At 35.7% G+C, this 144,179-nt stretch overlaps 3 protein-coding genes across 4 annotated transcripts; 1 reads left to right on the forward strand and 2 right to left on the reverse strand.

Moving 5' to 3' along the window:
• Window positions 1–34,902: 34,902 nt before the first annotated feature.
• On the forward strand, window positions 34,903–78,175 carry HSF2 (heat shock transcription factor 2). 2 transcript variants are annotated; one of them, XM_074187478.1, is made up of 12 exons: window positions 34,903–35,179; window positions 50,956–51,064; window positions 51,220–51,347; window positions 53,538–53,662; window positions 55,469–55,544; window positions 56,833–56,894; window positions 58,032–58,119; window positions 58,874–59,022; window positions 59,649–59,900; window positions 61,916–62,021; window positions 75,708–75,792; window positions 77,186–78,175. In XM_074187478.1, exons 1-12 carry the CDS (start codon window positions 35,087–35,089, stop codon window positions 77,473–77,475), a joined length of 1,563 nt encoding a protein of 520 aa, XP_074043579.1. In that variant the 5' UTR covers window positions 34,903–35,086; the 3' UTR covers window positions 77,476–78,175. The 2 variants fall into 2 exon arrangements, with proteins under 2 accessions (XP_074043579.1, XP_074043580.1); XM_074187479.1 differs by lacking the exons at window positions 58,874–59,022; window positions 61,916–62,021; window positions 75,708–75,792; window positions 77,186–78,175 and having other exon boundaries at window positions 34,904–35,179; window positions 59,649–59,739.
• Window positions 78,176–83,525: 5,350 nt separating this feature from the next.
• SERINC1 (serine incorporator 1) lies at window positions 83,526–106,181 on the reverse strand. Its single transcript, XM_074187480.1, has 10 exons — window positions 105,953–106,181; window positions 104,205–104,366; window positions 102,904–103,073; window positions 96,004–96,083; window positions 94,662–94,799; window positions 93,925–94,094; window positions 93,709–93,799; window positions 90,695–90,839; window positions 90,362–90,592; window positions 83,526–85,049 (listed from the first exon to the last, which is right to left on the reverse strand). The coding sequence occupies exons 1-10, from the start codon at window positions 105,989–105,991 to the stop codon at window positions 84,914–84,916; spliced, it is 1,362 nt and encodes a 453-aa protein (XP_074043581.1). The 5' UTR covers window positions 105,992–106,181; the 3' UTR covers window positions 83,526–84,913.
• Window positions 106,182–113,538: 7,357 nt separating this feature from the next.
• Window positions 113,539–115,046, reverse strand: LOC141487891 (NF-kappa-B-activating protein-like). Its single transcript, XM_074187481.1, has one exon. The coding sequence runs from the start codon at window positions 114,919–114,921 to the stop codon at window positions 113,626–113,628; it is 1,296 nt and encodes a 431-aa protein (XP_074043582.1). The 5' UTR covers window positions 114,922–115,046; the 3' UTR covers window positions 113,539–113,625.
• Between the last annotated feature and the right edge of the window lie 29,133 nt (window positions 115,047–144,179).

Here is a 144,179-nt window from a genome sequence, read left to right on the forward strand (position 1 = left end):
AAACTGTAAAATTCAAACCATACAAAAAAAACCATACAAAAAACTACCATTGTATATAATTGAAAAACAAATAAAATATTAATAAAAAACTCCTGTTCTAATCCAACCTGCCTATTTTACAGATGAAGAAACTGAAGACTAAATAGGTTAAGTGACTTGCCCAAAATCCTACAGGTACCGTATATTAAGTGTCAGAACCATGATATGAATACTCCAAGGCTATCACTTTTCCTATTTGTTTTTTATCGTGGTTAATTAAACAAAAAAAATCTTAAAAGTAGAAGATATAAGTGATGAGATGCAAATATGTATGGCTAATAAATACAAGCAAAATGAAACATTTAACATACAATGATTGAATTACTATCTCAAGGATTGAAGTGAAAGGGGGGGGGGGGAGAAAAAGAAATGCCACAAAGTTGACCAGAAAGAAAACTTAAGAGCAGAATAAAAATAATAATTTAACTCACCAAGTTTTAAATTACCATTCACAAATAATCATTCACTTTCACAGAAAATGGATGTTCTTTTTCAAGAGAAAATTCATTGTAGAAAAACTTTATAACAGCTTGACAGTCATAGCAAACAAATTATTGGTTACCATGCTCTTCTATTTATCAGCTATGAGGCTGTGATCAAATCATAAACTCTCACATGTAAATGTCCCTCATATGTAAAATAAAATAATAACACCTTCACTCCCTACCTATCCTATGAGAATGATGTGAGGACAAAATCAGAACTATAGAGCACTTTGTAAACTTTAATGATTTAAACAAACAAAATACTATCCTAAAAATGAAATAATTTTGAAGTAGTCACTTGTGTCAGAATTAGCTACATTTTTATGAAGGAAAAAAACACCTTTTGTTGGTATTTAGAAGATAGTGGTAAAGATATCATAAAAAGATATTCCTAAAAAATATAAATAAATAAATAAAATTTTTGATGAAAAATCATGACAATTTTTTTAAAATATCAATGTACATGTTTTATACCACCTTTACTTTATATTGTTAATTAAAATCAAAGTGATAGTTCATCAGAGAGAAAAAAGATCCAGCTGGTGCCTACCCAAAGATGGGGGGCACAGATAGCAGATAATGAAGCATTCTGTTTTGAGTTAACTGAGGAGCTTTCTTAGAAATTTATATTAATTTACTAAAGTCAATAAATGAAATACCATTTTTCAGAATTTTGAAAACAAGGTGCCACTTATTTTAATAGAAATTTATATCATTTTTCCTTCCTTCAAGGCAATAGCTTTCTGACTATACTCTGCCTACTAGAATTCATCCTCCACTTAGCTTCTCTTCACTCAATGAGCCCCAGCAACCCTCCCAGATAAGTCTAAACTCCTTTCTTTACCATTTAAAGCCCCTCAGAATCTTTCCCCTTCCTATCTTTCTTGTTTTATCATATTTATTCACTTCCCTGTATTCTTTAATACAGGTATGCTGTCCTTTGCTGTTCCTCAAACATAACAGTCCAATGCCCAACTTAGTGGCTTTTCCTTGATTGTCCCAAAGTTTTTCGTCCTGTTTCACCTCCTGACTTTCCCAGCTTCTTTCAGGACTTAGCTCCAAACTTCTACAAGCCTTTCCCAAACTTTCCCCTCTGGAAGTGCTTGCCCTTTGAGATTAGTTCCCTGTTATAAAGAAGATATACTGTGTGTTTGTGTTTTGTTTGGGGTTTGGGGTTTTTTTTTTTTTTGTATTTTTGGCATGTTTGCCTCTTACTTGAGTTTACAATGTCAGATCCCTGAGGTCAAGAACTGTGTTTTTGCCTTTGTATTTCTTGTATACCTTTTGAAACTTGAAAGAACCAAATGACTAACTCAATTTATTTGCCTCCATTTAGAGCCCCAAAGCTTAAAGATAGGAGCTGTAATAACAGAATTTGGACAGCAGAGTGTGCTGTAGGAATAGATGGATTTTTTTCTTATTAATTTCTTATTAATCAGTGAGTTTTTTCTTATTAATTTCTTATTAATCAGTGAGTTTAACTGATCTTTTAATCTACTTGATTGGAGTCAGACATTAAAGATGAACAGTGTATCAGAAGCAATTGAAAAAAATGTTATTTGCTTTCTTTATCAAGACTGCCATTAAGGCACAATTTTTCTTTTCACTTTGTAGTTCCATGAAAAAAAGCCCTGGATTAAGAGTCAAATCAAAGGGAAAAGAATCCTGTCCATGCCACTTACTATGTGTGAGACTTTCTGCATGTTATTTAATGTCTCTAGGCCTTAGTTTCATCATTAAAAAAAAATTCAAGGGACAGCAAGGTGACACAGGAGAATAGAGCACCAGCCCTAGAGTCAGGATGACCTGAGTTCAAATCCAACTTCAGACACTAAATACTTATCGAGCTGTGTGACTTTGGACAAGTGACTTAACCCCACTGCCTTATAGAAACAAAAAACAAAAAAAAAGAAAGAAAAGAACAAAAAAAAAAAAAAACAAGAAAATTCAAGGTTTGACCCAGTTCAAGGGTTCTTAATCTGAAGTCTGTGAACTTAAAATATATGCGTGTGCCTGTGTGTGTGTGTATATAGTTTTGCTACTTTGTTATCTATATTTCGATATAATTGAATTCTTTTGTAATCCTATGTATTTTATTCTATATTTTAAAATCATTATGTTGAAAAGGGGGTTCCCATCATCCAAAAAGTTTAAAAGTTTAAAAATCCCTGGCTTAGATGATTTCTAAGGTAGTCAAATCATCAGAGTCTAAATTTAAAACTAAACAAGGAGAGACCATCTGGTCTCATCCTTTGCCCCCTTTTCCTATCATGGACCACTACCCTCCATAGCTTCTACTCCTATGTACATGCCAAGAGTATTGGCAGAAATAACATAATGGTGGAGACTACTATATTTCCCCATGTGTAAGATACACCTTAATTTGGGGACTCAAAATTTTAAAAAATGTATTACATAAAGTTATTGAACTCAAATTTAATTCATCATAAATTCATACAACTCCTTATCACTGTCAAAACTTCCATCCATTAGCTTGTCCTCATTTGTGTTTGATGACAAATCACTGTCTTCGTATTTTGCCTCATTCTCAGTTCCATCTATGACATTTGAAATGTCACACTTCTTAAATGACTTGACAACCATCTCAATGTTTATATGATTCCAGGAGCTTTCCACCCAGGAACAAACTTCTGCTATAGTTGGTTTCTTCACTCTTCCTGCTGGTATCAAATCAGCTCCAGAAGACTTCATCCATTGGTTCCACTGGTCTCTCATGGCAGTTTTGATGCTAACATCAAGTGGTTAGAGCTGGGATGTCAAGCCTCCAGGTATTGTTTTTTGCTCTGCAACAATCTTTTTTTGTGTTTGTTGTTACATATGCTCTGAACTGATCAAGTACCAATAGGGTTTGCATAAGAGTCCACATGGTCTCCTGCTCCAAACTTTCTCAAACCAGATCTTCATCCCATCCTGATCCATCCAACCCTTGTCATGAACATGGGCAATCACTCCTGGAGGAATGTTCTTTTGGCATTGTTTTGCATTTGAAAATCAGCATAGGAGGTAGCTTTCATTGGCACAAGCTAGAACAACTGTATAATGACTTTTCATGTCCACTTGTCTTTACAATTACAGTTTTCACCCCCTTCTTATCAACAATCTGAAATTCAAGGATCTTTTGTGCATAGCTTTCAGGCATCTTTTGGGCAAGTCTGGCATGGACACATCCTTAATCCATTCTGTTTCATGAACCTGAAGCACCAATTGTGTCCTTGGAAATCAGTCACTTCTTTTTCATCAGCACTTCTTCTTGCCTCCTGCTGAACCATCTTTGTGGACAGATGAAGTCCACTTGCCCTTTGCTCTTCAGTCCATCTCTTCAATTCCCTCTCTAGATCAGGCCATTTTGCTGACTTGCTTCTCATGACCTTCTTCTGCCATGATGTTTTCAGGAAGGTTTCTTCTTCCCATAGTAAGTCTTAGATTGTTTTCTCAGTTGGAGGACCAAAATGACATTCAGCAGCACAACTTCCATTCACTTTTACAAACTGGATCACTTTGAACTTGAATTCAGCACTGTATGAACACCTTTTCTAAGTCATTTATGGGCAGAACGTGGCAAAACATAAACTAACATACCAGTAACAGATGCAAAACAATGAGCGCAAAGACAACAAGCATAAAAAAGCAGGAAATGAAAATAAAAAATCTACAACAATAAGCACAAAAACAAGGGTGAAAAGTAGGAAATGCAAGTAAAAAATATACAACCACTGTTCCCAGTTTTTAGACCCCATATTTTTCAAAAAAGGAGTGTCTTATATATAGTCCACTAAAATGCTATAAAATCTTCATTGCTTCAACTCAATGCTTTTGCTCTTCCCTAATTACATTCTCTATCACAACTGATCCATTTCCGTTTCATTTTTATTCTATCTATACCACTACCCACCACCACCATCACTCACTCAACTATGTATATACACATATATTTTTCTAGGAGAAGACATCACCTAAGAGTTATATAAGAAAATGAGGTATATAAGTGTTCAAGGAAAACTAGAAGCTGCCAAGTTCCTTTTCAGAGCTGCTTTATACCTTCGTATCCATCTGCCATTCAACTCTGCTGTGGTTCTACAAAGCTACAGTATGTGCAGTGACCACACCCCATCAAAGCATTTCAACAGACAAGCTAAACCAGGTTGAGGGAACCTGAGAAGTTTCAAATCCATTGGTGAGGTGGGGGGGGGGGGGCTAACATAGGCAAGTAAAGATTTCCCCAGGGAAATAGGTGGATGTGAATAATTTATTCCAATAGTCCATAAAAGTGATTCATTCACCATACCCAAGCCATTGCCAGCACCCAAGCCATTGCCAGTTGTCTTTACTTTTGTTTTGCTCTGGATGTTTATGACTAGAAGAGAGAAAGGTTGATGACTTTAAGCAACTCTACCTTACTTAAGTCCAATTTATGTGTGAGTCAAAAGACATTCATTCTATTTTACCATTTTTACCTATCTCAAAGTATGGTGTCAACAAGTGAGGAAGTAGTAGGTACTCTAGGAGCTACAGTCACAACCTTGTTCACAAGTGGCTCAGGTCATGAGGTTATCTTCTCATTGGACTGAAGTAGCAATGGGATTCAACAGCCCTATAGGTACCTGAGTAGTCTTTTTTTAAAGACTGTACTACTCATTGCCTGGAGTGACAGTGGCTAGAAAAGGTGCCCTAAAAATTTTCAGCTTCACTTAACCTAAACCTAGCCTACTTTTCCTGGCAGGTAGTGATCCTACTCTGCAGGTGAAAGACAAAAAAAGTATAAAATTTTTACGTAGATGATTCCTCGCCACTGATATATGGAATATGTGTATATTTATGGACAACACAAAATCCACCACTTTCAAGGTCTCTTTGAAGAACCGTAGAACTTGTTGTTAAGACATGGGAAATTGTAACACATGGAAGAAGGACCACGCTCCATAGTGTACCCTCATCAAAAAAGAAGCTATGATCTATGAGCACAGAAGAGTTTCAATAACTCAAAAGCAACCTAAGATGCACAAATTTAGAGATATTTCTACTTCAAAGGTTTCATATGGGACTATCGTGCCCAACCTGTAGTAGAGCATTCCAAAAGTCTCTTCTGCGGGTCTAATCTGTCACAGTTGAATGCACTGTACCTTGACCCCAGTGTAGTAATTTTATTTGGGTCTTTTTTAAGCACAAAGGACAACAAAGAACCAACTAAATTAAAAAATACTTTTACCTTTGATCCCATTTCCTCTAGCATCGTTTCTTGCTGATCAATTTTTCCCATGATATGGGCTTCTCTCTTGTTGCCTATAAACTCACCAGGACCATCTCCATTCATTTTTTTTCCTCCTCTATTCTTTAAAAACAAAACAAAAAACCCTACATTTTAGTTGATCTTACTATTTCCTTTCCTATCTAGGATCTAGAAAAAACTATTTATATTCATTATTCCATTTTCTTTTCACCTACTTCTCAACCACTTACAATCTAGCTTCTGACCTTATCATCCAAATGAAACTTCTCCAAGGCCTCCAAAAACAATGTTTTCTTCATCCTGATTTTTCTTGACTGCAACATTTGACACTGTTGACCATTCTCTCTTCCAAGACACTCTTTCCTCTTTAGATTTTCATGACTCATCTCCCTCTCTCTCTCTTGGTTCCTTTCATAGCTGTCTAACTGCTCCTTCTCAATCTCCTTTGCTAGAATCATTTTCCACATTCTATCTCCTAATAGTGGGTGTATCCCAAGGTTCTGTTCTGGGCCCTTCTCAGTGATCCTATGAGTTCCTAATAGTTCAATGGGGAGATTCAGAATCTATTAAATGAAAAACAAAAATTCCAAAGACTTTACCAGCTGGATAGTTTTTGTCTCAAAGTTGGAAGTATTTAATTCCAGCAAAAGTAAAGTGAAAATAAAGCTTAGAAAGATGCAAAAATTCTTGATTCAGTAAGAAAGCAGATGAAATTCAATTTTATTCCAATAGTAACAATCCAAAGTACTTTTATGATGTCCTGAAGGCTATTTATGGACCAAAGATCTAAGATGCATATCAACTATTCAGCACTGATATAGTCACACAAAACACACAAAACAGGTTGTGATCCTGGAAAGTTGAGCTGAACATCACTAGTGTTCTCAAAAGACCATTATCAATGAATGCTGAAATCACTGACTATATACTTCAGGTTGAAGTAAATCCTTCACTAGATGAACTTCCAATTGAAAAAAAAGATTTTGAATACTATTAGGCTTCCCTCATGTGGTAAAGTGCTGGTGCTGATTCTATTCCAGATTAAATTTACAAGTTGGGGGTTTCACTGCTCATACAAAAGCTGACTGAAATCTTCCACATAATATAACAGGAGCAGGTTATCCCCAAGAGATCGAGGATGACTCCATTGTCCATCTCTACAAAAATAGGTTTTCTTTTATTAATCCTGGGAGGGGGAGGTCTCTTTTATAGTCGTTGTGGGAAAGATTCTTGACTGATTCTTGACTTCATTTGGAAGTTATTCATTCACCCATGAGCTAGTTTGGTTTCATAAAGGAGCAAGGAACGGTCAGTATGGTGTTTGCTGCTCAAGAACTCTATGAGAAATTCCAGGAATAGAACAGAGGTTTGTATAAGATCTGACCCAGGTCTTTGATACTATCATTTGTGAGGACTAGTGAAAAATCATAGCAAACTGGGTTAACCAAAGAAATTATTCAATATTATATGTCAGTTTCATGATAGCATGCTTGCACAGGTTTTGGATAATGAATGATGCTCTTGTATTTTCCCAGTCATCAATGGACTGCTCCCATGCATAATATTTTTAATAATGGTGTCAGACACATTTAATGAGGACAAAAATGGCATCAAGATCAGCTACCACATTGCTGGTAAATTATTCAATTTGAAAAAGCTACAAGTAAAGACTAAAGTGGAGGGGAAATTGGTGCACAATTTTTTGTTTGAAGATGATTATGTTAAGATGTTGTGGGGAAGATGATTATGAATTCAGTTCAGTTCAGTTGAAATTCAGCCTCAGAAGTATGAATTAATTCTTTGCCACTTGGGTTAATTTTGGTCAGACAATATCAAAACAAAGATTCTCTACCACCCAGCACTGTACCATCCATAAGGGTTATAGCAAATGTAGAAATGTTGAATGCTTGGTGGTATACATATTTTTAGGGATGCACACATCAATGATGAGGTTTTACACCCTGTTAGAACTAGTTCAGTGTTTGGGATACTCTGAAAGAAAGTGTGAGAGAGAGAAGAGGTGTTTGGCTACCTACCAAACTGAAGGTCTATAGAACCATTGTGCTCAACTCATTATTGTATGCCTATGAAATTTGGACAGTCTACCAGTGGCATGCCAAAAAATCGAACCATTTCCATTTGAATTGTCACAGGAAGATTTCTAAAGATGACCTGGCAAGATAAAGTACTGAATACTGGGGTCTAAGCTAAACTGCCAAGCATTAAAACTCAAATACAGAAAGCACAACTCCAATAGGCTGATTATATTGTTTAAATGCTAAATGTATACTTGCCTAAAAGATTAATTTGCAGATAAATCACATGAAGCAAGCATTCACATGGAGCTCAGAAGAAACAACATAAAGATACTTTCAAGTTCTCTCTGAAGAACTTTGTAATCAGTTGGAAGACATGGGAGATACTCATCATGTGATACCTGTATCAAAGAAGATGTTGTATTCTAAGAGCAAATAGTTCCTGACCTGTGGCTGAGCCTTCTGAGTTTGTATTAGTCTGATCAAACTTGATCAAACAAACCATACCATGACCCCAACAATGTGATGTCATTTTGTCCTCTTATATTATGAAGGACAATAATAACTCTTCCCCTCATTTATAGCATGTGTCCCATGGGTTCAATAGCTATTTTTTTGAAGATGATTCCCAGGTCTACATATCCAATTATGTCTTTCTACTGAACTCCAGATCTATATCACCAACTATGTATTGGTTATTTCAAATGGTATGCCTCAGGGACATCTTAAATTCAACATATACAAAGAACTCATCTATTCTTAACTTCCTTATTTCTGTCAAGAGTATTGCTATCTTTCTGATCACCTCAATTTGCCACTCAGACACTGTACTCATCTCTTCTCTCCCTCACCTCATATACCAGTTAAAATAAAATAAAATTTGCCGGTTCTTCTTCTATAATATCTCTTTGACCTGCTCTATTTATATGGCCACCAATCTAGTTCAGCCACTCATCACCTCTCACCTGGGCAACTGCAATAGATTTCTAATTGGTTTCCCTGTCTCATCTTTCATTTTTTCAATCCATCTTCCACATAGCAACTGAAGTAGTTTTACTAAATTATAAATCTAGCCATCTCAATCCCCTATTCAAAATATTTCATTGGTTCCATTTTACCTCTAAGACCAACCCCCCCCCTCTTTTTAGCACTTAAGAGCCATCAGGATCTGATTCCCAACTACTTTCCATATTTACTATCTAGAGTGCACCCAAAGTCCTAGTATAGTTTTAAGGTATAATAACCCCAAATTACACTAAAACTTTTAAGAAACTCTCTACTACTCCCCTTCACAAAATCCACTAAGCAAATTGTTCTTCTTGTTGTTTTTCACATAATATCCTATCTCCCATTTCCCTGTCTTCATACTAGGAAGTCTAGAACACATTCCCTCTTCACTCCTGCTTCCTAAAGCCCTGATTTCCTTCATTGCACAAACTAAATTCACTTCTTATATGAGGCCTTTTCTGACCTTCCCAGCTGTTAGTGACTCTCCCTCCCAAAATAATCTTGTATTTTTGGCAATCCTTTCTTCTTTCCTAATTGTATTCCCCACAACAGCTGACCATTTCTGCTCCCTTCTTACTTTCCACATCACTACCATCACTATCATCATCTATATATATATATATAAACAGGTTTTATATATATATATATTATACATATGATAGATAGATAGATAGATAGATAGATAGATAGATAGATAGATAGATAGATAGATAGATGTTGAACAGGTGTATGCTGTAGAACTTAAAGTTCTTGGAGGCAAGGGTAGTTTCTTTCTTGTCTTTATATTCTCAACACCTAGCAGGTGACCTGGCATATAGATGCTTAATAAAGTGGTTGAGTGATTACCAGATATTGTTCTAGATACATTACACAGGTGTTGTCAAAATCAAGTAGAAACAGGGACCACTAAACCACATACAAGAATCCCTACTGCTACATATCAAATTAAAAAACACATGTTACTATTATCTATGTTCTATTGTATTTTTATTTTGTTAAATATTTACACTTTTATCTCATTGGAAGTGTTTTAGGCCACATTGTTTGATACCTCTGTTTCTCATAAATGAAATATAATTCTTTGTAGGTGACAGATTATTGCAGCAACGTTCATGCTACCATACAGAATTTTTTCCCCCTTTGGGTGAGCTTCAACCTTAGTTCTTCAGCATTTGTAGTGTACCAATATTCAAGCACCCAAAGAGATAACTGGAAAAATTTTGTATTTAAAAAGATGGACCGGGGCAGCTAGGTGGCACAGTGGATAGAGCACTGGCCCTGGAGTCAGGAGTACCTGAGTTCAAATCCGGCCTCAGACACTTAATAATTACCTAGCTGTGTGGTCTTGGGCAAGCCACTTAACCCCATTGCCTTGTAAAAACGAAAAAAAAAGATGAACCTTTGTTTCTGGGAATCATTTGGAATAAAAAATCATTAAAAATAAAAAAAACTTTAATGAATGTATTAGAGCAACAGTGAATGACAGCTATTCTCAACAATCACTGATGCAAACCAATCCCAAAGATCTCATGATAAAAAATTCTATCTGTCTTTAAAGAAGGAACTGATGGAGTCTGAATGCATACAAACATATACAATTTTCATTCTATTATTTTTTTCTTGGCTTGAGTTTTCTTCCACAAAATGACTAATATGGAAATATACTTTACATGATTGAACACGTATAGCCTATATCAGAATGTGTACCACCTCAAGGAGGAGAGAGGGAAGGGAAAGAAGGAGAAAATATGGAATTCAAAAAAAAATTGAAATGAAGGTTTAAAATTGTTTGTTTTGACATGAAATTCAGGGGTAATAAAATATTACTTAAAAAAGAAAGATGAGTACCACTATGAGTTATTTAAATAGGCAGTTTCTATATTAACATTTAACTAAAATATCACAAGGTTGTGTATAGCATTCACAATCCATCATTAAAATAAAAATCTACTTGTATCAATATCAAAGAAGACACATCTGGAACAATCACCCTACCCTATTCCCAACAGGAAGAGGTAGAAAGAGACATGTAATGTCCTTTCTTCCAAATTCCAACTACTTAGGGACTTTGTTACCTAGAGAATTGCCTACTCTTGGGCAAATGAAAGGGAAGAGGTATTGAAGGTAATAAAATTGCATGTAGTACCTATTATATGCTAAGCACTGTGATATGTATTTTTTATAAATATCTCATTTAAGGAATTATCTTCCCTTATGAAGATGCAGAAGTTAATAATTAATGGAGAATAGATACTCCTATCTCACTAGCTTACTCTACTATTTACTCCCACAAGGTCAAAATTCCTTTCACCTTTGCATTTCTCACCTCATCCAATTTTTTTCCTTAAAAAAAGTGATGGAGTAGCTAGGTGGCACAGTGGATAGAGCACTGACCCTGGAGGCAGAAGGACCTGAGTTCAAATCTGTCCTCAGATACTTAATAATTACCTGTATGGCCTTGGGCAAGCCACTTAACCCCATTGCCTTGCAAAAAAAACTTTAAAAAAGTGAAACCTTCACCCATGCTACTGTTAGGGTAGAGGTGCAAGGAAAGGAAAATAGTCATAGAATTACTCTCAAACTTGCCCTTTGACCTCCAATCCCTAAATCCCTTCCTATTTTCATAGTCCATCACCCCTATTCTGGATTCACATCCTTAATTTCACAGACTTTGAACCATAATTGACCCTATCAAAATTGCAAGTTTGTTCAATTCCTAGTCACCTTATTCTTCTACTCCAACCTTGATAATTCTGAATGTAATAGTGACTATTCCTGGCCCCCAATGCCTAAAAGTTCAGGCTCTCTGATACATGATGTTCTCCCTACTTTTATCAAATATATAGCTATAGGTACTTATATTTAACAAGCTAGCTGTAGCTACATATAGCCAGATATAGATAGATGGATGGATAGATAGAGAGAGAGCTAGATGGATGGATATGTGGATGGATGGATGGATGGATGGATGGATGGATGGATGGATGGATGGATGGGTGGGTGGATAGATACAAATGTAGATATATATGCTTTAAAGAATGGCAAGAATAAACATACAAACATCCCCTCAACACCTGAGGGTATAATTTCTCTGGAGTATTTCATATTCTGGAGGTGAGGGGATTCACTTCAGTTCCTACATATCCTAAACTCAAGTTCTGCCTTGACCTTAATTCCCAGGGAACCTTGGCTTCTTTCTGGATGGGATGGATAAACTACTGGAATTTTGATCCTTGGATCAAACTCCTGCATCTGGTGGGGATTCTACCATGTGTATATAAGAATCAAAAAGGACAAAGCTGGTTTCTCAAGGCCACAAGGTAAAAGTGGAGGAGAAAGGAAAGATTGTCCTTCCCCCACTCAGTAATTCATAGCCCCCCCTCTTACTGTTGGTGAACTTGGACCTTCTCCTTTACTAAATGTGAAGGACAAGAAAAGAAGATTATCCATTGTGAAAGTTTTAAAAATATAGTCTATTCAACTTATAGTCAATTGAAACAGGCTATCCTCCTAAAGGAATGCAGACTGTCTTCTTCCAGAAGCTAATTTCTCCCCTTAGGTGATCTGAACATGCTCCAACATCCTATTATTATACTAACATAGAGTCATTCCCACCACCTGTGTTCTCTACTTCTCAAACTTCAAGAAAAGGTCATGTGATCCAACTCATACCTGAATAAAAATCCTCTCTAAAGTATTTCTGACAAGTAGTCAAGTCTCACTAGATAACCTCCAGGAAGGGAGAATCCAGCTAGTATACTTTTGGATGGCATCTATTGTGAGGGAAATTTCCTTACCCTAAATCAAAAACTGCCTCTGCTATCCTTTTTTTCCTAGTTCTGAACTATAGGGTCAAATAGAATATGTCTAATTCCTCTCCCATATGACAACCATTCAAATCTCTGTCACTTCTGACTTTTCTTCTCCACAATGGTTCAGACAATATTGCTTCAAACATCAGAGAATGTTGAAGTTCAAAGGATCAAAGAATCTAGGCATTCCATCTAGGAGGATGTGGAGACCCTCTAAACCAACCCATACCTGACTAAGAGTTTTCCTTTTCAGTCTCCTGAAAATTGAACATCCAGCATCTACCTAGTTAGGAAATAAGCATTTATATAGTGTCTACCCTGCTACATGGCAGGCATTGTGCTAAGCAATAGAATCTCATTTGATCCTCATAATAAAATTGTCTGTCTATCTATCTATCTATCTATCTATCCATCCATCCATCTATCTATATCTGGCTATATGTAGCTACAGCTAGCTTGTTAAATATAAGTACCTATAGCTATATATTTGATAAAAGTAGGGAGAACATATCCTCCTTGTACAATGAGGAAACAGATGAAGTGGCTTACCCAGTTACCCAGCAAGTAAATATCTGAGTCTGGATTTGAACTCAGTTTTTCTGACTCCAGGTCCCACAGTTTTATCCATTGTGCCACCTAGCTACTTCAGTTAGTTAGAAGGAAGTCATTATCTCTCAAGGCAGACCATTTTACTTTTGAAAAGTTCTAATGGTTAAGAAGTACTCTTAACATCATGTTGAAATTTGCCTCTAATTTCAATCCATTACTTTTAGTTCCTTTCTCTGGAGCCAAACAGAACAAGTAGGATCCCTCTTCTGCATGGCAAGACTTCAAATATTTGAAGGTTATCATTTCCTGTACCACCACCACCCCCTAGAAATCTTCATTCCCCTGCAGCAGCATCTAAAAATCTTCCTTTCTCCACATTAAATAGTCCTAGATCCTTCAATCAATTTTCAAATGACATGGTCTCCTAATCTTCTTATCATACTTGTTGCAGCTAACTAGACTTGCCCTAGTTTGTCTGTCCTTCTTAAAATATGGAGCCCAAAATTGAGCACTGTATCTCAGACCCTTAGGCGATCTGAACAAGCTCCAACATCCTATTATTATATTCATCTAAAGTCATTCCCACCATCTGCCTTCTCTACTGCTATTCTCTGTAGAACATGCTTAATTCCATTCCTTCTGCTTTCTTGAAAACAGAAATCTAATGAGGAAAGAATATAACAGAATTATAACCTCCCTCATTCTAGACAATATGACTCTCTTTACAAAGGCTAGAATTAGTTTGTTTCTCCTGTTATTCTACTGACTTATATTGAACTGAAAACCACTAAATCCCCAGTATCTTTTTCATAAAAATTGATATTTAGCCTTGCTCCCTCATCTTCTGGTTGTAAAGGCAATGCTTTTCAACCTACGTGTCGAATTTTCCATATGTTTCTGTTATAATTCATCTAATTATATTTGATCTTATTTAGATTTTTTGTATTTTAACTCTCATTCATGTCAACTCCTAGTTCTAAATCACACTTATATATGTATATCTATGTACCAATCAACAATGCTTTTTACAGCATCATTAAATTACTAGTAAGAATGCTGAATAGCAAAAGGCCAAGATAGGAGCACTCCATAAGGGATTCACTTTGAGTTTAGTCATTCAATCAATGTTTCTGAAACCACTTATCATCCAGTCAATGTTTCTCCATTTTGCCACAAAAATAGTATGAAAGATTTAGACAAATGCTTGGGTGGAGGGACCAAGAAGGAAGAGAACCATGACTGAGTATTACTCCAAAACCAAAGAAGGAAAAAGGAGAAATGAATGGTCAATAGTATTTAGAGAGTCAATAGTGCAGAAAGCTCAATAAGTCTTAGGACTGGAGAAGAACTTTGGATTTCATGAATTAAAGGCAACATTGGTGATCTTTGAGAAGGTAATTTCTCAGAGGAAAGGGTAGGGTGAAGCTCATTGCATGAACTGAAGAAAGAACAGGTGGCAAGGAAGTGCAGATAGAAAGTATAAATAACTTCTTACAAATTTTTTGCAAGAGAAAGGGAAGATAGAGATGGGACAGTGGCTGCATGGTATAGAAAGTTTACTTATACAATGTATAATCCATATTAGATTTCTCTCTGTTCCAAGATGGGGGAAGGGAAGGGAAGGAAAGAGATAAATGTGAAATTTAAAATCTTACAAAAATGATTGTTGAAAACTCTTTGCATGTAGTTGGAAAAATAAATAAAAGGTTCTGTTTTTGTTTTAGGATTATGGAAACAAGCACATTTATAGGTAGCTGCAATAGAGCTAAGACAAAAAGAGACTCTATATAGAAGATACATGAATGAGAAGATGATAGTTTCAATAAGATCCTAAACAAAATAGGAAGGAATGGAATCAAATATGTTTTTATTCTTAGTGAGAAGTCAAGTATACTTATGTGATCATAAGTAAAGGGTAGAAAATAGTCTATGCTGAATAAAAGAATGATAAATAGTTTGAAGAACAGAGGAAAATAACTGGGGACACAATCTTTTAAGTCAAGTTCAAAATTTAATGATCTACTTTACTAAAGAACAAACTAAAGTATTCTGCATTTTCTTATTCTTCCAAAGTATTCATTCTTTATGTTTATATCTGTAAAGGAAGAATAAAACTAAAGAATACTAAGGAGTGCTGCAGTCAAGCTTGTCACCAAACTGAGAAAAGCTGAAAAATTTTAATAAGTTTTGAGAAAACAAATACAATAAAATGAAAATCAAAAGAAGCTGGTATGAATGAAACTGATAAATTAAGTAAATTTGGAAGCTTAATTAAGATATAAAAAAGTTGAGTCTGTGAGGGAATGTAATTTGAAATATTCTGAAAAAATATTAATAGATAATTGATTCCAGCAAGTTAAGCAAATATTTCCATTCACCTAAGGCAACATGGGTTTCCATGGGAAATCCAATTTCATATAGCCCTTTGGGGAAACAATGTCTTACATTATCTTTAGTCCATTGAAGTCATGTTAAGAGTCCAGATCTAATACAAGACAATTCCAAAACACACGTGATGGTAAATGTGAATCACATCTAGAGAAGAACCATGGAGTCTGAATGAAGATTGAAGCATATTATTTTCACTTTGTTGCTTTTTCTTTCTCATAGTTTTTCTCTTTTGTTCTGACTCTTGTTTCACATGTGCATGTATAACCTACATCAGATTTCTTTCTATCTTGGGGAGAGGAAAGAGGAAGAAGAAAAATTTGGAACTCAAAATCTTATAAAAATAAATTTTGAAAACTATCTTTACATAAAATTGGAAAAATAATACTAGGTAAAAAAATGTTAAAACTCATAAGGGCAGACATAGTTTACTTTTTGTATTCATATTGTATCAGTCACTTAAATACTTAATAAATGCTGTTTTGAAATTCAAAAAAATAGATCTAGAATCACAGCAAAATAGACCTAGAAGCAATGTGAGGATGTGATATGAATGAGTTTGGTACTTGGGAGAGAAGAAAGGATTGAGAATAGTTATTAAGAGAAATAAAGAATTGAAAATAGAAAAGAGATTGTTCAATAGTAGCAAGAAGTCAGTTGAGGTCATGCATCATAAATCTGCAATGGATATAATAAATTCAAAGTGATTTTGATTCACATAGTGATATTTAGCAGCCCTGGGGCAGGAGCAGAAAAACTGGTTTGTGGTAGTTATTTCATGGATGAGATTTAGCCAAAATGGTAGAAGATTGTAGAATCAAGAAATTCAAGTCTAAGGGTTAGACATGAAGGCAAATGAAGCCAGGGTGAAAGAGATAGACTGGAAGAATAAGTATTTCAAAAAAATGGGCTCATGGTAAGTATATAGAAATTTAGTGTGAATGAGAGGGTGAAAGGACAGAAGTATAAGATATGAAGTCAGAAAATAAAATTTCAAAGTTTAGGATCTTGATGATGGTACAATTCCCCAAAAATGATGAAGCCTAAGATATGATCATTTTAGTAAGCTGCAGTGAACTAATAAAGGAAAATAGAGACGAAAAGTTTGAAGAATTATAGAAAGGGAATCAAAATTCCTTCCTTTCAATTTTAATCTCAACCCCTTTACTGATTTCTTTCCTACCACTACAAACACAATTAGGTCTTCCTAAAACTACAAAAATTTCCCTTAATTCTACTAAATCCTTAAATTACCAACCGATGTCTCACTTTACCTTCACTGCTAAATTTGGACTTAATTTTGCAGGTTTACTTTCTTATCATATACACATTCCCCAAATTCTGTAATTTGGAATTCATATTTACCATTCATTCACAATAGCATTTTTTGTTTGTTTTTAATTTTGGGGGTTTTTAAATGACTTTCCCTTCCAAACATATTCTTCTCCCCTCTGCTTCTCAGAGAGCTATTACATGTAAAAGAGAATGAAAATAAAAAAAAAGCTTTGCAAAAAACTATTAAATCAACTAATTCTGACAGCTCCATGCCCAGTCTTCCACCTCTCCAGAAAAGAGAGGATAGGTACTTTTCTCTTTTTCTTCTTCAGAATCAACCAATGTTATTGTAATTATATAGCATTCAGTTTCATATTTTCAATTTCAATTTCTTTCATTTATGTGTGTTTAGTCAGAGTGTAAATTGTTTTTCTGGTTCTGCTTACTTCACTTTCTATTAGCTCATATAAGTCTTCCTATGCTATTTGAACTCTTCATGTTACTTATTTTTTGGCACAGTAATATTTCATTATATTATATACATCACAATTTGTTTAGCCCTTCCAAAATTAATGGGTATCTTTTTTTAAACTCTGCTAACATGAAAAGTGCTACTCACTTTATGTAGTGGAAATAGAAACAAATTGGATGTCTTTCAGTTGGGAGATCATAGCTGAGTGAATTGTGGCATATAAATGTAATGAAATACTGTTGTGTAGAAAGAAATAATGAATTTAAGGAATTTGGGGGAAAAATAAGCAGAACCAGGAAAACCATAATATAAATGAAAAAAAAAAGCTGAAGGTTGGGTAATTTCTATGAATGATCTTGGTCCTGGAAGGCAAATAATAAAACATGCTTGACTGCTCTTGGTCAAGAAGATGGGTTTATAGGTATGGAATTTTATGTCACCTGTCAGACATGGTCACTGTAATATTTTTACTAACTCTTCTTTGTTAGAAGGGAATCGTCAATTTTGGGGGTAAGAGAGGCTAGATGTTGTATTGGGAAATGACTAATGTAGGAACAAAAAATTACTAGTAAAACTTTTTTTAAGCTAATCTGCCTATTTTCAATCATCATCATCCTTGAACTTTCTGCAGTATTTGACAACATAAGCCATCACTTCTTTCTTGATATTCCTCTCCCTACACTGGCTTCCTTGATATAGTTCTCTTCATCTCTTTTCTTTTCTATCTGACCATTCTTCTTTAGCTCCAACACTGGTTGATTTTATCCCTAAATCCCTAAACATATGTGTACTTAAAGGCTCCAGACTTAGTAATGCTGTCTTCACTTTCTGCTTTGGTAAACTAATTTATTCCCATGACTCTAATTATTATTTCTTTATAGAATTCCCTGATCTATCTCTCAGTCCTTGTCTTTCCTCAAAAGTAGTAGAATATCAGTTTCAACTGATTGATGGATAAATTGAGATATCTCATTAAACCCCTGAATTTAACATGTCTAAAACTAAAATTATCTTAAGCTCTCTAACCTGCTTCCCCTACTTAACTTTCTTATTTCTCTTGATGGCATTGTATTCCCAGCCACTCAGGTTCAAAACCTTGGAGTTTCTTGATAATCCTCCTTCCTCACCTTCAAAATTCAATCAAAAGTCAAGTTCTGTTAATTCAACTTCAAAATTTTTTTTCCTCATCTTTTAACTTATCTCAGTTCAAATTGCTGTAAATTTGGTTTAGGGCCTCGTTATTTCTTTCATGGACATTCACAATAGCCTCCTACAGGTTTCTCTGCCTCTACTAACTCTTCCTCAATCAGATACTTGACAAAATATTTTTTTATTTGTATAAATCTGATCGTGTTACTTTCATACTCAAAAATCTTAAGAGACTATCCACTGTCTACAGGATATAATGCCAATGTTATTCCAATCTACCTTTCCAGTTTTACCTACACACTGTCACAATCTAGCCAAAATGGATTATTATTTTTTCATCAGGGCAATCTCTACCTGGGACAGAACTCAGGTATGAAATAAATTATACTGGAGAGAACCCTACTATTGCAGAGTGACCATTGTGGGCAAGGTTGAAGTACTTCCAATGGAAGGTGCCATGGCTCCAATACAACTCCAAAACTCCTTCCCAAGTTCCAACTTTTCATTAGAGATTTCTCCACCACAGTTGTATACCTTGCCCAGTGAACAAGAGTAATAGCTTGACCTCTGTCCTCCCCACCCTTTTCTTCTTTTCCCCTTTTCAGATTTGCCCCTAAATATACCCTAGTTCACCATTTTGGAAGCATAGACTTAGGCAAACAGAAATGGTCTCCACCCAAGGGAATTGAACTCAACCAAAACTCTGGTAAACATTTCTTCAAACTCCATATTTAAACAAGGATTCACTTTCTCAGCTTGAACTGAGTTATACGAGATGAGTTAAATAATTCCCCACAACCTCTCCCAGCTTGCCAGTCATAAAGGCTACTTCACTCTTTTAGCTAAAAATTTATGAAGCTTGAGACTAGATAGAATTGCCCCCCCAGAAGAGCTAGTCTCCTCCTATTTCCCCATAAAATAAGTTGATATATAATTGGCTCCTTTGAAGTCTCTGAGGGCACAAAGGCATAGAGGGCATATTACCTGGCATAATGGACAGAGGGTTAGGTCTCTGGCAGAGATTGCCTCAGGGGAAGCAGGTGGAGTGAGCACAAGGTAACCATTGGGCTTCATGTCAAAAGGATAATATTAGGAAAAAGAAAATAAATCTAATTTATCTAGAATAAGTGACAGGCAATAGCTAAAACTGGAAAGGCAGGTTAAAATCAGATTACAGAGTTCTTTAAATGTCAAGTCAAAAGTTTGTGTTTTATCCTAGAAGAAGTTACCTGGCTGGTACTGAGGTGGGGTAGAAGTGGGGAGTTATCAACATTATCTGCTTTGTGAAATCTTGCTTAGCAATAAGCATTTAAGCAAGAGTTACTCTTTAAAGCTCTTTTTCAATTTAATTCAATTTTTAAAAATTCAAAGTGGTGGGAGAGGAAACTCTCATGGGTTTTCTACTGGATTTATTATGATATATATTTTCACTCTGTAACCATTGTTCCATCCCCTGCCAGGCAAACTCCATCAGTAAAAGAGCCCAGGTGAGAGTTAAGAAATGTGTAAGTATAGTTTTCATCATAGCTCCCCCCACCCCACGTTGGTTGGTAAAAGGAGCTGTTGTTTGTCCTTTGTTTTAGAGAAGAATTAAAGATATCAAGAGTTGATGTCTTAACTTGTATGTGGATTAGATTTAAGCAGCAGAGTTGCAGAGTCATCAAACTCTCCTTCTCTTTCAGAGTCATCCAAGTCCAGTGACAAGACAAAAGTCAAAGCAACTGGCAAAGGCTCTGGATGCAATGGATGACCTTGGCATCTTCTATGTCTGACCAAACTCTAAGCTCTCTCCAGAAGGCTTCTGGAACAAATTGCTCTCATCAGGGTCATTCCATCAGGGGAGATCTGTGCATGCTTGGAATAGATTCCCCCTAATTCGCAGATGGATTTGAGGTCTATTGGTTACCCTTATTCTGGCTTAGGTCATTTGCTAAGAAGGTTTTAAGAGGTGTGAACCCTTTGCATGCCACAGGAAAGGGCTATGTAGGGAAAGGGAGGAACTATATATTTAATCATATCCCACCCATTGCATACTTTTTCTCTTTTTAGAATGCTACTTAAATATTCTGCAGTTGTCCTACTTCTCCCATTAGATTTAAAGTCACTCTCAAACACATGACTCCTTCCTTGGCCTCAGTCAAACAATGATCTATTAAAGACCTTAACTTAAAAACGGGCAAAGTTCCCTACTATTTTAGGGCTATTACCAGGGGTTCTGATCCACTGGACCAGATGGATCAGGAGGAGAAAGTAAGACTGGTAATTTTATACCCCACCCTCACTCAAATCCAATTTACTTGCATATCATGGCATAACCCCTTTGATATCAAGGTCTTCTTGAGTATGTCAAACATGATAAATTTTAACTTAAATTTCTACAAATGACTGGAAATTCCCCTATTTGATAAATCCTCCTATTGATCAAATTAGAGAACAAAGGAGTGAGTTGGGTCCAACCAAAATACCTGCTGGGAATTAAGTCAATTAGCATTGAGAAGGGTGCTTAGAGATGACTTTCCTTAATGTAAAACAAAACAAAGAATTCACTTTTGAATGCTATCAGAAGCCCCCTCCAAATATATATTTGCCTTGAAGGTCTTCTATGACTCTCTTACTATTGGAATGTGTCTTTTCCTGTGTTCTTTCCATCTCTTTCTCACCTTGCCCCCTCCCCATCCTACATTGGGGGACTGTACCCTATTTTGATTGGAGATGTTTCAGATCACACCTCCTGATGGATACTGCTATTTAAGTCAGAAGACTGGCACCTTAGTGAGGGGCCTGCCTTGAAAGAGTAATACTTAAGGTAGAGAAATATCATTAAATATGTTTGTTAATCTAATTTTGTTTTGTTCTTTCTTAAGGCCAAAATCTCTGGTACCTTTATCCTTGATTAGGACAAATTTTGGGAAGGTTAACACATATTTATTTCCAACAGGCCAAACTCAACTAGGACCTCTCCTCATTTGGGGGAGATCTCTCTTTTATAAGAACAACAAGGGAAAACATTAACAACATGCATAGCCCACAACACTAACCACTCCAACTCTGGCCTTCATTCAAAATACGTGAGCCCTGGGACTATTTTCATTAGCCAAGGGAACAGTTTAGAGGAAGGCAATATACACATACTCTTGTATTGTGTGTATGAGTGCATGCATATTAGTTATTTGGAAAGAAATATGTTGCAATGGAATTAGTATTGGATTTGGGAGACTGAACAACCCTGAGAGCTGGCATCACAATCCTGAGTTCCAATGTCAGTTCTGCTGTGTGACCTTTTATCTCTCTGAGTCTCAATTTCCTCAACTCTAAGATGAGGGGGATCAGACTAGATTACTCCTAAGGTCCTTTCCAGCTTTAGAGCTATGATACTCTAAATATGAACTATTAAATAACTATTATTAAAATAAATGAATAGTGACCTAAACTCACAATCAATATAATCTGGTTTCAAATCTTACATTAAGTTCAAGTCTAATGGATATATATGTCTCATACATGGAGAAAGTGAGAAAGCTATGTAATCCCTCATTGTCCCAAGCAAAGTCTCTAAGACCAAACTAAGTGATAGGAGTTTCCTTACTAGGGAGTTTCCTTACTAGGGAGTTCCTTTTACCAGTGAAATCATAGTTCTAGTCCCTAAGCCTCTTAAATTAAATAGTTATAAAGAATCTGACACCATTACCATAACAAACAGCTTCCCTGGCCCTTGAATAGAGGCAGCTAAGGAAGCATAATTCTGCTTCTATTTCCTCCTTTTCCTTCCAATTGTTTTGTTCTTCATTTCTTCCTCTTCTCAAGCTACTGAAATCTGCTGTCTTCTATCCCTCTACTTTTGTTAAGAAGTTTTCCAAATTTGCTTCTTTGCTTCACTGCTACTGGTTCTGTCCTCTAGAATCAAACCCAACAAATTTAATCGCTCATCCACATGACAGGTCTTCAAACTCTTGAAGAAAGCCACCATGCCTTCCCTGAATCTTTTCTTCTTTGGGCTGAACATCCTCAGTTCCTTCAACAAATTCTCCTATGGCATGGACTTAAGGCTCTTCATCACCCTGGCTGCCCTTCTCTGGAGAATTTAAAGTTTGCCAATGTTCTTTTATATGCTGTGGTATCCAAAATTGAACACCATACTTCATGATGCTTTTATTCTTCATTCTCAAAGAAGAACATGGCATTAGGGAGGTGATAAGCACATGAATTGTATTTGAATGAGGGGGATGCTGTACTAAATCACCAGTCTCACTTTCCCCTCCAGAGTCATTTGAGTCCAGTGGCCAGTTGTGGTCCAGGATGACCGGAGATGCCCCTAGATACGAGGCAATAAGAGTTAAGTGATTTTTCAAGGTCACATATCCCAGAAGTGTCTGAGATCCTGCAAATGAGATCTATGAAGGATAGAGAACAATGAGACAATCACCTCCCTATTCTTAAAAGTTATCATTTGCATAAGGCAACCCAAGATCATATTAGCTTTATGGTTTCCATATCACACAGCTGGGTGGTGCTGTAGATAAAGTACCAGCCCTGGAGTCAGGAGGACCTGAGTTCAAATTCAGCCTCTTACTAAATCTTTATTCACTATGTGTCCCTAGACAATTTACTGTTTGCTTCAGTTTCCTCAACTGTAAAATGAACTGGAAAAGAAAATGGCAAATCTGTTGATTATCTTTGTCAAGAAAACTACAAATAGGGTCACAAATAGGTAGACATGACTAAATCCACAGAAACTACAAATTTAGAGGAATAAGGTATTAGAAGGGGAAAAAACATGACTCTTAAAACCTGGAAAGTATTCACTTGTAGAAAATAAGTTTCCCTCATTGTTTGTGCTTACTAAAATCTGACCATTTTCATATATTTTTAATCAGGCCTTGTGCATGATCACTGGCTTAGTCAACCATTTTAAAAACAATCACTTATGCTTTTTGATAGAGCCCCAGAAAGTAAGCTGTTAGTCACTAGGCAATTCAGCAATTACTGAATAATTATTGGATCCCATGGGAGCATAATTAAATAAGTTTAGAAACAGTGTGAACTAGTGTAGAGAGAACCATATTTGGGGGCAGCTAGTGGTGCAGTGGATAGACCACTGAGTCTGGATTCAGGAAGACCTGAATTCAAACTTGGCCTCAGACACTTGATATTTACAAATTGTGTGACCTTGGGCAAGTCACTTAACCCCATTGACTCACAAAAACAACAACAACAAAAAAAGAGAACCATATTTGGAGTCAGGTCTGTGTTCAAATTCTGATTCAATTACTTTACAATCTAGGTCACAGTTTCCTCATCTATAAAATAAAAAGGTTGAAGTAGATTACCTCTAAGGTCTTTTTCCAATTCTAAAAATAATATTACTTCCTGTTCTAAATCTGTTTCTTCCAACTCTAAATCTATAATTACTTTTGTAAAATATATGTATTCTTATATATATATATATATCTTTTGTATTCCATGCCTAGAATAATCTCCCTTCCTTCCACTGTCTCTTAGATACTAGCTTCCTTCAAAGGTCAACTCAATCACCACTTCCTATGTCCTGCACAGTCCATGAAGACTTATCTGATCTCCCCTTGTTAATGCTATTCCCCTCCCCCTAATTCCCACTGCCTATATTTATTTTGTTTACATTTTGCATTAACTTTTATGCTTATATGTTGTTTCTATGCAGTAAAATATAAGTACCTTCAGTTAAAAACTATTTTATTTTTATTTGTACAGCCTCAGTACAAACCATAGTCTCTGGAAAACAGTAAATACTTGTTCTTTGATTGATAAACTAAAAGAAGTTTGTTTATTTCCTTATTTCCTTCCCCTAACCCCAGTGTTGTTGACTTAAGATATATCTGAATAATATTACCTTAAAACAAACACAAAAAGTCATATATATATTTATATGGAACCTTTTTAAGAATATGGCAACCTATAAAAGACCACCAAATGATCTAGCCATTAAGTTTCAAACTATCCTTATGGACTTTATTGATCATGATCATACTACTTATATGTGTATGAGCAGCTTAAAAATATGGGTGAAATTATTTAATATCAACAATCTAGCATTCACTTCTGTTTAGTTATTTTAGAGACAGAAAAAGGTTCCATTGACCTGGAATTTCTCAAATCATATTCCGAAAGAGAAAAAATAGCCTGACAAGAGACACAGTACTGACAAAACAGAAAAAAATAATGAAGCTGCAACTAAGGACATAGAAACCTGACAATGTTCAGAGCACAGATACATCAGGGGAATAATTTACATGGTAGAATTGAAAATAATTCTATAGAAAGAAAATGGATCTTTACTACAATATAGAACTTTGAAGCATTTTTGAAGTACGGGATCTTAAAAGCACTGAAAAGCAAACAAAGAAGTAAAAACAAAACAAACCCCTAAAAAGGTAATAACAATTGAGAAAGTGGAAGAGGCTAAATGATGATGAAATGTTTATATTCTAGGAGAAGAAACAAATGTCCTCTTTAAGAAGTTTAATAGTTTCCAGAATCAGAAAAGAAAGTAAAGCTGACAACTTTGAGCAACTCTGCCTCACTTAAATTCAATTTATGCTCTAGTCAAAAAAGTTTTCATTGTCACAGAGGGTATTAAATAAGTCAAAAAAAATGTAAAATGGTTTTATCTTGTTTTCATGGTCTTGAGAGATGAAACAAAAGGCAGGAGAAAAATAATTAGGAAAGAAATGAAAAAGAAAAGGATAGAACTTGCTATTCCTCAAAATCGGGATGTTCAAGAAAAAGAGTATTAAAAATATGAAGGAAGGGATGGGTGCAACAGGCAGCACATGAATCTCATACTTATCTGAACCAAGCCCAAAAAATATAGACACACACACACACACACACACACACAGAGAGAGAGAGAGAGAGAGAGAGAGAGAGAGAGAGAGAGAGAGAGAGAGAGGGGTATGTTGATTGAACTCAATAGGGAATCAGGTTGGGAAGAAAAGGGAAGAGAAAGAGATAAGTAAGAGTAAAATCAGTGAAAGAATAACCACAATTAAAGTAAACTTCAACTTTCAAGGATAGATTATAAAAAGACAATTAAAGGAAAGAAAGAAAGCATAAGAGCCAGTACTTAGACAAGAAGTAGAAAGAACAGATAGTGGAGGGGAAGGCTGTTCACTTCAATTACAGATAAACTGGCATTGATCATATTCCTTCATTTTTACCATCTTTACAGGGAGTAAAGAGATGATCAAGTATAGTAGGATATCATGAAGTGAAATATACATACAATGAACATAAATGGAGTGAACTCAAGTAAAAAGAAACTAGATTATTAAGTAAAATCCAATAATATATTGCTTACTAGATCCTTACTTAACACATACATTTTCTTTCTTTCTTTTTTGTTTTTGTTTTTGTTTTTTAGGTTTTTGCAAGGCAAAAGGGATTAAGTGGCTTGCCTAAGGCCACACAGCTAGGTAATTATTAAGTATCTGAGACCAGATTTGAACCCAGGTACTCCTGACTCCAGGGTGGGTGCTTTATCCACTATGCTACTTAGCTACTCCAAAACACACATTTTCACAGAAATAAAAGGAGTAGAATAGATTATGCTTCAAGTGACCTAAAAAAATCAGGAATGGAAAATATAATCTTGGCCAAAGCAATAGAGTAAAAGAGAGTATCATAGTAAAAAAAAAAATCAATAAATGAATATACAGGGGCATAGCATTTAATTACCTAAAGGAGATGTTCTTTGCCTGGAGTCAAAGTTATTGATAAAAATGTTGAAAAAAAAGTTGAACTTCAGACACATATCCTGTTATACTCTATAGGAAATCTTCTTTCAACATGTCTTATTCTTTAATATCAATTTAATAAAGCCTGTGCTGCTGGATGACTTAATGATGACAACTTGAAAATGACAATATAATAGGGACACAGAAAAGCCAAAGTATTAGAAACCTGCAGGTGCATCATTAAGTACTTTAAATTAGGATATTGGTATTTCATCTGCATAGTATTTACATATTTATACAACTGAATCTTTTTTTCTTATATTGTGGATCTTCTATGAAGATTACTTTGAATAATACAATTGTAAATTCTTTGAAAAGTGAACTGAGAACTAAAATTGACTTGTAAAGATCCATAATATAGCTTAAATGACTCATTCTTCCTGAACTAAGTAGTAATAAAACTATATCTCATGAAATATAATAAGGGATACATGTATATCACCCTAATTTTCTAATATGTAAAATTAGAATTGTTTCTTTTTTATTTTTCCATCTTAAATTCAGGCAAAACTTGTAGTAGATTTGTAAAAGATACTGTTGTATCATTGAGTTGTAGAATACAGATTTTTTTGGTTTGCAAGAATCTCTTTTTATTTTATTTTTTTTTTGTTTTTGCAAGGGAAACGGGGTTAAGTGGCTTGCCCAAGGCCACACAGCTAGGTAATTATTAAGTGTCTGAGACTGGATTTGAACCCAGGTACTCCTGACTCCAGGGCCGGTGCTTTATCCACTACGCCACCTAGCCGCCCCTAAGAATCTCTTTCTAAAAAATTCAAGAATAATAATGGAAAGGGCAGGTATATCTTGCATAAAACAAATCAGATATTGTGCATGAAAATATGTAATAACAAAAGTTAATAATCATTCATTTTCTAAAGTATTTAGAATCTAATTATTTTAAATAGCAAACTTTTATAATATAATTAAAATATAATTGAATTGGCACACAAATTTTAAAAACATATCTATTGAGCATAAGCACACAATAGACATTCAACAAAAGTAAGAATAACAAAAATCATATAATTATAATCAAAAGATTCAGAAAAACTTTTAATAAGATACAGCAATCATTCTATTAAAAAAAAACTAGAAATGGTAACTAGGTGGTGTAGTAGACAGAGTACTGACCCTGGAGTCAGGAGAACCTGAGTTCAATTCTGACCTCAGACACTTAATGTTTGCCTAGCTGTGTGACCCTGATGTAAAATTTTAAAAAAAAATTAGAATGCATAGGAATAATTGGATATATTCTTAGTATCTATCTAAATCAAGAGTTAGCATTACCTATAATAGAAATAAATTAGAAGTCTTTCCAATAAGATTAAAAGTAAAACATTGGTGAACTTTATAACCATTACTATTCAATTTAGAGCTATAAAAGACAAGAAAAAGAAATTGAAGTAATAAACACAGGCAATGAGAAAATCAAATTCTCACTTTTAGCAGATGGTATGATAATTTACTTAGAGAACCCTAGAGAATCAATTAAAAGAACTAGTCAAAACAATTAACTTTGGCAAGGTTGCAAGATGTAAAATAAACACATTAAAAATCATCAGCTTTTCTGTATAATACTAATAAAATCCATCAGGAAGAGATATCCAAGGAGGATGACAAAGATGAAAAAGACTTGCAATATTTTTTTTAGTTTTTTTTTTTGCAAGGCAAATGGGGTTAAGTGGCTTGTTCAAAGCCACACAGCTAGGTAATTATTAAGTGTCTGAGGCTGGATTTGAACTCAGGTACTCCTGATTCCAGGGCTGGTGCTCTGTCCACTGCGCCACCTAGCCACCCCATTGCAATATTTTTTTTAAATTTTCATTGATATCTTCTGTTTCTTACATCATCATATTTATTCCAAGTATCTCTCTCTCTCTCTCTCTCTCTCTCTCTCTCTCTCTCTCTCTCTCTCTCTCTCTTTCACACACACACACACACACACACACACACACACACACGCGCGCACACACACACACACACACACACACACACACACACACACACACTTACTCCCAAGGACCCATTGCTTATAATAAACAGTAATTTTTTAAGACAGAAAAAAATAAAAGCATAATTGATCAATACATTGAAAAAAATCTGAAAGTATCTCCTCCCTCTCATCTCTTTTCAAAATAGTCCTGTTGGATATTCATAATCTTGATAAATCTACTTTTGATTTTTGGTGTTCTTTCCATTTATATTGCTATAGTAAGACTTTGACTTGTCAATCTTGGGTAACCCTGTAATGCATACATAGCTCATAGTTTCATTGAACTACACAAACCCCTCTCCTACAACCAGGCAGTGATCCAAGTTGGGGAATTTTTGCTGCTTTGTTGTATCCTACTCTTTGTGACTCCATTTGGGGTTTTCTGCTAATAAGTGTTTGAGACCAGATTTAAATTAAGGAAGGTAAGTCTTCCTGACTTCAGACCTGGTGTTCTATCCACTTAGCCACCTAGTTGAAAGCTTCATGTAAAAATAGGCTTGACAAAAGACCAAAAAAATGATAGGGATTTAACAGAAACAGAAGAGATTAAGAAGAGATAGCAAGACTACACAGAACTGTACAAGGAAGAACATAACATAACCAGTAACCACTAAGGTAGGGTTACTGATCTGGATCTAGACTTCCTAGAGAATGAAATCAAGTGGAACTTGGGAAGTTTTGGTACAGTGGTTAGAGTACTGGCCTTGGAGGACAGGAGGATAGGAGGACAGGAGTTCCAATCCAGCCTCAGTCACTTGACTCTTACTAGTTGTGTGACCTTGGGCAAGTCACTTAACCTTGATTGCCTTCCATCCAGAACTATTTCCAGTTGCCACTGGACCGAGATGGCTGGTGACTTAGCATAGCACCTCCCCCCAACCCCACAACTCAAATCCAATTCATGTGCTTGTCATGGCGTCATCTCCCTGATGTCATGGTCTTCTTCAAGAATAAAGGGCAAACATCTTTGAGGAAGCACTGCCAACAATAAGGCTAGTGGAGGTGGTGAAATTCCAGCTTGAGTTGCTTAAAACCTAAAAGATGATGCACTTAACATGCCAGCAAATTTGCAAAACCAACAGTGCCCACTGTATTTGAAAAGATCCATTTACATTCCAAAGTCCAATCCTAAAGAAAGGAATTAAGAAGTCTCATGATGAGGATGAAAGAGAGGAATATAAAAGTTGGTTTGAAGCTTAACCTTCAAAAAAATTTTAAAAATAAACAGATCATGGCAACTGATCCCATCACTTCCTGGCAAATAGAGGGAGAAGGAATGTAAGCAATGTCAGATTTTGTATTTTTGGGGCTCAAAGGTTCCTGCAGACAGTAACTGCAGCCATGAAATTAACAGTCTTACTCCTTGGAAGGAAAGCAATGCCAAATCTGGACAGCATACCTTGTCAAAAAAGATCTATATAGTCAAAGCTATGACTTTTCTAGTAGCAATTTATGGCCATGAGAATTGGGTCATAAGGAAAGCTGAGCACCACAGAATTAAAGCTTTCAAATTGTGGTGCTGGAGAAGACTTCTAAGAGTCCCTTGGATAGCAGCGAGGTCAAAACAATCAATGTTTAAATTAATTCTGGACAAATATTGAAGCTAAAGCTTAAATATTTTAACAATATAATGAGAAAAGATTGAAGGTCAAAAAAAGGGGGGACAGCAGATGATAATATTAAGAGACAGTATCATGGAAGTAATAATGAACTTGAACTTGGACAGACTTCACAAAATAGTGGAAGCTAGAAGATCTGATGTGCTTTGAGCCATGGGTCATGAACACTTGGATATGACTAAACAACTGAACAAGATATCCTTGGGTATATTTTTTGATTCTACTTAGTTCACTCTGAATCAGTTAATTTAAATCTTCCTATCATTCTCTGTAGTCCTCACACACATCAAATCTTCTAGCACAGATATATTGTATTACATTCATGTATAGTTTGTTTAGACATTTTCCAAATGATGGGCATTTTTTTTAAGAATCAACAAAATCTGATAAAAAAATTCAACCACACAAAAATCCTTAGATTCAGAAACAAATAGGATAGTTATATTAATATTATATTAATTCTGATACAATTAATGTATAGCAATTTTTTCACACAAATCATAGCTTGGAATTTGTGGTTTTATGTATGATTTTATTTTTATTTTGTTCAAATGTTTTTGTAGTTATTAACCTTAGAAGAAAAAAATTTAAACAAGGTATACCTCATTTGAAGAATGATATATTCCTGAAGAGTTATACAAATCAAATTTTTATAACAAATAATTATAAGTAGGCATCCTTTGTTGACTATTCTTTAAAAATCATCCTTTAATTGCTTCTTTATGAAAATTTATCTTATTCACATATTGGATGGCAATACCATTTTATATCTATTATCACATTTAATCTTGCCAACAATTCTGTGATGTAAGAACTAGTTATCATTATTCACATTTTATGGATTATTAAACTTGTGACCCAGAAAAACTAAGTGATATGCTGAAGGTTTCCTCATTCATTTATAGAAAAGGAACTTGGTGTTCTTGCCATTATATTGGATTTTTTTTAAAAATTCAAAAACATTTTTATTTTCCTGAAGTAATCCTGATTGTGACTTACTTGTTCAGGGTCACACAGTTAGAAAGTTTTCTGGAGGCCACATTTGAACTTAGGTCTCCTAACTGCAGGGCTGTTACTCTGTCCACTATAATTACCTAGCTACCTTTATATCAGATTTTTAATGTCTAAAACAAAGTATCCCAGTATAACTGATTTGTGCGTTATAAAATGAATTGCCATCTCATTCTAGGCAATCAATAACTCAACAAGGATTATTAATTTTAGGATGTGCCAGATACCCAGGATACAAAGAAAGGCAAAAGCAGTCCCTGCCTCCAGGGAGCTCACATTATAAAGAATACCTCTTTGGCAGAACAAGAGGCTGACAAATGGCACATAAAGAGAGAGATGAAAAGAGGTAAAAGGGATAGGAAAGACAGAGATAAAGAAGGGAAAAAAAAAGAAAAGAGGATGAAGGAAAAGGTTAGAGGAAAAGAAGAGCAAAGTTGAGCAATATCAGAAGTGGGGAAGAGGAAGGCAAAGAGAAAAACAGTTAAAATTACTACCCTACATTCAAAGTAACCTCAGACAGTGTAAAATACTTGGGAGTCTATTTGCCAAGACAGACTCAGAATCTTTTTGAAAACAATTATAAAACACTTCTCACACAAATTAAATCAGATTTAAATAACTCATCAAATATCAACTGCTCATGGATAGGTAGAGCTAATATAATAAAAATGATAATTCTACCAAAACTAAACTATCTGTTTAGTGCCCTGCCAATCAAAATTCCAAAAAATTACTTTAATGAGCTAGAAAAAATTGTAAGTAAATTCATATGGAGAAATAAAAAGTCAAGAATTTCCAGGAGTTTAATGAAAAAAAATGCAAACGAAGGTGGCTTAGCACTACCCAATCTAAAATTATATTATAAAGCATCAGTCATCAAAACTGTTTGGTATTGGCTAAGAAATAGAGTGGTGGACTAATGGAACAGACTAGGTGTAAAAGCAGGAGAGGATTATAGTAATCTGCTGTTTGATAAACCCAAAGAGTCAGGCCACCGGGATAAAAACTCCCTCTTTGATAAAAACTCCTGGGATAATTGGAAGTTAGTATGGAAGAAACTTAGATTAGACCAACACCTCACACCCTTTACCAAGATAAGATCCAAATGGTTACAGGACATAGACATAAAAAACAATACTATAAGCAAATTAGAAGATCAAGGACTAGTTTGTCTGTCAGATCTATGGAAAGGGGAACCGTTTATGACTAAGGAAGAGTTGGAGAACATCACTAAAAACCAATTAGATGATTTCGATTACATTAAATTAAAAAGCTTTTGCACAGATAAAACCAATGTAATCAAGATCAAAAGAAAAGTAGTAAATTGGGAAACAATCTTTACAACTAATGATTCTGACAAAGGACTCATTTCTAAAATATACAGAGAACTGAGTCATATTTTTAAAACAAAAAGCCATTCCCCAATTGACAAATGGTCAAAGGACATGCAAAGGCAATTTACAGATGAGGAGATCAAAGCAATCCATAGTCATATGAAAAAATGCTCTAAATCATTAATTATTAGAGAAATGCAAATTAAAGCTTCCCTGAGGTACCACCTCACACCTCTCACATTGGCCAGTATGACCAGGAAGGATAATGATCGTTGTTGGAAGGGATGTGGGAAATCTGGGACACTATTACACTGTTGGTGGAGCTGTGAACTCATCCAACTCTTCTGGAGAGCTATTTGGAACTATGCCCAAAGGGCAACAAAAATGTGCATTACCCTTTGACCCAGCAATACCACTACTGGGTCTATATCCTGAAGAGATGAGGAAAAAGGGTAAAAACATTACTTGTACAAAAATATTTATAGCAGCCCTGTTTGTGGTGGCAAAGAATTGGAAATCCAGTAAATGTCCTTCAATTGGGGAATGGTTTAGCAAACTGTGGTATATGTATGTCATGGAACACTATTGTTCTATTAGAAACCAGGAGGGACGGGATTTCAGGGAAACCTGGAGGGATTTGCATGAACTGATGCTGAGTGAGATGAGCAGAACCAGAAAAACACTGTACACCCTAACAGCAACATGGGAGTGATGTTCAAACTTGAAGGACTTGCTCATTCCATCAGTGCAACAATTGGGAACAATTTTTGGTTGTCTGCAAAGGAGAGTACCATCTGTATCCAGATAAGGAACTGTGGAATTTGAACAAAGTACAAGGACTATTCCCTTTAATTCGGGGGAAAAAAAACAAACCAGATGTCTTATGGTTTGATCTGGTTACCTCTGAGAATTCTGTTCTCTTTAAGGATATGATTTCTCTCTCATCACACCCAATTTGGATCAAGGTACAACATGGAAACAAAGTAAAGACTGACGGAGTGCTATCTGTGGGGTGGGGGTGGGGGGAGGGAAGCAAGATGGGGGAAAACTGTAAAACTCAAATAATATCTTTAATAAAAATTTTAAAAAAATTACTACCCCAGACCAGCTATCACTTCCAAGTGTCTTTCCACACTGAATTCTGATTGACCTAGACATATTGGGAGGAGGAATGGAAAATATCTGAAAATTCTATCCTTCAGTTAGTCCTTACACCATCCTGTATAGGCAGAAACCCTAATTCTCAGGTACCTGGGGGTTCTGAGATATACTTGTACCAATAGAATCCATGCAACTTAAAAAAACAACAACTACATATAACATTTTACACCTAAGATTTATGTAGTCTTTGATGCTCCATTAATCAGAGCAGTCTGTTTATGTTAGGCAATATCACTTCTCCCATTGCCCTACTGTTGCACATTTAACATGACCCCCACCACCACTCCCATCATATCTACAATGCAATCTTAGCTCATTTGCAACTCATAGAATCCCTGGATTCTTTTAAAATTTAACACTTGCCCCCCATCCTATGAATGAGATCCACACATTACAGGTGCTCAATAAATGCCTGTTCTGTACTCAGAGGGCCTGGGTTGAAATCCGACCTTGACACCTACTATTGTGTGTCCTTGGGCACATTACTTACTCTTCTTGGACCTCAGTTTCTCATCTGGAAAAAAAACAGATGGGAGTTGAATTATAAGGCCTCTGACGGCCCTTCCAACTTTAGCTCTATGATCTTATGAATGAAAAGTTTCACAACTGTCTCTTCACACCACACCCGGTCTAATTAGGTCAAGCAGTTATTATTAGCTGCACTTTGGTGAACGGGTTAAGGAATTAGAACAGTTCAGCTGCCCACCCACAACCCTCAACATCCAGGAAGAAGTCATGCAGAATGGGGAGGGGGGGGTAGTTTGAGGTTCTTCTTTATGATTCTGAAAAATACAGAAGAAACGGCTAAGGCTTTTCATTCAAGTAAACACCAAGCTAAGCTCTGGGGATGTAAAAAAGACTCGACAGTCCCTGCCTTCAAGGGTCTGACAAATCCATGGGGATGGGGGGATGGGGATTGGGATGGGGAACAAGAAGTTAACATATTACAAAACAAGCTGTAGAAGGATAAATAGAAAATGATTTATAGAGGGAAGTCGTTGGAATTAAGAAGGAATGGGGAGGACTTCCTACAGATGGTGGGATGTTGGTTGGGATTTAAAAGAAGTCCAAAGCGTTTTTTGTTGTTGTTTATTTTTTCATACTTTTATATGTACGGATGTCCCGTTTTCTCCAGGGTCTACTTTTTGAGATTTCTGGAGGTTTTAAAGGTCCACTTAACACACTCTGCAGGAGGCTGAAAAGCCCATCTTCCCCCTTTCCCTTGGATTCTGGATCACTGCTTTGTCTTTTGTGCCAGCCCCAAGGATCGAAGCTTCCCCAAACTCCAGCACCCTGGGTTAAAGCTTCACCGAATCCCGGTAGATCCAAGGTAAAGAGTCAGCACGTGTCTAAGGCTGAAGAAAGAGGGGCTTCCTTCGGGAGAGGCGTTATATAAAGAGGGAGCGAGAAGGGACCGCCTTCTTCATCCCCGGCGTCCAATCCTCCCCGCCCAAACAAAGAGCGGCCCTCCGCCGATTGGCTCAGAGGGCGAATGACAGGGGGCGGGGCCCGGAGACGCGCCTGTCACGTGTGTCCTGGCCCGGCGGTCCTGCGTAGTCGCAGTGCCCTTCCGAGCGACTCGCGGGCTCGGGGCGGAGAGGAGAGGCCCGGAGCGGGGTGGGGGCGCCGGCCGAGCTGGTGGCGCGCCTGCGTGGTGGGCGCCCGGAGGGGGTGGGAGCCGCCGCCGCCGCAGCCCCCGGGTTCCAGGGCAGCTTTCGGAACCCCCCGAGCCGTGACAATGAAGCAGAGCTCGAACGTGCCGGCCTTCCTCAGTAAGCTGTGGACCCTGGTGGAGGAGGCCCACACCAACGAGTTCATCACCTGGAGCCAGGTAGGGCCCCCCGGACCCCCCTCCCGGTATTGTTGTCCGTGGCGGCGGGGGCCCGGGGCAGCTGGCCCGGAGCCGGCCGGGCACGCACCTGCGGTGTCCGTGGGGGGGCACGCGGACCCCCCGCGGCCGCCCTCCCGGGTGCCACACGCCCCTTTTCTCCTTACAAAAAAGTGTCTGCATCCGGGATGGGCCTGAAGCCCGGGCCCGGGCAGGGGGAGCGGGGCCGGGACTGGCGAGGCGGGGGGCGGCCTGGCCCGCTGCCCCCCTGTGGTCTGCGGGGGAGCGGGCGCCCGGAGCACAGCGGGAACTTCATCAGTCAGGGAGCCCGGCCTGGAACCCCCACTGCCAAGGTCACCCAGGCGGCGGGGCGCCCCCCCCTCCCTTTGCTTGAGGGAGATGGCTTAACCGCCCCTGGCCTCCCTTCCTCCAGCAGGGAAATGGAAGCAACTGCCTCTCTGATCTCGGGGATCCCCCCCCCCCAGCTTGAGTCAACTCGTGTGTAATGGGAAAGACGACAGAACTTGGGGTAAAGAGAGTTCTGGGTTCCACTACCCGCTTTGAGTGAGATGGGCAAACTCATTCAGCCTGTTTTTCAAAGCCTTCGTTTTCTGATCTGGTAAAATGGAATCATTCCTCATGGCCTTCTACAGTTGTTGTGAGACTCAAATTTAGATCGTGTCTACTCTGAATATATTGCACCCCTTGGCCTCATGGGATGAATTAATAGATGGAAAATACTGGTTGTTAACCTTAAAATCCATCTAGATAGTATAGCTCATTAATTCTACACCAGCCAAATACAAATACTGACCAGTGCCAAATTGTGAAAGAGAAATGAGTGTCATATCAGTTCCTAGAGGTAGTTAAACTACACATGCATCCTCTTTATTAGTACTCAGTGGAAGGACTAAGTCCCAGTTCTGATGCATCTGTTCCCTTTCATAGAAACAGATTTGAAGATGGAAGAAACCTTACAAAGTATCATCTCATTCCCCCACGGTCTTAAATTTTACAGATGAAGAAACTGAAGCCTATTGAAATAAGTTGCTCGCAGAAGATTAATAAGTAACAGAGGCAGGATTCCCATCCAGGACTTTTTTTTTTTAGGTTTTTTGCAAGGCAAGCGGGTTTAAGTGGCCACATAGCTAGGTAATTATTAAATGTCTGAGGCCAGATTTGAATTCAGGTACTCCAGACTCCAGGGCTGTTGCTCTATCCACTGCACCATCTAGCCACCCCCATCCAGGACTTTTGACCAAAGATCCTATAGCTCTTTCCATGGTCACAGAATTCTCTTAGCCTCTCAGCACTTTTTTCTTATTTCTTCAATATACTTTGGTTCTCTTGTGTTGTAGTTATTCATCTTTGTATCTTATTAGATTTTAAGATTCTTAAGATCAGAGACTGACTTTTTTGTATTTTACCCCAGCACAGAAAAATCTGTGTTTAAATAATGTTTTGTATTTTTGAATGTTTATAGTCCTCAAAGGTGGTCACAGAATAAATAAATCCTCTCAAAACCATCAGGTCATTTTATTTATTTATTTATTCATTTATTTTTGAGATCTGAACTGAGGTCTTAACCTCACTTCAAATTGAAGCACTCCTTTATTCTTTTTTTTTTTTTTGACAAGGCACTGGGGTTAAGTGGCTTACCCAAGGCCATACAGCTTGGTAATTGTTAAGTGTCTGAGGCCAGATTTGAACTCAACTACTCCTGACTCCAGGGCCAGTGCTCTGTCCACTGTATCCACTCTATCCATCTAGCTACCCCTAAAGTCCTAATTCTAATTGCTTTTTATGAAGAATAGGGGATTTTAATTGGGGTGGAGAAAAATGGTGAAATCATCATTTTGAAGCTAGAAGTGAACCTTAAGAATCTTGTCCACCTTGTTTACTTTGCAGATGAGTAAACTGAAGCCCTGAAAGGTTGAGTGACATCATCCTATGATATAGAATTGGAAAGAATTTTAGAGGTCATCTCATCCAGCCCTTTCATTTTACAATTAAGGCCAAAATATGTTAGTTAAGTGATTTGTCCGTATTTCAGAGTTATTCATAGAACAACACAAATTTTAATCCAAGTCCTATAATTCCATAGCTGAGGTTTTGCTAAAAACAACACTTGCCCCAATATTATATGATGAGGCATAAGTGGAACTAGAACCTAGATCCTTGTGTTTAGTATAGTGCCCCTTCTATTATATCATACCAGGTACAAGTTTAGTATCATTCAAACTACCAATGTTGATGACATTGATCTATCTCTTCACAACTAGTTTTTTAACTGATGCTGTGGTTTGGAAGAATGGTAGCTAACTCCAAGAAAAGGGAACAGTATGTGCTAATGGTTGGACAGAGATCCAGAATTCAGTTCAAGCCAAAACACATTTATTTAAGGGCTTACAGTAAGCCAGACACTGAAGGTATGAGAACAAAAATGAAACCAACCTAGTCCCAAAGTACTTTTGTTCTGTGGGAAACAGAGGTACATAAGTACAGAATTTATACATAGTAATTGGAGGAGGTGAGAGCAGGGGTAGAATCCACAACTGGGAAATTTGGGAAAGAGGGCTTATAGGAGATAGGCTTACAGGTTGTTTAACCACATAGGAAACTGGATTACAGCTCTCATAGGAGTCATTCATATCTTTGTAACCCTTATACTCACCTTAATGCTTTTCATATAATAGACTCTTGGTAAACTTTATTTTGTGAATGTTAACTAAGTGACAGTAAAATGTTTGTGTGTGTGTTTGTATGTGTGTGTGTGTGTGTGTGTGTGTGTGTGTATAAAATGATCATTTCGTTGACCTCTCCTGAGTTCTACAAAACCCTTGACTCATCTCTGTGTTTTTGTGACACTGCTCTCTTAATTCTCCTGTCTTTATGACCCTCTTGATTATCCTTTGTTAGATCACCACTCATATTACATAGGTATACTCAGAGGAAGCCTCTGTCTCTTGTCTTCTCTCTTTCTGTACTTCTCAGATTTTAGTAGATGTCATTGATTCAGTTAGCATATCTCTATATTATTCTATAGACTTTTAAGTGCCTCTGTTAGATTTTTTTTTCTCTTAGTCTGTTGAACACTGTCCACTCTGGGCTTCATAATTATCTTAAACTCAACATGTCAAAAATAGAATTCATTATTAAATCAATGTTCACAAAGTACATAACATAAAGCCTGCATATAGTGATTTATAGATCCTTGTTTCTTTTTTTTTTTTCCCTCTAAACTCCATCCTTTTCACCAACTTCTGTTTAAGGTGTTATGAATTCTGGTATCCCATATTCTGTATAGGAGTTATCCCAGGCTCTTAATTTTCCCCCACCTTGGCAGTTTCTTGCCAAATCCAGTTGGGTCTACCTTTGCATCTCTTGGATCCATCCATTCCCTCCTTTCCACTCCTTTTAAGACCACCTCTCTAGTTCATATATTTCTCAACTAGAGAAAGTTTCCTGACTGGTCTTCCAGCCTCATGTTTTTCCCCTCTCCCTTCCATTTGTTAAGTAACTAACTACCTGGGAGGCATGGTGGAAAGAATATTGCATTTGCAGTCAGAGACTTCATGTCAAATACCTTTGTGATTTTCTGCAAATGATTTCACTTGATGGGTCTCTGTAAAATAAGGAACTGGGAGGACTAGATGGCCTTTATAGACCCCTCCATCTCTAAATTTGTGATTCTATGACCATGTTACTCTGCAGTTCTAAAACTACTAGTGGATTCTTTTTACCTCTACAATAAAATATGTATTTTTCTATTTGGCTTTTTTTAACACTTATTTTGACAAACAGACCTGTTTTCCAGGCTTATAAGTAATATACTCCCTTCTCTTGACTGTCAGAATCTGTAGCTTTTTCAAAGCTTGGTTCAAGTATCACTTCCTTTTGTGAACCCTGCCCTGATTATTTTTCTTACCTACACTACCATCACCCCCAACATTTAATGCCTCTCCCTCCAACACTAATTATTACCTTTGCAATTTCCTTTGCACTTTTGTGTTCTTTCTTCCTGTAAAAAGTAACTTCTTGAGGACAAGCACTTTGAGTCCTTTTTCTCTTATCTCTGTATGTATTCTTGGTGGTAGCATAGGGAGGCCCTTGATGAATGCTTGTAAAAGGTATACAATTTACTCTTCCTGTCCAATTTTTTTTTTTTGCTGATAAAAATGGATTATTGGAATGTTTTACTTAACTTTTAGGAGTGCAGAATTCTTTACAGTAGTAATTATGATCTCTTCATTTTAAAGATGAGGAAGTGCTTTTACAGAATCCCTTGTAGTTTGTGGTAGTAACAATGTATCAGTCTGTATTCTGAATGATTACCCAGATAGCTTCATAATTTCATCATTTATTCAAATGAAAAATATTTTTTATTTAAATTTGTTGTTTAACCTATTAGTGCTTTAGTATTTTCCCCTTAAAATATATTAAAATTTAAAATGCTTTCATATTTCAAGTCTTGCCTAGAAGCAAAATCTCAGATCTCTTAAAGATTTAAGGTCTTCTTTCTAACTACTAGGCCATTAGGGTTGTCTTGATTATTATGTTGCTGTTTATTATTTGGAGATTTTTGTTTTTGAGACATTTGATATAATGGAAGGAATACTTCCTTAAGAATCAGAAGACTCAAAGTGAACTCCAGCTCTGCCACTGACTTGTCTTGCAACAAGTTAAATTTTCCTTATCTGTTCAAGAAGAGATTGGATTTTGTGAGACTCAAAATGAACTCCAGCTCTGCCACTGACTTGTCTTGCAACAAGTTAAATTTTCCTTATCGGTTCAAGGAGAGATTGGATTTTATGAGTAAAGTTTTGTTTAAAATGGGGAAGGGGAAGTGAGGGAAAAGAAGACTGACTGTTTTGCCCCCCTCTTTACACCCCCCCCTCACCCCTAAAAAGAGAAGAAAATCATTGAGCATTTTTTAATAAATGCACAAAAGAAAAAAATGAAGGCCAGAAACAGTTTCAGAACAGCTTTGAAAATTAAATGTTGAATTTAATATATACTTGAAAGGCAAACTGTATGTAATAGAGATTCTTTTTGCATTCTATCATTTTATTTGGTATTTAAGCTCAGAATTTAAAAAAAAAGCACATCCAACTTACTTGGCAACAACAGCTCTTGGACTTGAAATATGTTGACATAATTCTCTAAGTGCAAATCAGCCAGCCTAAAAAAGCCAATTGGGCCAAAATAGAGGAAATAAACTTTTTGTCATATTGAAAAAAAATTTCCTCACAAGTGTATTTAATATTATAAATAGAAGACTCAGAATCTTGTAGAACCCCGCATTTAATTTTTTAATACATATAATTCCCTTTCCAAAGATCTCTTCTGTATTAAAAATTTTGTTTTGTGCTTTTGATAGAGACACTTTGGTGGAATTACAAGTTATTGACAATGTGCTAGGTGGCACTGGATTCAGGGAGACTTCTCTCCCTGAGATCAGATCTGGCCTCAGACACTTACTGCTTTGTGACCCTGGGCAAGTTACTTAACCCTATTTGCTTCAGTTTTTCATTTGTAAAATGAGCTGGAGATGGAAATGACAAACCACTAATGGAATTACAAAGAATCACATGCCAGAACAACAACTAAATTAAAAATATATTTATTTTAACTGTATGTCTATTTTCTGGGAAAATTAACATTTCTTCTTGAACTGTTCAGTGGTACTACCCACTGAGGCTAATTTCTGCTCAGTCTGCGTAAAGATTTAAAATATTCCAGAAATAAAATGGACTGCTTGGGAGTCATAGTGAGTTCTTAGTCACTGGAGATATTCAAAGTCTAATGACTTTACCAAATGTGGAGGGTGTCATAGTTGAAATTCAGAAAGGAGTTGGAATAAATTACCTTGGATAGGTCTCTTCAAATTCTCAGAATCTAATTATTTTCAAGGACTTAGAGAATACAAAGAATCTAAAGACACCTTCTTAGCTCTCAGTGAGCCTATTTAAATTGAGAAGATGGAAAAACTTTTGTTATTACACTATATTATTTTTATTGTGTTTTTTTTTAAATCATGAGTATTGTACATGACGGAGGACTTAGAGGGAGGGGCTCCTGAGCAAAAAACTGAGTAACAAATAAGTAAACCTTCTAATGGGAAATTCTATATCTAAACTGATGATACGTAAAAGGATGATGTGGGGATAGATTGTAAAACTCATTGCCAGACTAGGTCTATAAACTCTGTAGTAGAATCACTGAAGACTGAGTAAATAGTCAACATACATTTATTAAGCTGCTATTCTAAGTAAGGATAGTAGACAAAAATGAAACAGCCCCTGTTCCCAAGGATGGGGACAAATATATAGTCATATAAGTAGTGTATACACAAGATAATTTCTGTATGGGGATGTTATAAACAAGGGTAAGTGATTATTGAAAATAGAAAAAATAAAGCTGACAACCCTAGGGTGGGTTGTAGATGGGAGAATGGAGGCAGGAAACCAAATTGAAAATTATTATAATTGTTTAGGTATTTAAGAGAAAGTAATAAGCATTTCTTTTTTTAAGGTTTTTGCAAGGCAGATGGGGTTAAGTGGCTTGCCCAAGGCCACACAGCTAGGTAATTATTAAGTATCTAAGACCAGATTTGAACCCAGGTACTCCTTCCTGACTCTAGGGCCGGTGCTTTATCCACTGCGCCACCTAGCCGTCCCAGTAATAAGCATTTCTATGACACCTGCTGTACTTTACAGGCACTGTACAGGGATAGGAACTTGGAAACATTAACCAACATGAACATTTTATTGACATGTAACTTTTAAGGATTTTTTGCCTGGGTTGAATGAAATGAGGAAATGTACTTAATGCCCTGATGATTTTATTTAAAATGGGACCACTTCATACTAATACCCCTCCCCCCAATCATTAGTTGTAGTGATAGCAACTGGAAAATGGAACTGGAATCTTCAACTCAGAATATCCCTTTAAATGGGGGGAGGGGCAGTTTTATACTGTGGTATTGTTATGCAAAACATACCAACTGAATATTTAAAACTGTAGTTATAAAAAGTAACCCTACTATTTCAACTAGTCTAGTTAAGGGAAATGATAATTCATTGTAATCTTTTTTTTTCAAATAGGAACTCTAGGTAGGGGTTGAAACTTGCACATGGTTTCTGAAGGAGAGAAAATAAAAACTAACCTCCATATGTAACCTCTGTTAGCAATTACTGTGAAAACTTTAGTTAACTAATGATAGTTAGAAAAGTAGAAACACTATCACATTTTTTAAAATTGCATTTTGAGGATGCTGTTGCTTTTTATGTGTTTCTGATTCCCTTTACACTTTTTCGTTCTGTTTTGTGTTGAAGCAGCTCAGCATTTATGCTCAGTGAAAATCTTATTAAGTCCTTTTTAGAAATAGCAGCTGGTTTTGGAATCAGATAATCATTCATTCAAAAAGCTTTTATACTTGTTGTGGAAACTATCTTTTATCCATCCTAAACTTTAATTGGAAATCTAATCATACCTTTGTTTCTTCTGCTCTGTTACAAATAATAAAATGACTTTTCTTGGTGCTTAAAGAAACAAATAGGATAGATTTTTGTAGTAGAGAACTGTTCCAAAGCTGACTTATTGCTAGCTTCCTAGAGCTAAGTCTGAAAACTTTTACATAAGCAGTTTCCAAGAAAAGTTTCTTGAGCAAAAATAGCTTGGAGTTAAAGTCAGGAGGGGAGGGGAGGTCAGCCTGGGCACATTCCCTTGGTCATGACCAAATCTTTTTACTGAGGTAAGGCTTATGCTTAAAGAAATACATATTTAAATGACCCCTTTAAAAATCACTTTCTCTGTTCACATATTTGTCATAACATTCTAAAGTGAACTTTTAAAAACTATTCTTGATTTGGTTTCATTTAGTATAATATTTAACCTTACTCAACATTAATTTATACATCAAATAAGTATTTAGTTTTTTATACCAGCCTCACTTGCTTTGTCTATATCTAATTGAACTTCTAGAATCTTTCTAAAGTAAGCATATGGTTATCTTTCCTTTTTGTTAAAGGGTTTAGGATTGTAATTTTTTTTCCCAACCATTCTATTGAAGCAAAGTATGGCAGAAATTCAGCAATATCATTCATATAGAAATACTTTTTAATACTTTGGCTAGTAGTTTGATATTTTAGTATTGGGGCCAGTTTAAAAGGCAGAATTAAGATTTGTTCATTTGTTTGGAACATAAAATGTAAAACTGACCTCCATCATGATATTGGCAGATCCTTCAAAACTTTTAGATATTTTTCTCTAATGGTTTCTTCCTTCGCTTCAGATATTTGCATTTTCTGGTCCACATATTCCTGTTACCAGCATGATAATTTTAGGATCAAGTCAAGTTGCTCACAGTACATTTACATTTCTGTATTTCTAATTAAACTGAATTATTTTTTAATTTGGAGGGGAAGTGTTAAAAAAAGTATAGAAATTTTACCCCTGACTCTATTCCCATTACCCAAATGAGGCAGAGATGTCTTTACTAGGGAAATCAAGAGTTGGCTTAGACTTAAAGTTGTCCTGGTTTGAGAACTACAATCTGGTATGTTTGTTTTGCTGCCTACTGACACTACTTGGCACTTTCCAGTAACCAATTCTCTAGTCCCCCTGGGGCTTTCTTAGTTATCATTTGGTGAAAATTTTAATGTCTTACTGGAGTATTTATATGATCTGAAGTTTCCTATTACAAATTTCAAAATGCATATATTGGAAACATCTCAAGTTCAACAGGCACAACACTGAACTCTTCCAAATTTCCCTTGATTGAGGGCAGAATCATTCTTTTGTCTCCAAGGTTTATAGTTTGATCATCCTCATTTGCCTCTTCCTTTCCTTTCCTTTCCGCCAGTCTGACCACTTCACCATATCTTGCCTTTCGCTCTCTGCTCTTTGACTCTTCTATAAAAGTTTCCATCTCTACCATCACATAGCCACCACCTAAGTTTTCCTCAGTTGTGGTCTTCCATTCACTTTGCTGGGGCAGATGTCTCAGTAGAAGGCCTCCTTCACCCCTTCTTCTAGCATAGTATCAATGCAAAAGCTTCCTGAGCCCTCTCTTTATCTTTGCTTTCTCTTCCTTTCAGAACTTTTGGGTGAAAGGGGGGCTAGGGAATGGCAGCAAGTGATTTGTAGAGGGTGGGAGAAATGAGGAAAGCATTTGTTCTGTGCCATCAAGGTCATCAGTGCTGAGTCCCTAGGCCTCCTCCATCATTCAGATGAGAAAATTCTGTCCGTTTTGGTCCTGCCATCCTCCAGTATGAGACCCAGTGTCATAGTCCATTAGTGATCATTTCATGCTTGCTTCTCCCTTTCCATTTCAGTGGTGCACATTCATTTTCAGTAGGAAAGAAAAAGTTCTTGAGCCACCAGTAGTTTGAGACCATGTGTAAACCCAGGAGAGAGAGGCAAGCACCTGGGGAGGTGGGTCAAGATACTGGAAGTTGCCTTGGAGGGCTGTAGTTATGCCCATCCTCAGTACACACTTGTCTGGCATTGTATAAAAGGCTAGGAATATGAAGGAAGGCAAAACCATGCCCAGCCTCCAGAAAATCACATTCTACTGGGAGAGATATGGGGCAGTTATGTTCATACAAGGGAGACACACAGTCTAGGTTTCATCTCAGAGCAAAGGTGTTAGCGATGAGATAGGCTCTAGGTCTCTTAAAGAAGGAGAGATTTGAGCTGAGTCTTAAAGGAAGCCAAGAAGCAAAGGTGATAAAGCCGAGAAGATGGCAAACATGGGAGGGCAATGCTGAGAGGGGTGGAGCCAGGATGGTGGAATCAAGGCAAGGACTTATTAAGCTCTCCCCTAAGCCCCTCCAGATACTGTTAAATATTGACTAAACAAATTCTGGAGCAGCAAAACCCACAGAAAGGCAGGAAAAAACCCTTACAGCCCAAGACAATTTGAAAAGCTGGCAGGAAGATCTGTCACCAGTGTGAGTGGAGTGCAGCTGCGGCAGACCAGGAGCAGGCTTTGGGAACCACTGAATTAGTGCCGCTGCTTCCAGGGTTCTCAGCCCACATTCAGTAGGAGTCGAACAACTGATCAGGAGGTTAGGTGGTCCTTTGCTGGCTCTGGGGCAAGAGTCTATTGCTTTGCCTATAGTTGATGCTGGGTCAGTCCCAAGGAGAGGAGGAGCAGTAGCCCATCAGAACTTGCTACCACAGGGGAGCAAAGCCCCTCCTCACAGTTCTGGGGTAGAAAAGACTGATTGCTCACAAACCAGAGCACAGGCCAAGAGAGTAGCAATACTTCTCCTTAGACCATACCATCTTGGAAGACCTGAAAACTCACAGGTTGTAAGAAGTATCTCTGAAAACAATTGCACAAAACCCAAGAACCTTGGGCCTTCACCCTGGAAGGAGAACCTACTTTTTTTTTTTTTTTTGCAAGGCAATGGGATTAACTTTACACAAGGTCACACAGCTAGGTAATTATTAAGTGTCTGAGGGCCAGATTTGAACTCAGGTACTCCTGAATGCAGGGCTGGTGCTTTATCCACTGTGCCACCTAACCACCCCCAGAACCTACTTTTAACAAAGTTAAAATCAAGTCCTAGATGGGGAAAAATGAGCGAGCAAACAACAGAAAAAATAATCTGAGCAATGAAAGTGATTATGGTGACAAGGAAGTTCAAAACACACTCAGGAGAAGATCACAAAGTCAAAGCTCTTACATCAAAAGACTCCTAGAAAAATATAAATTGGTCTCAGATTATTGAAAAGCCCAAAAAAGGATTTTGAAAAACAAGAAAAGTAGGGGGAAAATTGGGAAGAGAAATGAGAGTGAAACAAGAAAATCATGAAAAACAAGTCAGCAACTTAGTAGACACAAAAAAAAACTGAAGGGGAAAAAAAAGAATAGACTAAATAGTAAATAGTAAATAGACTAAATAGTAAAATAGTTCCAAAAGGCCAATGAGATGGATGTCTTTTTAAAAAAAAAAGCAAAATCAGCCAAAGGATAAAAGAAGTATGCAAATTCACTGAAGTAGAAAACCTTCTTTTTAGTAGGATTGGCAGAGCTAGGTGGCACAGTAGATAGAGTACCAGCCTAGAGTCAGGAGGATCTGAGTTCAAATGTGACCTCAGACACTTAATAATTATCCAGCTTTGTTGCCTTGGGCAAGTCATTTAACTCCATTGCTTTGCAAAACAAAATAAAACAAGCAAAAAAACCCAGGCTTAGTGAAGAAAATAATTCCTTAAAAATTAGAATTGAACAAATAGAAGCCAATAACTTTATGAGAAATTAAGAAATAATAAAACAAGACCAGAAGAATAAAAAAAATCAGTATGAAATTTCTCATTGGAAAAACAACTATCCTGGATCCAGCTGACCTGGGAAATAGATCCTGGAGAGGGAATTTAAAAATTATTGGACTACCTGAAAGCCATAATCAAAAAAGTACCCAGATATTATCTTTCAAGATATCATCAAGGAAAACTTCCTGATATTCTAGAACCAGAGGGTAAAAATAGAATTTGAAAGAACACCAATTCCTTGCTAAAAGAGATCCCAAAATGAAAATACCAAGGGATATGATAGTCAAATTCCAGGGCTCCCAGGTTGAGGAGAAAATTTTGCAAGCAGAAAGAAACAATTTAAGAATTGTGGAGTGACAGAATAACGCAAGATTTAGCATCCTCTTCATTAAAGGATCATAAAGCTTAGAATATGATATTCCACAAGGCAAAAAAAAAGCTTGGATCATAACCAAGAATCAACTACCCAGCAAAGCTGAACATACTATTTCAGGGAAATTCAATTGATAGGGAATTTTAAAACTATGCTGATGACAAGACCAAAGCTGAATAGAAAATTTAATCTTCAAATACAAGATTCAATAGAAGCATAAAAAGGTAAACAGGAAAGGGAAATCATAAGGGACTTAATGATGTTGAACTGTTCAAAATCCTGCTTGAGCAGATACTTGCTGCTCATGAGAACTTTCTCATTATTAGGGTAGTTAGAAGGATGTATGTGGAGAGAGAGAGTGTGCATATCAGTGTGAGTTGTATATGAAGGGATGATATCTACAAACATAAAATTAAGGGCTGAGAGGAACGTACTGGGAGAAAGGGGAAGGGGAGAGGTAAAATGGGTAAATATCTCACAAAGAGGAGGTAAGAAAAAGCTTTTGTGGTGGAGTGAAAGAATGGGGAAGCTGGGGGAGTGAAAACTTTATTGTCATCAGGATTGACTCAAAGAGGGAATAATACACTAAACTGGGTAAAGAAATCTATCTTATCTTACAGGAAAAGTGGGACAGGGTCAAAGGAGAGAATAGAATAAATGTGGGGAATAGGATGAAGGCAAAATTAAAAAAACATTTTGAAGTAAGTTTCTCTGATTAAAAACCTCATTTCTCAAACATTGAGAACTAAGTCAAATTTATAAAAATAAAGATCCAAAAAAAAGGAAAAGGAAAAACACTGAAGCATAACCATTAAAAAAGAGTTTTCACTTAACCATTTATAATGACTATAGTTTTAGAAGTTCTATCAACAAGATATGAAAAGAAATGAAAAGAATAAACATCAAAGAAATAAAAAAAATAAAAAAGACCCATTTCCCAATTGGTGGATTGATTAAAGAATTGGAACAATTTTCAGATGAGGTTATCAGTGCTATCTCCAGCCCAATAAAAAAATGTTTTAACTCCTTGACTAGAGAAATGCAAATTAAAACAATTCTGAGGTACTGTCTTTTACCTATTAAATTAATTAATAAGACAGAAAAGGAAAATGACAAATGATAGTAGAATGTAGGGAAAATGAAACATGAATACTTTGTTGTTGAAATTGTGAACTGTTTCAACCATTCTGTAGATCTATCTGGAACTATGTTAAATGGGCTATTAAAATCACGTCTGCCTTTGATTTAGCAATGCTACTACAAGGTCTGTATCCGAAAAGGGACAAAAAGCAAAATGGGAAAGGACTCATAAGTAAAAGTATATTTCTGGCAGCTCTTTTCTGGAGGAAAGGAATCGGAAATTGAGGAAAATGCCCATCAATTGGGGAATGACCGAAAAAAATTGTGGTGTATGATTATGATGGCATGCTATTTCGCTATAAGAAATGATGAGCAAGATGCTCTCAGAAAAATCTAGAAAGACTTAGATCAGCTTAAGCAAAATGAAATGAAATGTACTATATACACAGTAACAGCAAAATTGTAGGATGATCAGCTGTTAATGACTTAGGTTTTCTCAGCAATACGGTGACCCAAGAAAACTCTGAAGCACTTATGATGAAAAATGCTATCCAGCAAAAGAACTGATAGTTTTCAGAATATAGATTGAAGCATACTTTATTTTTCTTTAGGTTTCTTATTTTGGGGGGGAAGAAGGATCTGTTTTCTTTCCCAATATAACTGTTATGGAAATGTTTTGCATGCCTATACATTTATAACCTTTATCAAATTGCTTGCTTTCTCAAAATGGGGGCGGGGGGGAGAAGGGAGGGAATTTGGAACTCTTTTTACATGCAACTGAAATATTATTTTTAAAAAGGGAAAAAAAAGCCAGGAGTTGGAGGAAAGAGTTTGATGAGGAATAATAGAGAGCCTAGTGTCCCAAGGATTGAAGAGTATGTGGAGGAGATTAAAGTTTAAGAAGATTGCAAAAGTGTTGAATTAACTCAGAGTATTGCTTAATGAAGTCATTTTAATTTCTGGAGCAAGTATGAGAACTAAAACACTGTATAACTGAATGTCATACCTAAATTCTTCATCTGGGCTGAGGATAGGTAAACAAATTTATATAATCTTTTGATAATTTCCTTTTCTTCCTCCTTAATCAAATGAGTGATTAAAAATTTTAGGAGATTGAAGATGAAAGAATCAGGTAGATGGCCAGGTGGGAGTTTGGGGTTTTTTAAATAGTCTGAGGTAAGTAAAATATTAACATAATTATTATGGTTGATTGGGATGGTGTGGTTTTTCATTGTCCTGGCCAGAGGCAGCAATTTCCCATGAAAAAGAAAATATCTTTTTATCTTTGTATCTAAGTTACCCACAGTCCCTTGCCATAATGTCAGTCTCTAGAAGTACAACAAAATATGATGAGCCTATGGATCCCTTAATTACCTTAAGCATGTTCAGGTCTTTGGGTAAATTTGTTTTGAATAAATTGGAATCAAGTGATGGCTATAGCCTGCTTAGACTTTTTTTTAAGGGTTTTTTTTTGTCAAAGCAATAGGGTTAAGAGGCTTGCCCAAGGCCATACCAGCTAGGTAATTATTAAGTTTCTGAGGTCAAATTTGAACTCAGGTCCTCCTGACTCCAGGTTTAGTGCTCTATCCACCGTGCCACCTAGCCGCCCCATCTGTTTAGACTTTTAAAATCTTTGTTCTCAACCAGTGGGTAAGCTTGGGATTGGAATGGACTATTTTGTCAGCCTACAGAAACTAGTTTAATTCAAAAAAGTAAAAAAGTTCTCCCTTTTGAGCAACCAAGTAGAAATAGTGGTGAGATCTATGATGTAGGATTAGTGTTGAGACCATATTATTATAAACTTTTAAAAATTCAGTTAGAAGGAATAAAATCGAAGTTTGTAGGCAGCAGTTAAGCTCTTATTGATAACAAAATGCAAAGCCAGGGGGCGTAAACTGTAAGGAAATCATGAGAAGCTTGATTATGCACAAGTTCTAGTTAATGAATTTAAGGAAAAATCATCTGTGTATATTGTCCTTAGTTACTGATCTAGGAAATTAAATAAGTTGTCTACATGACCTAAACTGACAAGGTCAATAAAATGTTGGTCTTAATTTGAATAGTAGAAACAAAATGGCATCCTTCCTCATCCTTAACATGTTAAAAACTGGTTGTGTACTTCTATTAGTTATTCCTTAAAAATGCAACAAATGATTAACAATCCATTGATAGGAATGTATGTTCAAGGATGTCATAGAATCCTAGATGTACAAATGGAAAGGACTTTGAAAATCATCTAGTCTAGTCCCCTTATTGTACTGTTGAGGACCAGGGAGGTCCCAGGATCTGGGAGATTATAACTTGCTCCCAGTCATTCAGGTAATAATAAGTTAAAAAAGGTGGACTTTGGAAAAAAAAAAGTCCTTTATCTTCCAAGTCACTGTTTTTCACCCTGTATCACAAGGAAATAAGGAAGCTCTTCTGTAGTAGGACAGACTCTTCCGTCAAAAATTCAAATACTTAGAGAACAGGTATGTTTGAAAAATATTAAAATGATGAATAGTATAATTTCACCAAATTCTTGGAAATTAGAGCTTGGGTGAGGGAAAGTTTACCAGTAAATATAGAGGATGTCTATACTAAAGCCCTATTCTGATGCCTTATTGTGTCCTGGAAGTGATCTGAATTCTCAGATAGTATAACATGGAGCACAAAGTTCTGACACATCCTACTCAGGGAGAAAGACTTTTGAGTGTGGACTAAGGGAAAACAATATTCTTGTGTTTTAACTAAATTAAAAGGGTCTGTCACCAGATTTCTAGGGGATGAGTATTTTTGGTCACCATAATTTTCAAGGATAATCTACTAAATTGTAGAGGAGCTCCCATCTGCATCTGAAAAGGGTAGGGAACCAGATGCTCACATAGAGAAAATCAAAAGTTTTGAATCATATAAGGAAGATTGCTGGATGCCTTCCATCAATGTCTATTGTTGTCAAAGAATACTGTACTATACTGGACTCTGCATGATCTGACCTACTGTGTGTGGACCTATAAGACTAGGGGTCTTCCTTACCAGTCATTTGCATTTTTCATTTTAGAATGGCCAAAGCTTCCTGGTGTTGGATGAACAGAGGTTTGCAAAAGAAATTCTTCCCAAGTACTTTAAGCACAACAACATGGCAAGTTTTGTGAGGCAGCTAAATATGTGTAAGTATAGAGTTTTTTGGTTTGGTGTGTGGGGAATGTAGATTCAGTTTTTGTTTTTCACTGGAATTGGTAAAAGGAAAAGAAACTGCTTTGAATCCAGTTGGACTGAAATTAGATTTTGCTCAGTCTTCTTGGTTTGTGTAATCCTGTTTCAGATGGCTTCCGTAAAGTAGTTCATGTTGACTCTGGTATTGTAAAGCAAGAAAGAGATGGCCCAGTTGAATTTCAGCATCCATATTTCAAACAGGGCCAAGATGACTTGCTGGAAAACATTAAAAGAAAGGTAAGGATACTGTTGAATGTTTTCCTTTTATTGTTGTATTTCTTTATCTAATTAATTCATTTTAGTGATTGAATAAAGTAATATGCTTAATCCACAGAATGATTTTCAAATATAAATAGTAATATAGTTAACTTTATCAGTTGCTAGCATTTAGGATAATACAAGGAAAGTTAAAAATTGTAAAATTACTAGTATCACACTAGTATTGTTTCCATCTCCCTTTAAAAATTGAAAATGTATATTATTTGAACTGTGTTATGACCTAATTCTCAGACTGAGAAATCTTAACTACTTTTTCTTTATAACATTGTTTCGATAGGAAAGCATTTCATATAATTTATATGTAAACTATTTTTTTTGGAATGCTATCCTTTAAGAACTTCATATTGCAAAATCTCTTAATAATATGGTAATAGATCATATTATGACTTAATCCTAGATTTTGTTCTCCTTACAGTTTAAGCCTAATACTTTACTGGTATGATGATAAAGCTTATATTAAGTGTCTGATTACACATGGTACTATGCTAGGCATTGTACAGAGTGATCTGTTCCCTTCCCTTTTAGAAAGAGCCTTAAAGTATTTTAATACAACCACTACCATCATCTTGCTATATAAAAGACAAATGTCATGGTTGTAACATCTGCTCTTTCTGGGCAATTGAAGATCATATGGAGTCTTGGGGAAAAAAAGCCAACATATTCTAAAGTCCTAAAGCAGAAGAGATTTTTATTTTTTGCAGAAGTAGTACTAGACAAAAATAAATGTCTATACAGACTTTGATATCAGGACCTCATTTAATTTATTAAAACTTTTATGTATTTTAAAATGACAGGTATTTTTGCAAGGCAATAAAAAAAAAAACAGGTTATTGTGCCATGCCCTAGAGACAAATTGCATAGCATGGAAGTTGTGTAATTACTACCGCTTAAGACTTACTAGATAAATGGAGAGATCAGGAGAATATTTGGGAATAAAGCCCATGAGAGATGATGAAAAAGGAATCCTTGGGAGGTTTCTACCAGAGAGAATACCTTAGACCAGGGGTCCTTCCCCTCCTTTCCCTCCCATTAGTTGTGAAAGAAGAATAAGAACAAAAGAGGAAAGACCATGAGAAAGAAAAAACAAGAACCAAATTTTAAAAGTGAAAATAGTATGCTTTTATCTGCATTCAGATTGCATAATTCTTTTTTCTGGATGTGGATGGAATTTTCCATCACAAGTCTTTTGGAAATGTTTTTGATCACTGTATTGCTGAGAAGAGTCACGAGACTAGGGCTTCTTAAATGAAGGACTATGAACTACTTTTTAAAACATTTTGATAACTATTTCAATACCAGTCAATAATTGGTTTCTTTTGTAATTATTTTATTTTATACATTTAAAATAGTATTTGAAGCAGGGATCCATGAGCATCATTAAATTATCAAAGGATTCCATTCCATAAAAATAGTTAAGAACCCTTGCCTTGAATCAGATAAAATTTGGAAGTTTTTTGCATTTGACAAATGGAAATTATTTTTTCCTTGAAGTGTTGTCCCATTCCTCTTTTGGGGAAACCAAATGTTCAGCGTGTTCTTTAACAATCTACTTAACCTTGCATTACATCCTTATTACCTTAAGGTGTGTGTGTGTGTGTGTGTGTGTGTGTGTGTGTGTGTGTGTGTGTGTGTACCTTGTCAGCAATATGGGGGTGATGTTCAACCTTGATGGACTGCCTTGTTTCATCAGTGCAACAACCAGGGACAATTTGGGGCTGTCTGCAATGGAGAATACCATCTGTATCCAGATAAAGAGCCGTGGAATTTGAACAAATTTCAAGGACTATTCCCTTTAATTTAGGGGGGAAAAACAGATATCTTATTGTCTGATCTTATTATCTCTTATACTTTTTTTTAAAGATGTGATTTCTCTCTCATCACACTCAATTTGGATCAATGTACAGCATGGAAACAAAATAAAGACTGACCGATTGCTTTCCGTGGGGGGGGGGGGGTAAGATTGGGAGAAAAATTGTAAAACTCAAAACTCAAATAAAATCTTAAAAAAATAAGAAAAAGGGCTGTCTGTGTATGTGTGTGTGTGTGTGTGTGTGTGTGTGTGTGTGTGTGTGTGTGTAACTAGAAATACTAAGACTTGGAATTCAGGTATTTAGAATTCACATCTATCTTTATTCTTTGTTTAAACAGGTTTCTTCTTCAAAACCAGAAGAAACCAAAATTCGCCAGGAAGACTTATCTAAAATCATAAGTAGTGCTCAGAAAGTGCAAATTAAACAAGAAACCATTGAGTCCAGGCTCTCCACTTTGAAAAGGTAAAATAAAGTTTTTAAGGATCCTTGTACTTGGGTATGGGCTTAACAGACAGGTGTGGGTGTTTATGAGGGAGATGGAAAGAACAGACAGATGACTTGGTACAAACCTTCCTGTTCTTAGGAAAAACAAATAAAAATGAATGTCTCACTGTCATATTAATATACAAGGATTAAGATATTAAGAAAATTAAGATGAGTTGTTTTCTTATAGAGGCAGAAGAGTAATTAAACTTTATTTTTCAAGACATCCTATTAAGGTATCATTTGTTTTCTATGTTATGAAGGATTGAAGGTTTCCCAAAATTTAATGAGGATGGCCTTGCCACCCAGAATGAAATAGAATTTACTCCCAAGAAAACTGCACCACTTTATAACTATTTTTATGTTAGCTTGGAAAGATGTATATTCAAACTCTTGAAGTGTCATTTTAAAAAATTAACCTTTTAACACCTGGTGTCTCCTTGGTTCCCAACATCTCACAGATAATTTGAAGATAAAATTCAGTCCATATAAAAATGCATACTTTGCCTCTTAATGACTTTGAGTTTCTTTAAGTAGACAGGAGATTAATGACCTCTATACTGTGTAAGTAGTAATTCCAGGAGTTGAACCAGCTCAGATTAGAAACAGCAGGTAAAAGCTTCCATGCCAATCAGCAGAGGTTTAAGCCCTCTAGTGGCAGATGCCCTTCCAGCCCTGGGCAAGGTAGACAAGGTCTCAAGGTCTCAATAAAGTGGAGGAAGGACATGTAATTATCCCTGGTCTTTCTTTGACTGTTGCTGTTCTGTATTTTAGAGGATAATTAAATTGATCTCTTATTTTTCTTTTTCTTTTAACATCACTGTTCTTTTGTAAAAATGTTGTCAAACTTAACAAATCAACGTATTGAGCATATCTGAAATCTATACATTATTCTGTATAATTTTTGATTCTTTTTCTCTTTAAACATCTATTCCTCCCAATTCCTTTTAATTCCCATATTTAGTAATATTTACTCTGTTGAATATAGAATGAGGGATACCTCTTGATCTTAACTTTTAACTTCATGATTCATTAATGTAAGGTACCATAGTTTTCAAAACACAGATCTTGAAAATAGTGCTTAGCTGCTTTATTGACTAAAACTTTATGGATAGACTGATTATGACATCAAGTTTTGTTGGGCAGTGGAAATCAAGATGCTACAAAAATTCTATTTCATTTCCCCCCATCCCCATATATACTTAGTCTGTGTTAATAAATTTGACTTTCTTCAAGTTATGAAAAGTTGAATTTGAAGCATTTAATAGATGAATTATTTTTGATACCCTATCAGCTTTGTCACTCCTGTCACTCAGAAGGATACAGTGTAATTTCAGTGAGGAATTGGTATAGAAAGAAAGTTTGTTGTTCGATAAATTCTAAGAGGGTTGTGTTTCTCTATATTCCTGTTTAAAGAATTAGGAACTTTTCCCCCGTATTTGCTCTGTTACTCAATGGCTGAAGCAAAATTTTAGTCTATCTGTAATATAGCCAATTTTTTGGGGGGGGGAGGATCATTACACAGAACTCTAGAGATTCAGGTCTGACTTGAAGTGTATGTTTGTATACCTGTTGCCATTGGTAGCAGATTCTATCAGTGTTAAGCTATCAAATGTAACATTGGGTTTACTCCAAGACAGCTGTCATTACCCTACTACTGTGTACCAGGGTAAGAATTGCCCAATTTCTTACAACACATTGAAGTATGAATGAGTTCTGTAATGTAGTCTTAGTTTTAACTAATGGTATTTTGTGTTTTGATTGTTCCTTTATTTTAAATGGCAGAGAAAATGAATCCCTTTGGCGGGAAGTGGCAGAATTACGGGCGAAACAAACACAACAGCAGCAAGTAATTCGAAAGGTAATGTGGTTTTTCTGTGACTGTAAACTACCATTGTTTAGTACATGTTTATAATTAGCTACACTTAGTCCTATTTTAATTTCAACCTTGTAACAGTTGGTATTTGGTTGGGATTGTTGCACATAAACTAGGAAATAAAGGCAAGGATTTAAATATCTCTTCACTGAATAGAGAACACTTCATCATAGCTATAATGACCATTCTAATCACATAGATTGTCATAATAGTTTTCAAAGAATCTCTCATCCATCATGGATACAGTTATATCGGACAACTGACTCAGTTTTAAAATCTATTGACTCTGTTTTGTTTACAAATGTTTAAACAGGATAAGCTTTTAATCTGAAAAATAGCAATGGATATAGCAGCTAAAACCTTCATTTTACCTGAGAATAGTGATGACTCAGGAGTATCCATGGTATCTCCACTTATTGTCTCAGCATTAAAGGTCAAGTAAAAGAATGCAAGTTGGCTAGTTTTATTTTGTTCAAGAACAAATTGGATTGAATATTTAGACAATAGACCTTTAAAAAAGGCTGGGATCATTCTGGTCTTGCTTATGAGCCTTTCAAGATAAAAATCAGTTAGTGGTTGTGCTTTAGTAGAGGTAATGCATGGGAGTAGATTTATATGGCACATAAAAGTTGAAACTTTGAACATAAAGTCAAAATAAATTTTCAGCATTTTATCATTATGCAAATTTAGACATATGCCTGACAGTAGTGGTTATTATTTTGCATATTTTGGTGTTGTTTTTTCATTGTGAAACCATTTATCTTTACTCTCATGGACTTCAAGACAGTCCCTCTTAATATTTTTGCGAAAATATTTTTTATGAAGAAATTCTGTGATTGTTGATTGATAATGTAAGAATTTTAACATTTCACAGAAACAAGAAAGAAAACCAAGGACATGAAGAATTTGTTATGTTGTCATTTTTATTATGTTTTATTCCAAAAAAAGTTAGTATTTGTGTTTGGTATTGCAATTTGAGATAGTGCATTGATTGAATCTAAGAAGAGAAAAAAATTGCCTGGAGCAGAAGACAACTATTGGTGTATAATTCATCAAAAAGGGCCTGTATAACAAGTATAGAGTTAATGTATTTCCCAATTTTAGTATGATATCTTATAAAATCTTTTTAGTCATTAATCTACTTAACAATTTCAGTAGTTATGAATATTTGCTTATACAACTATGCAGAATATTTCATTGACATTCTGATTGACATTGACATATTCCCAAGAATACTTGTTTTTTCCCCCCATTTTATTTTTCCCATTTTTAGATTGTCCAGTTTATTGTTACACTGGTTCAGAATAACCAACTCGTGAGTTTAAAACGTAAAAGGTAAGTTTACTTGTTTTTATAATAAAATCTTGCAAGGAAACAGTAACTAACTCCGAATAAGGGAATTTACCCATAAATTGCTGAGGAGCTGAGGTTTATTAGATCTGAGTAACTGCTACTATTACATCCCTGGCTGTTGAACTTTGTGATCTGTACTATCAAAAATTATTGAGGACCCCCTCCCTCCAAAGAGATTTTTATGTAGATTACATCTATTAACATTTACTTATTAGAAATTAAAACATTATTATTAATTTTTTGCAGATGAGCAAACCTTTTATTTTGTTTTCTCCAATTACATTCAAAGACAGTTTTCAACATTCATCTTTTTGCAAGCTTTTGAGTTCCACATTTTTCTATACCTTTTCTTTTATTCCTCTTCCCTATGCAGAACAATCCAACACAGGTTGTACACATACAATCATGATTAGCATATTTATGTTAGTCATATTGTGAAAAAAGAATTAAAACTAAGAGGGAAAGGAAAAAAAAGAGAGAGAAAGAAACAACATAAAAGAAGTTTTAAAAAGTGAACATAGTATGATTTGGTCTATATTCAGATTCCATAGTTTTTTCTCTGGATGTAAATGTTGCTTCCATATTAGTTCTCTCAGGGTTGTCATTAAAGACTGTACTGCTGAAAGGAGCTGCATCCATCTTAGTTGATCATATCATATTGTTGCTGTTAATGAACTTAAATTTCTACTTTTCCTCCCTAAAATGGAGAAAGCAACAGATGGAAAATTCATTTTCTACAAAATTTATATAGGAGCAGGTCTGTAGTTATTGATATGTACATTCTCTCCTACCTTGGTTGCCAAGAGTTGATTAGGTGATGGCCATGACCATCAGCATTTAGATTTAGGATGAAGGTGTATGATGGAAGGATAGAGGGGAAAAAAGAAAAAAAAAGTCATTGCCATTTTTTTAAAAGCCAAAATTTTGCTTGAATATGATTTAGAGTTTCTTTGTAAACATTTAACGAAATTACTATTAATTTTTTTGGAAAATTTTATCTTTTATAGTTCAGTAAAAACAGATTTTTAAAAAATGTTTTAACAATTTATACCCATAGTAACTCTGCCCTTATTTTTAGTGTGTTTGTCTAACTAAATATATAATTTTCTGATTTTTCAGGCCTCTACTTTTAAATACTAATGGACCTCCAAAAACCAATCGATTTCAGCAAATTGTCAAAGAACCAACCAATAACCACCACCACAAAGTAACTGTCTTTTTAACTCTTGTAATAATATAGTACTTTTAACAATCAGTATTATTTAATGTTTCTACATTTAGTTTTTTTTAATTAAGGCTTAATTAATAAACAACTGTTCTATGCTTTATTTATGCATGAGGTTAGATCTTCTAGTATAGTCACTTTTAAACTAGCTAGTTAGTATCATGAAACCTTGAACTCTATGAAGGCAGGTACTCCACTTTCTTTAATGAATTGTGTGACTTAAAAACAATCCTTGGAAACTGCTTAAAATACAACATTTGTTGTTTTTGTTTTGTTTTGTTTTTCAAAATCAGTCATTTTTGGAAATCCCCTGCCCTCTCAAATTAAACCCTCTCATAATAAAAACAACTAGGCAAAAATACCTTTTACAAAAACTTAATTGTTAAGTATACAATATTTAGCTTCCTCTCTTATCAAGATGTGGGGGAGAGGTATGTTTCATTTGCTGTTTTCTGGGACCATATTTGGTTTAGTTACTCAGAGTCTAGCTTCATTTTTGTGATCTTTTTTTTAAACTCTTATTACCTTATTGTAGTTGTTTATATTGTCTTCTTAGTTCCGCTTACTTCACTGTACATCAGTTTATATAGATTGTCCCTTGTTTTTCTGAATTTTCTCATAGATGTCATTTCTTAACTGCACAATAGTGAAACTTGCATTTCTAATTATTGGTGCAGTAGTTGATTTAGAAATTGGAACCTTGCTCTTAGACATATTTTCTTTTCCAATTTCATAGGTTCCACATAGTAGGACAGAGGGTTTAAAACCAAGGGAGCAGATTTCAGAAGACATCATTATTTATGATGTCACTGATGATAATATAGATGAAGAAAATGCTCCAGTTACTCCTGAAACCAATGAGGATGCTACATCTGACACTTCAAAGTAAGAAGATTCTGAAAATGAGTGTTAGAGAACAACTTCATAGGACTTTTTATTCAAGGAATACCTATTACAGCCCAAATCAATTGATAGATAGATTTCATTAGTTTATAATAGTAATTGCTTTATAGGGCTCTTCTGCTAAGTTTTGAAATCTACAGTTAATTAAACAAAAATAAAAAAGTTTAGAGTGACTTGGATTAGTAGGTAAAATACCAGACTCTAGTATTGGACTCTAATCTTGACATTTTCTTGCTTAGTGACTATAAGTAAGTCTCATAACTTTTGAGCTTTTGGCAGTAGGTATGTGCTACTAAACTATAGATAGTTTTAGAACTGCCTCAGTAGTAGGTGTTACTGAATCATCAAAAAAAAAAAATCATAGGTCTTGACATTGTCATAAGTAGGAAAAAACGCTGGAATGATTTAATAATTTTATTTTAGATTGTAATGCTAGAACATAGACCCTTTTCCTAGTAGCATCTTGTATCATTATGTTCTCTGTGATTTTTAAATCTAAATTCTCTGTTCTATTGTTTTTAAGCATCCAGAAATTTACCACTAGGGGTAGAAACTTTAGAGAAAAGAATATAACTGCTTCTTTCTTTTCTTTCTTATCCATGGCATAGCTGTAGCCAGTACCCTGATATTGTCATTGTAGAAGATGACAATGAGGATGAATATGCAGCTGTAATTCAGGGTGGGGACAAAAGTAGTGAACCAGCCAGTGTTCCAGTCAGTAACCATGTGAGTTCCATCGGTGGAAGTGGCAGCTCGCTGTCCAGTGCTATCCAGGTAAACAACTCATCTACTCTGACTTCAGAAGATCCTGTCTCCATGATGGATTCAATCCTGAATGAAAACATCAATCTTTTAGGAAAGTGAGTTATTTAATTTTGAATACTAATTTTAAACTTGATGGATTAAAATATTACTCTGTACTTAACTCTTTTAACTGGAAGACTGTTATCTATTTCAGTTCTACCCTTCAATTTTTCTTTCTTCAGTCGTTGGAAAATACACTTAGTTTTGTCCAGTTTGCTTAAAATCCTTCTTTGGTTTCTTAATTATGGCTTCTTCTGTAGTTACACTTGTAAATGATAAATGTTTTCTTTTTTTTAGTTTGTGCCCGTTTTATGTGTTTGTTGTCTATCTAACTCAACAAAAAGAAGTAGAAAGAATGCTGGTCTTGGAGTCAGAGGACCAGGGTTCAAATCATGGCTCTGATTCTTAATATTTGTGTGGTCTCTCAGGCATGACACCCACTCTGTCCTTCAGTTTCCTAATCTAAAATGAATATATTACAGTAGAAAAATCATCAAGGTTTCTTCACTCTCTGAATTCATGATCTTAAGTTTTATGATTTTGTTTCTTGATTCCTGATAAATGTGATTTTTGTATTTGAATTTTCCATACCTTGTGAAAAAAAAACTTAAAGGTTGAGGGTAAGTTTCTTATTTCTGCTTTACTAAACCTCCTTTTATCTACCTCTATTTTTTTTTAGCTAAAGTAAATATATATATATAGTTGAATAATATTTTCTATCTTGTTCTTTTCATGTTCTTTTGTGGGTTTTTTCCTACTTTAAAGGAATTTTATTTATTTGATTGTTTTCTGTTAACTTCTGTTTTTGGAGGATTTCTGAAAGATGCATTGATTCTGGAATAAAGAAAACTTTTATAATAAAGTTAACAGTCTGCTCCATTTGGATATAACCACATTAACCACAGTGCTTATTTCCATGATCCTTTGATTATTTGCAGATATTTTGGAGAATGGGATACCTCCTTTTCTGAATTGAAGGAAGGAAGGTCACTTGTTCATTCTCCTCCCAACTTGGAAAATCCCTAATAATCTTTCATCTAAATAGAAATTAGATAACCTAATGTCTTCTCCCCTATATTTGAGTCTAAGCTGGGGAGGTCTGGTCTGGCTTATTTAGGCCATTGGGATGTATTGCTTACCAAATTAATATGCTTAGAAGATCAGACCTTTATTTCTTCAATCATTTCATCTTTTACCTGCCATTCAGAAGATGAAAGATGCATAAGAGTACTGAGGAAAGAGTTTTAAAAACAGTACAATTAACTTTTAACTGGGAAGGAGTTCATCAAGTTTATTTAAAATTCCTTTCTTTTACTCAGTATTTATAGATTTGTTTTGCATTCAATCTAACAACTTTCAGATATTTTAGTGACCCTAGCTTTAATATAAAAATAGATACTTAAAATTTTCCTGAAATCTTTCGTAGTAGCTACTAGGATTTCATTTTCAGTTGTATACATTAATCAAATATTGTACAGCTTTAAATTTCTTTTGCTTCTGCATGAGGAAACTTCCTTTTTAAACTGATAATCAATAATGTGACTTTTCCTTAGCTTCTGGTCCAGTTGGTGACTCTAGATATGTAAAAAATCTTTTGTGTTCGGGGTTGGCTCTAAGCAGAGTGATAGGATCATTCTCAAAACATAAATTTCTTTACTTTGTTCCATGTCAGTCAGCTACTTATTTCTTCAAAAATTTTTTATCAGTTAACATTTTGAATGTCCACATAGTATTATAATAATTCACAAGGTCACTGACATAAGTTTATTAGAATGGACATGATCATTTTGCAGAAAAGGTAAGAATGAAATATCTAGTTGGCATTTTATAAAAACGATTTAAAGATGAATTAGAACATGTTAGCACCAAAGCAGTACTAATTAGTACTGCATTGTTTACTAAAATAGTCTCTATATTAGGTTCTTTTAATTAGAATCTGCTATTTGATATGTTACTGGAAATACTACTTTTTACATAGTCAGGTTGTTGTGTAGTTTCAAAAAATCATTTTAACATACACATAGACACATCTCAGGAGATACAGTATTTCATTCTTAATCTCGTTTTCTAGGGTTGAGCTGTTGGATTATCTTGACAGTATTGATTGCAGTTTAGAAGACTTCCAAGCCATGCTTTCTGGAAGACAGTTTAGCATAGACCCAGATCTACTGGTGGATGTAAGTATTTGGTATACTCTTTCCTTTTTAGATGTAGGTGTTGTGTTCTCAAAATTATGAACAGAAATAGCTTGGGGAGAGGGTTTTATTGTTTTGTATCTTACATGACTTTTCATTTTAAAAATTCTGATGGTAAACTTTGAAAAGAAGCCCAGACTCTTTATCAGTGTGTACAGGACAGTTAGATCAGGGTGTTCATGGAGTAGCAGTTGATTTTAATCTAGCAGCATTTAACTTTAATCAACAATACTTTTAAAACTGGGTTTTGTCCGAACTCATTGTGAAATGAACAAGAATAATTTGGGGCTCTGATCAACTAGAAAATAGTTTTATTTTTACATATAAAAAATATACTTCCATTTTTAAATAGGAATGCAACTTTTCTTATGAAAATTTGACTTTAAAAGTTATGTTGAGGGCAGCTAGGTGGTGCAAGGGATAGAGCACAGCACTGACCCTAGAGTCAGGAGGACCTGAGTTCAAATTCGGCTGTGACTTGGGCAAGTCACTTAACCCCATTGCCTTGCAAAGAAAAAAACCCCCAAAAACAACAAAAAAAGGTACGTTGCATATCTAAATGTGATTCCTCAGCATATTTTGGCCATTGATTTCCCCTCCCTTCCCACCTCTCCACAGATAACTAAGAGCCTTTATTTTTTTAAAACTTTGTCTTTTGAAAACTTCTCTTTATGTTTCTTCATTCTTTTTAACCCATACATCCATTCATACACACCCAATTTATCCAAACTCTCAGATCTTTGCCTTTAACTCTTTCTACCACTGTGGACAAACTCCTCTTTTATAAACCTAAATAATTTTTCTCATCTCTGCTCTTTATCTCTGCTACAAATGAAACCTGCCTCTACCCTCTTGATAGTCCTTCTCAGCTGTCCTTTCTAATTGAATTCTATTTTCTATCCACCACAAACTTTAGTGGGAAGAGCAAGGTTAACTTGTTCCTTGCTCCAATATTAGTTCTAGAATTTACCACTCTTTATCTGCTTCTTTTCAGAGTCTTTGATGTTTGACTTGAATATTATCTTCGGAACATCATTGCAGTCAGTCCAAGGGTTCCATTTTTATTGTTCTGATTGGCTTCTGCACATAACTTTTTTTTCTTTATCTTAATCTTTGCTTATCATCCTCAAAAGCTTTAGCATCCTTAGAGTGGTTTTAAAAAAAATTAAGTTTCTATTTACATAAGCTTCCTATCCAAATAATCACATTCTAGAATTCTAAATTAAAAAAAAAATCTGGAAATGAATATGAATCTGTTGCTTGGAATTCAGGTGCAGTTTCTTAATAGTAAAGGCTTATCAATAGTAAGGCTTAACTTCTGGAGGTTGACCATTAGATAATAAATAGTAACCCATAAAACAGATAGAAGGTTGGGAGTTTTTTGGTTAGATTTTTTAAATAGGCACCCACTCTTATGTAACCTGCTTTTCCTTAAAAAAAAAACAAAAAACTAGTGATAGGGGCAGCTAGGTGGTGCATTGGATAGAGCACCTGCCCCCGAGTCAGGAGTACCTGAGTTCAAATGCAACCTCAGACACTTAATAATTGCCTAGCTGTGTGGCCTTGGGCAAGCCACTTAGCCCCATTTGCTATGCAAAAACCTAAAAACAAAAACCAGTGAAACTTTGTCATTGGCTTCCTTAGAATGAAAGCACAGTGGTGGGGTTGCTGAGTCAGGAGTTATGAACAGTTCACTAACTTTTAATAAAGCTTCAGATTGTTTTATATAAAGTTTGAACCAATTTTGCAGTTACGTCTACAATATATGATTAGTTTTGTCTTCCCACAGCCTTTCCAAAACTGATGATACTCATTTTTTATCACATCTGCAATATGGAGTGAGGAAGCCTTAATTGTTTTAATTTGTATTTCTTTTAATAGAAATTTTAAGCATTGTTTCATATGGTTATTAATAGTTTTAAATTCTCATTTTGATTGAAAACTGTTCCTATTCTTTGTGTATTTTTGTCTCTTGGTCTTCATATTTATGTCAATTTTCCATTTGCTTTAGATTTTTATTATTATTGGTATAGTCCTGCAATTTAATTGCTGTATAAAATCTTCATTGAGGAAGCATCCTGTCTCAAAGCAGATCAACATCTTCTCTGATTGGCTCAATGTGGGGAGGAGGAGCACAATTCATATACACACACACACACATTTTTGTTTAATTTGTATGAAGAGCATTTTCTTCATCACTCTCTTAAGTCTAAACAATCAAAACAATAACCCTGATACCTAATTTTATAGTATTTGTTGATTTTTTTTTTTAGATTGGTATTCCCACACTGAAAATTTAACAATCAACTTTCACAAGCTAGCTCTTAACACACCCCACTGGTACAAACTCTTGTAAAATATTATGTATTTGAAGAAATGATGATGGATGATGGAAAATATTAGAGGGGAAAATAAGGTGTAGAAAGATTGATGTGTGAAGAAATTAATCCAGATCATTAATCTTATTTATGATTCTGGGAGAATGACAAATAGCTGCCAAAGGAACATTTTTGCCAGTGTATCCTACAAAGTTCTAGCTTCATCCTTAGAAACAATGGATGCACAGATTATCTGAAAATTGGAAATGAAACATAAAAAGCTGAAGATGGAGGGAGATCAATTGAACTTGACAAGATCCACACAGAATAAATTCATAATAAAGGTGATATCAATTTTAAAAGCACACGGGGAGCATTTTTTCAAAATTATCCAAGAGAAATAATCCAAAAAGTTGGGAAAAGATCACGGATGCTGTAACAAGAAAATTGACCAAGCAGCCATAACTACTGAGTAATATATCAACTTTCATCACACTAAATTTTATTATCTATGATATATTTATGTGAAGTCATTTAAAGTCATCAGTTATATTTATTGCCCAAATTTTTTTTAATAGTCTTATGGTAATTGCCATTCTTTTCCCCAACATTCTCCTCTCTGTGATATTTGCTTTGGCAAATAGATGCTGGGATTCACCTGTTTTTAATTTTAAAGTATTTACACTCTGATGTGGCACATCTTCATATTGGTTTTCATTAGGTGAACTACATTCCTGATGACAAAACTATTTTGATAGTGATTTCTTCTTTAAAAATTCAACTTGGAGGGGTGGAGCCAAGATGGCGACAAGAACAAGAAGGGATCAAGTATTAGGCGCTCTCTGATAAAACTTGAAACTAACAGAACCCACAAAGGAACCCAGTGAGGCAGTTCTCCTACTCAAGGTAACCTGGAAAAGAGCAGAAAGGCTCTGCTCCCTGGGTAGGAGGGGCGGCCTGCCAGAGGGGTGGCCCGCCAGAGCCAAAGAACTTCAGCCTCCTGGAGGCAGCCCCAGGGTGTTGGGAGCCCCAGCTCACAGCAGCGGGGGAGTCTCCTGAGCTGCACCCAGGGGAGCACCGGGCACAAAGTGGGGGAACAGCAGGGGACCTCTGCCAAAGTGAGCACGGGGAGCCCAGCCCCCAGGGCACACAGCCAGCAGCTGGGTCTTTCACCACCCAGAGCTGGAAACAGAAGCAGGCTGAGCCAGTAAGCAGGAGCCTCCAGGGCATGAGCCCGTTGAGCTAAGGGAGGGGAGTGAATAGAGAGAGACTGCTGAGCTCTGTCCTCTGCTCCTGGAACAGGACTCTGGGGCTCTGACCACATTCAGATCCTGATCACAGTCTAGGGCCCCCCCATAGAACAGCAGGGCCCCCCCCCACCTGAGCCCTGTGGCAGAGGGATGGGGCATATGGTCATTCTCAGACCAGGAGGGAGGACAGAGCCTCACACACTGACACCCTTGTGGGAGTGTCCCAAAAAGCTCAGGAAGTACCCCAAAACCAGGCCCAGGCTGGGAAAATGAGCAAGCAGAGAAAAAAGAGGAAGACCATTGAGAAGTATTTTGCAAATGAGCCCAAGAAGGATCAAAATACTCAGTCTGAAGATGAGGAAGCACAAGCTCCTGCATCTGAAGACTCCAAAAAACAGAAATTGGGCTCAGGCTATGACAGATCTCAAAAAAGACTTTGAAAATCAAATGAGGGAGTTAGAAGAAAAACTGGGAAAAGAAAGGAGAGAGATGCAGGAAAAACATGAAAATGAAGTCAGCAGCCAAGTCAAGGAAATCCAAAAAAAATGCTGAAGAAAATAGCATGCTAAAAACCAGCTTAGGTAAAATGGATAAAACGGTTCAAAAAGTTATTGAGGAGAATGCTTTAAAAAGCAAATTTGGCCAGATGGAAAAAAGAGATAAGAAAACTCTCCGAGGAAAACAAATCCTTCAAACAAAGAATAGAATTCAGGGAGATTTATGAATTTACCAGAAATCTGGAATCAGTACTTCAAAACCAAAAAAATGAAAAATTAGAAGAAAATGTGAAATATCTCATTGAAAAAACAACTGATATGGAAAACAGACTTAGGAAAGATAATTTAAAAATTATTGGAATACCTGAAAGTCATGATCAGGTAAAGAGCCTTGACATCATTTTCAAAGAATTACTACAGGAAAATTGCCCTGATATTCTAGAAGCAGAGGGCAAAATAGTAATGGAGAGAATCCACCTATCCCCCCCGAGAAAGAGATCCCCAAAAACCAACCCTTAGGAATATTATAGCCAAGTTCCAGAACTCCCAAGTCAAAGAGAAAATATTACAAGCAGCCAGAAGGACACAGTTCATCATGGAGCTGCAGTCAGGATCACACAGGACTTAGCAGCAACTACATTGGAAGCTCATAGGTCTTTGGAATATAATATACCGGAAGGCAAAAGAACTTAGAATGTAGCCAAGAATGAACTACCCAGCAAGTCTGAATGTCCTCTTCCAGGGAAAAAGATGGACTTTCAGTGAACCAGGGGAATTTCAAATGTTTCTTTTGGAATGGTCAGAGCTGAACAGAAGGTTTGATCTTCAGATACAGGACTCAGGTGAAGCATGGAGATTGGAGGAGAGGGGGAAAATATGAGGGACTTAATGATGATGAACTGCATGTATTCCTGCATAGAAAAATGACACTGATAATACTCAGTTAATAGAGCAGGTAGAGGGAGCTTTTATAGTTGAAGCACAGGAGAAAGCTGAATTTTAAAATAAAATATGGTGTAAAAATGGAGTCAATAGAAAAAAAGGGAAATGTAATGGAGAAAGAAAAAGGAGAAGGGGAATAGGCCAAGATATTTCATATAATAAGATTTTTCTTTATTACAATGAGCTATTGCAATGATGGAAGGGGGGAGGCAAGGGGGAATGAGGGAACCTTTGCTCTCATTGGAGATGGCTAGGAGAGGAAACAGCATATATACTCAGTGGGGTATAGACATCTGGAGTAAGAAGGAAGGGGGAGCAGGAGGAAGGGGTGGGGATATGAATAAAGGAGGAGAGGATGGACCATGGGGGGAGAGTGGTCAGGTATAACACATTTTCTTTTTTTACTTCTTACAAGGGGCTGGGATTGGAAGGCCTGCCCAGGACCATAGGGCCAGGTGGATTCTGGGCCTGGGGGGTGGTATGGGGGCTCGGGGCTTTTTGGCCCCAGGACCAGGGATCTGTCTGCTGCGCCACTCAGTGACCCTACAGCAGAGTCAGAGTGAAAGGAGAGAGAAAATAGAGTACATGGTAGTGGAGAAATAAGAAAGGAGGGAGTTGTGTTCAGCAATGGCAATGGTGGAAAAATATGGAAGTAACTTTTGCAATGGACTTACCATAAAGAATGTGATCCACCCAAAAAAAAATTCAACTTGCCCTTAATTCTCACCTCAACTCTTTTCTTTAGGATTTTGCTTTTTTTTGTATGATTGCCACCACTTCAAAATAATATGCCCATAACTAAACTCTACCCTCTCTAAATTAGCTTTTTCTGATCTCCTAGTTCCAATGGCACTATTGTCTTCATGTATTGTAAGATGATAAAATGACTATCATTTTAAAATTTTGTTTTACTTTTAAAAGATTTTAAGTTTATGCCAAACATCAGTGTGACTAGTTATACTTATTTTGTAGCTATACTCATTTAACTAAATAAAAATGTACAATATGTCATAGTATTTCATCTTTATCTCTAGTCTGTCAGTTCATTTTTGTTTATTTTGTCGTCATAGTCGATAGGAAGTGGTAATCATGAAGAGCCAATATAATGGCTTTTTCAAGAACAGGTCATGCCAGGTTAACTTTCTTTTTTTTCTTTTTTGATTTAGTTACTGAACAAGTAGATCAAGAGAATTGTGCTTATGTAGGTTTACACAGATTTTAGGAAAGCATTTGATTAAAGTTTCTCAAGATATTTGTAAGACAGGTCAAAATATATTATGGATGATTATATAATTAGATGAATTTGGAGCTTGTCAAATCATCAAAATCTAAGAGGTTATTGATAATTTTCAGTGTTGGACATCAGGTTGCTGTACTTGGCCTTTTGGCCTTGTATCGCCCCACAGTGAGACAGATAAAGGTATAGGTAGAATGTCAGATTTGAAAGTGATAGATCACTGGGGGTGGTGGTAGTCAGGATTCAAAAATGTCAGGATCCAAAATGACTGAGACAGACTAAATCATTGGATTTAATTAATCATGAGATGAAATTCAGTAGGGAGGAATATAAAACCCTTATCCTTGAGGTCAAAAAGTTCACTTCATATTTGCAAGCTGGAGGAGTCATTTTTATCTGAAAAAAAGGGAAGAAAGTTTTAATGACTACAGGCTCAAAACACTATGAATCAACAGGGTTATGTGGCAGGTGATAGTTCCTTTCTACTGTGCCCTCGTCAGACTACATCTGAAGTAATGTCTTTATAGATGTCACAGTCTCAGAGTAGTTCCTCCTGTTAGGATGGTGGCTCTATTTAGCTTGTGTGACCCTGGGCAAGTCATTTAATCTTTGTTGGCTTTAGTTTCCTCCTCTGGAAATGATTTGGGGAAGGAAATGGCAAACCACTCCAGTATCCTTTATCAAGATAGGAAGTTGGACACAATTGAAATGAATAAATAAATGAATAATAACAGCAAGATGGTAAAGGTCTTTGTGTCCTTGTCACATAAAGATGTGTTGAAGGAATAGGGGATATTTGGCCTTGAAAAGAAAAGATTGAGAGATAATGATACATCTTCAGGTATTTGGAGGGCTATCAAGTGGAAGGAGGGACTCGAATTGTTCTTTTGTCTCTCAGAGGGAGCACCAGTAACAATAGGTGGAAGCTGAAAAGTTATCTGTCAAGAAAATTTTGCTAATAATAAAGCGGCATCCAAAACTGGAGTGGGCTGCCTCCAGAGATAAAGAAGCTCTTCAGAGAAAATGTTAAATTTGACCATTTAATCAGGCATGCTGTTGTGAATAGTCATTTTAGGATATGAGCTGGAATAGATGGTTTTTTCATTGCATTATTACATAAAGTTCTTTACTGATTTCCTTTTTTCTCTTCATACTTGTTGATATATCATCACAGTAATACTTTATATTAATGTTCTAGAATTTAATTATTACTCTCATTTAAAAATAATTTAAATAGATTTGATTCTTTTTTTACACTACTCTTTAACTTTTAACTCTGTTCCATTGCACCATTGAATCCTTCATTATTGCCAAAGAATTAAATAAAACCAACTGACAATTTCCAGTACTGTCAGTATATGTGTTATTCATTTCTCCTGTTATATTGATAGATCACTATATGCCTATTTCAGTTTGATTTTTCTTTTTTCTCATTAACTTTTAGGTATCTGTCCAGTGGTAGTTTTCTAAGTCACAGTATAAGCATAATGTTTTTACTTTATTCATGAAATTCCCAGTTGATTTCCACAATGGTTGGACTACTTCATTACCTTACCAGCAGTGTAATGTGCCTGTCTTTCTGCCGCCCTTCTAACACTGACTTTCTATATTTTTAATGACTTCTCCCCACTCTACCCCAGTTTTTGCCCAATATTTGGAAATTTAGGTTGCTTCCATTTTTTTTGTCAGTTATAAATAATGAAATCATAGATAACTTTGAAACAAAAATCTCTTTTTGTTTTGTCTTTGGCAACACATTTATGTTTTCAGTATGTTCCCAGCAATAAAGATTCTACTGATATGCATTTTCACCAGGAAATAAGTACACCTTTCTCCACAGCACCATTATCATTGATTTCCATTGCTTGTAATAATTTTTGCTATTTTGTTGGTTGTGTTTTTGTACCTCAGAGCTGAATGTGGCTTCCCAGGGTTTTAAAAGGGCTGCAGGGTTGAGCAAAGGATGGGGGCACTTCTTTCAATTCAGGCATAGTTCTGAGGAAGAGGAGCGACTTCATGAGGCTAGATTGGTGGAGAGACTTCCTCTTAACCATCTGGGGGCTGTAGAGTGGTTACAGTGACATCCCTTGAGGTGGCTCTCGATCTCATTGCCCTATGTGGGAACTAGAATGGAAGAAAAGCTCAATTTATGAAACCCCTTGACCCAAAAATTAGTAGGAAGAAGGGAAATAATGAAAATAATGGAAGTTCCTCTCACTACTTACTTCATCCCCTTTCTCTAATTTGGAATCTTGCAGGTAAGAGGGTACATCTGGGTGAGAAATGTTAGTATTACAGGTTCTAGGACATTGTGATAGCATGTAAGTGTTTTTCCTTAGTTAATAAGAGCTTCTTCTGGTGCTTCCTTCTGGTGACTTCGATTTTTCTATTTCTGTTTAATTTCTTTTTGATAGGGCAGGGAAGAGGGTTGGATAGAATTGCTAAATCACTGAAGGAGTTTAAGCGAAGCTCCCCTGACTTATTATTGCTGTGATATCTTTCAGAAAACTCCTAGTGTCATTTTTGACATCTTCATCATCTTTAGTCAGTGAATCACCAAATCTTGTGGGTTATCTTTCAAAATGTCAGTGGCAATTTTTTTTCTTTTCCCACTGACACTTTATTGAAGACTCATTACTCCTGCCTATTGTAATGAAAAAAGTAGGAAATTTAGAGTCAGATTTGGGTTCAGGATCTAGCTCTGACACGTAATTTACCATAGGGAAAGTCTTTTAATATTCTTGAGCTTCAGTTTTCCTCACCTATAAAGTGGGATAGTAATGCTTGCATTACCTGCTTCACTGAATTGTTATGAGGAAAATAGTGGATTGCAAAATTCTAAATATTAATGTTAAATGTTAATGTACATTCCCCTCTATATTATACTGACTCTCATTTATCTTGAATCTCTACTGCCTGCAAACAGGCATACTATACTCATCCCTTTTCTTATCCTCAGAAAACCTCACTTGACACATCTTTTCCATCTCTCTCTTTTGTGGCTAAATTCTTGAAAAGATCATCTACATTAGGTACCACTATTTCTTTTCCACACTTTTGACTTCTGATCTCATCATTACATGAAATTGCTCTCTACAAAGTTAATGATCTCAAATGGCTTTTTTCTCAGACCTTATCCTTCTTGACTTCTCTCTCCAGCTTTTGACATTATTGAGCACTCTCTTCTCCTTGGTATACTCTAGGTTTTCAAGTCTGACTGTTTCTTTTTCTGTCTCCTTTGTTGAATCTCTGTCCTCTTCAGTCTTACACACAGGACAGTGTCGTTCTCTTCTCCCACTGGACTGTTTCACTGAGTGATCTTATCAGCACCCAGGATTCAATTCTTATTTTGCTGATGATTATCAAATCAACTTGCTTATCTCTTTGCTGATCTCCAGCTGCCTATTGGCCATCTCAAATTTAGTCTCTCATAGACACCTTAAAGTCATCATTTCCAAAACTGAATTTGTTATCTTTTCACTCTAAAATCCTTCCTCTTCTTGGCTTCCTATTGTTGTTGAGGGCACATCATCCTTGCAGTTACCCAAGTTGGCAATCTAGGTCATCTTAAGTTTCCATGACTCTCTTGCTATGATTTCCATATTTAATCTGGTGCCAGAGTCTGCCCATTTTATCTTGGCAACATCTCTCACATATACCCACTTCTGTTCCCTGACTGCCACTAGCCTAGCGTAGGTCCTCAGTTCCTCATACCTGGACTATGGTGATAACTTGCTGTTTGGTTTACTTGCCTCAAGTATCTGTACTCCAGACCAGCCTGTCAGAGAGGTCTTTCTAAAGTCCAGGTGTAGATACGTACACACACACACACACACCTTTTTGTTGATCCTATTCCCCCCCCTCATTTCTACCTCTTCACTTGGCTAGCTTCCTTCGAGTTCTAGTTAAAATTCCTCCCTATAGAAGGAATCCTGATCTTTCCTAACTCTCATTCCTGACTCTCGTTCCTTCCACTCATCTTTCAGTAGCATGTTTGTGTGTGTGTGTGTGTGTGTGTGTGTGTGTGTGTGTGTGTGTTTTAGTTAATGTTACTGAGGGCCCAGAGCTACAAAAAAAAAAATCTGAAATTATATCCTGATAACTAGAAAGCAGTGAGACTGTTTCTCTCATTAAAAGAAAAACATTTTGTTTTCTAATAAAATATAATAGGACTGTGGAACTTAGTGATAAACAATTAGTGTAGGGGGCAGCTAGGTGGCGTAATGGATAAAGCACCAGCCCTGGAGTCAGGAGTACCTGGGTTCAAATTCGGTCTCAGACACTTAATAATTAATTACCTAGCTGTGTGGCCTTGGGCAAGCCACTTAACCACATTTGCCTTGCAAAAAGAAAAACCTAAAAAAAGAATTAGTGTAAAAATGTAGTTAGATGTTGGATAATCTCCTAATTAAAGTTGGGATTGTGAAAGAGGAGCCTTGAAATAATAATGACATATTAAATATACCACAGATGTAAAAATATACCTTCCATGGTTCTGAACAACTTCTTGGTAAAGGTAGTGTTATACCATGAAGCATGCACTATCTCTAGTCAGAAGACTTGACTCCAGCACCTATAATATATATTATATACATTATTATATATTATGTATTGTAATAAAATTTACAAATATATTTTATGTATAAAATATCTGATAACATTTTGCATATACATATAAAATACCTGATTACTTTTGTTAAAGACTTTTCATGGCTTCTCAACTTTGTTATGTGTTCCCCTGTTACTTAGTAATACAATCTTATTTCTGGAATGATCTTTACTCTTGTGTATATTTAGTATATATGCTCCCTTTGATTCCTTAATATTTATATGTTGTAAATTATTCCTTCAGCCCAGGTCAGGATGTTTATTTCTGAGATTGCTAGGAACTGAAAGTTTAATTGCCTGTGGTTCCACTGAAGAACATTGATTTACTGGGGTTTTTCACTTAGGGCTGAGCAATGAAAAATAATATTATGGAGCAAAAATTAAGCAGGTCCCAGTGCTTTGCAACAAATATTTAATAACAATCAGAAATAAATAAGATACAGCATTCTAGTTATTTTTGATATAGAAAAATGCCAAAGTTTTTCAGCATTGCAGAACTCTAAGGCAACCCATTTTTCTTCAGAAATATTCAAAAACATAAACAGCATTCAAAGTTTGAGCACTTCTATAGAGCAAGGAAAAAAATGTTGAAATCAAAAATATTTAAAGATATGGTTGATCCATTCACTGTCAGAATACAAATATATATTTCTCACTAGTGAATGTAAAAAAGTCCAAGGAAAATAGAAAAAGAGAAAAAAACTTGGCAAGTATCAAAATGGCAAAAAGAGTAGTAAGAAATAGATATGGGAACATTTTTAGACAAGACAGTTATTCTGTAAAGGAACAGTCACCTCTATTGTGCTTCAGCCTCTAAAGATCTTTTTAGTAACTGTTCATAATGATAATCATTCCATTTCAATCAGAAAAGGAATTGTTCCTCTGCTGGCACATCTTGCCGTGGAGATGATCCTGAATTCTCAGAAGTAGAATTTTTGGCAGCTGCTGCCAAGCTAGAAGGGCTAATTTAGAGGGATTATCACTAGGTTGATTGCAAGTTGATGAACTTTATGGCTACAATAACTCAACAGTGTCTTCTAGAAGAGATTGTGACCTGGTGTCTGTGCAGGCAGTGCTAGGGGCTTTATTTCTCTTCAATCAAAATAAAACTAACACATGAGAATATTTCCATAGGAAAAAAGGTTTAAGATGTTTGTAAAATCTTTATCTGAAGTTATTTAGAAATCATTTTCATTGTGATTTCCTTCCCACTTTAAAATCTCCCATTACTCAGTCAGTTGGCAAGTTTTATAAATTCCTTTTCTGCAATGTCTCCTTTCCCATTAAAGTTTTTTTTTAATATTATTAGCTGTTCTTTTTTACATCAACTTCATTTCCCTTACCCTGACTTCTCTTGCAACACAAGATGAAGGGGGGAAAAGAAATATTTTAGCAAGACTAAAGCTGAATCTCCACAGCATACAGTGTTCCACATTCATAATCACCCACTATTGCAAAAAAAAAAGGGTGGGGAGTCCATTTTCCTTTTCTTAGGGGATTCTCTTAGACCCCCATTAGCTATCTTCTTAATTCATGCCTTTATTACTTACACACCAGCTTGATCTTTCTAAAGCATGGCTATGATCATCATTCCTAATTAAATACTTAAGTGGTTCATCATTGCCTAGTAAATTACATCCAAATTCCTTAGCTAGTTTCAAATCCATTTATAATATCTGGCCTCAGCCTTTCTGTTTTATTGCCCACTGCTGTTCCTCATTTATCCCAGTTCTAGTCAAACTGTACAATTCACAGTTGCGTTCCCTCTTTCTAAAAAGATCTCTCTTCCAAATCTATATTTCATGATAACCTTAACTATCTAACCTTTTAGGACCAGTTCAAATGTTAACCTCTTCTTTTTGAAGCCTTCCCCAGTTTTATCTCCCTATCCCCTTTCCCATCTAAAAATGTTTCCTTCCTTTGAACTTCCTTAATCTTCTTTTTTGGTTTGCTATGTGATTGCTATCTGATTGCGTTTAGTGTAACACACTAGTGCTGAAGATGGTATTCTGAATGCTTTCTCTGTTGCGGTTAACTTTTATTAAAATTTTTACACTTGGCCTGGATCTAGTAGAATTTCATTGACCTCCCTTGGTTCTGAAATGTATTCCTCTGCATCACACAAGAATAGTAAAGTGGCCATGATTTTCTGCTCTGCCTAAAACCTTCCCACTTTAGGTACTGAAGATCATCTCTACAGAGTTGGATTGGAATATCAAATAAAAAGGTTTTTCAGTTTGTTTGTGTTTGTGTTTCTTTTTTTTCTTCTTTTTTTTTTTGGCCATACTCAAGTAAATATAACCAGGTCCTAATACAATGTGTTAGGATTATTTGTATATCTCTTATCCAACTAGATTGTAAGCACAATTAAAGATGTCTTCATTTGTCTGCCATGACAAGCACATGAATTGGATTTTAATGCAGTGGAGCTGTGCTGTCACCAGCCTCACTTTTCTCCTCCAGAACCATCTGGATCCAGTGGCCAGATATGAATTAAGAACAACTGGAGATGGCCCTGGATGGAAGGCAATCAGAGTTAAGTGACTTGCCCAGGGTTACACAGCTAGTAAGTGTTGAGTGTCTGAGACCAGATTCCTGCTGTGTCTCCCTCCTGACTCCAAGGCTAGTACTCTATTCTTCACCTGTGTGTACAGCAAAGAATTTGGACTAGCCCTTTGTTAGTTCTAAGGTCCCTTCGAGCACTTAACATTTTATAAGTGATATTTGACTTTTCTTTATCAACATGATGTAAAAGGTAAGTTTTCAAAGGACTCAAGAAAGATACCTTATAATATTTATATTGGTTATTTCCCCAGTTGGAAAATAAAGGATCAGAAACTAATAAGAATAATGGTGTTCAGCCAGCTCCAGAAGATGAGAAAAATTCTAAACCTAAATCAGGTATGTGTAGAAGATACAATATTAAGGGTTTTTTTTAAAATCTTTTTTGGTATTATTTGGATGGTTTTTGGAGGGGGAAAGTTGTTTTCGTGTGTTTTTTGGATCACAGTCAAACTTTATCTTAATTTTCACCTTCTTTCCTGGCTCAATCTTCCTTTAATTATGCAAAATCAATTAACAGTGACAGTAATAAGCAGCATTTATAGATAATTTGCCTGAGATAACTACATAGGAAAATAAGTTATAAGCCATGTCAGATACTAGCATTGGGTCAGAAACTGATAAAATGCAATATAGATGGGAGAGTCAGGGAGATCAAGCATGAAGGGATGAAGTGGTTATAATGTCAAAGGAGAGAAGAAAAGTATACACAAGAGATGTTACAAAGATAAGAGATGTGGGGACTTATTACCTGATTGGGTATGGAGGTAAGATTGAGGACTTGAAAATGACACCTAGTTTGGGAGCCAAATTGACTGGGTGGTGGATGGTGGTACAATCTACAGTAGTGGGAAAATTAGGAAGGGGGAGGGTGGAGATAGGGAATTCATTTGGACATGTTGAGTTTAAGTTGTTCCAATTTCAAAGAAATGTGAATGCTAATGACTATGCAGTTTACCAGAATAACAAATAATATAAAAATATTTAACTATTAGGGGCTAGCTAGGTAGTATGGTGGATAGAGCACTTGGGCCTATGGTCAGGAAGAAGTATTTATGAAATGATGAAGAAAGAAATGGCAAAATACTTAAGTATCTTTTGCAAAAAAAACCATCCCAAATGGGGTAATGAAGAGTTGGTGAGACATAACCAAAAAGACTGAATAACAACAAATTTAAATATTTCAACAGTATATCAGAGTGACACTAACGATCAATTGCAACTTCAGACATCTTGGCTGTGGAGACAAAGTGCCATCATTAAGCTCTCTCTCAGGATGGCAATCACATTTTTATCAGGAAATATCTTTTCAGCCTTTCTCAGGAATAGTCTCAGGAAAGAAATCCCTGTTTCTTTCTCTGTACCTCAACAATCTGGGGCAGCTAGGTGGCACAGTGGATAAAGCACTGGTCATGGAGTCAGGATGACCTGAGTTCAAATGTGACCTCAGCCACTTAATAATTACCTAGCTGCGTGACCTTTGGCAAGTCACTTAATAAACCCATTACCTTCCAAATAAAAAAGCCAATCTGGTCATGATAGTTAAATTTCTAAGTAACAAAGGATAAGAGTAACAATCTATAGAGTTGGTGAACTATGTTGTAGAAGCTGAGATTACATTACCACATCAAAACACTCACCGAGGAGTAGAGTGGTAAAATTTGGAGATCTGGATTCTACTGTCTTTTGATTTTATATATATTAATCTTGAAAGTATTCTGTCCCTTTTTAGATAAGCAGCTTATCCAGTACACAGCTTTTCCTCTGCTTGCATTTCTTGATGGAAGCCCATCTTCCACTGTTGAAAATGGGAGTGCGACTTCAGAAGCTGTGTCTTCTTTAGAAAAACCTCTAGAGGTTGACGAGCTTCTGGATAATAGCCTAGACCCAGAACCAACCCAAAGTAAGCTTGTTCGACTGGAACCATTGACTGAAGCCGAAGCTAGTGAAGCCACACTGTTTTATTTATGTGAACTTGACCCTGCACCCCTGGACAGTGATATGCCACTCTTAGATAACTGAATCCCCCCCCAGAAGATGGACTATATGTATATATTCATCAAAATGATGAACTATTTATTTAAAGTATCATTTGGTACTCTTTTTGTTTTGTAAATGGCTTTGTTCTGTGTATTCAGATGCTGTGGAATCTAAAGCGCTTTCCCTGCCCCCTGCTCCCTCCCTAAGTCTGTAACCACACACTGATCACTTTTGCAAAGCTTTCAGATGTTACTCAGCTGTGTAGTTCTTAAGACTTACTGAATACTATTGGAAAATCTTGATGGGATTCAAATTGCCATTCTTTCCCCAATTGCAGTGGAATTTGTTGATTTTTGTTTTTATGTATATGCCCATTACCCTGATCTAATTAAACCTTCATTTATTGTTTATTGTAATTTGTTTTACTTGTTTGATGCTATCTGATTGCGTTTAGTGTAACACACTAGTGCTGAAGATGGTATTCTGAATGCTTTCTCTGTTGCAATTAACTTTTATTAAAATTTTTACACTTGGCTTTTCAAAACTGGGAACATAAAGTGCCTGGATCTAGTAGAATTTCATTGACCTCCCTTGGTTCTGAAATGTATTCCTCTGCACCACACAAGAATAGTAAAGTGGGCATGATTTTCTGCTCTGCCTAAAACCTTCCCACTTTAGGTACTGAAGATCATCTCTACCCACAGAGTTGGATTGGAATATCAAATAAAAAGGTTTTTCAGTTTGCTTGTGTTTGGGTTTCTTTTTTTCCTTTTCTTTTTTTAGCCATACTCAAGTAAATATAACCAGGTCCTTATGTAATCTAAGAGTATAGTACTTGGCTGCAGTTTGGCAGTTTTTAATATTGTCCTATATTGTGATGTCTGATTCCTTAGTGCTATGATAAATATTCTTTCACATCTTAGGTTGCCATTGTCTAGGGCAGTGGGTCCTAAGCATTTCACCATTAGTAGAAGCTCTCACTTTAGATGAGATCTACGTCAAGGGCATGATGATTACAAATGGCATCTTATGCTTAGTAAATCCTTTGCCCACTAAAATAACTAATTCGAACGGTCAGTAATGTAAACATTTCCTGCTAACATTGCTTAGTTCAAACCCAGAACCCAGGAGCTATAGGTTACATTAATACCAACCTATGAAGTCAGGCTATTGGAATCATGAACTATTTCTAATGTACTATCAGTTATGCATCTCTCCTTTCCCTTCCCACTCATTTAAAAAATTTTGTTCATGCCTTTTTAAATGCCATAGAAATCATCTCAAACCCATACAAATCTCCCTTGAACTGAGTTCAGATGTACTGTTGTTTTATTTTCATTTATGATATGAATTTTGGACTGATTATGTTCTTTGCTCTATATCAGGTCATACTAAGCTAACCATTTTATTTCAAGGTTGCCTACATATAATTGATATTTTTAAACCATGACTTTCATTTAATAATATCTCCATCTCTTTTCCCCAGGACTTGCTTAAAGCAAAGTGCAATTAAGTAAACCAACATACTAAGTCTGATGACATATGCCTCATTCCATATCTGTACTCTGCTACCTCACCTGAGAATGAGTTCATCAAATACTAGAACTAGAACTGGAATGGAATTCCAAACTGTTTTTACAGATAAGCAAAACACCCAATAAAGTTTAAACGTGACCCAAAGTTACTGAATTAACAAGACTCAAAGGGAGCATTAACCCAAGGTTCTATATAAGCCAGCACTTATTCAGTTTTCATCTTGGGGTTCAGATGGTCAATACATTGGTTTGAGTGCATTTTTCATATTGTTTCTTACATTGTCAATATTCCATTATATTTAAATGCCATTTTTCTTACTCAGCTCCTAGTAAATGATCATTTACTTGACCTCTGCCAATTTATTGAAAATTAGTAGCTAAAATAATATAGGACCCTTCTCAAGTGATGGAATACCAAAAAGAATCATGCCCACCAAATTGCTTCCTGCATCGCCACTATTTAGCAATACATATGGTAACTCCTAACACTTGACCCTTTCCAAACAAATTTTTGTTTTAATGAGATTGTTTCCCTACAATTTCCCTGAAAGCTGATCAAGGTTAGACATTTACCTTGAGGTACTAACAATTACTTGATCATTCACTTTGAAATATCCCTAACTAGAGCTCCTGTTTCCCTTTTATCATTTACTAATAAAGTAGCACCTTTCAAAGTACATTTACATGAACCAGATCTGGAAGGTATCTTAGATATAATTTAAACCCCTTATTTGATCAAGTGAGAAAATTGAGACTCAGGAATTGCTAGATTGTTCATTACCTTTTTGTTCCTGAAATTCAGTTATCTGGGCCCTTAGTTTTTTTAGCCAAAATTCTTAAACATCTGTATTTTCTGTTTTATAAATTCCCCTTATCCCTTTGATCAAAGAAAAAATATAAAATTATCAAATACAAGGATTTTTAAAATTCATATGTCAGTTAATATTGCCTAATAAATCAAGACACTAGCTTGTGATATTAACGAAATTCTTGAAGACTTAATTATGTGGTTAATGCTTAGGTGTAGATTTTTTTTGGAAAATATTTATCTGGGTTCTAATAACTAATAATACCTTAAATTAAGTCAGCTTTGAAAAGTCTTTCTTTGCTTCACCTCAGAATAATAGTATTATACAAACCTGTTAGCCACTGGGCTAACAACTATGGTTAGTTAGAAAGAGTTAGATGAATTGCAAATCAATCACTTCATTTTTTTCTTTTTTTGCATTAAGGGGATTGAGAGCAATGTAGTTGAGATTACTGAATGAATAAGGCCCCAAAAGATCACCAGGTGGAGGAACAATAATATTTTGATTTATACAATATAGCTTTTATTGTTGATTTTTTAAAATTATAGAATAGGTAAGGGAGAGAGCAAGAAAGTATTAATATATATATTATATAATATATATATATATATATATATATATATATATATATATATGTATATATATGTTTTCAGTTACCCATACAGGGTTCTTAACTCCTACCACCCAGGAAATATTTTTCTGATGATGGGAGGATCCTTGAGAACCCGGATGCTTAAGAGTTGTGATCCTATGGAAATTAATTCATTCCTTAGGGTATAATAGAGACCCCACACAAATAAAAAGGTCAAGTGAGTCCAGAACCTAAAAGCCTTCATTAGGCACTCACTTAATAGTGTTAAGTATATACAAAATGGAAAAAAAAAAGTTTTAAGCGGGAATAGGGATTCAGAGCCAAGCATTTTACAAGATACTCATTTAGTTCTCACAACAATCCTTCAAGGCAGGTGTTATCACCATTTTACAGTTGAAAAAACAGCTGACAGTTAAGGATTGAGCCAGGTCCCTCAGCTAATATGTGACAGAGGCTGGATTTGAACTCAGGTCTTCCTGACTCCCAATCTAGGTCTGTATGCAATAAATCGCAAAGTGTGGTGGAAATAGCAGTGGCCTTAAAGGTAAAGAAATGGAATGCTGAGAATGGAGAACAGAGATGCTAGTTTGGTTGAAACAGCAGAGTGCAGTTCAGATTGAAAAGGTGTCTTGGAGGTCTTGGAAGCAAGAACAATCTATCGACCTTTCTTGAATATAAGGGAGTGATGTGAGTTAGCTATGAACTTTGCAAAGTCAGCCATATTGACAACTGTAAAGGAGGAAATGGAGAGCAGACAGGTTTTTGAGAGCATGGGTAACTCAATTAGGCTATTGCAATAATCCAGGAAAAAAAATGAGGCAAAAAGGTGAATAGTACTATGAATAGAAACAAAGGGTCAAGTGCAAGACACTGTAACGGTAGAAATGATATTTGGCAACCCAGTATGTACAAGGGAAAGTGAAAAGTTAAAAGATAATGCTGAGGGGCAACTAGGTGGCGTAGTGGATAAAGCACTGGCCCAGGAGTCAGGAGGACCTGGGTTCAAATCCGGTCTCAGACACTTAATAATTACCTAGCTGTGTGGCCTTGGGCAAGCCACTTAACCCTGTTTGCCTTGCAAAAAAAAACCCCAAAAAATTAAAAAAAAAAAGATAATGCTGAGCTTGTAATGGCTGGAAAGAGGGGAGTGCCCTAAACAAAAACGCTGAAGTTCAGAAACAGTAGGTTTGAAGAAACATTTAAGTTTAATTTTGAACATGGTCAGTTTTGAGACCTACTGAATATCCAGTTTTAAATTTCCACTAGGCAGTTGGAAACATGCAAATGGCCACCCAGGGAAAACCAGGGCTGGATTTATAGATCTAGGAATTCTGCATAGCAATGATAATTAAATTCATGAGGTGATGAGGTCATAAAGTATAAGAGAATAAAATATGGTCCAGGACAGAGCCTTAAGGGAATACCATTTGGGGCAATAATGTGGAAGATAAACCAGGAAAGGCTACTGGAATATCATAGAAATAGAACCAAGAGAGTAGTATGATGCAAGTCCAAGAGCTAGCATTTATATTGCTCTTTAATTATCTTCTAATTTTTTAATAGTATTTATAAAAGAGGGCTAACAGCATTGTGGTGAAGAGAGGTCAAAGACTTGGAAATGATCATCAGATTCAGCAATTAAGCGATCAATGATAACTGGAACACAGTTCAGTGATCAGGCTAGTAGCTGGATTGCAAAGGATTGAGTAATAGGAAAGGAAAAGTAGAGGTAGCAGATGAAGGCATTTTTCCCTAGATGTTTGGCTGTAAAAAGAAGATAAGAAAATAGAACAATAGCATGAGAGGAAACTGGTAGAAAAGAGTTAAGATGATTGAGAGGTAATGATATGGAAGCAATTTGTTAATGAGAGGTCAGTATACAAGGATTACATGCTAACCCTTAAAACTAAATGAGAGGGCAGCTAGGTGGCGCAGTAGATAAGAGCACCAGCCCTGGAGTCAGGAGTACCCGAGTTCAAATGTGGCTCAGACACTTAATAATAATTATCTACCTGTGTGACCTTGGTCAAGTCACTTAACCCCATTGCCTTGCCAAAAACAAAGTGAGAGAGATAAAAGGATGGGGAAAAAGTCTCATTTAACGAAGTGTGAAGTGGGTTTTTGGCTAAGACTGAGGTGGAAGAGGCATGGTTTGGGAAACTGAGAAATGTTAAGGACAGTTGCTATTAGGAATGGGATAGAGCATCAGTAAAAGAATTGCCTTGCTAATATGAGAACTCAGTTGACTAATTTATAATTAACTTAGTACAGTTGCATTTCCTGTAGTCCCCTTCAGCTGCAGGTGAAAGAGACTAATTATTAGCAAATAGTGTCAGGGAAGGCAATTTGAAAGGGCTGAATAGATTGAATTGATTATATATAGAGTTGAACTGATTATAGGTTTGATATTTTGGCTAAAGCAGTGATGAATTTATCAGAATGCTAAGGAATAATGTCCTAGTGAAGGAAAGTTTTTGGATAGGAGTCAGGCATAGAGAGATGGGATAAAATGTTATGAACTGCTAGTGATTTGAGTTTTTCATTTTAATGAAGTATTTGTGAGTGCTGTCAAGATCAAAGGTATAACCATCCCTAGGTGTAACAGTGAAATAAATTAAGAGGTCATGAGAATAAAGTGAGGGATTATATGGGATATCAACCCTCATATTGAAGTCTCCTAATATATTTCTAGAACATCATTCTGAGATATTAAGATGAAAGCAAGCTGATTCAAAGTCAGAAAATCAGTTCAGGGGCATGAGGTGAATAGACATTATCAGCCAAATGTTTAATGAGAAGTCTCCCCTACATATTTTCACCAGATCCCCAATTCTTTTAATATGGATCCAATATGCCCACCCTTCCTCACTAAAATAAGATGTATGGACGTGGGACACCTTCATAACTACCACATAATTTGGAGCAACCATATAATTAACCCTTGAAATTAAATTTTTTCCAGCACAGTGAAATGGGTAGGTGGCAGATATGTGATAGCCTGTCACTGTATATGTATTTTTAACTTTGTGTAGTGGAAAGGAAAGAAAATGACTATTGTATATTTTTAAGATTAAGTTGCTTGAGGGTCTCTGGCCAAAACTTTACAAACCCCAAACCTCTTATAGGAATTCACCTTTATTAATAACATACAGATGCTGAAGTTTGTGAATATTTAATAACAAGAGAAATTTAGAATCTCCAAATATAAGGTTGGAGAATGACAATCATTTTTTTTATTATACTCCACCAAAATCATTTAAAGTCAAACAGATAGAGAGTAGTGGTTACATCATACAAAAACAAGTGCTTAAGTATGTTTCTAGGTTCATAATCAGAGTGCTCAAATTAGGATGGAACAAACAGGTTTAAATAAAGCCCATGTATTTCAATTCCATAGCAGCAAATACAAAAGCATTTAATAATACCTTTAAAACTACACCACAAACTTGAAGCCAAGGTTCATTCTTTATCACTGAGTCAAACTAATTTGCCATTAACTGCAGCTATGCCAGGCACCATCCACAAGAATCACATGGAGTAACCCAAAATAGAATCAGGTACAACATAAACTAATGAACAATACATTTTATAGAAGACTTTTTGGTGCCACTTTGGTACAGTGCTAATGTATCTAACTAGCCAGGTGACCTGGTGCTGACCTTGGACAAGTCATCTCACATCTCTAGAATCTCAAAGCCATTCCAGATGGATAATTTTCTTCCCTAGGTCAAAAATCTACTTTATTTTTTCCTTTAGCTGGACTTCCAAGATCCTTCCTATTTAAGCTATGATTCTTCTTTTCAAAAATTCAAAAGTTCCTCTTACATGTACCATGTACTTTTGAAAATTGGATATTCTGAAGTTGGAGGGAGAGATATGTTACTGAATACTGACTCTACATCACTGTGCTATGGAGGGGTTAATAACAAAATTTTAAAAATAGTACCTGCCTATAAAAATCTTCAGGCACTATTGATTAAATTTTTCATACTGAATAACCAAAGTATTTCTGGTAGATATCATCTTTGAATCGAATCATGAAAAAAAGTGGGTAGATAACCAACTGTCATAAAAATGTCTATTTAATGTGTTTTAAAGAATTCCAGAATAGCAAATTTCTTGTTAGGGTGTGTTTTTGAAGCAAGCCATCAGGTATTTATTAGAAGGTAGTGCTAACTCACTCATATAATTAATAAAATAACTTTAATTCCACCATGCATTTAAAATGTAAATTTCTAACAAACATTTTTCTTTTATTCTATTTCACGTTTCCCTATATTTCTCATACATCTACTTTTCCTATCACCTCAACACAATACTGACTATATTTCATTGCTACTAAGTCCAACATAAATCAGTAAGCTTGGCAGGAAAATGCAGAGAGTAAAATAGAAAGTGACACAATCTATGTATGTCATGCAGGCTAATACCAAGGAGACTACCTTGTAAACACACACACACACACACACATATTTACAGAGTCTGGAATACTGTCAGTTTCAACTGAGCAAGAAGCAAAAGAACTTTCATGCCAGAATTCCAGTTCAATCAAAATCACGGTTTGTGAGGACAAGGGGAGCCACGAGTGTCCAAACATACAGCACAATGCCAATCCAGCTTGAAGAGATTTTCACCCAGACTGAAGTCCATTTACTGGTCATCTCATGAGAAGGCTCATAACTAAAATATTTGGAGATAGAAAACAGAAAAGAAATAAAAAACATATACTGTATTAATAACTTAAAAGTTTTTGAATTACAGAATCTGTTAAATACATATGGCACACATGTACTTTTTTAAATCCAAAAAACCTCACAAAAAGAAAACTTATTTAAGTTGGATGATATTCACATTATAAACAATTTTGTTTCAGCTTTATAAAGTCTTTGTTGAATGATTAAATGAGCATTTCAAATAAGATTTAAACAAAATTGAGTAAGTAGCATTCTTCATAACATTTCTGCTAAATGAAGTGAGGTAAATCTTATTTAATCAGCATCATTAAAGAACACATTATAATATAATTTTTATAAGTCAAAACTTTTAATTTGTGATGTATATTTTTCTTAAAGCAAACTATATACACATTTCCCTACATTCCCTATATCCCTTTCATTCACTGGTCAAAAATTTGGAGCTGAAGGAACCTGAAAGGTCAGTTAGTGTCTTGTTTTGCAGATAAGAAAACTAAGGCCTAGTAAGGTTAAATGATTTGCTATGGGTCACAGAGGTAATTAAAATGGCAGTCATAACTTGAACACAATTTTTCACAAATTCTGAATATAACCTTTGCTCGATAACTCAATGTGATTTAAACACATTGCTCTTAGGTACTATATAGTTGAATTGACTACTACTCTTTGGTTACTACCCTAAATAATCTGTGCCTTGCTTGTCTGTTTTATATTTGGTCTCATTTCCACAGTAAGAGGTCATTTATAGAGTATCTTTGCTATTGATTTTTTTCCTTGCAAGGCAAAGGGATTAAATGATTTCTCCAAGGTTACTCAGCTAAGTAAGTCTTAAGTGCCTGAGGCCAAATTTGATCTCAAGTCTTCCTGACTCCACTGTGCCACCTAGCTCTCCCCCACCACTGATTTTAAGTAGCATAAAGTTTCTCATTTAGGGAGTAAAAAATTCCTGATTTTCATAACTTTAAAACTGTAATTAGGCCCTTTTTAGGAAATTTACTTTTCATATTTCAAGCATTTTCATCTATTGATCTTCTGCATTAAGTGGGATATTATTCTCCAATTCTAGTCTAACAGTTCCTAAATGTTTGGCAAGGTTAATTTTTTCTCTCTTTGACAAAACTTAGTTTGAAATGTAATCTGCAATGAATTTAATCAATATATATTATCAGGCAGCTGGGTTTTTGAATAATCTTTAACAAAGCTTAAAGAAAACTAGAGAATGCCAACCTGAAATCAAATCCTGCCTAAAAATGTGATCCTGGGGACTCAATATGAATTTCCTCATTTGTAAAAATATGTTAATAACCACAAAGGATTGCTATGAAGATAAAAAACTTTAAAGCACTATAAATAATTCTTAATATCTTTAATAAACTGGATCAAGTTAAATTCTTTAACATTTTGCTTCATTTGAAAATTTTTTACAGATAATAGTTATTAAAATCTTAAAAACAAACCAGTCATGGAATACTAGAGATGAATTACTGAATTTACTATTTTAAAATGTAACTGTTAAAATGAGAAAAATCAACTTCATTTTTGTTAATTCCAACTAAATAGTGAGAAACTTGGGGCCCAGAAAAAAATTTCTGCACTTAATCTTAAGAATGACATTAAAAAAGTTTGAGTAAATGACTAAAATGTCTGAGGGCAAAACTGGATCCCTAAACAATAGAAATGTTAGAAAAAAGAAAAATATAAACATAGTATAGATGGAAAGATGGTGGCATTCTAGCCCAGATCTCCCATAAACATACCAATAGGACTTGGAAACACATAATTCTATAAAGAATGAATAAGAATCAACTATAGAGTGCTCCCTCAGTTTGAGGAATGGAATACTGTGGAGATTCTGAGCTGGAGGTAAGTAGAAAGCAGAGAGAATCCAAGAATACTTTGGGAAAGGTTGGCAGATTAGCTGCCCAAGTCCAACAGCAAGAAAAAAAGCCTCAGGCAAAAAACCAACTGCAGCATCCTTTGTGAAGTCAAAGATGTAAGAGAGCACAGCACCCCTTTTTTGCAAACAGGTGGCACTAGGAAGCACCAGGCTGAGCCTGGAGTCCACTGAAACAGAGGCCTATTCTTGCCATGATACTCCAGATCAGATGGGCCCTGCCCAAGTCATGTAAAGGGATACATGACCAGGAGTACAAGTACAAGCCTCCCAAACTTGATAGTGATACTTAATGAGATATACAAACCAAGGAAAACTCCTAAAGAAATATAGTTTAAAAGATACCTATGGGAAAACCCAGAAGATAATGACCTCACAACTCCAGGCAAAGTTTCTGAGAGAGAAAAAAAAAATCATTTGGCCACAAGGATTACAAAATATATAGAAAACAAAATATGATAAAAAATGGAAAAGTCTTAGAGGGAAAGTGGCAGTAGCATTGATATGTTAGAATTAAAATGGTGAAAAACCATACTTAAGAACTAAATTACTGAAAATTGAAACTGATCAAACAAACAACTGAAAATGCAAGAAGCAGTATTCAAAAAGACTAAGGGGGAAAATATACCTTCATCCACATAGCCCCACAAAAGACTGGCTACTTCAGAAATTTTAAATGAAAATCACCCTGAATTCTACGAACTAGAGAACAAAGTAAAGATAGAATCCCATCAGTAGTCTCCTGAAAGATATCCATAAGTGAAAACTCCCAGGAATATAACAGCCAAAATCCAGTTTCAAGGCAAAGAAAAAAATATTATGAGGCAAAAAGTTCAAAAGATAAAAAGATACCAAATATAACCCTAGAAGGAAAAATAAAAACTGATGGAATAGATTTTCCGTCCTCCTTAATTTTTAAAAATACCAGAACTGAGAAGATATTTTAAAATGAAAATGTGGGAGCCAAGAAAAGCACATAAAGGTATACACTGACATAATTAAAAGGATAAAAGTCTTCTCAGAATATTAATATCTAAAAGGGTCATAGAAAAAGATTAACAAATTACAAATGGATTTGTTCAATTCTGATAGTTTTAGAAGAAAACAAATGAGAGGGACAGGAAGGAGAGGAAAATCACTCAACATAATAGTTTCATAACATTTACATAATCAAAGAGGAAGGGATAGGTTAAACAGATATGGCAAAAGGTTCATTTTTATCACAATCAGATGAAGGAACCTAATTACAATATACTCCATTGAAAAGGAAAACAGGAGGAACCAGCAAAGAGATTCTAAAAGATATCGAGCAGACAGGGAAGGCAACCATCATAAGCAAAATAAACAGAAATTTTGAAAAGGAACTTGAAGGAAATGAATAAAGATCATAAACGTGGTATCAAAGGGCAAAGTAAAAAGAGCTACCACAGAAAGGAAGTCATTGCATTTATAAATCCCAAGAGTCAAACTCCCTTTTTTTATTAACTATTTATAAAGAGGAAAGAGAAACATTTAACAAATATGAATGGGATAAACTCGATAAAATGGAAGATGGCAAAATGAATTAGAAAAAACAGTTTAAAGAAACATTTGAAACATAGATTCCCTCAGAGTTAAAATGAACCCTTTTTTTTCAAAATCTATTGTACTTTCCCTGAATTCAAAAGAGCAGCATGATTTTAGATATGGTGATGGTAAATATAAATATGATGGAAACAGATAAGCAGGGAACTTAACATTACAATTAAAGACACCATTGTTAATAACTGCTGGGAAAAATGGGTAGCAGCCTGTCAGAAATTAGGGTTAGAACACCATCTGACACTACACATGGCAAGATAAGCTACTAAGGGATACATGCACAACTTAAAGAAATTGTCTTTCAAATCTTTGCATAGAGAAAATAATTCATAAGCACTGAGAGGCAAAGAAAATGGACAGTTTTGATTATATGAAATTAAAGTTTTTGTGCTCAAAAAAATCTAATAAATTGTGGTTAAAAATGAAAAATAAAAAGAACTAAATGGAAAAAAACAATGTTTTCAGCATATTTTGCCTTGTCTTATAGCTAAGATCCATATGGAAACTGAATTTATAAGACTATTTTCTCAATAAATGGTCAAAGGATATGAACAGTTTTCAAAGGAAAAAACTCAAGTTACCAATAATCATTAAAAGTTTTTTGTTATTTTTAATCTTTTTTGTTTTTCCCCCCCCCTTTGGCTCTGCATCTTCTACAATATGACTAATATGGAAATAAGTCATGCATGACTATATGTATAACTTATATCAAATTGCTTACCTTCTCAAAAAAAAAGGAGGGTAAGGAAAGGATAATCTGAAACTCAATTTTTTTAAAAAAGTGAATGCTAAAAATTATCTTTATATGTAATTGGACAAAAAAAAATTATTTTAAAAAAAGTCTAAATCACTACAGAGAAAAGCAAATTAAAGAAACTTTGAGGATGCACCTCACAGTCAAATGACTGACAGATTAAGAAAAAATAAGTGAAGTGGAGGGTATATGAGAAAACAATAAAACTGGTGTACTACTATAAGCTGTTCCAGCTACTCTAGAAAGCAATTTGGAACTATGCTCAGTAAGTTACCAAACTCTATGCTGCCTACCTGTGGCCACTTATATCACTACTACTACTAGGACTCTACCTCAAGGAATGAAAAAAGAACTATGTTCAAAACTATCCATAGCAGCTCTTTTCATTATAGTCAAAATTTAGAAAACCTAAAGTGTTGTTCCTATTAGATAAACAAATTATGTTATATGAATTTAATGGAATATTACTGTGTCCAAAGAAATAATGAACAGTGTCAAAGAAAACCATGGAGACCTCTATGAACTTTGAAGCCCTAGTTAAGTATTTATAAATGACCACATTACAGAGATAAACAACTTTGAAAGCTGATCCCTTTAAGCAATGCAATGATAAAACCTTAGTCTGCAAGTTGCAAATGGTAAATTGCAATGACACAAACATTTTTGGATAAGGACAATGTAGGGTTTTCTTTTCATCTGTTAAGATATTGAGAGGAAGATTATAAATGCATATTTTAAATCATAATACATCAAGTAGAGCTCAAAATACAAATATCTTTTGTGTCAATCAAAAATTTGCATTTCTACAGGCTCCAAAATTATTAAGGAATGACTTTATTCTTTAATATCTGTCATTTTTTGGTTTTCTTCAAAAATGTGTAGTCTGATATCTGAAATATGATCCATAGCAAAGTAAAAAATAATATGTAATTTCCTAAAAGGCCATAGTGACAATACTCCAGTATTCACTTTTGTGTTGATTCAAAGTAAGAGTTTTTGAAGCAATACTAATATTACCTTTGTGAATTAGTGCCATCATATCTTAAATGTCAAAAATTTCATTAAATACCTGTACCAGTTGGTCAGAGTCATCATGATATAAAGTGAAGCCAAGAAAAGCATGAAATGAAAGAAGGAGTAACTGTAAGTAACACCATCCCTTTCATTGTCTATTGCACGGTGAACATCATCACCATCATCAAGTGATCCATCATGTCTGGCCACACCATCTTCTATCAGTGTTGATTCATCACTAGTCAAAGTCAGTTTATTAACCTGACTGTTGTTAGATGAACGAATACTAGGGAAGAAGGTAGAAGAGAAAGCCTTAGTTTCAGCAAAGTACAATTTAATAACAAACTATACTGTTTTTCATTAAAACATTTTATGAATTAATGCTTACCTTGAATAAAGCACACAACACAAAAAGAGCATAAGTCCCACAATTCCTTGAGCATCCCACCACTGAACAGAATCCTTTTGCTTTGGAATGCTTGTTGTAATATTGTAGCCAATTATGCTTAATAAACTTGGATTGCATTGTCTGTCTGTGAAGTAAATACCAAATTAGAAAAAAAAATTAAAGATGACGTTTTCCAAGGAATCTTTATTTTACCCATTACAAAAATTTATTAATTCAGAACTTTCAAAATACTGTGATCAGAAAGTAAAAACTACAAATTACGTCTGAAATAAATTACTAAACAAAAGACATACTAACATTGTTAGTTAACATAACACTAAATATTTCAAAACATTTTATCTATTGTGTGAAGTTCTCATGATTTCTATTTTTAAGGGCACTGAAGGAAATTGAGGCAAAGTGACCAAAGATCACGCTTAGTGGTAGATCAGAGAATTTCATCCTCAGATGTTTTGATTCCCAGTTTAACATTTCACTGTGAGGATTAGTGTTGATTATTTGCTAAATATTTACCTGTGATAAATCTGTAAAACTCTCAACTTTTCTTTATTCTGTGAAATTTTTGTCCTTAAGACTCTAGAAAATACACCCAATGTGCTAGGATTAGGGTTCTTGCTCTTGACAGTGAAAGTTATCCTGTCCTTTCGCTACACAATCAGCTCAGTTCTTGATGACATCCTTTACACAATCCCTTTTGTGGAATCCTTCACTAGTAACATGCTGCAGTCTGTCAATAAAGCCCATCACATGTCTCCCCATTGCCATTTGGGTGACCAATAACTTTGAATCTTTGGAGATGTTATGATTTATCATAGGCCACAGTCAAGAGGTATGAAAAGATTACTATTTAAGTATTTCAGAGAGAAGCTTAAGGAAATTTTGAAGAACTTTAAATTGCTTCAGGGAAACCTGCCTGACTTTCTTTTTAAACTGTACCAAGTTCAGTCTCTATAATCACTATCTATCCAAAATACTGAAGGCCCAGTTCTGTGGCCTGTCCAGTCATATTGATGTTTTCCTACGTAGACAGAGCTTATTTGAAGAAAGTTTTTAGTTTGGAATACTCTACCAAATCAAGGGGGCCAAAATTAAAAACAAGAGGTGGGAAATACAATGAGGTAAATTTATTTTCGACCCTAAGGAAAAAACCCTAATGGTTAATTATCCAAAATGTCAAGATGCCATAGGAATGAATTCCCACTACTTGGGGATCTTCAATTAAGGCATGATAAACTAGGGATATTTTTATGTGCAGTGCCTGGATTAGATGATCATTGAGGTCAATTCTAACTCTGAACCTCTGCAAAATGTTTTTTCAAAGTAATCACATAACCATAATGGGATCTTTTACTTTCTGCACTATTCACAATAAATTATTCTACTACAGAAGTATCTATTGGAGAATAGGCTTTTGTGAAAAAACTTGCCTGCTCCCTTCTAAAATTTCATCAAGATCTGTCTAAGTGTAGATTATTCTTAAAAATTTTGAGAAGATAAACACTTAGCTGCCCTTCAATACCTTTTTTAAAAACAAATAGGGCCCCCTTAAAGGTTGACTTTTTCCTAAGCATTTGCTATTTTTTGCCTTGAATCCTTTATTTGCCTTCAAAATTTTGCCACCTTCAGCTTTATGTGTGCCATTTTTACTTTCCTATGTGGCTTCTGGAGAGGTAGGGGGTAGAGATTTGGTGTTAGGAGTCCAAATGTGGTGGTGATAATAGATTTGTTTATAGAATATCTTTGTAGATACATTTTCTATTTTTACCTTTTTGTCCCAATTTTATTTTTAAATAGCCTCTTTTGGATAAGGCTTGAGTCTCTTATTAGCCTTATGTAAATATTTTCCCCCCATATAAAGTCTTAGCATCTTCTTAGTACAATCTTCTAAACAATTTTGCATTTTAAACTACTGTTACCTCTAGCTTTTATCTATTATTATAAGAATAGTAAGTGTTTTATATTAGGATCTTTTGTTCTCATTATGATGACTAAATATCTTAAAAACTTCCTTAGGAATATTCTTTATCGTTTTATGTTTTTACCCATTTTCCTTCATCAACGGCTTATTAAAACAGATCAGGATGGAGTTTGCCTCACTTGTGTCATCTATTCCTCTGTTAATCTGATTTTGATTTTTGCTTTTGCACTAACAAATTGATAGTCTAGTCTGATCTACAAAAATAGGTTATCTTTTCTTTGAAAATAAAATCAATTTTTATGTTATTTCAGTGCATACTCCATTTAGCACTTCCTAATTGTGTCTTTTAGTTATTACTGAAAGGTTACAGACCTGTAACCTTTCTCATTTCATATTTCTGAACCACTTTGAACCATTTTTACCATGTTTCTCTCTAAGCCCATTTTTGCTTTGAAGTCACAAAGTAAATATGTACTATTTTGCCTCGAGTTTCTCAAAAAATCACTACTTCTTTATCTTTCACAATGTTTTTGCACATAGATGATAGTTGCCTCTATTAGGGTCTTTTGTAAAAGTCCATCATGGAAACGTATAGGCAAAATACAAGCAATAGAAAGTATACAGCGTCCCATGAAAAGCAGCATTTTGCTTCTTTGGATATATAATAAAACTGATTTCATGGTTTCTTTAATTTACCTATTCAAGGAGAAACTGTAAAACAGCCTTTCATTTAGCTATTTTTCTTTTCTGGCTTCTGCTTTTACTTAAAGCATGAATAAAAAGAGTGACATTCAATTCCTTCAGTAAAATGTCTTCTCTGCAATGGTACAAAGCATCTTTGTAATAATACTGATTTTAATTTATAGTTTACTTGATCCTAATAATATCAGTTGTTGAACAAAATTAGCTGTTTAGGAATTTGGTACAATTTTGACAGGCATATGGGAGGCCTATTAGGGGAATAACATTCAGGTGGAATTTTTGTTAATTGAACACTCTATACAGAGAAATTATTGAATTTCAAGAAAAAAAGTATAAGCTTGAAAAAGCATCAGGGACAATTCCCATAACAAACCTGGTTCATTTGTCATAGCAGACCAAGTCAGATACATCGTGTAGATCGTGATTACTGAAGACTGCAACAAACCAGATCTTGGCTGTGACTCCTAAGTAACAATTTAAAAATAAAAAACTCACTTATAATCTAACATGGTTTAATATTTATAAACTTTTGGAAATTAGTATTAATTTAATTTGTATTAAAGTAAGTCCTCATAAATAAATAACATACTTGGATCTTGGGCAGAATAGACATCACAGATGCTCCAATGCACAGAAGCATGTTGACACTGATGAAGGCCTTATTTTCTGAGCAACCGTCGGGGTGAGTGTAGTAGACAAAAAATAGGACTATAGCAACTAAAGACAGCAGATAATTCATTGCTGTAGCTGATAACAAAGCTGTGAAAAAATATGGTTGGAGAGTTAAGTTTCATTACTGAACTATGTTGCAATGGCATAATGCTTTCAAATACTTAATAGGCTTCATGTTAAATAGACCTAAACCAAAGCTTCTTAGCTATTTTGTCTCTACACAGACTGGTGTCCATTTTTGTCACTGTGATTGCCTTAAGCAGTTCAGATTAAGCTATAAAATCAGGTGACCAATACTATCAGAGAATTGTGAGCCTAAAACGAGAGAAAAAAGACCTTTGCAATGCCTTAACTAAGAACAAAATGGCAGAATGTTAAAATCCAATGCCATTTTCTCTTATTTTTACTTTTAGAGACTTCTAGTTTTACTCTGTTCCAGAGGAGGTTGGATATATGATGTAGACAATTTGAATATCTTATAACTAAAAATCTCTCTGGGCTGGTTTCCTCATCACTCTGTTAGATGATAAGTAAGCCTCTTCCACCTTTTTAAAATCTTTGAACCTATGATCTATACAGTTAATTGAGAAACAATTTGCTTTAAAATGAGACTCTAAGATATGTTTATGCCCTTGAAGTACTACAATGTCTTACCTGCATACCAACATCTTGAGTTTCCTTCTTCCATTTTTTCAACCCAAGATTCATTCCAAGAGTGGGCAAAATCAATAAGCAAAACCAGTTGGATGAGGATAAAACAAAAGGCCCCTGCCATGCCCACATAAAACCAGACTGAAAGAGAGAAAATAGGAAGAAATTCCTCTACATATAAATAAATTATTTTGTATTTATTTTGCACAGACTTAGAATTAGAAATGTGGTCTCTCTCTCTGAAGGGTTATAAGCTCTTTAAAGGAAGGGACTGGTTTTTTTTGTATCTCCAGCAATTCCTGAAACACATAAATACTAATAAACACATGCTAACTGACTGATTAAAGGAAATAATGATGAAACATGTTTTTAAAAAAGCTAAATCATCACATGATCTACAACTGAAAGTAGAAACTAAAAAATAAGCCTTTATTATACGAGGTCAAGAAAACCTGGAATAGCAATGACGGTAACATATGAAGTTAAAAGTGTCTCCAAGAGGAGACACTTAGGCTAAAAATCTAAGATAGAATTTGTCAAAAAAGAATAAACAACAGAATCAGAGAATATTCAATCTATATTTCAAAAAAGTTTCAATTAAATTATAAAAGAAACATTAATAGTATTACAAGGCAAAATAAACAAAATATATGAAATCACTAAAGGAAATCAAAAACTATTTTGACTATGATAAATGTAATGCAGGCAAAACAAATCAAATGACATAAAGATCTAGAGATTACAAGGACAACCAAAAAATTTAAATAATTTAAATATAATAGTTTAAACACACAACATCAACCTCCAAAATCACTTTAACACCAATAAATGATAGCTATTATTTCTTAACGTTCTATATTCTCTCTCTCTCTCTCTCTCTCTCTCTCACACACACACACACACACACACACGCGGCAATAATATACGCAAAGTATATAACCTTTATTGGCCAGGAAGCAAATGGAAGGTCTGAATATTAGAGAAAGTCAACATATGTAAAAAGCCTATTATTATAGAGATCTAGTTCTGGGAAGTGACTTAAAAGGCATTTTAAATACCAACCCTCTTAGCTTTACAAACAAAGGGGGGTGGGAAGCTTGGTGAAGTTAAGTAATTTAGCAAGCATATATTTATTGATCCTACACAACTCATAACTTTAGAGATGACTATGAGTTTGATTTTGAACATATTAAAGTTCTGAAAAAGTATGGTCATATACAGTCAACTATTGGGAAAACATTTACACACACACACACACACACACACACACACACACACCCATGTGTTTATGTATGTGTATATAAAATGGAGGCTACACATTCACACAAATATTCAATGTTTTTACCAGTAGTAAATGGTCCTTCTGGGATAAAGAAAGCTCCAACAGTAATTGCCACTGCTGCTATAAATTTAAAGAACCAGAATCTAAAAAAAAAAAAAATCAATGAATTTACAGTATTAGAAATTCATTTTCATATTTTCAAAAATTGTAATTTCATCAAAAAAATTTAAGAGCAATTTCAAATTAATACTAACTACTAGCTAGAGGGATTTTCTACCACTAAGTTACTATGATTTCACTTCAACCAAGAATCAAACTCCTGGAGGAAAATTATGAGTTTGATTTTGAACACATTAAAGTACTGAAAGAAAATGGTTATGAACAGTCAACGCTTGGGTAGCACACATATAGGTGTATATGTATAATCCACATACACATGTACATACATGGTAAAGGAAAGAGAAAAATGTTTTCTAGCTCCTTCCTACACAAATGATGGTATTTTGACAAAAGAATAATGTTCATTGTATTAAAATATTACCACTTACCTTGAAAGTTGATATACTAATTACAACAATATGAGGATGTATTTTTATAAAATATAAAGCCCTAAACATGTTAAAGACATGTGACTATATGAACATGCACCTAAGGCAATCTTATCTAAAAAGTTAGTAAGAGAACACTAACCTGTATCTTGATGATTCAAGAAAACCAATGAGTACAAGAGATTATTTATCCTTTGTGGAAGTCATAGAAAGAAGTCTTACTAGAAAATGGATTTTATAAAAACTAATTAAAGTGAATGGGCATATGGATATATATGTTGAATGTATTAAATCTATATGATAGCTTATAGCTAGAGTAAAACTACCAGCAACTGACAAACTCAGAAAAGAAATAACATTCCTTTATGTCATGTCATTAGTTTTCTCATTTATCAAGGTATTATATAACTTAAAAACACTGAGAAAATAGTTCAAATGAATTTCAAAAAAACTCAATTATCATATCCAGTAACTTCAGATTGTTTCCCTTGCTATGACTCTAAAATTGAATTAAAAAAAATCACATAATTTCAGTCTTAGTTTCCTAAGGAGGAAATAAAATCTTTTAGACACAAAAATTAGGGAAGTTTCTAATTTGCATTATCAAAATTTTCCCAATATAGCCAAAAAATATTGCTTTATTAAAAAAATTCTCTTTATCTGAATCATCTTCTAGAAATGACAAATGAAACATTATTATTTAATAAGTATTTTCAATTACTGGTTCATTCTCTTCAGGAAACAAAGTGATGGTATGAAAACATGAAATGACCTGACATCAGTCAGGCAGTCAGATTTTTAAATGTTTTAATTCAAAACGATCTCAACATAATTTCTGTAAATCATCATTAAAGAACATTTATGATTCTCTCCCATACTCTATCCCATACTCAAGATACAATCTATTTGTTTCCTATATTATGCCAAGATAATAAAATTTATTTTTTATACCAATGCCCACTAAAAAGCTATAGCAGACTTGATTTTCTAAAATTTGCAAAGCTATTTTTTAAAATATATTTTTCTATATCAGAATATATACATTTCTTTGATTAATTTGATAATCTTTGCATTCACTGATTAGGTATTCCCTTCAATGCTAAAGAGTGACCCCCCAACCACACTTTCTCCTCCTTCTGCAACTCCTATCAACATTATCCAATAAATCAAAAATGGTCCTTTGACACATACTGAGAGACCTTCCCATAGGTCTTGACAAAGTTCAGGAAGCAAAAGAAAAAAAAAGCATATTTTCTATGTGTCTCACTCCATCACTAGCCAATTTGTCCCCTTTCTCCTGCTCACTTCTTCACTACTCTATGCTGCTAACCACCAGCCACTATGCGTTTCTCTCTCTCTCCACTATCTTTTGGATAGTTTATGAACACACACCATTAATGGGAAACTAACAGGGCTAAAAAGATGGGTCTTTAAGGAAGAAGTTTGTATTCAGTATAATATAACTTTCAAATGGAGGTCAATCTCTTCTGAGTTCTTTTCATCCCTAAATACTTTTCATTATAAATCATCAATGTCTTAAGGTATATGTAATAATGGTCTAACTCCAGAAGATTCTAATTCAAAGAAATACTACACATTTAACGATTCCCCCCCACCCCAGCATGGATAATTAGGTTGAATTCTTGAGTGATGAGGGACCAAATTTAGGAGTGTGACAATGTTCCAGGGTTTGATGCAACTGACACAAATAAATTATATGAAAATGGGAATATTTAGCAACCCTTACCATGCATAAGAAATCTCTTGGATTAGGATTCTTCTGATTGTTTTCCCTGATAAGCAAACACTTTTAGAAATTGCATATCATTCTGTTAAATGTTTTGTTGTATGTTTATACACGAGAATCACTAAGTAGTTAATTAAGATGTCATTTTGCTCCATATTTAATTTAAAAGGGGAGATTATTCTGTTGCATTCATGTCTCTTTTTTTTGAAGAGTTAACAAATAGGATGGACAAATCTTGAATTCTCTTTCAATTACACATTACAGCAAGTTCATGGTCTGCCATAGAATACTATTTGAGGAAGCTACTTCTACTTTTATATTTTCATTAAGCATTTAGATTATAAAAGAGTTTACAGAGCTGAAAAAGTAGATGCCTAGGTTATTAGTCATTGATATTTTGACTGCTTTTGAGCTATAATAAAGGTTTTCCCCTAATCCCTCTGCTCCTTACAAATCCATTTGAGAATCAGTCCCTCAAAGATCACTCAAAATTACTATAAGTATCTTTAATTTTAAAAACAAGATTTAGTAAAACTTAGAAAAATAATCATACCATTTGATTCAATAATTCCACTGTCAGAAATATTCCCTACAGCAAGCAGATGAGGGGTAAAAGTTACCCAGTAAAAAGTTTTTATAACAGAGAGGGAAGGAATAAGCATGTATTAAACTCCAAGAATGTGTCAACATCAAATGTCAAGCAGGCAGGCCTTGACTGTTGCCTTTAACACTGAGGTGATAATGTTTGCCCTGGGTTCTTGAAAATAATCCTGACATCAGGGAGCTGATACCATGGCATGATGTGTGAATTGGGTTTGAGTGAAGGGGTGTAGTCAGGATGATAAGAGTTCAAATCCTGTCTCAAACACTTGACACTCCCTAGATTTTGTGACCTTGGATAAATCACTTAACCCTGACTACCTCACATCCAGGGTCATCTCCAGTCCTGATTCATCTGGTCACTGGACCCAGAGGGTTCCAGGAGAAAGTGAGGCTGGTGACTTAGCATAGAATTCCCTCACTCAAATTCAATTCATGTGCTTGTCATGCCATCACCTCCCTGATGATGTGGTCTTCTTCAAGAACCAAGGACAAGGGGCAGCTAGGTGGCGTAGTGGATACTGGAGTCAGCCCTGGAGTCAGGAGTACCTGGGTTCAAATCTGGTCTCAGACACTTAATAATTACCTAGCTGTGTGGCCTTGGACAAGCCACTTAACCCTGGTTGCCTTGCAAAAAAAAAAACCCCAACTAAAAAAAAGAACCAAGGACAAACAATACTGTGTTAAACACTTAAATATTATCTCTTTTTAATAACAGCATCATTTGTAACTAGAAATAAAAAACCAGAAAGATCCTAAAAAAATCTATTAATAGAAGAATGGTCAAATTAACTTTACATATAATGGAAAACTCTAATCTAAGTTTGACAAATAAGGTGAAAATAAGGAAATAAAAATCTTTTAAGAAATAATAGGAAATAAAAGACCAAATATATATATATGTATGCATTTAAATGTAAATAACTGCAAATTATGTATAATTGATTGTATTAACATTTAATACTAAGCCTGTTGTAAATCATGAGTTTAAAACACTTGTAGACTTATAAATTCTTTTCAATTATTACTGCTTTTTCCATAAAAGCAAAAATACTTCACAATCTTAAATCAGTTTCTTTTCCACTCATTATGTCCATCTGAAGTTGCTTACATCCAGAAAATAACCTCCCATAACTATGGTTTTGATTTAGAAATGTCTATATTCTAAATTAAGGTCCTTAATTTTAGATAATGAAAAGTACTAAAGTGGACAACTATATTTTTAAGTCTCAAAGAGAATCAAAACTTGTAGCTATTAGTCTTGTGTTTGAGTCATTCTGTCTTCCTGATTATCTATTTAAATATATAAATATCCCAAAGACTTAATGAAATTTTTTGCTTTAATAGATGTGTGCTTTCTTGAGCAGTAATGAATCATTTTTTAAAAAGTAGACATGCTAGAACTAGAAGGTATTTTTTAAAAAAGTCTAAATCTTTCATTTTAGATAAGAAACTAAAGCACTGCCTTAGAAAGGTTGTCATGTTTCTTAGGTTACATAGTATATGGCAAAGTTAAAACTAGAATCACAGAATATTAGTTTTAAAAGTATAAACAACTAGAAATTAATATAATCCCCTCATTTTATAATTTTAAGTTGAAGTTAAAATTGTTTTGGTTTTTATAAGTCATTTCTAGAAATTTCCTGTACTTCTCCAAAATGAATCACTACAGGGAAAATCAAGTAACCAGAAATACCAGACACAATGACTTATTTGTATAAGATTCTGCCCTAGAATACTCCCCTGTTTTGAAAGATGTTATCTGTTAACCAGGACCATAACTGCCACTCCTGAATTTGATAAGGAAGAAAACCATGGAGAGCAAGGAAACCATGGCTTATAATTACCCAAGCCAAGAGTGACAGGTTGAGGATACAAACCCAAATTCTTCAACTGTAAATAGTGCTCTTTCCACTGTATCCTGCTATTTCATTCAATTTTCCCAACTTCCAGTTCAGTGTTCCTTTCCTTCACATCTGCCACTGTTAGGGTTAACTACAAAATTACAATGCAAAATTAGGACTTTGGGGTGATAAAGGTCTCTGAGGGAAAAACACTGATACAAATGTGAATATGCTTTTTGGAGAATGACCTCAATATGAGAAAATTCCTCCCCAGGTGTTTGTCCTTTTCCTTATCTTCAGAGTCAGCTAACTATCACTCCTTCCCTTCATTCTAAGAAAGTCAATAAAGAAAGGAATTACCTTAGCTCATCCTTGAGATCCTCGGTCCCCCCCACCATGACAACTCACTAACTAGAGGTCTTCAGTTTAAGACCATTTGACTGGGGCCCAAATTTCTTCTATTTGAGCTCTCCCTACCTTCCCTTAAGCAGTCAGTAAGTGAGATTCTGCTTTGACTAAAAGATTCCTGTCTATGTGAGTTCTCTGACAATCTTCTACCAACCTGGGTAGTACCTAAAACCTTTCTGGTCCCTTCCTCCAACACCACAGGTGGTATTTCTGCAATGCACTTTTTTCCTTCTTTAATTTTTCAAAAAACAAAATACAACTTCCTACCAATGTTGAAGGTTATGTTCTGATAACCTAATGTGAATGATGAAGTCATAAGCACTAATGAAATAGATTCCTCCCCCCATTAGATAGGAAATAAATACAAACTGAGAATTTTTAATTTTATAGCCACCAGAAATTTAACCCTCAACAGCTCATCAAAGTTTAAGTAACTGCAACTGCCACTCTAGCAACTGGCTTTTGTGGTCATAAAAAAGTATATTAAGAGAATATAATCAATTTCAGTATTAACCAAAGATACACTTATATTAGGTAGTCTAAAAATTGCTACATATTTTTTCAATTTTTTTTAAAAAGTTCAAAACTTTTACCTGTCAGATTTATGGAAAAGAAAGCAGATTATGACCAAGGAGGAGATGGAGAACATCATTAAAAAAAGCTAGATAATTTTGATTACATTAAATTAAAAGCTTTTGCACAAACAAATCCACTGTAACTAAGATCAAAAGAAATGTAGTAAATTGGGAAACCAATTTTACAAATTAGTATTTCTGACAGAGGACTCATTTCTAAAAAATAGGGAGAACCGAGTCAAATTTATAAAAATACAAGCCATTCCCCAATTGACAAATGGTCAAAGGATATGCAGAGGCAATTTACAGTTGAAGAAATCAAAACGATCCATAGTCATATGAAAAACTACTCTAAATCATTACTCATTAGAGAAATGAAAATTAAAGCAGCTCTGAGGCACCATCTCACACCTATCAGATTGGCCAATATGACCAGAAAGGACAATGCTGGAAGGGATGCGGGAAATCTGGGACACTTAATAGATTGTTGGTGGAGCTGTGAACTCATCCAACCTTTCTGGAGAGCAATCTAGAATTATGCCCAAAGGGCAATAAAAAATGCACAAACCCTTTGATCCAATAATACCACTACTGGGTCTGTACCCTGAAGAGATCATGAAAAAGGGTAAAAACATCATCACCTCTACAAAAATATTCATAGCAGCCCTGTTTATGGTGGCAAAGAATCGGACATTGAGTGAATGTCCATCAATTGGGGAATGGCTGAACAAATTGTGGTATATGTATGTTATGGAACACTACTGTTCTATTAGAAACCAGGAGGGATGGGAATTCAAAGAAGCCTGGGAGGATTTGTATGAACTGATGCTGAGAGAAATGAGCAGAACCAGAAGAACACTGTACCACCCTAAGGGTAACATGGGGTTGATGTCAATATTAATGGACTTCTCATTTCATTAGTGAAATAATCAGGGACAATGTTAGGGTATCTGCGAAGGAGAATATCATCTGTATCCAAAAAATGAATTGTGGAGTTTAAAACAAAGACCAAAAACAAAAGGTATCTTATTATGTAATTTTGCTATCTTTTATATTTTATTTTTTTCCTTAATGATATGATTTCTCTCTAAACAAATTTAATCTTGATCAATGTATAGCATGGAAACAATGTAAAGATTACCTGACTGCCTTTTGTGGGGGGTGGGGGGAAGGATTTGTGATTGGGAGAAAACCTGTAAAATTCAAAAAACAATTAAAAAAATAAGAAGTTTAAAACTTACCCATTGTGCACTGCCGCTCGAGGATCACTGCTGCTCTTCACTTTGATCATCAATAAGGAGAACAAAAGGAAAAACATGGCCATTCCAAAGCACAAACGGTATACGGCTTTGTATCCAACCAACACATTACAAGGCACGAGTCCTGTTCCACTATCACAAAATCCAGGAATCTAGGAAAGTAAACAAGATGTCACGACCAGTAAGAAAAAAATGTGAAATTTATATAAACTGAATCTACACAACTAAATCCCTAAAATGCAAAATTCCTTAAAAAAAATTTTGATGTTGGATTACTATATTCCAAGTCTTACTAAACTGTAAAAAGTCAAATTCCTACTGCCCACTCTAAATTTGATACTTTTTTGCCTTGATTTTTCAAAATTGTATATTATATATTGAGACAATTCTGGGTTCTCAATGCCCTCCATATTAGTAACATCCCTATAACAATCTGTATGAGAAATTAGAATACGCGACTTTTCAAAGTTAAATAATTTTTTGATCCATTTACTAGAAGACATTTCTCAAGGGATTGAGATAGCATGTCAATTTTAAAGTGTTTGTTGTTCAGAATAGCTATTACTGAGAGTATTATCAAAAAAAGAACATTCATAATTCTCCAAAACATAAGAACAATAATTACTGTCAACCAAGAATTTAAAGTTTAAATAACTCCGATACAAGTTAAATTTCTCTTTTGCTATCCTCTCTAAAAAAACCACTGTGAAATGAAGTGCTATTAGTTCAGCATCTACAAAGTACTTTTTAAAAATAGAAAAAAAAATTAGAAAGAGATCTAGGCATTACCTACTTTATTCTCGTCATTAGCTATAGAGCTGGAAGATAAACATTTATCCAAGATCATGGATATTGTCATGCTAGTATATTTTGATTCCAAGATCGTCAGCAGATCGAGAATTATGCCACATATATGTTTTTCCACCAACTATATTGTTTAGTTCTTTGTGGAAAAGTATTTTTTTCCTAGCTTTTATAGAATCTGGGGCAGCTAGGTGATGCAGTGGATAGAGCACAGGCCCTAGAGTCAAGAGGACCTGAGTTCAAATTTAACCTCAGACACTTGATTACACCTGACTGTGTGACCTTGGCAAGTCACTTAAACCCGTTGCCTTGTAAAAAAAAAATCCAAAAAAGGGTAGTCTCCAGAATCTAAGCAGAGTGCTATTTTATTTGAAAAAAAAAACCTGATGAAATAAAATCGATTAATTAATAAATCATTATGCTGATAACCATATTTCAACCTACTACAAAACCAAGCAATAAACAAAATGAAACCTAACCTTATTTAACTGTTCTTCCATTCCCGGTATCAACATCACACAGGATATTCCCACACCAATAAGCAAAAAGAATGCATAAATCAGTCTAGTTACTGTGGAGTTATTTCCACTGGGACAACATCGGCACAGCAGACAAGGAGCACTCCCACATAAACATGGTATCTGGTAACGAGAATAACAATAGGAAAAATTAACACTTTTTACATAAAGAAAGTCCATCTACATTATCAACAAAACGCCCAAAGTTAGAAAATTTACTAAAACTTGAATTAATGATAAAAATCATAGCTGCCTTCCAAGGAGTTCATTTAAAACTGTATATAATTCAATAATACTAAAGATGTTAGAGAAAGATTATGATTATTTTTATGCAATGTGATAAAGAGATTTGGGGATGTGACAGCTTTTATTAATCTTAATAATCAATGCAATCATTCTTTCATATATTCTGCTAACAAAACTATGAATATATAAGATCCCTGAACAAAATAAAAATACAAATGTTTAACTCATAAGCAAAAATCATCTAAATTGAAATCCTATATAATTTTTAAGGCATAAAACATGTTTTGTTATTTTTGGAACAAAGGCAGGTTAATTAATGTTCTTTCCATTATATACCCCATTGCCTATCAAGAGTTGGAGAGTGGGAAGGAAAGGAAGATCTAAGGAGGAAGCATACATTAAAGATTAAATTCATAATTCTAAAAGAATGAATCACTGAGTCATTAAATATTGACCTTTAAATAAACAAATTTAAGTTTTGCCAGGAAAGAGTGGAAAAAAAAATTAATCAAGGAGGAGATAAGGAAAACAAAAAAGGAAATGTATAGGATTCATGGCATGAGAGCTGAACAATGTAAATGAAAACAAGAAAAATAAGAAACAAAAGAATATTAGAACTACTATGTTTTATTCCAAGTATTTGCATCATGAAGAAGACCTACGCATTAAAAAATTACTCTTTGTAGATAGGGAAAAGATTGTCGATGAATAAGCTCCAGTAAAGTCTTCTGTTCTAGCTATAATCTTAAAGATAGTCCCAATACCTATAAAAATATGAAGTACGAAGGAAGGGAATGTCAATTTTGGAATAATTTTGAGGTGGCGAAGATAGAATTGATATGTTGGTCTGTGTACAGAAATGATGTTTTTCCTTATAAGACACTGCTCATCAGTGGCCATTTGGAGGAATAGGCCCTCGGAGATCTAATCATTTTAAAGATGGTAAAGGGTAAATCACACAGGCAAGTAAGTGGCAGATGGGCTGTGAACCCAACCCTGATCACGTGACTCCCAAAATTGCCTATTTTCCCCATTTCTTGCTGCCTCTTTGTTTTCCCCTTAGTAATTCTGCAAATCGTTCATAGGTTTTCCGCAGTTAAGAGGAGATTTTCCCAACAGAATTTCCATTCTATGCCTAAATAATTGATCCGCCCCTGCTGCATGTGAAGCAGCGGCCGGGTGAAGGCCCGGGGTCCGGGGCGACACCCCGCTGTTTGCTCCAACAACCAGGCGGCCCTTCCAGCCCCGGCGGCTCCGGGGGTGACAGGGCTCGCCCAAGGTCGCCAAGGCCTGGCGCCTGGGGCGCCTCCACAGCCGCCCCTCCCCCCCAGTGCGCCCCCCGGGCCGCCCCGGCTGCAGGAAGACGCGGAGCGGGCCGGGCTGGGCCCCCGGGCCTGCGGCGTCTCCCGCCTCCCTCGCCCGGGCGGCGCCCTCCGCGCCCCCGCCAACGCCGGGGTACATACCCAGCTCGCCATGGAGCAGAGGCCCAGGACACCCCCCATGGCTCCGGGCTCGGGAAAGATGGTGCCGGACGCGGCTTCCTCTCACGGCTTATTTACCATCTTCCAGGCACTTCCGGCCCACGCCCCGCCCCGCCCCCTCGGCAGGGGCTACGTCATTTCCCCGGGAGAAGAAGAAGAAAGGGCTCCGGGGGGGGCTAGAGAGGCGCGGGCGGCCCGAAAGGAAGCCGGCGGGAAGGGAAGGCGGCCGCGGGGTGCTCGGGCCGCTGGGCCGGGGGCTGCATCGCACGCCGGGCGGCCGCGGCTCTTGCCGCAGAGGCGGGGCCGGGGCGGGGCGCGCCTTCCTGCGCTCCCTGGGGGCGGGGCTTGGAGAAGCGCTTCCGGGGCACTGGGCACCGCCCCAGGCCTCTGGCTCGGGCGCCCCGAGGCGCCGCTGCTCCCAGGTTCCCTCACCGTGGAGCGTTCCTCCCCAGCGCACACCTCTTCTCCCTTTTATCGGAAGTGCCTTGTTTTTAGTGCTTGGGAGGCTCGGACTCCCAAGGTGTTGTCGCCAGAAAGGCGGGGTCACATCAGGCCTTCTCCCCCCGCAGGGCGGCCTGGAGCCCGTAATGGTCCCTCTGCCTCAGTGCGCTCAGCCTTAATGACGACTCCATCCTGACTAGTCAGCCAGCTCCCAATCCGCCTAACTACCCTATTACCCACTACATCTTTTTTTTTTAATGACAATAAAATGAACTCTTCTTTCGTTTAGTAAGTATGTAAAAGTATCACGTCGTTGCAATCTAGTAGATATGATTTCTTAGGCATATTATAAATTAGCAAATGTGATGAATGAAAATTGGTTACATAATAATAATGCAGAGTATTGTTAAGAGCAGAACTGCAGATGAGTGTCCTTCCTTCTCCAAGGAGACTATGACAGCAGGGAGGTGATGCCTTGACGTGCAAGGGAATTGAAAATAAGTGAGGGGGCAGCTAGGTGGCGCAGTGGATGGAGCACCGGCCCGGGATTACCTAGCTGCGTGGCCTTGGCCAAGCCTTGCAAAAGAAAAACCTTAAAAAAAATATGAGTGAGGGACATGCTGCACCAAGTCACCAGCCTCATTCTTTTCTCCAGGGACAGATGTGGATCAGGACAACCAGGAGATGGGGGGCCCTGAGGTAGAAAGATCTCTGCCCAATCAGAGGTAGAATGATTATTTCCCTCAGTGAAGGTTTTATGCAGGACAAAGTTCTTAAACTAAAGCTTGAAGTATCAGGAAAAAAAGCAAGGGGGAAATATATTCCAAGCAAAGAGGGAACCAGAAGCAAAAGGACAGAAGTGGAAAATGAGTGAATAAGTTTGATAATTCAATTTGACTTAGAAAGTAAAATAAAGTGGTAATGTATAGTATATACCTAAGAATGTATGTTTGGGACAGGTTGTGAAAGAAATGGATCTAAAAGAACTGAGAGGTGATTGCTTTGTCAGTGATCATTGTAAATGAGTTTCCCAGCATTGAGAAAGTCAAATGTCTCAAATTTTTAAAAAAATAAAATAAAGGGATAGAGAATGGAATCTGCAAATTATAGGTCAATTTTGAACTTGATTCCAATTCTTAGAGTGCTTTATTAAAGATAGGTTAGGAATGCTAGGGAAGGGGCACCATGATCATAAAACAGCAAGGATTGCTTCATCAAGAACATTTGTTGCCAAGTTTAACCCTATTTCTTTTTTTCAATGAACTTGCTAAACTGTTAAGTTTACATCTGTATCAGGGAAATTATATAGTTTTAACAAATGATAATGATATAGTTTTAACAAATTTTAAGTGTTCTAAAAAGCAAATTATACTGTTATTTAAAAAATATATAGTGAATAATAGTGTAGTTAAATAGATTGAGAGCTGGTTGAATAGTCAAAATCATGGTTGAATGTCAATTTGGAAAGAGGTCTTCAGTCTAAGGACTTGAGGATCTTGATCCCTGTGCTGTTTAACATTTTTGTCAGTGACTGGCATAAAGGCAGAGACAACATGTTTATTTAATTTATAGATGAGACAAAGTTGGGAGAGACAGCTCATTGAAGAAAAAGAGTCAGGATTTTAAAAGATGTTTTTGGGATCAAACTTTAGGTTGATTCTATTAATATGAAATTTAAATGTTATCTTATATGAGTTTTAAAAAAAAAAGTCAACCTCACAAGCATAAGATGACTAGAAAGAAGTTCATTTGGGGATTTCAGTGGACTGAAAAGTTGAGTCAACTATGATATGATAGCCAAGAGCACTAATGCAACCTTAGAGTGTGTTTAAAAGCAATGTCAAGACTAGTTCCTTGTCCTCTACCCTAGTCAGAAGGCCTGTATTCATTTGTGACTACACCATCTTAAGGGAAGCATTATAAAGTTGAACAGCTGGTTAGAGGCCTCAGGTTCATAACTAGGAAGAACAAGTGAAAGAACCAGAAAATTATAACCTTGAGAAAAAAATTAGGGTGTTATAGCTGTCTTCAAGAATTTAAAGTGTTGGCATGTAGAAGGGGAGCTAGAATCATTATGTAGGTCCCAAAGGGAAAAACTAGAAGCACTGGATGAAATTGAAGAGATGAATTTTGGGTTGATAAAACTATAATTGTTCTTCAGTCTCATCTGACTCTTTGTGACCCAAAATGGTGTGTTGTGGTTTGCCATTTCCTTCTCCAGTTCATTTTACAGATGATGAAACTAAGGCAAACAAGGTTAAGACTTGCCCAAGGTCACACAGCTAATGTCTGAGGCCAAATTTGAACTCAGGAAGATACAGACAAGCAGTCTATCTGCTTTGCCCACCTACCCATCCAAAGTGAAAAGGGTAACCTTTGGAGGTAGACAGGTCTCCCTCAGTGGAGGACTTGAAGCAAATTTTACTGGATGGCCATTTGTTGAGCATGTTGTAGAGGCTATTTTTAGTTTTTTTAGGTTTTTGCAAGGCAATGAGGTTAAGTGGCTTGCCCAAGGCAACACAGCTAGGTAACTATTAAGTGTCTGAGGCCAGATTTGAACTCAGCAGTTACTCGTGACTCCAGGGCCGGTGCTCTATCCACTGTGCCACCCAGCCGCCCCCAAGGCTATTTTTATTTATGAATATTTTGTACTAAGTAATCACTGAGGTTCCTCCCAACTCTTGAGTTTCTATGATTATGTCTTTTTTGCCAAGCTAAAAAAGTCTATACAAACAGTGCCTATGTGATTGAAGATGTTTCTATTGTATATTGTAAGATCTTGAGCAGGTCAAAACCTCCCTGGGCCTCAGTTGCCTTTATCTGTAAAATAAGGTTAAATGGTCTCTGTTCCTTACTCCAAATCTATGATTCTATAAGATATGGGATGATGTTGTGAACAAGGAAGATGAGTGTAAAGGATTAAAGTAGGAAAAGAGTGAAGTCAGGAAAAGCTTAGGAGGACAATTAAAAATATAATGAAAGCCTGAATGTGATCAAAGAGAATATAAAGGATATTTCTCTCACGTATACTTCTGTTTCCAAACTGTTTTTCTTATCAGTGCCATTCAACAAGCTCTTACTTTGAACCATTTGTCTCAGTGACTTCAGGCCCTAGCTCAATCTCCTCCACTCAAATCACTAGTATTATCCTTTGTAATTTTCATATTCTCATTGACAGGCAGCTAGGTGGTTCAGTGGGTAGAGCACTGGCCTTGGAGGCAGGACAGGAATTCAAATCTGATCTCAGACACTAGCTGTGTGATCTTTGTCAAGTCACTTAACTCCAATTGCCCTGAATCCAGGATTGTCTCCAGTAGTCCTGATTACTATCTGGCCACTGGACCAATGACTCCGGAGGAGAAAGTGAGGCTGGTGACTTGGCATAGCAACCCCTCACTCAATTCCAATTCATGTACTTGTTATGGCATCACCTCCTTGATGTCAGGATCTTCTTCTAAAATGAAGGACAAACGTTGTCATTGACAGAAATTCTCATCAATGGAGCGTCTGAGACCAGGTTTGAACCCAGCTACTCCTGACTCCAAGGCCAGTGCTTTATCCACTAAGCCACCTAGCTGCCCCTGGAGCAACTTTTTAAAAAAGAAATATTCCTCCTCTACCACACACCTTTTCTTCCCTTTACCTCTTTAGCAATCCAAACTTTTATCACCTGTCTCTATTCTACCCCAGCAATCTAGAGATAGTACCATCTATTTTCCTAAAACTCTTCCACCAAAATTCACAATTCTGAATTGCCCCTGGCTACAACAATCTCTTTTCCTCCATCTCATTCCTTTATCAGAAAACCTTTGACTCCCTGTAGTCTAAGATAATTGACTTCCATATTAATTCCTAGTCACCATTTCCAGAGTGTGTCATGGGTCAAGCACTCCTCTCCCAAGCTTTCTAGGTCCATGTGCCATCTTTCCAAATTTGGAATGTGAGGTCCTTAAGGGTAGGACAGTCTTAGAAGTTTTTATTTCGACAGGTAGGTGGCAGAGTCCAGTAGGGAAGATATGTTTGAATTATGCCTCACACACTCACTGCTTATGTGATGCTAAGGAAGTCACTTAGGTCAGATTGTTTCCTCAAAATGGGGACAATAACAGCCTCCCTCACAGGCTTGTTGTGAAGATACTATCAGGTGACACACCTTAAAGTACTCTAGAAAAGCTATTATCATTGTATTGTAATCGACATGACTCAAAAATGCTTCATTAAAAAAATGCTTCAGCCTAACATTCCAGGCCCTCCACAATTTTTCAATCTTCCTTCCTGGTCATATTTCATGTTTTCAACATATGCTGCAATCTAGGGGGTGTTCCTAATCTCGACTGTTTTTCACACTGGCCACACACATCTGGATCCCACTCCTTTATCTATTGCAGCAATGCAACTATTAGAAAATTGTTTAGGTAATGCTCTCTGCCTCATAGTTTATTCTTTTCATTCCTTTAAGAACCAGTGCAAGTGCTATTTCTTCCATGACACTTTACTATCTCGACCTAATTAATTTCTCCCACCTTGAATTTTATTTGAACATTATCTGGATTTCTTTTACTCCATTAAGCAACAATCATACATGTATACCTATCATATACCTGTTAGTAATTTAGGCTCCTTGAAGGTTAGGATTGTTTTCATCTTTGTATCCCCTCATACCTGCCAGTGTCTTAGAGATCACTGCCTCATTTTGCAAGAGATTAAAACTTCAGAGATTTAAGTGATTTGGTTATCATCACAGGAAAAAAGCAAAGCCAGAATTTACAACTAGGTTCTTAACCTTTCTAAATCACCAGACTGTCTTCTTTAACTGAGGGGGCAGGAAGGATTCCAAAAGAATCCAAAATTCCATTGTACCAATGAATTGTATCAATACTGTTACCATTGATACTAAAAGAAAACTAGGAGGCAGGGAAAATACAGGGAGAAACATCACTAGTCTGGGGGCATTCTGAACTTGAGTAACCTCACAGCTAAGCAAAAAGTAATTGGAATAGGGAACAGAAGTTCAAGAAAATGAACCAGAATCCAGCTCCATAGAAATGATATTTGATATTCATAATAGAAAAGATAATCACCAGTTCTTAGGCTTTAAATTCACTTAGACACTAAATTCCTCACTCATATCCATTACTAAAACAGCAAAGGTGAGGGAGTAAAAATGAGTTGATATAAACAGCATTTTTCCTATATTTTTTCTTTTTCTTTGCAAGACAATGGAGTTAAGTAGCTTGCCCCAGGCCACAAAGCTAGGTAATTATTAAGTGTCTGAGGCTGAATTTGAACTCAGGTCCTCCTGATTCACAGGCTGGTGTTCTATCCACTGCGCCACTTAGCCGCACCCTATATTTTCTTACTTAAAAAAGTCATTATGGGGGCGGCTAGGTGGCACAGTGGATAAAGCACCAGCCCTTGAGTCAGGAGGACCTGAGTTCAAATTCAGCCTCAGACACTTAATAATCACCTAGCTGTGTGGCCTTGGGCAAGTCACTTAACCCCATTGCCTTGCAAAAACCTAAAAAGTCATTATCACAGTTAGCTTTTTTTTAGTGTCAAAACTGAATCTATACAATGGCATTTGGAGATTATATGCAAAAGTAAAAACAAAGCTTTGTTTTTCCTCATGAAATTTTCAAAATACAAAAAGAACAAACCACTATAAGATTGGTAAATAGAAGGGGAAAAAGTTAAAGGGGATATTTTAATCCATCCTTACTTATTCTGAGGTATTGGACCATTTTGAAGGTTAGATTTATTACTATATTATGTAGGCCATTTAAGCAACAATGATGTAGCATATTGGGTCTTTAAAATTACACTAATAGGTCTGACCATATCACCCACTACTCAGTAAACTCCAGTGGCCTCCAATCACCTTTAGGAAATACAAAATCCTTTTTGGGGTTCACATCCTTAATCCAGCCCCTTTTTGCTTCAGCCTCCTCCCCCACCCCCCAACCAAGTTTTCTAGACTTCTTACACCTAACTCCCAAGTAGGCTTTGATCAGTGACAATGGCTACCTAGCTGACATACTAGAAAATCAGCTCCAGGTATTTCCTCTGGCTGTCCCCAAAGCCTGGGAGATCCCTCCTCATCTAGGTCTTTTGGTTTCCCAGCCTTCAAATCTAATCTTATAGTAACTTACAGGAATTCTCAACCTTCAAATCTAATTTTTTAATAATTTACAGGAATTCCTATAGAATATACAAGAATTCTATCCTTAATATCCTTAACCCCTTAATTCTAGCTTCTTCCCTCTTTAATTTCCCTCACTTCCCCCCAAGTTTACATTTTTCTTTGCTAATAGGCTCAGATAAGGTAGAGACAGCTTTTGAATTCTGAGAACTTACCACACAGTGCTTAAAAGTTTCACTGATTGACCTGATATTACATTCTGTGATTTTTTTTACAGATAAAACTTAGAGCTGCCTAATACTTACTTTGAAAAATAAATTTTGAGTTCTGAAGAGAGCTTTGAAGGAAGCTTTGAGCTCTTTGAGCTTGAAGGAACCTTTAGAAATTTTTTTGTGCAGAGAAACTGTGACTTATTCAAGGCCCATAGACCTAATAAAAGAAATGTAGATTGGCTCCAAATCTTTTTCTCTCATTGGCAATTTAACTAGCCTGTTAACAAAAAGATTCAGGAAAGAACTTTTAATTCATTATTCCTGGTACACATCAAGACTTGTAAAATACTACAAGTCAATTTTAAAATTTCATTATTTTCCCTCTGCAGCAATGGCCTTCCTGTATTTATAGCAAGTGGGGTAAGAGCAGGGGATGCTAATTTTTTATCCTAAATGGCAACTGTGCTATATAGGTATTGGTGGCACTACCTTAACAAAGCAAGATTTAAGTGCACACCTTCTGACTTTCACCTGTAGTTATTTTTCCCCCACTTCCCAAATACTGCCTTGAATAAAACAATAAAAGTAAAAGGAATTTCAGGGGTCACTTCAATGACCAACCCCCTCAATTTGGCACAAGTCTTCATTAACTAGCAGACAAACATCCTGGGATTGAGTACCAATCACACCTATTCAACCCGATACAAATAAAAGTAATTTAGTTCTATCAACATATTCTCCTGGACGAAATCACTTAATTAAAAAGAACACACAAGTGCCTGGTAACTTTCTTTATATTTCAATAGAAAAAAAGATGTGATTGTAAAGATACTTTCAACATTTTTGGTTGCACAACAAAGTCCTTATTTGTCATCTTTCCCCTTTGTCTTTCTATATACCATTTCTCGGAAACTGGCTAAAATCTTGTTTTCCCTCTTCCTCCTCTCTTCCTGGTTAAAGGATGCTAGAGCTCGCTTCTCATCAGCACTGTAGATCTGATTTTCTTTGCGAAGTCGCACAGCTTCCATTCTTCGATGTCTACTCCCACTCATCACATAGCCGGAGCATTCAAAAGATGCAATCTCTTCACTGGTCAGTCCAATTTCTCCTCTTCGAGGGATGCGCTTTCCAGCTTTGACATACTCAGCCATGGCTGCACCTTCCCCCGGCAACAGAGCATGCCCATAGTTCAAAGGTCTATCATCTTGAGAGGCATGTGTCACAGGTGCTTCTGGTCCAATTAAGTCCATAGCCTCTGCATTCTTTGACCTCTCAATCCAAAGATCGTCTTCTGGCAACTCTTCATCAGAGCCATCAGAGCTTGACTCAGTAGATTCCTTTTTATATTTCTTCTTCTTGGACCTTTTCACCTTGTGTTTCTTTTTCTTCTTCTTCTTGGCTTTCTTTGCCTTTCTGCGCTCTTCTCCGCTGCTAGAATCCGAGTCCGAATCCGTGTCCGAATCCGAGTCACTGTCGCTCTTTTTATGTTTTCTTTTGGAGGTCTTTTTCTTTCTCTTCCTCTGACTATTTTCTTTGGAGCGGCTCCCCTTCTTCTTTTTCTTTTTCCTTTCTTCTTCAGAACTGGAGCTCGAGGCACTCTTCCTGGACTTGGAGTCCTCCTCCTCCACGGGGGTGTGCTCGTCAGAATCAGGCTCGGGGATCTTGGGGGAAAGCCCCCAGACCTCGGGGGCTCCGAGTTCCCCAATGCGCTCCCGCTCATTCAGCCTCCTCTGGCGCAGGCTCTCCTCCTTTTCCTTCTCGTAATAGTCCGTCCACTGCCGGTCGCCCCCATAATGGTGGTAGTGGTGGTGGTGGTGGTGGTGGTGGGCGGAGGAGGAGGAGGAGGAGGAGCCGCGCACATCCGGGAACCGTTCTCGCTCGCGGCCGTGGGTGCGGCTGGGGCTGCGGCGGCTGCGGCCCGGGCCTCCCTGCTCCGAGTGGGACGAGGGATGCCGGAAGCCGTTGCGCTCCCGAGAGCGAGAACGAGAGCGGCCCCGCGGCGAGCGGACGGCCTTGGTGCTGGGGGGGCTCTCGGAGGCGCTTCGGTGGCCGCCGCCGCCTCCAGATGCTGCGGTCGACAGGCCGCCGCCGCCTCCGTGACGCCGGCGCCGGGAGCCCGGGGTATCCTCCGGGCTGTGAGAGCTGGAGGTCGGCGCCATGGTGCCCCGCGGCTCCGCTCAGAGCGCCGCCGGGCGCTCTCGCGAGAAGAGAAGTCGGAAGCCCCTCACCTTAACTCCGGTGCGACGAAGCTCCTCGGAGGGGCGTGAAGCCAGGGAGTCGCAACACCCGGCGCCTTTCTGATGACGTCGCACAGAGATTCGGGTTTCATTGGCGAGACTGCCCTGGAGGGGCGGGGCCCAGCGTCTAGGTTTGGGTTTAACCAACTCCAACCTGTTTGGCGCCGCTGGTTCCGGGGATGCAGTTTTCTTCGGCCTCTGACCTGGCTGACGTAGGCGTCCGCGGAGCCATTTTCATTGGCCGCTCCTTCTCTCTTCCCGCCTCCCGTCTTCGCCCGGATGTCACCCCCCCCCCCGTGAGCCTCAACTATGGTATATCCCCGGCTCAGGCGTCCGCGGAGCGCCGGCTGGGGAGAAGGGACGCCCGGCGGCTCGGCGGCCTGCGGTTACGGTGGTGACCCCAGCCGGCCGGGAGCCTCCTTCCCGCCCGGCCCCGGAGCGCCTTCCTGGGCGTTAGAGCCCCGGGGCCCTCCGGCACCCGCCTCCTTGCGCTCAGGTTGGCGGGCCAGGGATCCGGCCGAGTGCGGAGTCGTGGCAGGGTCCGCTCGCGCCTCGCAGCAAGCGCCCGGGACCCCCAGGGACGCGGCGGCCCGGTCCAGGCCCAGCCCTGGGGGAGCGGCCCGTGTGGGCCGGAGCCGAGGGCAGAGGCGCCGGGGAGCGGGGCGGGAGCTGCCAGCTCCGTGCTGGGCCCCGGGACGGAAAAGCCCCCTGTGGACCCAAACGCTAGTGCACGCGGGGTGCACACCGCCAGGGAGCGGGGCATCTGGGCTTGGCAAGCCTGGCAGCAAAACCCTCACCCACACAACGGGCCCATTCCTCCTGGACACCGTGGAAAGGGCAGAGAGGAAGATGGCAGATGATGTAAAATAGTAGATGAAATGGTAGCGTATACGCTGTAGTATAGAATGCACTATACGTATATTTGTAGATGAAATAGTGTAACGGATGTTGTAGTATAGAATGTATATATTAGGAGGTGGAATAGTATAGTAGATGCTACAGTGTAGAATATAGCATGTATTAGTACTATGAAATAGTATATAGTAAGATACTATAGTATAGAATGTAGTATATATTAGTATATGAAATAGTATAGTAGATACTATAGTATGTGTTCATACATGAGATAGTATAGTAGATGCTATAGTGTAGAATATAGTAGCATATGAAATAGTATTTGCTACAGTATAGAATATGGTATAAATTAGTATATAAAATAGTATAGTATATACTGTAGTGCAGAACATAGTATATATTGGTATATGAAATAGTATAGTACAGAATATAGTAGTATATGAAATAGTATAGTATATGCTATAGTATAGAATATAGTATATATATAATATTAGTATATAATATAGTATATTGTATAAAACAGGTCAGGTTTGGGGGAGTCTTTTCTAAATTTAATTTGCTAGATAGCAAATGGTAAATGCAAAATTTTATGTTCTGCAAAAGATCTCATTTTCCTTGAAAGTGATATATTTATATATGTGTGCATATATATATATATATATATATATATATGATTATACTTTTTCAGCAGTATCTAGCAACAAGAAAAATTAGAAAGTGGAAGAAAATAAAGGTTTTGTTTCAGAATAAGACCCCATTAGAAACAACTACCATCAAGAAAATACTGAAGTAGGTCAGAATCCAAATATTGCTTTTTTAAAAATCTAATTCTCTTAGCATTTGTATGGTGCTTTAAAACTTGCAAAGTGTTTTACGTAAATCTCATGTTTTTTTCTTCACACACTCCTTTGAGTTAGATGTTGTTATTCCCATTTTGCAGACGCAAAACACAGGCTCACACAGCTAGTAAATGTCTGAGACCAAATTTAAATCCATTTTTGCCTAACTCCAAGCCCAGCATGCTGTCCACTATGCTGCTAGCAATGGCATTTTGGATTTTTCTTACAATACCATGCATGTAGAGAAGAGCCAACTGAAACATTTATTAATGTCAATTGACCACATATAGGATTTATTTCAGCATGAAAATAAAAATTTTCTTTTGTAGGCATTTTGATGTCATCACATTCATAAAAATGTTGCAATCAAAATTAAAAAAAGTTTATTTTGGATAGAAAGCAACCAACTCTTGTTATCCTTTAATCCAAGTTTTTTCCCCTGTATGAAATGCCATTTTTTGAATGCTAGTGATTTTGTATAGTTATATCATAATATTATAATATAAAAAATTTAAAGATGTGAAGATGATCTATAGTTGTTAGTTGTTAACCAAAGTAATGTCTAAATACAGGAATTAAAGTTTCCTGAAGGCAAAGGTAGTGAGCCCTACATGGAAGAAAAAGTGACCAAGGCAACTTACATTATCATTTTTATTATTATTATTAATTTCCTCATGGAGCTCTCACATTGCTCCCCGGTGGATGCAGTTTTTTCTTCCTAGAATCTATTCCTTTCTACAATTCAACTCTCTATTGGTAGAACTTGATTTTCTCTTGAATTCATAGCTTCTTTAATGTCAAAAGTCCCACTCCTTAAAATTGTTTTCTCCTTAATTATCTGTCCTTATCGGCACTCAGGGATTTTTAACCTAGGCTAAGTGGGCTTTTTAAAAAATAGGCTGATTTATGTCATTGCAATTGATTTACTTTCTTTTATCCTTTGTATAATCCTATGTATTTTATTTTATGCATTAAAAAACAATTCTGAGAAGGATCCATAGGTTTCACCAGATTGCCAAGGGGGTCCATGACATTAAAAAAAAAAGAATTAAAAACCCTGGTCTAGAGAGTATGTACATCTACCCTCTGCTGGTTATTGTGTCAAGCTACTGGTCAAGCAGCTACACCTCAAAGCCTCAGTCCCAGGGCAGGTAGAAGAGAGAGGTAGGAGAAAGTCCTCACTTCCTCCAGCAAGGTATGAATGTGATTCCCCCTCAAGGACTAGGATCTTGCCTTGCTTTGAGCTTCTGGCTTGACCTGAATGACTTGAGGGGGTGACCTCAGCTTTCTAAGTGTCTTGAAGGGTATGGCCCAGCTTCTCTTGGGCAGTTTCCCCTTCCAGCTCAGTCAAGGAAAACAATACTTAAAAAAAAGTAGACACATTTTTACACTTAGTTTCTGTGATTACATCTGTTCTCCCTGGACTGGAAAGATGTGTGTGTGTGGTCTGTGTATTTGAATGTATCCATGGCGTGTGTATACATATATGGGTAATATATATACACACACACAAATATATGGGGGCATCACTAAGACTTTGATACTATTTTCATGCATATACATATTGTTATGTATATATGTATATATGTAGGTGTATATATATATAAATATATATGAGATATGTTCACATAGGCAGACATGGGTGGGTTCTGATTTTCATTGTTGGAGGAATGACCTCTATTAATGAGATCATGGAATCTTGAGTAAATAGGATCATAGTAATACGGCAACAAATAATACAACCAGTCTTTTATAATAATGTAAAATATAAATTATTAATATTTTTAAAAAGTGATCCTTCTGATTGTAGATGAATTTTATTTATCAATTAAGACCTCAGAACCTTGCAGCGATTCCTGAGTAATAGCTATAGTCTCTCAGATGGCTAACCACCTAAGAAAAGTTAAGTGAATGAAGAATGGTTGTTGGGAGACTATGATATAAAATTTATAAATTTATAACATATATATATATAATTTAAACATAATATAAAGATATGTAATTTATCAAGCTGCTCCATTACTTGTCCAAGATAGATACAAGCTAGGTCCTGAACTGAACAGGAAGAATAGAGTAATCTTAATTATCTTTGAGAAACTACAATTGTTTTAGTTATTCCCAAGCTTTTCCCTGTAACAAAATGCCATTTTTTGAGTGCTAGTGATATCATATAATTATGTCATAATATTATAGCAAAAATTAAAGTTGAGAGTTACATAATGGTTAATTAAAGAGAGTCATGATGAGAATAGGCTGTAACATTATAATTAAGGAATTCCACAGAAGAAACTTTAAATGAACTTGAATTTTCTGGAAAAGTCATGAATATCAAACCATCCCCACATCCTGAATAATTCAAAAGGAAACAGGAATGGATGGATCTCTAGCCTCTTCTGCCCCACCCCTTCTTCAAGGAGCCTTTAATTCCTTCCAGGAGAGGAAGTGGTAGGTGAAGGGTAAAGGCTGACTACCCTGTTCTCAGAGAAAGGGGGTGCCAGGATAGAATGATGTCTATCTGCTTTCTTAAATATTTAGTCTAGGATATGTGATTTTCAGGTTCAAACTAAACTTCTACTCTCTATTCATTTATAGGGAAAAAGAAGTTTCCAATCTTAATATTCAAAGGTTTCACTTCCTACCAAAAACCAATTTCACAATGAATTCATCTAACAAAAAGGAAGCTCATTTATCCAAGTCCATAGCAAAACAGAAATCATAGAAAGTATACAGAAAGATTACATACCGGACAATACAGATGGAAGGACTTCTCCCAATTATCTGAGAAAGCAGCTCAAAGGAGAGAGAGAGAGAAAAGAGACAGAAATAGAGGGGTGGGGGGAGAGAGACAGTGAGACAGAGACAGAGACAAAGAACTCAATCTTACCAAAGGGAAATTTCCAGTCATTCAATCTCTAGTGTAGCAAACTGGGTATAGGGATGAAGGATAACTATTATTTTGCTTATTATCATTATTATTATTATTGTTATCTACAATACTTTAGACAAAGCTTTCACTTTCTTTTAATTTCCAAGTATTTGTTTCGCACTGCACAATAATAGTCCATTAAATTATAAGTAATAAAATTGTTCTGTCGTAATGCTCCTGATGAGTAGCCACCTTATTTCCAGTTCTTTGCCAAAGGAAAACTATTGACATGAATATATTCTTCCTAGTTAACTTCTATGGGAACTATGTGTAAACAACGAACTGGTCCCAGAACCAAATGAGAATAAGAGGGAAGTTGCATTGCATTTGGGAAAATTCTTAATACTTATGATGATCACAAGTAACACTAGGGTCACATATCCCAACTTTTCAGCACCAGTATTCAATGATAGTGCCTAGAAATCATGTAATATCACAGTTTCCAAACAATTAAAATTTTATTAACCTAAAGGCAATGCAGAAATGCATAGAAGGTACAGATAGGGCTGAAGCATTAAGACAAAAATTTACCTTGACCCTTGGTGAATAGAAGGCTTGACACAGGAATCAGGAACACATGAGTTTGAATTCTCCCTCAGATACTGTGTGACCTTGGGCAAGTCACTTATCCTCTCTCATCTTTAGTTTCAGCTTCTGAAAAACAAGGATAATAGTAACAGCTATCTCACAAGGGTTCTTGTGATAGTCAAATGAATTATTATAAATGTGAGATTATTTTAAAATACATCATTAAAAGAAGTTCATAGTCCCAAAGCCATAAGGTACCATCAAGTTCAGCCTCTTAACTTTTACAGGTGAGGAAATTGAGGACTAGGTTTATTAAATGACTTACTTAATGTAACATAAATAATAAACTCCTGAGGTAGAATTTGAACCTAGGGATTTTGGTATCCATAGCCAGTGCTTTTTCTTGTGTCACATTGCCTCATATATAACAAAAGAATGATACAAACCATTTATCTCGTAAGAGTAAGAGATAGCAGATGGGCAGTCAAAGTGTTGCCTTGGTATTCATCATATTAAAAAATATTATCTACACGCAAGGGACAGATTCTTTAGGAACATCTTTGGAATTAATTCCTCCGTGGAGGATCTATAAAAGGAAATAGGAAATATAGACTACAAACCCATGGATGGGTTTGATCTGTAGCTGTGGCATTTGTACCCACATCACCATAATCATAAATTGTTAAAAGTATAAATTTATTTCAATAGGAGATCCTGTGATATAGGGTCAAAAACAAGAGTTACAGCCTTCAAATTAGAAAACTTTGGTTGGAATTCTGAATTTATATTTATTTACTAACTGTAATTTGAGGCAAGTGCCAAAATCTGAACCTCAGGGTTTTTTTTACCTGTAAATATGTATATAATTAACACAATTTATATTTCAGGTTATAATTATTCTAATTATAATGATTGTGAATGCATTTTGTTATCCTAACGTGCTTATGAATATAAGGAATTATAAGAATTACCTATTCTTAGCATCAATGAGCATGTTATTTGCTAAAGAATGGTTTTAGAGATAACATTCCAAGTCTTTCGCCACAACTAAAAAAATTATACAAAATGTAGATACTACTGAGGGTGAGTCAGTAATCTCATCTTTTTTAATGTCTGTTTGAAAAAATATGCTTTAGTCACAATAATTCCTTTTCTGGTCATATAAAAAATATAAAAACCTGTTGAATTATCTTGAAAATTATGCAAATGTATGACTTAAAATGGAAAAAATGTTTAAAAGACTAAACTAATTATTTCTCTTTTTTGTGGTTTCCATATCAAGTTTTCTTACAATAAGGGAAAATGTGATTTTTTTCTAATTTCCAGTAACCCATACTTCACTTAGTATTTGACACTACTATTATTACTGCTTTTTACATCAATAACAATGTCTCTAGGTGAAATTTAGCTGACAATTCTATTTTTGCAACAGATCACCCACCCTCTGTGATTGTATTGGCTCTGCAGAATGCACAGCTGGAGAAGCTTGTTTTTCAATAAAGAAAGAAGATATGACTCCTACTCTACCATATGCTACATACAGTTCTCATATATTGAGTCCAAGGATATTGTTTTCAAACAGTCAGTCACCTTTTAACTTCCCAGGAAATATATCCTAAGATCTGCTATAAATTGAAAAAACAGGCAGTAGATTCTCAGAACCTACCATTAGTTTATGTAGAGAAAATATTTTCTTGGAGAAAGCTATCTTCTTAGCTTATAAGCAAATTAGCCAACAACGCATTCTATTTACCATGTTAATTTTGTTCTATGACCCTTTTAGGGGATAAGATTTGGTACATGAATGGATTCATATTGAAATGTTTTCTCTAATTTTTTTAAAGTTACAATAATCATGTTTCATGAGCAACAAACTATGATGAATAAATATGTATGCACACAATTTGAATTATAACCAACAAAAAATAGATGATATATATGTATATATATATATAGCATGATTTTTAATTATGATGCATGTTAATTTTATGCAAAGAGTAAGCAACTCATATAAATGACTGGAATTAGTTATTTTTACACAGCCAATCCCTGTTACTTTCCCATGTCTGAATCCTACCCATATAGGGGAATTCTTGACTCCTTATCTTTCTGTTTATGAGATAATTTCTCCTTTTAACTTTTTCCTACCCAATTGTTTTTTTAGAATCTCCTCATCATACACATCTCATCCCCAAACTTTCTTTTAAACTAATAGCAATAACATTTTCAGGTATCCTAAACAGTTTTACCTTAATCAATGCCTTATAAAGAGTTTAAATAAATAAATAAAATGTTTTCCTTATATTTTTCCTGGGTCTTTTATATCAATTTTTGCATTAAGTTCTCTTCTTTTGGTTATAGATAGCTGAAAATCTTACAGTTCTTCAAATGTCCTTTTTTTCCCATTCAAGATTATACTCAATTTTGCTGGATGAATTATTCTTGGATGCAACCGTAGCTCTTTTGCTCTTCAAAATATGGTCCAAGATGTACAGTCTGCTAGGTCTTATGAAATCCTAGTTGTTTTTCTGTGTTACTCTTTTTGTTGTTTTTGCTTGAAATTTTCTCTTTAACCTGAGAATTTTGAGACTTGACTATGAACTTCCTGTAAGTTTTCTCTTAGAATTTCTTAGAGGTGGATGGATTCTATTTCTACTTTCTTGTATTAGAACAAAGATGTCCAACCTTTTACTCTTCTGGGTCACATTGCCCCCAAAAAGCTTTTCAAGGGCCACATACAGAATTCAATACACATCCATGAATACAATGCAACCCATGCCACCAAGGAGCACAACAACACAACAAATACAATGAGGCCCTGATTGAATGCAGATTGGACATACCTGTTCTAGAACTTTAGCCAATTTTCCTGAGTAATTTCTTGTAATATTGTATCCAGATTCTTTTTTAATCAAAACTTTAAAGTAGTCTGATAACTTTTTTTTAAGTTTTTGCAAGGCAAATGGGATTAAGTGGCTTGCCCAAGGCCACACAGCTAATTATTAAGTGTTGGAGGTCAGATTTGAACTCATATGCTCCTGACTTCAGGGCTGGTGCACTATCCACTGTGCTACCTAGCCACCCCATAGTCTGACAGTTCTTATATTTTTCCTCTCCTCAGTCAATTCTTTAGATCAGTTGTTTTTCCTAATGAGATATTTTAGATTATCTTCTAATATATTTCTATCTTGGTGTTTTAGAATATTATTTGATTCTATTTGCCCTCTTCTAATTTTCAAGGAATTATTTTCTTCCTTAAGATTTTGTTTCTCTAATTGGTTAACTTTCTTTTCATAATTTTCTTGGATTGCTCTTATTTCCCCCCCCCCCCCATTTTCCCTTATTCTTTCTTGATTTTTAAATTCTTTTTTATTTTCTTCCTTAAGATTTTGTATCATTTTTTCCAATTGGTTTATTCTATTTTCATAATTTTCTTGAATTGTTTGTGTGTTTTTCCCCTGATTTTTTTTCTCATTCTTTCTTATTTGATTTTTGAGTTCCTTTTTTAAGTTCTTCCAAGATTTCTTTTTGGGCTTGTGAACATTTGATATTACTCTTTTAGGGTATCAAGTCTGATAACAAATGACCAAAGAATCACAGAAATTTTGCAACCACTGTTACTTCCAGAAATACCAAATAGTTCACACAGGTTAAAAGTAAAAACATTTATGGATTCCACTGAGGGAGAGAAGTTAGGCACATGTGTTAGGGCCTCCGCTGGTAGGAGACCCAAGGCAGTGGGGCTAAACCCTGATTAATACATTTGTGACTAAAGAATCAAGCAATGTAGTGTAGCAACAGAGGTGAAAGAAACCCAACAGCACAACAGCAAGTGAAACAAAGTTGTCTAGTGACGAAAATCATTCAAGCAGGGCTGTCTGTCTGGACCTGTGGGACTTGTCTGAATTCAAGGGCCAATTCTATGATTTAGATCCAGCATTATTCATCCAGAAGCTAAGTGCAAAGGATTGTTGTTAACAACAAACTAACAATACGACTGTGGAAAATGGTATCGTCTAATAGTGAAAAAAAGAAAGAATAAACAGAAAGCTCCTGACAAGGTTAAGAGTAGTTCTTATACCTCACTATCTTCCTTTGAATATGAACCCACATCTTTTATTCCAAAATAGCTATCATTAGTCAGGTTCTTTTGCTTTTGCTAAATAATTTTTATTTTCAGTTTATTATAAATTTTTATTTTTAGCAGCTTACTATTATCAGGTTTTAATTCTGAGCTGTGGGTAATGGTGCCTAGACATTATTCTTGTTTTCTGAATTCTTCCTAGGGGTTCAACCTCAGGGACTCCTCTCTTCTTCCCCTGAGCCCCAGCTCCATTGCCCAGAAAATGATCTTGCTCCCTGCAGGTCCTGGGCTAGTGTTCCCTCCTCTTCACCCACAGACACAGCCCAGGATTCTTTCTGATTAGCCCTGCTAAACCTGACTTACATCCTTCTTAAAACAAGGGGTCTATCAGTCCTCCCTCCCTCAGCTTCCTGCTGTTCTTTAGATGAAAATTTGTGAGATGAAAGTTCCTGAGGTGAAATTTCTTGACCTCCTGTTTGTTGATTCAGTGTAGTCAGACTACGGGTTTTTACATTTTACTTAGACTAAACCTCATCCCCTGCAGGTGTCTTTCAGGTCCCCTAGGATGTCTTACAAGAAAAAACTACCCCTTTATTTTTGCTGCTCTATATTCATTTTATGGTGATTTTTCTGTTATGGAGGAAATCTGGAGTGCCTGTAAACATATACTCTATTCCACTATCTTCCAAGATTGCAACCTACCAACTCTTCTTTATAAAGAAGGATACATGACCAACCATGATACCTGAGGATAGAGGATTGATTATTCATCTCTTGAAGAGAAGGGATGGAATTTGGTTGTAAATTAAACATTTTTAAGACATGACCAATGCAGGAATTTGTTTCATTTGACTGTGCATATTTATTAAAAGGATCTTGTTTTGCTTTCTTTTCTTTTTTCCCTTGGAGGGGAGAAGGTAGAAAAGAGATGAATTTTTATCTATTGAAAAAATGAAGTTTAAGAAATGTTGGTATAGATTAAATGAAGCTAAGATTAGAAGGAAATATCTGGGGGAAAAAGTTTTTTGTAGCAAGTTTCTATGGTAAAAATCTTATTTCCAAGATACATAAGGAACTGATTCAAATTTGTAAAAATAAGAGCCATTCCCCAATTAATTAGTCAAAAATGCAAATAATTTTCAAAGAAAGAAATTCATGTTCTCAATAACCACATGAAAAAATGTTCCAAATCACTAATAATTGGAGAAATATGAAATATATTTTCATGTCTCTCAGCTTGGCAAAACTGATAAAAAATGGAAATGTCAAATGTTGAAGGGGCTATGGGAAAACAAGCATATAAATAAATGTATTTTTGCTAGAGATGTAAATTGTTTTAGTTATTCTCAAAAGCAATTTCAAACTAGGTCCAGAAATTTCCTAAACTGTACATGTTTTAAGATACCATGACTAACCCCTATTCCAAAGAGATTAAAAAGTAAAAGATTGAAAAGGTCCATATCATTACCCATTTAAACATATTTTTCTGAGTGAAAGCAATGAAACATCACTGTTCCATAAGAAATCATGAAAGGAAGAATTTCAGAGAAAAGTGAAAGGATTTCTGTGAGTGATATAAAGTGAAGTGAGCAAAACCAGAAGAACACTTTACATAATATTATAAAAATGAACAACTCTGAATGTAATGACCAACTACAATTCCAATTTTTACATGGTCGTGGGAATTGGTTTGATTTTATTGTATATGTTTTTACAAGTGTTTTGCTTTTCTTTATTATTTTTTTCAATGGGATAGGAATATGAGGCGAGAAAATAAATGCTTGCTAATTGAAAATTTTTTTCTAAAGGTTTAACAATGAGTTAGAGAAAGACATAATTTGTGGCATGCTCATCAAATCTGTAGATGACAAAAAGAGTTCCCTCTCCCACCAAAGTTCCCATCATTCCCAACTACCAGATCCTCCTTATTGGTAAGAGCCAGATCAAGAACAGAATTTTCCCTTCTTAGATTCTTTACCTTTTGAAGAATGAAGGAGAAACTGTTAAAACATTAGAAGACAGGATCCAAAATATTTTGACAGGCTAGAGTATTAAATTGAATCTAATAAGATGAAATTCAATAGTGTTAAATTTAATGTTTTATACTTGACTTAAAAAGAAATTAATAAATACACATTGAAAAAGACTGAGGGTTTTAGTTGACTTCAAGTTCATTGTGAAACAGCATGTCAGTGTTCAAAGTCGCTAATGTAGCAAGTTATGGACTGTTAAATAATGTAGACTACTAGCTCCTTTCAATACTGGCTTCTTCCCAGAGTTTTTTCCTTTAACAGTTTGAAGTAGGGCTGGCATCTTTCATCTTCTCATTTGAAACTGAAGTCCAGAAGTGCCCAAAGAGATTACAAAATAGAAATGAGATTCTAAAAAGATACAGCTACTAAAGAAAACTAAATTTTTTTCCCCTCAAACCTACTGTTGCCAACTCTGCCTTACATAGCTGTCATTGATTTTTATAAGTGAAGGGAGAATATAATACCAATGAACTTTGGGACTCAGGCTATATTCAACATATTCTGCCACCCTCTCTGAAAAAGCAGAAGTTCTACCATATAGAACCCAGTTTCACATTTTGTATATTTCTTGACTTCGGGTTACCATGGCCAAAGAATTCACCACTAAATAGTGATCCTCCTGAGGAAACCACTCTATTAAGATGGTCTTTCAAAAGCAGCCATAATTTGTTGACAGTCATACTTGAAATCTTTTCTGGATAATAGAACTGGTCAGTCAACTGATTTTTTTTATTTTTTATTTTTTCAAATTACAACTTATGTATTGTACTCTCAGGGATCAACAGAGTGATAAAGAAGAGAAAAACAATTTAATTTATTTAAACTTTCAAAGACTTTAAATTAAAAATTAAATTAATTAAAAGCAATTTAGAAAGGAGTCACTATGGTGTTCAGGATTTTTTAAAGAAAGATTTTATTTTGAGTTTTACAATTTTCCTCCCCATTCTTGCTTCCGTCCCCTCATCCCCCACAGAAGGCATTCTGTTAGTGTTTACATTGGTTCCATGGTATACACTGATCTCAGTTGAATGTGATGACAGAGAAATCATATCCTTAAGGAAGAAAAATAAAGTATGAGATAGTAAAATTGCATAATAATATAATGTTTCCCCCCCTAATTTGACAGTAATAGACTGATCTTTGTTCAAACTCCATAATTCTTTCTCTAGATACAGATGGTATTCTTCATTGCAGATAGCCCCAAATTGTCCCTGGTTGTTGCACTGATGGAATAAGCAAGGCCATCAGGGTTGATCATCACCACATGTTGCTGTTAGGGTGTACAGTGTTTTTCTGGTTCTGCTCATCTCACTCAGCATCAGTTCATGCAAATCTTTCTAGGCTTCCCTGAATTCCCATCCCTCCTGGTTTCTAGTAGAACAATAGTGTTCCCTGACATACATATACCACAGTTTGTTAAGCCATTCCCCAATTGAAAGACATTCACTTAATTTCCAATTTTTTGCCACTGCAAACAGGGCTGCTGTAAATATTTTTGTATAAGTGATGTTTTTACCCTTTTTTTATCATCTCTTCAGGGTATAGACCCAGTAGTGGTGTTGCTGGGTCAAAGGGTATGCACATTTTTGTTGACCATTGGGCATAATCCCAAATTGCTCTCCAGAAAGGTTGGATGAGTTCACAGCTCCACCAACAATTCAACTGACATTTTAAAAATATCTATTTTCACTTTTATGATGCTGTTTGGCGCTCTCTATATCTAGTACCTTCCAATTCTTTTAGCATATAATTTATTAATGGCAAATAAAACTATTCCTTATGTGGGAGTAGTTCTGTGTCCCTACAGTTATACTGTTAATTTGTACAAAAATTAATTCATCATAATGCTAATTTGTACAAAAATTAATGAATTAAAAAGAATAAAAGTGAGAAAAATATATGATGTACCATTAAAAACAATTCTAACTGAAAATGGATAATAGATGGAGACAAAAAGACCCTAAAATTATTTGTCAACTAAATTCTCAAAATTATTTCCCCTCCAGAATGAATCTCCCACTCTTTTTCCCATCTTTTTTTTTTACTCCAGAAGTCAATCTGGGATAGACAAAATGAGATTAAGTATCTTTACTTAAATAATTTTTTATAAAAATATTTGAAGATCTTTTCTATCTTTTATCTGTTTTCATATTTGGGATTTTTGTCAAAGTTTCTTAAAAAGATTTTTCTACTTCCTCTGCTTCTTGTTATCCACTATCCTTTCCTCATAAGATTTTACACACAAGCTTTTATTCTAAACTAGTATTATCTTTATTCACTGTATCATAAGAATTGTGAAAGTTAAAAAAAAACTAGGCAAGTTACAGGGAAAGATAATGAGTTCTGTTTTGGTTGTGTTTAGTTTGAAATATCTTTGGGACAGATAGCAGTCCATAGGGTGGTGTGGAGTTGCAGTTCAAGATAGAGATGAGAGCTAGATTTGTAGATTTAGGAGTCATCTTGTGTGGGATAAAAATTCACTTTAAAAATATAGACTCCTCTAAACAAAAAAGAAAGTTTATTTTGACTTTTCTCCAGTAAAAGGCACACTCCAAGTCTCACAAAGGTAGTGAAGATCAAGGAGCTGCCCCAAATTGACAGTCAAGATTATATGGCCTAACTCGATCCCCATCTCTTCTCTATCATCCCTCTCTGTCGACTCATTGGTTAGTCTTCAGAGTTACACTCTACTTGTGAAAATCTACCCCAGCAACAAAGAGCAGAATGAAAGGTTTTCATAAAATAGTACCTCACCATCCAGATGGTGAGAATAACCTTCAGGATTATAACTATTTTATTGAAGTAATGTAAGTTGTCTTGGAACTTTTACTTCAATAAGATAGTCAACTATTTCCCCCCTAACAGAATTGGGAGGGTGCCTGGCTTGGAATGCAAGGTCTCTCTCCCTCTTCCTTTTAAGAATAGTCTGAGTAATTGTCTTTGTTTTAATGATTTTTTTTTAGATTTTTCAAGGCAATGGGGTTAAGTGGCTTGCCCAAGGCCACACGGCTATGTAAATTATTAAGTTTCCAAGGCTGGTGCTCTATCCACTGTGCCACCTAGCCACCCCTGTTTTAATGATTTTTAACCCTGAGAGGACTTCACTAGGAATATTAGGAATATTAACTCTTAAGAGAGAATATTCCACTCAATCCCTCTTTTTTTCTATTATATATATATATATATATACACACACACACACACAAGATATGTACAAGTTCCATAATCTCTATGGTTTACCTGAGAGTCATGGTGATTGGTGGGGTGTATCAGAAACAGGAAGAATAGGGCAGAGTCTAGTGTAGAGCCTTGAAGGGATCTAGAAATTTCAGGAGGTAGGGGTGAGGAGGAAAACCATGGCAGGAAAATTTCTCCAAAATCAGAGGCAAGAAATGCAATTCATATGCAAAGAACAATGAAGTCAATTTGGTTGGAGCATATGGTAAGTGAGGGGAAATAAAGTTTAATCAGTTTAGGAATATAGACTGAAGTCAGATTGAGAAGTTTTAAATGCCAAATAGAAGACTGATTCTGCTTGGCTGCAGGAGAAGAACAAGGAACAATCCTTGAAAATGGCAAAAAAGCAAAGTTAGACTTGGAATAAAGGGCAATTGCCTAAACTTAGATTCAAGAAAAGAATGAGTTATCTTAGGAAATAGTTCTGTCTTACTTGAGGTTGTCATGCAAAGGCTAGATAATTATTTGTATAGAGGGAATTTTTTTCCAGTTTGAAATTCTGTAATTCTAAGAAAAAAAATTTGACTTTTAAACCTGAAATTTGTTTATTATAACTAGAAGATTTTTGTATGTTTGAGGCGTGAGGGCCAAGGATAACTAAGCTGTCTTTGTGAGTATTATTGATTTCTACTACATTTCCAAATTTCTTTTTTACTGATTTCATGACTAACCTGGATTTAAAGCTCTTCTTTTGGCAAAAGGGATGTTCTGTTTGTGAAGAGAATGATCTTCATAGGAAAAGTGGTAGTGTAGTTGTCTCTGTCCCTGGAATGGTGGTATACCCAAAGGAAATGTCATGTTCCTTTCATCATTTTCATAGAATTTTAATTCTATTTTCCTGTCATTGTCTCATATTTCTTTGTAGATGATTTAGGGAGGGGAGTTATCTTTTAATTCTCCAAATTTTCAATTCCATTAATTATTTTCAAATATTTTTCTTTCCTGGTTTGTGTTTAATGTATTATTTGGTTTTGCTTTATACAAATTATATTTTACAAATATTTTAAGTTATTTAATGAGGGCATCCCAAGTATATATCCCAAACCCAAGAACCATTTCAACACTAGTTACTATGACTTCACTGAGAAATGAAATTGAATACACACACACACACACACACACACACACACATATATATAAAATATACTAAGTTTGATACTCTTCAATTCTATATTTCTGATAAAAAAAATTAGTCTCAGCCTCTAAATAAGTTGTAAGTCTGAATGCTGTCTTCATGTGTAATAATATCAATCTGCTGTGTTGAAGGCCTGTCTCCTACATCTAAAAATTTTGACTTGATCTATGTCAATACTACCTGGTCAGCTCAGTGAAAGCATTAATAACTTCCTTCACCTGGATCAACAAACCACAAGATAAGAAATATCTTGGACTAGGAGAGAGCAATCCTAAAACTATTTACAAAGATTTCCTCTCCAGCCTAAGTGGTATTCTCATCAATAGGAATTTGAAGCAAATATTATATGTTATGAGAGGATCATTTTATAGAGCTATGTCTTCTATTATCTCATTCTGTGTCTCATTGATTACCTCACTCATTTTATGATTCTTTGTCCTTTCTGAATAAAATGATGCCAATTTTTTGTATTAGTTATTGGCATTTGTAAAGATGCCATTCACCCATGGATTATTGGTAAGATCCTGGAGAATAAAACTTTATTTACAAAACTATGTTATTTCAGTTTTAGCCCAAGAAAATTATGGTTAACAGTATACAAGTTGTTTAAATTAATTAAAGCAACCTATTTCTGACATTTATCCTGGAAACATCAAATTGTGTTTTTTAATATATGTGTAATGGGCAGTAAAACAAGCCTTCTTTGCCTACTTGGGGAAGCTTGAGGGCACATATGGAGCAGAAAAACAATTTGGCAGGGCTTGAACTTAGGGTAGCAGAACGGTTTATGATGCCATTTTGGGGAACAGATTTGCCAAAACATCCAGATATCAGTTCAAAGGAGCACCTGAAAATTTGACTGAGTAATTTTCAGAGATGTGGAGAGAATATTCCTGACTATTGAGTTCAGAAGTGAGGGCTAGAGCAAGGACTACTTAACATAAACTGAAAAAGTGGGGAGAGGGAATTGATTCAATGGAATTGCTACAGATCATTAAACAATTAAACAGATGGTTAAAGAAGCTATCTTGCCAAGAAACTTCCATGGACAGGACTTGGTGTACTATGATCCACAGGGCTATGAAGAGTTGGAGACAAGTGAACCACTCAACAACTACTAAATAAATACAAACTCTTTCAATCTCTCCCTCCCTCCCCACTAACCAAGGAAGAACCCAACATTAGACAAAGAGACTCCACAGTCTTGGGATCTGTGATTTCACTTGCAAAGCAAGGACTTCATTGAGTGGTTGATCTCTGTGATAAACATCTCTTCTCATTCTTGAGAGCAAGGACTGTTTTGCCTTTCCTAGTATTTCCAGAACTCACCACACTTGCTAACATGCCTTGAACATTGTTACTAATTGTTAGTAAACAATTAATAAACTAATCCAGTGGGTGGGGTCGGGTGAGGGGAACAAAAGAAAAATATTCAAATCTCAGCTGCATAAGATTTGTTGGACCTGTAATCTCAAAACATCTGTCTTTTGGACTTTCTATAAAATTCCTCTTCTTCCCTCTCTCAGTCAAATTATAAAACTTTTCCCCTTAAAGCACACATTTGTAATTAAGTAAACAACACTTTGTGAAGAGAAACAAAGGCTGAGATAATAGTAGTACAAATGGTTTATTTCTATAAAGTAAACCAAACATTCATTTTGAGTTTGTTTACTGTTGTAAACAAAATAAGAGATTGACTGAATTTTTCACTTTTCAGCGCATTGTTTTGGCTGGCTTTTCCTTATGCATTTGAAAACATAATTCTGAAATTAGACTAGCCATGAAACCCGTAAAAGCATTTGTGATTTTTAATTAACAGATCTCTCTAGTTCTAGCCACGCCAAAAAACCCAGATATCAATTCCAAAGGGCACCTGAAAATTTGACTGAACAATTTACACAGATGTGGAAAAAGTAGCAATAGTAGCTCAGCTGGAACCTTTTGGGTTGTAAAAAATTGATGCCACTTTAATTACAAGTTGAAACATCATGTCAGTGTGTTTGAACCAGCTATGTTTGAAATGAAAAAAATATCATTTTTCTTTTTTCTGAGCCAAATTTCTCAATCTGTTCATGACTAAAAGTCTGGAGCTTAGCTGAATCCTTGGAAAAATGAAAACTTTATCTGCCTATGATCTGTTACTATTTTACACAAAATTATCTGCCTTTGTTAGGCAAAATCTTGGATGATTTAATTATCATTCTATGATTCCCATGAGTTATTATTTTATCAGAAGTATGCTCTTTCCAACTGTATGCCCTTTCTCTTCATAATATAAAACTAATATCACGTCTTAGGTGATCCTTAAACTGGGAAGGTCAGGAAATGAAAGTAGTAGCTTGAAAATACCAAATATAAGAACCTAAGATAAAATTTACTGCAATTTTAGATTTATGCTTTGTATGCACAAAGAAAACATGGTATCTTTAGTATCTCTGCTAATATAAAATAGGCTCATGTCTAATAAATAATAGATCCCCTATTGGCTTTATTTTTATGTGAACTTCTGGAGATCCCCTTTTCTACGGATTCCAGAATGCTTCTCCACCTTCAAGGTACTTTGTGAATGTGGATTAGCATCCACTCAAAATTGTATCTATGCTCTGACTGAAGTGAGCTCTCTGAGAGCAGGAACTGTTTTTAACTATCTTTGTATCCTCAGAATTTAGTACAGTCTTAATAAATACTTGTTAACTGATCTTTTCAGTAAGTCAAACAAATAGAATACATTTAAAATGCAAATTAAGTGTCAAGAAAAGATCCCACCATACCCACAGGATTATACTCTTCCATGGGTTTCCATATCACCAGTTAGGGAGTACTCATAAACTGAAAAAATACACAATCAAGGGACATAAAAGGGAGAAATCATTTGCATAGAAAATATCACTAAGGAACATGCATGACATTTTTTTAGGGGGGTAGGGAGAGCACAGAGTAGGTGAATAGTTTTTATTCATATTGAAGAAACTTCAATGACTTCATAATAATGGTTAGTAACCTGTGTGTGTATGTGTGTGTGTGTGTGTGTGTGTATGTGTGTGTGTTTGTATGTGTGATTCATTCACTTGTAAGACAAAATTTCATTTGAAATGTAAAATGTAAAAAAAAATGAAGTTAAATGATAAATGATATAGACTAATTTTCCCAAAGAAAATTCTGACCTGCAGATATTCATACATTGTCAAAGAAGTAAAATATAATACCTTTGCAATAGAAAATGCTGTTGGTTGTTCATAATGTAAATTTTTGGGGGGGGTGCAGAAGGGCTGCTATCTCATTTAACATATTCAATCATCTTTGCTGTGATTAATTCCTATTATTTAGGTGGCATTCAAGGTTATAATATTTATGCGGTGTTTTTTAATTTTTTATGTGCATTTTGTGAGGAAAATAGGTTTTTTCTATTGTAGCTAATATCCATAAATGTCAATAATGATACTATGAGCAAAACTAGAGAACATCTGTAGATCAAACATGCTTTTGATTCTCTAGTAAAATATTAAATCAAATTTTAAAATTTTCTTTAATTATGAAATTGTGGGGATGTTTGAGTAGATGTCAGTTACAAAAAGAAGTATCCACTAGAGGCCTTCACCATCTATAGAAAATCCCTCATCCACTTTGACTCTGTGCTGGATCTCTTCCATCATAGTGGAGAATTTTTTTTTTTTAGGTTTTTACATGGCAAATGGGCTTAAGTGGCTTGCCCAAGGCCACACAGCTAGGTAATTATTAAGTGTCTGACTGGATTTGAACCCAGGTACTCCTGACTCCAGGGCCGGTGCTTTATCCACTACACCACCTAGCCACCCTGATAATTTCTTTAAAGAGAATACACCTTCATGCCTAACCTAATTATTTTAATTAGCATTATTAAATAGATTGTGGTTTTTTTTTCCTGTTATATCTTTCAAGAATGAACTAAAGGGGCAGTCCCTACTCTTTGGAAACTCCTTTTAATTAGAGGTGACAACAAACAAAGAGACAATTAGTTCCGGGCAATGGGTATGAAGTCAGGAAGAGCTGAATTCAAATGTGACCTCAGATGCTTATTAGCTAGGTGGTCTTGGGTGAGTCACTTAACCTCATTCTGCTTCAATTTCCTCATTTGTAAAATGAGTTTAACAACAGCACCTACCTTGCAGTATTTTTGTGAAAGTCAAATATTAATAATCGCTAACACTTATGTAGACTGCTACATTCTATCACCTTAGAATTATTTAATAATATTTATGAAATACTATACTGGCACATCCTAGGCACTTATTATTTTCCCTTGTTTTAAATGATAGATTCAGGTCAGATATATGGGAAACTCTGAAGAGGCTAAGGTAGTATAGCAGCGGACTGGATGGAAAGGCTTAAGAGTCTTTAGAAAATATCTGGGTGTCTGATCAAGGGGAAGGAGCTCGGAGGAGAACAATTTAAGTAGACCTAAGAGTCAGAGTGGAGTAGAGTTGCTGGGTTTCCTCTGGTAGGAGTAGGATTTGGCAGAGGGGGTGGGGGCTCAGCGTTGGGTAAGAAAGAGAAAAGGATTATAGACAGGAAGATTGAGATATCATATGGGTGGCCTGGCATAGGAGAGGATGATGGCATGAATAGGTACCATTTCAACTAGAACCTTTTAGGTTCTAGGAAATTTGAGTGATTTGAATATATAGATCGAATGCATTTTGTTGAAAAAGAACATGTGAAATAATATTTAAGACTGCTGAATCAATTTTTTTTAAAAAAAACAAACTAGTACAGTAGAATAGGCATATATTTCGAGGGACCAAATTGGGAAGTGGAGCCTAGAAAACATATTAACATCCACAGTTAGTGCGTTATAGAAAATTCACTTACTTGATTGTTGAATTTTCAGGTTTTAGTTCTCTTTGACAATAAACTTGGTAAGTTTATATATACACATAGACATATACACACACATATATCAATCTATATATGTATGATCAATGTTAGACAGCTCTACTATATTTAGTGATAAATGTAAAGCATGCTTACTTATAAACATGTATATAAAAGTATATATGTGTGTATATAACTATGTCTGTCTATATTTTAGTAGAATGATCAATCATATACTTAGAGCTAGAAAAGACTCAAAGATCATCCAGTACATTTTATATATGTAATATAAGGGTCTATGTAACCAAAATTTATCAATATTCCTGAAATGCCTCATTCCTTATTTTTCAAGATATTGGAATTCCAATATCTTTGTGGGAAGTAGGAGGACAGTCATGACTGGCAATGACTTCCTCATCCCCCTTCTTGAATTCAGTGTAATGGTTCCTAATTAGTCAAATTAAGAAAACTTTTTTGTAAATTTTCAGGTATGGAATTGTCTTGTCCATAGGGAAATGATGGAAACAGCATTGGATTTAGGTTGAGTTTGAATCTTGAATAATTTGAACTTTTCTATCTTCAAGAAGGGTATTGAGATAAGAAAGATAAAATTTTCATCTCATCTAGAGATGTGATTCTTTGCTGTCCCTGATTGCTTAGAAGGGGGGAGTCAAATAATTTGGCTCCAAACCTGAAGGGCCATATGTTGAAGGTCAAAGATAATTATAGATGGTAAACAAAAATTTATCAAAGTAATCGAATGAAATAGCAGTAAGGGATGCTATGCAGATTAGTTTAGGTGACAAAAAGCACAAGAATAAAGTAGACTCTGTGACAAGGGAATGAGATGAAATCTGAACATAACTTGGGAGAGGATAGTCTCACTCAAGAAGTCTTCTCCAAGCAGGCTCTTAGGGTACAGATACTGGAAATCAAGAGGCATGTTGAATTATATTTTCATAGCTGGGGGTGGGGTGGGACCCTTCCATTCCCAATTCCTATTTTCTGATTCTTCCTTTTCAAAGAAATCTTAGGCAATCAGGAATCATGGACACATATACAATATCAGAAGCCTATCCTTCAAGAATCTACTAAGTCTGCCTGGGGGTGAGATTGTATATACAAAATTAACCTGACATTGAGCAACAGATGTGGGTTTAAAACTCTTTCCTTTCATTCTGAATCCAGTCTTATTCTACTAGATCAAACCTCTTTTTTTTTATTCACCTCAATGGATTAAGTAAGGTTTAAGGGTTTCCAGTAAGTAAATTATTTTATTCTTTTATTTTAGATTTTTTTTTTGCAAGGCAATGGGGTTAAGTGGCTTGCCCAAGGCCACACAGCTAGGTAATTATTAAGTGTCTGAGGCCAGATTTGAACTCAGGTACTCCTGACTCCAGGGCTGGTGCTCTATCCACTGCGCCACCTAGCTGCCCCAAATTATTTTATCCTTAAGGAGAAAGTGGAAACAGTTTTAGATTTGGATGATTGAGTTTAAGTCTTGATCTGCTGCTGTGACTTTAAATGGAGTCATTATCATCTGTAAAATGAAAGGAATTGGACTAAATGATGTTTAAAACTCCTAATATTGAAATATTCTGATTTAGAAACTAATTATTTAGCTTCCCTGCTTTTGCATTTTCTGCATCTTGGCTGTTTGACTCATCATTATCATCATTGTTGGTGGATGGAAAGGCAGGCTCATCATAGATCTAGAGGCAGAAGGCATTTAGGGTCATCTGACCCCAATCCCCAGCAATATACACATGAGAAACTTGAGTCCCAGAGAACTTAAGTGACTTGCTTAAGTTCACCATTCAGGGAGTATATAGCAGAGCCAAGAAATGAACTGTGGCACTCTGGCTTTAAATTCTGAACATTTTTACTCCATCATAATCCTTTCCAAAGAGAAAATAAATTTTTAGAATTTTGAAAAATAATTTATTTTTTAATTAATATTTTATTTTCCAATTATATACAATAGTAGTTTGTACCCATCATTTTCTAAAAGGTTTTGAATTGTACAGTCTTTCCTCTCCCTCCCTTCCCTCCCCCCATCCCCCCACAGAAGGCAGTCTGATAATCTTTGCATTGGTTCTATGCTATACATCAATCAAAATTGAATGTATTAGAAGAGAAATCATATCCTTGAGTAGAAAAAATAGTAGAGATAGAAAACTTATGTAGTATATGGGATACAGTTCTTTCTCTGGGTACAGATTGTATTCTCCAGCACAAGCACTCTAAAATTGTCCCTTATTATTGCATTGATGGAATGACAAGTCTAATAAGATTGATCATCACCCCCACGTTCTTCTGGTTCTTCTCATCTCGATCAGCATCACTTCATGCAAATCTTTCCAGGCTTCCCTGAATTCCCATCCCTCTTGGTTTCTTATAGAACAATAGTGTCCATAACATACATATACCACAATTTGTTCAGCCATTCCCCAATTGATGGTCATTCACTTGATTTCCAATTCTTTGCTACCACAAATAGGGCTGCTATGAATATTTTTTGTTCAAGTGTTTTTACCTTTTTGTATGATCTCTTCAGGGTATAGACCCAGTAGTGGTATTGCTGGATCAAAGGGTTTGCACATTTTTGTTGCCCTTGGGTGTAATTCCAGATTGCTCTCCAGAAAGGTTGGATGAGTTCACAGCTCCACCAACAATGTATTAGTGTCCCAGATTTCCCACATCCTTTCCAACATTGATCATTGTCCTTTCTGGTCATATTGGCTAATCTGATAGGTGTGAGATGGTACCTCAGAGCTGCTTTAATTTGCATTTCTCTAGTCAGTGAAGATTTAGAGTAATTTTTCATATGACTATGGATAACTTTGATTTTCTCATTTGTAAATTGCCTTTGCATATCCTTGACCATTTGTCAACTGGGGAATAGCTTGTTTTTTTTTTTTATAAATTTGACTCAGTTCTCTATATATTTAAATGAGTCATTTGTTGTAAAATAGTTGTAAAAAATTGTTCCCCAATTTACTGCATTTCTTTTGATCTTAGTTACAGTGGTTTTGTTTGTGCAAAAGTTTTTCAATTTAATGAAATCAAAATTATATGTGACTTTAAATGGAGTCATTATCATCTGTTTTTAATGATGTTCTCCATCTCTTCCTTTTGCTTCCCTGTCCATTGATCTGCAAGTAAACTATTCCTTGATCTCCTAGTTTGTTTGTAATAGTGGTTTTTATGTCTAAATCCTGTACCCTTTTTGTTCTTATCTTGGTACAGGGTATGAGATGCTGGTCTAATCCAAGTTTCTGCCATACTAACTTCTAAATTTAGGTTTTTATCCCCATAGCTGGACCCTGGGTTTATCGAACAGTGGATTACTATAATCATTTCCTGCTGTCTCTTTTGCACCTAATCTACTCCACTGATCGACTACTCTATTTCTTAGCCAATACCAGACAGTTTAGATAACTGATGCTTTATAGTATAATTTTAGATCTGGTAAGACTAAGCCACCTTCTTCTGCACTTTTTTTTTCATTAAATATCTGAATATTCTTGACTTTTTGTTTCCCTGTATGAATTTAGTGAGATCTCCTTTAATTTAATTCTAGCTCATTTTAAAATAATTTTTTGGCAGTATGATTGCTAAGGCACTTAATAAGTAGATTAACTTAGAGAGAATTGTCATTTTTATTATATTAGCTCAGCCTATCCACGAGCAATTGATATTTGCCCAGTTATTTAAATCTGATTTTATTTGTGCGAAGAGTGCTTTATAGTTGTTTTCATAGAGTTTCTGATTTCTGCCTTGCAGGTAGACTCCCAAGTATTTTATATTGTCTGAAATTACTTTAAATGGAATTTCTTTTTCTAGCTCTTGCTGCTATATCTTGCTATTAATATATAGAAATGCTGAGATTTATGTGGGTTTATTTTATATCCTATGACTTTGCTAAAGTTGCTAATTATTTCTAGTAGTTTTTTTAGATGATTTTTTTGAATTCTCTAGGTATACCATCATGTCATCTGCAAAGAGTAAAAGTTTTATTTCTTCCTAACCATTTCTAATTCCTTCAATTTCTTTTTCTTCTTTTATTGCAGAAGTTAACATTTCTAATACAATATTGATTAGTAGTGGTAATAATGGGCATTCTTGTTTCACCCCTTCTCTTATTGGGAATGCCTCTAGCTTATTACCATTGCATATAATGCTTGTTGATGGTTTCAGATAGATACTGCTAATCATTCTAAGGAACAATGCTTTCTAGTATTTTTAGTAGAGAGGGGTGTTATATTTTGTCAAGGGCTTTTATAGCATCTATTGGTATAATATGATTTCTGTTAGTTGTGTTATTGATATAGTTAATTATGCTACCAGTTTTCCTAATATTGAATCAACCCTATATACCTGGGATAAATCATGCTTGGTCATAGTGTATTATCCCAGTGAAACTTGTTGTAATTGCTTTGCTAAGATTTTATTTAAGATTTTTGCATCCATATTCATTAGGAAAATTGGTATATCATTTTCTTTCTCTGTTTTGCCTCTTCCTGGTTTAGGTATCAGCACCATAATGGTGTTATGGAAGGAGTTAGACAGAGTTCCATCTGCACCTATTTTTCCAAAGAGTTTATATAGAATTGGAACCAATTGCTCCTTAAATGCTTCATAGAATTCACTTATGAATCCATCTGGCACTGGAGATTTTTTCTGATGGAGTTCAGTGATAACTTGTTGAATTTCTTTTTCTGAGTTAAGGTTATTTAGTTATTTAATTTTATCTTCATTTAACCTGAGCAACTTATATTTTCACAAATATTCATCCATTTCACTTAGATTATCAAATTTAGTGGCACATAGTTGGGCAAAATAATTCCAAATTATTACTTTAATTTCCTCCTCATTTGTGGTGAGTTCATTTTTTTATTTATGATATGAGTAATTTGGTTTTCTTTGTTCTTTTTAAAATCAAATTAACCAAAGATTTATCAATTTTATTGTTTTTTTCCTAAAACTAACTTTTGGTTTTATTAATTAGTTCAATAGTTTTCTTGCTTTCAATTTTATTAATTTTTCCTTTAATTTTTAGAATTTCTAATTTGGTATTTAATTGTGGGTTTTTGATTTGTTCTTTCTTTTTTATAGTTTTATGCTTAGTTCATTGATTTCCTCTTTCTCTATTTCATTAATGTAAGCAGTTATAAGTTAAAAAATATATCCCCTAATAACTGCCTTGGTTGTATCCCATAAGTTTTGGTATGTTGTTTCATTATTGTCATTATCAGGGATGAAATTATTAGTTCTCTATAATTTGTTGCTTGATCCACTCATTCTTTAAAATGAGGTTATTTAGTTTTCAATTTGTTTTAGGTCTGTCTCTCCATGGCCCTTGATCGCACATGATTTTTATTGCATTATGATCTGAGAAGGAAGTATTCACTATTTCTACCTTTCTCCATTTGATTATTATTATATTATACCCTAGTACATGGTCAATTTTTGTGTAAGTGTCATATACTTCAGAAAAAAAGTATTTTCCTTTCTATCCTCATTCAATCTTCTCCAAAGGTCTATCATTTCTAGGTTTTCTAACATTCTATTTACCTCCTTAACTTCCTTCTTGTTTATTTTATGGTTAGATCTATTTAAATCTGAGAGGGAGGTTAATATCTCCCACTAGTAGAGTTTTGCTGTCTATGTCTTCCTGTAGCTCATTCAGCTTCTCCTCTAAGTATCTGGATGCTATACCAGCTGGTGCACATATATTTAGTATTGAAATTGTTTCATTGTCTATGGTACCTTTTAAGAGGATATAGTTTCCTTCCTTATCTCTTTTAATGAAATATATTTTAGCAGCTGCTTTGTCTGAGATAAGGATTGCTACCCCTGTCTTTTTCACTTCAACTGAAGCAAAATACATTCTGCTCCAAGCTCTTACCTTCACGCTATATGTATCTTTCTCATTCAAATCAATTTTTTGTACGCAGCATATTATAGGATTCTGGTTTTTAATCCATTTTTTCTATTCACTTATGTTTTATGGAAGAGTTCATCCCATTCTTCTCCCTTTTTCTCCCCCTTTTCATGTGTCTCTTGGGTCTCCTGTTTAAAGTTCAGATTTTCTGTTTAGCTCTGATCTTATCATCAGGAAATGTAGGAAGTCCCCCAGTTCATTAAATGTCCATCTTTTCCCTGGAAGAGAAGGCTCAGTTTTGCCTGATAGTGGATGCTTGGCTGCATTCCATGCTTCCTTGCTCTTCAGAATATCTTATTCCAGGCCCTTTGATTCCTTAATATTGATGCAGCTAGGTCCTGTGCAATGCTTATTGTGGCTCCTTTGTATCTAAATATTTTCTTTCTGGCTACTTGCAGGATTTTCTCTTTCATCTGGTAGTTCTAAAATTTGGCCACAATATTCCTTGGTGTTTTCATTTTGAGATCCCTTTCAGGAGGGCATTGATGTATACTTTCAATAACTATTTTGTTCTCTGGTTCCATGATATCAAGGTAATTTTCCTTCAAAAGATCTTGAATTATTGATCCAAGCTTTTTTTATATTCAATGTGTCCAAGAAGCCCAATGATTCTTAAGTTGTCTCTTCTGGATCTATTATATAGATCAGTAGTTTTTCTGATGAGTTATTTTACATTTTCTTCTATTTTTTTTTTATTCTTGTTGTCTTATCAGGTCATTAGTTTCCATGGATTCCATTCTTTTTTTTTAGAGAAGAATTTTATTCATTTATCTTTTGCAACTCCTTTTCCAATTGGTCAATTCTCTTTTTGAAGGAATTTTCCATTTGCCCAATTGTGGTTTTGAGAGAATTATTTTCTTGTTGCAAGATGTTAATTTTCTTTTGTAAGGTGTTTATTTTTTCTTGGGTTTCTTTTTCCAGTTTTTCCAGTTGGTTTTTTAACTCCTTCCTGATCTCTTCTAAGAAGTCTTTCTGGGCTGGAGACCAATTCATATTCTTCACAGAAGTTCTAGTTCTTTCTGTGTCATGGTCTTTGTCTTCAAGGTAGTTTTCAATGGACCCCCCCCCCTCCTGCTGACCTTTCTTTGTTTTCCTAGGATCTCATGTTGGGGGGGAGGAACCAGTTCACAGACCTTTGCTTTTGAAAACCTTGGAGGCTTTGCTGACTGGATTTAAAAACTCTGAGTGGGCTGACCACTAAGAGATGCTAGAGGCCTTCTCTGGAGTGTCTGTAACCTTGCTTTGTTGCCCACTCCCTAAGGGGGGGGGGGGCAGCAGGGTCTAATTCCTTTAAGAATGTGGGCTGGGCCCTCAGGCTACTTAGTTAATCTTATTATTCACTCAGTACTGAGAGATCTGCTGCCTGGGCAGGTTGTTACTGTGTTTGTTCTGGGAAGAATTCCTTTCTTTCACAGGGATGGGGGGGGTAGTTTCAACTGGAAACCAGGAGACTCTGCTGAAAATATCACCTGGGACCCTGGCCTTCCAGTCAGAGGAGCTGACCAGATTGATGTCTAGCTGTGCTGGAGCTCTCCCTCCAACCTTGCTGGAATTCTCCTACCTGATTACAAAGCCAAAAGCTTCCATGGCTGTTCTGAGGTTAGTCCAGATCTTACCCCACTGCCCCTCTGCTGACTCTGCTCTCTGTCCCCAGCTCACCCATGTTCCCCTGAGACAGACCTTGTTGATAGCTGTTCTTTTCCTTTGTTCTTCTCTGGATTTTGTATATTTGAATTCTGTTAAGAGGCTCATTTCATATTAGTTCTGAGGGAAAGCCAGGAGAACTTAGCACAGTGCCTGACTCCTCTCTGCCATCTTAGCCAGAAGTCCTTAGAGAAAAGAATTTTTTTTTAAAAAAAGAGCATTTTTTTTAAAGAGGAGCAGCTCTTTTAACTTCTGATACTCACCATATATCCATTCTAGATAGTTTATTGTCTGTGTCACATGGTTCTACTAATAGAGTATATTTTCCACTCAAACTTTTTAAAATAGGAAGAAAAAAGGAAAATTGCAGGGCACATTTATCCAGAAAACTAGCCAAGCCAAGAGTTTGAAGATGAAAACTAAATATATTTTTGTAATCATCTTGTTGGAACAAATACAGTGCTTTTCCCCCCTGCTTATAAATTTCTTCTATTTATGGATCATTTTGATAGAATTTTCATTAATGAAAATGCCAAAGAAATCTCATTATTCAGCATTCAGCAAATATTTATTTTACTTTTGAATTGACTCCTTAATCTAAAAATCAATCAGCTATTCAGTTGCTATGCAGATTTTCAGACATTATTCCAGAAATATTATTATTTTTTATTAATTTATTTTAAAGACATAACATGAATCTGGATATATCAGGAAACAAAAATATTATGACACTTTTTAAATCTTTAAGTTGTCAATCAAATTTTGGCTCAGTTACAAATATCTAATGTCTGTTCATCTGGCTTAGAAATTGAAGTTGTGATTTAGATATTGATTAAAGTACTATAGAAATAGATTATATCATTAGAATTTTCAGCAATGTCCTTACTAAAATTAGAATGAGAAAAAGAACATTTTCATTTTCTGTTTATATAGCATCAATTTAGGATGAAATGGAGGGCAGTTACTAAAGATCTTATTTTCTTGAAGTGTGAAGATCAATAGTGATCTTCCATATGAGCACTTGCCTTGTTTGAGTTTTCTGTAAAATAATCCTTTAGCAGACAATCCTTTGGAAACATTTGAGCAATGTGGCTAACTCAT

This window comes from Macrotis lagotis, chromosome 5, assembly GCF_037893015.1.
Source record: "Macrotis lagotis isolate mMagLag1 chromosome 5, bilby.v1.9.chrom.fasta, whole genome shotgun sequence".
Classification (NCBI taxonomy): domain Eukaryota; kingdom Metazoa; phylum Chordata; class Mammalia; order Peramelemorphia; family Peramelidae; genus Macrotis; species Macrotis lagotis.

Coding starts and splice junctions, on each gene's coding strand:
- HSF2 (XM_074187478.1), top strand. CDS start 35,087: ATGAAGCAGAGCTCGAACGTGCCGGCCTTCCTCAGTAAGCTGTGGACC. Junction 56,895..58,031: donor GTGAGTTTAAAACGTAAAAG/GTAAGTTTACTT, acceptor CTGATTTTTCAG/GCCTCTACTTTTAAATACTA. Junction 58,120..58,873: donor CCAATAACCACCACCACAAA/GTAACTGTCTTT, acceptor CCAATTTCATAG/GTTCCACATAGTAGGACAGA.
- SERINC1 (XM_074187480.1), bottom strand. CDS start 105,991: ATGGGGGGTGTCCTGGGCCTCTGCTCCATGGCGAGCTGG. Junction 104,367..105,952: donor TCTGCTCCATGGCGAGCTGG/GTATGTACCCCG, acceptor TCTCGTTACCAG/ATACCATGTTTATGTGGGAG. Junction 94,800..96,003: donor AGAAGGACCATTTACTACTG/GTAAAAACATTG, acceptor TCTCTCTTTCAG/TCTGGTTTTATGTGGGCATG.
- LOC141487891 (XM_074187481.1), bottom strand. CDS start 114,921: ATGGCGCCGACCTCCAGCTCTCACAGCCCGGAGGATACCCCGGGCTCC.